The sequence below is a fragment of the Lissotriton vulgaris genome, chromosome 7, assembly GCF_964263255.1.
Source record: "Lissotriton vulgaris chromosome 7, aLisVul1.2, whole genome shotgun sequence".
Classification (NCBI taxonomy): Eukaryota; Metazoa; Chordata; class Amphibia; order Caudata; family Salamandridae; genus Lissotriton; species Lissotriton vulgaris.
Window position 1 is genome coordinate 1,631,953,188 of NC_141695.1, and position 116,477 is coordinate 1,632,069,664.

General features: G+C 46.1%; 1 protein-coding gene across 1 annotated transcript; it reads left to right on the top strand.

Annotated features, from left to right (window-relative positions):
* Window positions 1-799: 799 nt before the first annotated feature.
* ZNFX1 (zinc finger NFX1-type containing 1) lies at window positions 800-108,152 on the top strand. Its single transcript, XM_086932593.1, has 14 exons — window positions 800-1,354; window positions 30,987-31,079; window positions 32,412-34,340; window positions 45,697-45,828; window positions 52,457-52,605; window positions 54,809-54,952; window positions 58,037-58,157; window positions 58,684-58,946; window positions 68,019-68,158; window positions 70,069-70,223; window positions 70,469-70,614; window positions 70,944-71,054; window positions 90,896-90,991; window positions 104,902-108,152. The coding sequence occupies exons 2-14, from the start codon at window positions 31,010-31,012 to the stop codon at window positions 107,335-107,337; spliced, it is 5,892 nt and encodes a 1,963-aa protein (XP_086788719.1). The 5' UTR covers window positions 800-1,354; window positions 30,987-31,009; the 3' UTR covers window positions 107,338-108,152.
* The last annotated feature ends 8,325 nt before the right edge of the window (window positions 108,153-116,477 follow it).

The window sequence follows — 116,477 nt, forward strand, 5'->3', positions numbered from 1 at the left end:
TGAGTGGTTGAAAAGTTTCAGCACACCGTCCATCATCTTGTTGAATTTGCATTTGTTGTAGTTTTAAGAGTGTGCAAAGGCCTGGACATAATACTAAATAGGGCTATGAATAAAATTGAATGTATTCATTTATAACATGACTTTTATGTTTGCATTTACTTTATGTATAACTCTGGATCGTTATTGCAGCTCTGGAACACATTTATATTTGCTGATTGAACTATGTACGGATAAGGCTTAAAAACAATGGCTTTGAGTGGTTTTGCTTATTTTTGAAGCAGCCGGGAAATTAATTTATCAGCCAGGTACAACCCTCCTTGCAGGTGGGCAGAGTTTTCAACTCCACTTCCTGTTCCTTCTCCTGTTTGCCAGGTGGAGATTACCTAAAAAGTAATGACTGTGACGAGGACGAGTAGGACTGAAAGTAATTAAGATTACTGTTAAGTAACCGGGGCATTTCTGGCAGGGCTGGTACTATCTGCCCACAGCACAGACTTCGGTTATGACGTAACGTGTGATGTTATAAGCAGGCCGTTGGCCACCTCGAATGCATTGTAACCTCGTCACTTCCTTATTCTTTTGGACTTGGGAGAGGAAAGTAAAAGTTACATTATTTACGCTGTTGTTTATATAAACAAACCGAGTCAACACCAGTTCGGGGCACGAGTCCCATAGGTTATTTCTAAATAGTTACCATTGTCAGAGCAGCACTCGTAAAAGGCTGTCACCTGTGGCCTCTGTACTATTGATCCGGTGTACCTGTAGAACAAACTGTATGTTTACAACGAAAGTCGGACATAAATCCAGAAATGAAACCACGGACGCTGGGCCGGACGGGGAAAAAACCTGCTGGGTTTCTTTTTCGTTTCTGCGGAAATGCTGCGGGGATCGGTTCTGGAGGGCGCGGCGGGGGCAGCGGGTGATGTTATCCTGGACGCTTTTGTGTTCCTAGCCTTGACTACTGGCTCCTCCCCGCCCCCTCCTCGGTGTCTGTCAGCTGCTGTCTGGGGCAGCTGAGCTCAGCCCAGCCGGGGAAAGGAAACCGAAAGACATCATGTACACCCAGCGAAGGCGGGGACGGGCCAGCGCCGGCACAGCCCTGCCCGCGGTTTAAAGCCCAGCCTGGCGGGGGCGAGGCTTCACAGACCGGGAAGAACGGAGGGCGAGCGGCTCGCTGAGCCACCGGCGGCGGGAGCCCCAGGGAGAGGAGAGGACATGTACAGAGCGCCGGAGGAGGCGGAGAGAGGGTGAGGCACTGAGTCACCGCCGACAATACCCTTCACATCCGGGCCCCAGAAACACGGCCCCCCGGGCAAGAGGAGCCTCCTCCGGAGGAGAGGAGCCATCGAGGGAGGTAAGGGCATCCTTCGATCGGAGGGAGGGGGAGCTCTTTGTGCATCCGGTGAGGGCTCAGGGCTTCAGAGGAGGCGGTCGAGCTGGAGGATAACAGAGCAGGTGGAGGGAGAAGAGCACAGGCAGAATTACAGGGCAGAGAGGGAGAGAAGGGGCAGAATTACAGGGCAGAGGGGGAGAGAAGGGGCAGAATTACAGGGCAGAGGGGGAGCGAAGGGGTAGAATAACAGGGCAGAGAAAGAGACGAGAAAGCATGAAAGGGCAGGTGAGGGTAGAGCCGAGGTTGGAATGACAGGACAGCGACAGGGGGAGAGAAGAAGAGGCGAAATGACAGGGCGAGATGAGGGAAGAGCGGAGGCAGAGAGCGAAGCAGAGGCGTAAAACAGGACAGGGGGGGGGGGGAGACTAGACAGAACAACAGGACAGGAAAGATATGGGGAAGAATAGCGTGAAGGGGTGAAGGAAGGCAGAGGCAGAACTGAGCAGGGTGAGAGAAAGAGAGGCGAAGCAGAATAACACGGAAGAGAGAGAGGGGCAGAAGCATAAATACCAGAGCAGTGAGGGGGAGAGAAAAGGACAAATAGGCAGTGGGAAAAGAAAGGTCAGAGGCAGAACAAGAGCGCAGGTGAAAAAGAACAGAAGAAAAAGAACAAATAAGGTGCGAGAGTTCAGAGGTAAAACAACAGGACAGGGGGAAAAAAATAAGAGACATGAGGCCCGGGGTAGAGACGAGGCATACTAGCAGGGCAGTGTGTGGGAGTGCAGAGGTGGTATGACAGGACAGGCGTAGAGAGCAGAGAAGGTATGGGAGACAACACTAGCGTAATAGCACCTGGTGATGGAAGGACAGGCTTAGTGTGTAAACAGGAGGGCAGGAAAGCACCCGGGGCATAACCAGGGTGGCATTAACGGTCGTTGAGCACACCTGGAAGTGTCCACATCACTTCGCAAATCCACAGAACATTTATTGGAAATAGGGCAGAAGGGGGGGGGGGGCAGGCGGCATCTCTAAGTGGAAGATACGGTTCAAGCTGTGAATGACGCAGAAGGACGGCGCCCGGGGTTACATGATGAGTTATGTGTGCTCTAGCGGGCACGTTGATGTCTGTCTCCCAGTCTGCCTGTCTGTCTGAGGCTGCCATGGCATTGCTTTTCAGCGATCTGAATGGTGTGGGCGACCGGAAGTGCGTGCTCAATGCTGTTAACAGCCATCACTGGGCTTTGCATTTTTGTAGCCATTACAGGCTGTGCGAACGAGGTGGCGTGCGTTCGAAATTTACGACCGGGTTCCTGTTGGTTCACTGTTATTATTTCGGACACCATTTTATTTTCATGGGGGGCTTGGACTGCGTTGTCCTGCTTTCGACTTGTTCAATTCTTTTCGGTACACAAGACTGCCTGTTCTGTGAGAAACAACAAGCTAGAAATACCAGTTCTGTCTTGGCGCTACCCGCATAGTCCTTGTTGAGAGGGAAGCAGCTGTCACTTCTACTAACAGTGATGTCTCTTCGTGGTTCCAGCTTTGACATATTCTTAACTTGTGGAGGGGTGTCTCCCTATGCAGGGAGGACTCTGGAGAATGTCGTGTGTGGGTCACATGTTTTATTACGAGGCCTCCCGATGCTTTCCTGGGCTGCTAGGTTACTGAGCAGGAGGAGCCTTTGTGGGCACTGCTGCTTACCACTGATAACGCAGGGCCACGATAATCATTTACTCTGAAAGTTCAGTCTCAGTTTGGGGACCGAACAAGAAGTAACATCTGTGGCCAGTAAATGCTTTACTATAGAAAAAGAAAAAAAACATTAATTTAAAAGGTCACTCAGCAGTTCAGGTAGGAAGTTACACGCAAAAGACTAGGTATTATCACCTTCTGCGGCAAGTATACAGGCCTAAATGTTTTTATAATGTCATAGCGCGTGTTGCTAACTTTCTGATGCATGGGTCATCTGGCCAAGGTTATCTTGTGAGTATTGGTTCTGTTCGACTAGGGGATCTGCGGAAGCGCTCTGGTCTCTTGTTCATAGTGTGCCAAACTCTCACAAAAGGGTCTCAAATGTGGGCAGAGGATACAGGTGAGGGTACTCTGGACCTAACTTTGGTTTTTGATAGTATCCTGTTACCAAAATGTAGAAGGACAATACTTCTTACCCTCTAAAGCATTTTTTTGTAGCGTGTAGAGCTGTAGATTCACATGCTTACCATACTCCTACCATCTAGTGTTGGGTTCAGACATTTGCAAGTGTTTTTTCCGAGAAGGTGTCTCGAGTCATGATATGTGGTGGGACTTGCCGTCTCGGTGTACACTGGGCATGGGCATCACCCCATGCCTCTCAGGAAATACCTTGGAGAAAGGGCACTCCTCTCCGTGCCGTCTCCCCCGGGGTTGTTCAACAGCAGTCGCCGCCACCCCGAGATAAAACGTCATACTCAAGTGGCCCACTGTCGCAACCTCGGATCCGCGACTTTTTCGGCAAACCTGCTCTCCAAATTGGCTCTCCCCCCACTCCAATTCCACAGCATGATGCGGACACAAACGCTGATATCCAGGTCTACGACAACCATTCCTCTCCCAGCCCTGTTCACAGCCCTGTTCACATCAAAAGCTGAATTCCGGAGAATCTTCACCTGCGCTCGCCCAAAGCCCTTGTCTTACACGAGAACCACCAGATGCACACGCTCTCCCAGGACGACGCCATCACGATCCAGGACAGCTCCCTTGTCTTACTAAGTGCCCTCTCTACAGTTCCAGGAAACCCATGTGCACCAGTCTTTGGCTCAGACTTTATAAACACCACTGTATTAAATACGGCGGCTAAGCTACAAGTCCAAGGCCAAGTTCAAGGCAGCGTCCTGTCTACATCTTCAGAATACCCTGACACCTGCAAAGTGGCAGATTCAACACCGAAGCCCTCACCTCAATGCAGTCCATGCCCAGGTGTCCCCAAATCAGTCACAAGGACCCTCCATCTTTTTTTTTTTTTGAAAAACTTTATTGACAAATTGGCGTAGTGGTTATTTTCAACATTATCATTACTCGTAACTGGTACATATTGTTGCATACGGTTATGTTGGTGGTCTCGTGACAGGATAGAATGGCGTACAAGGTTAATGTTCACAATGTACAAAAATGAAAGAGGTACCTGAAATTCCTAATGGAAACATATAGATCAACATTCCACAGTCTGTTCCAGTTCGTATTTTGTTCACTTATTGTATACTGCAGTTAGTTTTCATTAACTTCTGCGTATGGAAGGAGAATGTTTTTCTTTTTTTTTTTTTTACAAAAAACCGTAACAAACGTCATCACCACTGCATATAATCGTGCTCTGTCATAAAATGATGTCCTCCACTGCATAAGGCTCGTACATTGGTTCATAGTGTACAGTCACTGCTCCCCCCACCCCCACATAACTCAGATATCCTCACATCATTTCGCCCCTCTAATCATCCTCTTCCTCTGATTCCAGCTCCTCATCCTCCGGCAACGGGTCACATGGTTCCCCCCTATATTTATTCCAAGGTGTCCACACTTTATTCCATTTACGCGGACAGGCCCGCAACATATAAACTGCCCGTTCCTTCACCATGAGGAGATCCATATTTCTAACCCAGCCCGACGCTGTCGGCAAGTCCGGAGCACCCCATTTTTGTGCTATGTCCCTTTTTGCCACTGTCATAGCTAATGTAGCCCATAACTGTTCATACTTGTTCAAATCAGTGGGATCCCAAATGTTTAACAGACATTTGCGGGGCTCGGGCAGGAGTGAAATTGCAAGGGCCTGGGAGACTGTTCGCATAATTTGTTTCCATACCTCTTGAAGCAACGGGCAACCCCATAGTGTGTGAAGCAGGGACCCTTCCTCCCCGCAGCCCCTGAGACAGAAAGGGTGTGGTGTTTTCTGTATTCTGTGCAAAAGTGTCCTGGTATAGTAGGTGCGGTGTAGGACCTTGAGCTGTACCAGCCTAAACCGAGCTGAGATGCCCACCTCCCTCGGCGAAGCCAACGCCTCGTTCCATTCCGTGTCGTCCATGTCCCCGAGTTCCCCGGCCCATCGCTCTCGGAGCTTCTGTGTGGGGTCCGGCAGGTTATTAATTAGTTTTTTGTATGTAAGGGAGGTTGCCTTCTGTTCCATGAAGTCAGTCAGCAGCCTGTCCTCCAGTGGAGAGGATTCCGGGAGTACTGTGCCGGGAGGGATTGCGTGTAGTAGGGCGTGTCGGATTTGCACATACCTGTAGGTTTCCGTGGGCCCCATGTCATACCGTTGCCGCAATTGTGAGAACGTGATCATTGAGTCCTTATCCCAAAGGTCTCCTACAACCGAAATTCCTATTTGGTCCCATTGCGTGAATCCCTTACTGGCTCTTAAGTTCCCTAGCGATTTCGTGTCCCACAACGGTGTCATATTCGTAATTTTCCCCTGCCATCCGAGTCGGGACTGCGCTGCATGCCACAGGGACACCGTGTGCAGTGTCGGACCGATCAGTTTACGGGCCCTTGTGCGATTGTATAGTACTGCGAGCATGCCATCTGTTCCCAATTGCGACCAATCCGCTTGGTATGCGGGGTCCCCCCGCGGGGCGTGGATCCACTGATTTATTATCTTAAGCTGGGAGGCCCAGTAATACAATTGAAGGTTAGGTAGCGCAATACCTCCCTCGTACCAGCTTTTAACTAATTTATCGTGAGCTATACGAGCTGGGCCATTGTTCCATAGGAGTGCAGACACAAGTGCAGCGACCTGTCGGAAGTAGCGTGGGGCAACCACATAGGGGGTATTCTCCAACACGTAAAGGAATCTAGGGAGAGCCATCATTTTGTATAGGGCTGCTCTTCCAAGGAGGGTTAATGGCAGGGTGGCCCAGTACTTAACGTCTGCACGGAGACGCGCTAGAGGCGGCATCAGATTTGCGTCATAAAAGTCTGTCGCATTAGCTGTGATAATAATGCCCAGGTATTTAAATGAGCCTGTTGCCAATTGTAGGGGGCAATCATCCCGCAGTGTCGGTTCCGGGCCCTTGAGTACGAAGACGATAGATTTGGACCAGTTAAGGGTGTAGCCAGATGCCTTCCCATGCTCGTTGCACATGGCCAGTAATGCAGGGATACCTTCGTTGGGGTCGGTCATATAGATCAGCATGTCATCTGCATACAGTGACACTTTGTCTTCCCACCCCTCCTTCCACGTGAGTCCCCGAAACAGTGGTGTTGCCCTAAGCAGGATGGCCAGCGGCTCAAGCACCAGCGCAAAAAGTAGGGGCGATAGCGGGCACCCTTGTCTTGTCCCGCGACCTAATGGAAGGGGCTGTGAGATGTGACCATTCGCGACTACCTGTGCCATTGGCGACTTGTACAGCAACCGGACCCATGCCATGTATTTCGGTCCGAAGCCCATACGGGCCAGGACTGCAAATAAGTACTCCCACTCCACAAGATCAAACGCCATTTTGGCGTCCAGGGATAGGATGACTGCCTGTTCGGAGAGGAGATGTGCTCTCGCCAGGACCCCATGCACCCTCCGCAAATTCAGTGCTGTGCTCCTATGCGGCATGAAGCCTGATTGGTCTGGATGTATCAGGGTGTGCAAGTGCGCCGTCAGGCGGCTAGCCAGGAGCTTCGCGAGTATCTTTGCTTCAACATTGAGCAGGGAGATAGGTCGGTATGAGGAGCACAGTGTCGGCGGTTTGTCAGGTTTGGGGATAGCCACTATGGTGGCAGTGCGCTGATCCAGAGGGAGTGCGGCCTTAACCAGACTTTCTTTATACATATCCAGTAAGGGTTTGCTCAATAGGGGGGCTGCCATTTTGTACCACTCTATGGGTATCCCATTCGGACCAAGTGCCTTGCCAGATTGCAAAGACTGTATTGCTAACTGGATTTCAGTTTCGGTTAGGTCAGTGTCTAGTTCCAGTTGTGCTTCTTGGGAAAGTGTGGGGACAGTGATGTGATCAAGTGAGGCTAATGCTTCCTGCTCTGTGACCGCCCTAGTCGGTGTGTAGATTTCCTGAAAATGTTGTGCTAAAGTGTGTACGATTCGTTCAGGGTGCGTCAGCAGCTGGCCCTCCCGATTGTACAGCCTCTGAATGCCTCTGTTGCTACCACCCCGTCTGTCCAACCACGCCAGCATTTTTCCGGCTTTGTCCCCTACATCGTATATCCTGCTGGCAGTGCTCGCCAGGTGTCCCTTAGTCACTGTTGTGAGGTGTGCCAAGTGTTGTTGCTGTTTGAGATGGAGCGCATGCGCGGTGTCAGAGGTGGGATTTGACATGTGGGCGACATTTGCGTTGTGGAGAGCCAGTTCCAATTGAGCGAGCTCTTTTCTGGAGTCGCGCTTGTGCCCTGTGATAGTCGCTATCGCTGCGCCGCGCAGGACTGTTTTGTATGCCTCCCAAAGTATAGACGGTGAGGAGACCGTTCCTGTATTCTCTGTAAAGTAGTGCGAGGAGGCCAGTTTAAGCTTCTTCCGGACACCCGGGACCTGTAAGTAGTTGGGGTATATTGGGTATAGCCTGGCTCGTTTGTGCTCCTTGGATGTGATGTGGAGGGACACTGGGGAGTGGTCAGATATACCCCTAGGTAGGATCTCCAGTTTGTCCACGGAGCCCAGCCCCACCCCCAAGAAGAAAAGATAGTCAATGCGCGAAAGACTGTTATGTGCAGATGAATAGTACGTGTATTGTTTAGTCGTCGGGTTCATGTGGCGCCAAACATCCGTGAGGCCCAATGCGGACAGGAAACCAGGAAGCACGGTGGCTCCTCGCTGCCGGTCTCGCAAGGGAAAGGTGTCTAGTAGCGGGTCTGTTATGGCGTTAAAGTCCCCGCCAATGATCATGTCACCCTCTGGGAGGTCTATGAGAAATTGACCTAGTGCAGGCAGTGCCGTGGAGTGTAGTGCTGGGGGAATGTATACTGATACCACGGTGAGGGATTTCCCTTCCCATTGGCCGTGCAGCGCCGCAAATCTGCCCTGGTCATCTGTTTTGTGGCTATTAACCATAAAGGAGGAGTTTTTCCTGAGAAGTATCCCAGTGCCCCTGGACCCCGTGGTGAACTCTGCATGCGCTATCATGGTATATCCGCGCCTGTCAAGAGCTTTGCAGGTGGACCCAGCCAGGTGCGTCTCTTGCAACATCACCAAGTCTGGCCCGTGACGTTTGATAGTTTGGAGAACCAACCCCCTCTTAATTTTGTCCCCCAGTCCCCTAACATTCCAGGTGAGCAATTTTAAAGGGGATACCACTGTTAGGTGCGTGTCGCCTACAGCGGGTGCGTCGCTATGTCGTCGAGCCATGTGGAGGTATGACTAGTGTGACTAAAGCGCGCAGGCGGAGCATAGCGCTTGTGGGAAGATCTGTGACAGCGAACCAGGAGTGTACGGCTTGCAGTGGGACCATGATTCGTATGGAAGCGGCGATGACTAAGAACATTATCAACTAAAACATTACAACTTTCCCCCCCCCTACCCCTCCCTGCTCCCCTGCACCACGGACGTGAACCCGCCCGCAACCCCAACTTGGCAGAGTGCTTAAACCCATCCCCGTCCATCTTACTTGCTCGTGGGGTTGGTGATACCCCTACAGGCACCGGCCGGTGCCCGCCCTACTCGGCTCCAGCAGTATCAAGGTCCCAAGTGTTCACAAACATGTTGTCCCCAATGCAGAACATTCTGTTTAGCTCCTGACTGGTTGTCCAGAGTCAAGTGGGTCTCTTTCAAGATCCGAATCCAGTGCCGTCGCACCCCCTTCGTTCGCAGGTGTACCTGATGAGTGTGTCGACTGTCCTTTGTTGCGGTGGTGTTGTCGATCTCTGTGCTGGCGTTGTGGTTGTCCCATCTGCCTCCATCCATCAAGCCACTCCCGAGCCACCTCCGGTGTATCGAAGAACCACGCCTTTCCTTCGGCTACTATGCGCAATTTGGCGGGGAAAAGCATGGAGTATGGCAGGCCTCTGTCCCGCAGTGTTTTTTTAACATCCATGAAAGATTTTCTGCGTCTGGCTACCTCCGCCGTGTAGTCTGGAAAGAAGGCCAGCGCTGAGTTTTGAATTTTCACTGGCGGGGAGTTCCGTGCCGCTTGCAGGATTGCGTCTCTGTCCCTAAAATTGAAGAGTCTGGCCAGCACTGGCCGTGGGGTGGCACCCGGTTTGGCTGCACCACCAGGGACTCGGTGCGCCCTCTCAACAGAAAAGAAGTGGGATAGGCCTTTAGGTTTCAGCTGGGTTTTGATCAGCTCTTCAACGTATAAGTCCATCGCAGCCTTACCCTCCGACTCTGGCAGGCCTAGGATGCGGACGTTGTTCCGTCTGGAGCGCCCTTCCTGATCGTCGAGCTTTTCCTGCAGCTGCTTAGTGACCCTTTCCATGCGCTCCATGGCCACCTGCAGGTCTGAGGTGTCTTCGACAAGAGACTTCGTGACTACCTCCACTTGCGAGACCCTTTCCGCCATTTTGCGAAAGTCAGCTCGAAGGAGCGTGACTTCGGAGGAGATGGAGTCCACCGTTGTCCGGACTTCGTTGAGGGTCTTCATTACGTCCTCAAGGGTCACTTTCGGATTGCCTCCCGTGTCCGGAGGAGTACCAGAGGAGTGACGGCCGCCACTCTGGGAATGTCCATTTTGGCCGTATGCGAATTTGTCGAGCTTCGCCTGTGCCGACGTACTCCGCGTACCCTTTCCGGCCATGATGTCGCGTTGCTGGCGGAGGTGTGAGTGCCTCGCGTCTGGTTACACTGTCGTCCTTTGGGTCTCGCAAGGCCTGCGGGCGCACTGTTGACAAAGCTATGTCCTGTTGAGTCGAAGGGGCACCTTAGTGCCACTCAGGGCCCGGGGTGATAGGCAGGTCGCCGCTCTTCGGAGGGCGTTTGTGCGGTTTACAGCGGGGCTGTGTGGGAAGGGCAGTGCGGCGCCACCCAGCGCGGCGATGCTCCTGAGGATCTCCCCCTCTTTTATTGTGCTTCTAGCCTCCTTCGTTCGCTGGTACAGTGGCCACCGCGTGGGGCCGGCCGCACCTAGCAGGTGCCCACGCCGGGCCGTTCGTACTGCAAATAGTCCCGCTCCACGCCGGCTCCGCGTCAGGTCACCGGTGTCCCCATGGGCCCGCCCGTGGAGCTAGGGTGTTCCCCGGACCGGTGGCCGTGGAAGGAGGCGGTCAGGTCTCAGCGCGGTCCCCCTCACCTTGGTGCGTTATCGGCGTCCCCGGTGCCTGGGTCCACAAAGTATGGCGCAGTCTCTGGCGCTGGGTGGCCTCCGCTGTGTTTTCCCCTCTCACCTTGGGGTGCCCGTCTCTGTCTCCGGCACCTCCGGACCCCTCGGTACGTTCAGGTGTGGGCGCTGATGAGGCAGTGCGAATGTGTGACCTCAGTTTTGATGCGGAGCAGCCGCCGGCTGGGGTCAGGGCGCCCGGGCCGGGGAGGGCGCACTTCCGCCCGGGTCCGTCGTCCACTCGAGGTCGGTGCTGTCAGGCTGGTGCAGGCCCCGTCACTGCGTTTCCTGCAGGAGCCGTTCCCGGCGGCCTTTTTGCACCGGGGTTGCAGCAATCAATGCCGCTCGGGTTTCTGAGCCGCTGCAGCCCCTTCGGGCGGGCGATTAAACGGATCAAAGTGCGGATAGTCAGCGAGGCCGGTGTGCCTGTCGGAGCTCCCGCTTCAAGCTGCCGCCATGCTCGGCAGTTGGCCACGCCCCCACAGGACCCTCCATCTTTAAAAAAGAGCCTAAAGTATGAAAGTCCTCTGTTATTTAATTATCTATCCAACCGATTCTTGGCTTCCTTGGAAGCCCGAATCGAAGAATCCCTTGCTCACACACCGGGCTTTAGCCCGCATTCCAACTCTTCTATCACTGTGCATGAGGATCAGGAGCTACCCGTGTTTGCCTCATTGGGATCTATAAACTCTATCTCGGTCTCACTGACATCCCTTCATGCAAAGCAAGATGCAATTGCTACAGCCATGCTATGGCAGTCGCAGAAAATGGAATTGCAGATTGACCTAATTCAAACTTTGGCTTCAGCACTGTCTGACCTGGGCTCCAGGCTAAGGTCTCTTGAAGGATCTGCATGGCCACTGGACAACTTGAATTCCTGTTCCTGCCTTCCAATAATCAATAAACTTTCATCTCTCCCAGAAATCCTGAGCGCACTCCTGGACAGTGTGAAGTGTAACAGCAATGGAATCGGGATAGTGAAATACACGCAAGAGCCCCAAATCTCAATCTCCTCCGAAGATCCCTCACATACCGCTACATCGGCTGGCCCATCATCAGGGAGAAAAATTATTCCCCCTTCTTCTGAACCAGTCCTTAAAAGCTCGGCTATGCTGTCACCGGCGACCAGCCCAGGCAATTCCAAAGCGGGTTTGGAACTCACCGACATCAGCAGCCTAACACCGACGCAACCAGCAATCCTGCGGCCCGACCCTACTGATACAGCCCATACAAATATGATTCACACATCTTCCAATCTTCCAATAAAACCTTCACTGTCAAGGAGAGAGAGAAAGAAACTTAAAAACAATCCAAAAAACGCCTAGCGTAAAGGAGAGCGGGGATGGATGTGTCATCGGCACTCAGTCTGCCAGTCATTAAATCAAGGGGTCTCTCTTGTTTTCCCATTTTTAACCTGCCCTCAAAATCTAAAACGAAAATTACAGAGACAAGAATGACTCCCAAGGGCATTAAGGATATCAGTGAAAAACCGGGGCTACTGACACAGGGAGCGCCCCCGGCTTCAAGAGTCAATGAATTATATTCCACAATGGCAACGCATGGATCTCTGCCAAATAAAATCAAAGGAATAGTCACACATGACCAAAGCCTCGGCAGCCAGAACAACACTGCACAGCCCTCAGCAGCAATGCCAGACGCACGGAATAGCCCACTTAAAGACCAGGGAATGGTAACAATATCGAACGCAGATTTCCAAATCGCAACAGAGGGTGAAGCGACGGGCCGTTGTGTGAGCTACTTGCCAGAGGATTTAATCAAAGCTGGTTGGGACTCTTCTACACACATGCAGAGGCCTTTTCTGCTCCAATTTACACAAGTCCCGGGAGTGAAAAGCCAATTGGGTGGGAATAATCACCCTCCTGAAGCACGTCCCCAACATCCGAAGGCACCTGCATCTTTAATCGAAACAGCTAGGAGTCTGAATTATCAAAGTCCGGAAAATGAGGCAGAACTTGTTTTTTTCCCTCATTATGTTCATAAGGGCCCACATGACACCCTTAACAGAAACAACCTTATTTGCCTATTCAACTATGTTCCAGCGCTGTCCGGGGTCACAACATCAGACCTCACATCGGTCAAGTTCTCCTCAATACCAGGCAAAGGGGGCTCAGAGGCCACCTTCACAAGGTGGTCCTGAGAATCCATTAGGGACGCAATCTTCAGGGAAGCCAGCCTATTTGAAAACTGGGGCATCAAAATGTGGGTCCCAACACAACAAAAATATCCCCATGTTCTTCTTCCGGCAGCCCCAGTGAGGCAGCTTATTAGCGTTCTGAAGGGGTCCCGGGGTGCTACCCATGCCTGGCTTCCAGAAACGTCGAAAGTGGATAATCTCATAAACATCTCATGTAACAATAACCAACGTCTGATAAGCTGCAAATCCAGCCGCCTTGTCTCCCATGCTACTGACAGCCGCCATGGGTATCCTGAACCAGGGCCTGCAACCGCATGTACCCAGCAGTGCTCCTCCTAATGGGGAAGCCAACTGGTCTGACTCTAAACTGACCATCTTGTCCTGGAATGTGGCCGGGCTAAAGTCAACTTTTGCCTCTAAATCAGCCGTGGAATTTCTGAACAAAAGTGACATCATTTGTTTCCAGGAGACTTGGTCTCTATCTCCATCGCCTCTACTCGGCTATTACGAACTCTTTCAATCAGCCACCCAGGCCAACTCCCATGGAAGACCCTCTGGGGGCCTCTCTATTTTCATCAAGCACAGGTGTAAGATAGCGGCCACCCTATTCTTCGGAACTTGAAGACAGGGCAGACTGTACTAGTTACCGGCCTTTCATCTTCAGGCAGGGCCTTCTCCACGCTCCTAATTAACTGCTACCATAATACAGAGAAAACTACAAAATCAACTGCAACAGATCTATTGATAAAACATCTGGAAGATCTTCTACTGGAATTTGCATCCGCGGAGGTACTTTTACTAGGGGACTTTAACATCAAAGACCTGGCAACCAATACCCTCCCAGTCACTAAAACCAAAGAGCAAGAAGCAATGACCACCTTTTTAATTAATCACAACCTTCGCTCTGCTTAGCAAATTACACTGGAACAGAACCCGGGTGCTCAATTTTTACCAACATTTAAGAACATCTCGACTATTGACTATCTTCCTATCACCACTTCTGGGAAATAAACTATTCATGATGGAAATCTCCTATCGTTCGGAGAGCGACCATAGTCCCATAATGGTAACAATGCACCTGCAAACGCCAGTCGCTGCCGAAACAACGGAAGTGGGGCATTCAATGCAGGTCGTACTCCACACCTTAGTCAGAAGAATCAAATGGGACTCATCGGGTTCTGCCATGGTGGGCACATGGCTTATGGAAGAAACTCCAATCCTCAGGCACAATGCTCCCATAGACTCACATCACTGATGGGATAATGCTATCGTCAAATTACGGGACCTCCTAACAGGTCCCGTGGCTCAACACAGATCCCACAGGCCACGTCCGAAGCGGACATTTGATCCAGTGTTAGTCACCCAAAGAATAGCCCTAAGGAGGGCCGTGCGTCTGCACAAATTGGTTGGCACTGCGCACAGTTTTCAGAACTGGCTCACTGCACGTCTGGAAGCCTTGGCACCACCACGCCAGGTTAGATCTGAACTGGCAAGAGCATCAGCCCCGTGGTTCTCTGCTGCCTTGGCGGCTAAGAGAAGGCATTGCAAGAGGCTGGAGAGAATTTGGAGGAGGCACTATGATACATCCGCTAAGCAGTCCTACAGACTAGCAGTGAAAGAATATCACATGGAGATCGTTTCAGAGAAAAAATCCTTTTTAGCGAAAAGGATCGATGAAGCAGATAGCTCCTGTAAAGAGATCTTTAAGATTGTTAAAGAATTCACATCTCCCTCCTGCTGTACTCCTGCGTCTGCTTTCTCGGAACCTTGGATCATGGAGCTTGCAGCATTTTTTACTAATAAAATCCGCACTATTCAGTCAGCTTTGCAAGGAACTCAAAACATCTCGAGTATGGGCTCAGCGATCGACGGCCCCTCCTACCCTTGGTTATGCCCGACGGCAACGCATATGGGCCCCACCCTGCACTGTTTTCCCCCTTTAGAGCCTCAGGCTTCGCTTGACCTTCTGTCTAGCCTGAAATCTGGATCTCCACTGGACCCTTGTCCCGCCAAGTGTCTTGCGACCCTGGCGCCTGCCCTTAACCCGATCATCAATCCCCTCATTAATGCTTCTCTGAATTCGGGCAAAGTCCCCTCCTCCTGGAAACAGGCCCTAGTTCTTCCCCTCATTAAAAAACCGAATGCAGATGCCAAACTGCATTCGAACTACAGGCCAATCTCGCTGCTTCCTGCCCTGGCCAAGGTTACTGAAAAATATGTGCACACCACCCTTACCAACTTTTTAGAGGGTAACTCCCTATTACATCAGTCACAGTCTGGTTTTAGGTCCAACCTGAGCACCGAAACCGCTCTTCTTGAGGTTACCGAGGCTGTGAAGGAAACCCTCGACAGGGGTGGAAAGGCCCTGCTTATCATGCTCGATTTGTCGGCGGCCTTCGACACCGTTCCCCACGACCTCCTCCTAACTAGACTCTGGGAGATTGGGATGCGAGGAACGGTGTTCGCATGGTTTCAGTCTTTCTTGGCCGACCGGAGACAAACGATCTGGGCTCCCCCTTTCTCCGCCCTGATGCCGCAGCTTGAAGTTGGGGTCCCGCAGGGCTCCATACTTAGTCCCTCCCTCTTTAATGTCTTCCTTACTCCTTTGGCGGCACGGGTGGAGGAGCTAGGGGCCCAGATCATATCCTATGCGGATGATACACAACTCCTGTTCACTTGTGACAGGGGATGTGACTTCGATGGAGCAGCTATTCAGAAGTGTTTGGAGTTTGTGTTTGAATGGTTCGGGAAAAATGGCCTCAAATGCAACTCCGACAAATCCGAAATACTGTTCTTTGGCTGTTCTGCAGACCCAAGATGGAAGCAATGGTGGCCTTCGGCCATGTTTCCCCCTGCCAGCGATTCGGCCACAGCTAAGAATTTGGGTATGATGGTTGATAACACTCTTTCCTTCAAGGCCCAGGTTGTTGGCTTGACTGGGAAGTGCTTTGCCATCTTAAGGATGTTGCGTAAGTTTTTGCCCTATCTATCGTTTGAGCATAAGAAGATCACGGTGCAAGCACTAATAGGCTCGCGGCTAGACTACGCCAACATCCTTTACTTAGGTCTGCCTGAATATCTGTTGACTCGTCTGCAGATAGTTTAAAATTCTGCAGCCAGAGCAATCTTTGGTCTAACTAGAAGAGCCAGGGCCAGCAATCTCCTTGTCTCTCTGCATTGGCTGCCGATTCGTAAGCGCATCTTTTTTAAGACCCTAATTACAGCTTTTAGGGCGCTTCACAATTTCGGCGTGGAATATCTGCAGAGAAGGGTCCATTTCTATCTCCCATCTAGACCTCTGAGATCTGCGGCCCAGGCCAAGGCTATCGTCCCAACAGTGAAGCGTGCTCGCTGTGGAGGCCGTTCCTTTAGCTACCTTGCACCCCGTCTCTGGAACACACTGCCTCTGAGTCTGAGGACGTGCACCGATCTCTCTGTTTTTAGGAAGGGACTTAAAACTTATCTTTTTGCCCTGTAATTGCTGTTCTGGTTATTCATGGTGCCGTTATGACGTTATGTTAGTTGCTGGTATTTTGGTGTGATGATCTTTAGCGCCAGGACGCTCTTTGGAGCAGCTGAGCGCTCTACAAAACAAATAGTAACATAACATAACATAACACCCTGCCAATAACACAGACTTATTGCGCAAGGCCTTCAAAAAATCGTCATGGGAGGCAAGGAGACTAAAAGAACAGACTGAGTGGCTAAAAATATTCGCCTTGCTAAGGGGCAATAATCAGTCCCAGTTCTGGACTCACATGAATAAGCTCAGTTCCTCGAACAACAACAGAGGAAATGCGGTTCGTGAAGAAGAATGGGCCCTGCATGTGACTCAACTATACCGTTGTGACGCCCCGGACCCTGTGGTGATCGAACTAAGAGACCGTGTATATTCCACCCAGACAGAAATCCATGAGGTGACCACTGCAGCCGAGGTCTCCAAGTATCTGAGAGCCATGAAAAACGACGGTGCTCCCGGGCCCAACGGCCTTCCAGCCGGGGTATTCAAATGTGCTCTGGAAGAGTGGGCGGAACTTTTGGCCCCTTTATATAACAACGTGTTTACGACCTGTCAGCTACCAGATTCATGGTTAGGCTCAATTTTATGCCCCATATTTAAAAAGGGAGACGCCACTCTCCCTGCTAACTACCGACTCATTGCCCTATTAGACCTTGAGCCCAAAGCATATGCCCGGTGTCTTAGGTTGCTAGAAAAATGGGTAGCAGAAAACAACATCCTACCATACTTCCAAACAGGGTTTCGAGCCTCAGCCTCCACAATAGATAATATCACAACCTTAGCCATTCTGAGTCAACAAGCAGCACAAAAAAATAATCTTCCCCATTACTGCTGCTTTATAGACTACAGCGCGGCCTTTGATAAAGTGTCTCGTAACATCCTATGGAGGAAGCTGGATAAGTGGGGGATTCCTCAGAGCCTGCTAGGAGCACTTATCTCCTTGCACAAGAACACCTGGGTGCGAATTAAAACTGGCCCAAAGACAGTCTCTACAAAAATCGCTATCGAAGACTGCTTAAAGCAAGGCTGTGTTCTTGCCCCTCTCTTGTTCAATCTTTACACTGCCGACCTTGGAACAATCCTGGAGAACAGTAATCTTCTCCCGCCAAAATTGGGCCCTGCTAAAAGGAATCTGCACATATTACAATGACATCGTCATAATGGACCAGGCAAAATCGGGTCTTCAACGAGCGCTAAGTATGCTTCATACATATAACACCTCCAAGCCTTAAAAATCATCCAGGAAAAGTCCAAGGTTCTGGTATTCGGCAGACGTAAGAACAAGAAAAATTTAAAGTGGCATATTGGGCATGAAAAAATCAATACAACTTCAAAATATAATTATTTGGGAGTCTGGTTTAGCGAGTCCTCTAGACCATCAGCTCATTTAGCCGCCTTGAAAAAAAGAGCAGCAGCAATAACATACTCCCTGACTCGACTGAACCAGTCCCTGAGCAGCCCTTCCGCAGAACCCATTTTGAAGGTGATTAAAGCTACTCTTCTCCCTGCCTTAAACTATGGGCATCAGGCATTCCCTGGCGCATGCTCCGTTAGTCTTGACCTCGCCCAAGTTAACACCTATGAAAAAATTCTCCATCTTCCGAATTTCATTCAGCGAGCAAGACTACGTCTGGAGCTGGGCCTACAAAGACAATCAATCTATTGCGAGGCAGACACTCTGAAATACTTTATAAGGATACTAAAATCTGCAGATAATACCTTAAAATCCCGGCTAAAAGAAACTTTTACCAGTCCTGGAAACCCATGGAATCGTCAGATTATAAAAAAACGCTAGAGATTAATAACTCATTACTACTTTCAGACACTATCCCATACCCAGTCTGGAAATAGGTTATTAATAAGCAGGTCAAACTAATCTCCCACCGGATGGACCTTCAGGCTTTAAAAACATCTACCGTTTTGCTCCCCCTGAATACCTCATACTTTCCCGGGAAACCGCAATCTTATCTCCTGGAAAATCTAAATGCAGCGGCTCGGAAGAACATAATGTTTATGAGCCTTCTAGGTCTGCGTTCTACGGCCTTCAATCGATGGGCTCCAACAAGCGAGTGGGGGGCCTGCAGACTGTGCAACTAACATACCGAATCATGGCTGCATCTTCTGTGCTGTTGCCCTGCCCTGGATGCCCCTAGAAGATTTCTCTTAAAACCATTCCATATGCTGGGAGGCATCGGCCCTGTGTTTTATGTCCACAGACACGCAAGGACTGGAAAATTTGTGAGACTCTTGGACAATCTTTTTTTACCCTCTTTGGTCCCTGTGCTCCCAGCTCCTGCCCCCAAAAAACTCATCATAGACTTTTTTTGTCCCTTGGTTTAGTACCTTCTGTCTTAATCCATTTTATTTCAGGCCTAGCACAGCAATGTGATCACACTGGTAACTACAAGACTGTTTTTGTATGTATAGGATCTTAAACCTGGATAGTTTGTTTTTCCAGTTTCGCTTTCTAATACGATAATTGTGCTAATGCTGATATTTTATAGCAATGGTTTTAAGTAACAGCACTAATTAAATAAAAACTGAAACCAACTCCATGTTTTTCACACAGTAGCTGAGAGTATGCATCGTGGGAATGTAAATAGGGTGTGTCAACAGGAGTGGTCCGTGTAGGTAAGAGCGGTGGGGCCGGGTGGGGGTTTCGACAGACGACAATGAGGAAAAATTAAATAAATTATTAATTTTCCCTTGATGTTTGTCAAATTCCCCCACTTGGCTCCACCACTCTTAGCTGCACGGGCTGATCCTTTGTGTCAAGCCCAGTGTGCAGTGAAACCTAGAAAGCAAGAGATCTGCAAAAGGCGGAGGCCTCCGAGAAGGAAGTTGGGTCCATGTGAATCTGTACCTCTACAGGCTACAAACAGATGCTTACAGGTTAAGTAGCTTTTTCTGTTTTTAGCATTAGTGGCTGTAGAAACACATGCTTAGCATAGACTGTAAGGCATGAACAAAAGACCTGGGGGTGGAGTTCCCACTCTTGGACTTGTTGATGCATTCTGCTGGGTTGATCTGCAAAATCATTGTCCGCCCCAAGCAGTGCCCCGCCAAGAAGTGAATGTTGTAGAGGAATGCTCAATACCAAATCCCATGGGGTAAGTGAGAAAGCTGAAGGGAGCGCGTGACGCTCTGCTTCTGTAGGTAGTACATGGTGTTCATGTTGTCTGCCGTTGATGAGGACCACTTTGCCCCAAATGACTTGTAAGCAGACTCTCAAAGCTAAGTGAAGGGCTTGACCTTCCAAATAGCTGATGTGCAACACTGTTGTTGTGAGGGCCCCTTCCCTGGACAGTCATGTTCTTGGGAGGGGCTCCCGAACCTGTGAGAGAGGCATCTGTGGTAATGTTCACTGGTCTGAAAAAAGGCCTTCCCGGCAAAAAGTTGTTTTTGTTCTAAAATGGCAGAGGAGAGCAGGGTGTTTTGGTCTGTACTAGCAATATATCTTTCCAGTGACCCTGTGTTTGAGACCTTTAAGCTGCTTAGCACACTCAGGGTGTGGTGGGGGACGCGCTAGTGCAGCCTTGCATGGGGAACAGTGGCAGTATAGGAGGTTATTATTCCTAGAAGGTACATGACAGTCCGTACCATGAGTTGAAGATTGGGCTGATAAAGAGGAAGCATGTGCTGGAATGCTGTGTCTCTTTGTTGATTGGGTAAGCTGTCACTGGGACGGCATCCAAAACAAACCCTAGGAAGGGTTGACTTTGAGGCTGCAGGTTAGACATGGCAGAATGTATGGTAAAGCACGGGCTGTGGAGGAGGGACACCGCTGTTTGAGTGTGTGTGGGACACTGCAGCTTGCTGCTGCTCTTGAGTAGCCAGTGGTCGAGGCAGCGTAAGGGGTGTATTGGAGAGTATGCTGAGATTTAGAGAGCTTCTGTAAAAAAAAGTAATCCTCCTCCTGCTCACATGCATATCAAGGCTGCAGCCCTTTGAGTGACCGCATGATAGGCCAAGGTGTCACCCGGGAGGGAGGCCCTGACAGATTATTGTCCTAGATTAGGGTAACCTGGGGGATCCATGTGGTTGTAAAACCATAGATCGTCATTTGGGCCTGGGTCTGACAGCTGGATATGATGGTCAAAGTGGCTGTAGGGGCTTCCTGGCGCTGTATAGGAAAGATGGGATCTCCTGGTAGAAGCAGTGGACGAGGTGTGCATGGGCGTTGTGGTGGTGGTGGAGGCGGGCTGTTTGACTGTGGAAGAGGACCGGTGGCTTGGCCCTTACATCTCTTTGGTGCGGGGGAGACCTGGAAGAAGGTTCCCTCTCGAAGGCCAGTTTACTCTTTTGAGGAAGATGGTACTGAGGCAGTGGTCGAAGTGGTTTTGCTGTGATCTTGCCCGTGACTGGGTAGAAGAACACAAAAAGAACAACTGATGGACGGAATGCTGAACAATGTCAAACACTCACTGCCAGTCAGAGATCTGAGCCTAGACCCTGCCATATGCAAATCAGTCTTGACCCTATGCCCCATGTGAACAGTCCAGCCCGAACTGCCAAGCCAGGTCCTCCCTAGACTGGAAACGAGCATCCTAGGACGGGTTTTGGGGTATCACCCCCTCTTCAGCCTGGATAGCTTGAATCCAGTGGCATGGAGAGCACGGGACACATGTCCAGGCAGTCCCATCCCACTCGGGATGACAAATGCAAAAGGAACAATTGATGGACGGAATGCTGAACAATATCAAACACTCACCCCCAGTGCGAGATCGGGCTAGACTGTTCCCATGAGGAGCAGGGTCAAGACTGATTTGCCCATGGCTGGGTGGGCAAAAAACGATGAATTGGGATGCCACCCAAGCGATTGCCAGCGGCTGAGAATAATTAAAGCATTCCAACCATCACCTTGTTGTTTTTCAATTTGCCACCTTAATTGCGGTGGGTATGCCCAGACGTGGGTCCCGGGCTCACGGTGCTACTGTAACCAAGCTATACCTGGCTGAAGAGCCCTAACAAGTCTTTGGTGTTGCCTTTGGATTGGATCAATTGCCTTAGTGCCCTTGGAGCGGCTGGGACTCAACTACTGATGCGTGTCTGTCCTTGGCCGGAGGCTTGCCTGGCTCTGAAGCTTTGTGCTGGTGCTGATCGGACCCTGAATGCAGCAGGGACTATTGGCTTGCCTTTTCTCAGCATCTGTGCTCGGGGCTTGGCAAGACACCCTTGATAGTGGTGCTCTATCTCGGTGTGGGACTTCTTTTGTGGTCCTGACTTGGTAATATGGGCCTCAGTGGCTGAAGCCATACTTTTTGCTCTGTGCTTAGTCTTCATGTGATGGACAGTCCTAGGCTCCAGTTCAATGTACTCCATGTGCTGGTTGTTGGACTCATGACGCTGTCTCTGGACTGGGTGTTAGTTGCATGGCTTGGAGATCAGATGGGCCAGCCTTCTCCTGTTCTGCGCTGAGGAGGTCTTCTTCGCCAAAACATCCAGGGTGTCTGAGGTGTCCTGGTGATGCTTCCTCATTTGTGTCTGGCATCATTCCCTTTGATACCGGAGGGACTTCTTGCAGGCATGGATCACACGCTTGTAATGGTCTGTCCAGGGATATTTCGATCAGCAGCAAGGGTAGATCCGAAAGGTTGTCTGTTCCATGATCCACACAGCATGATCTGGCGAAGGACAGGAGGTGATTCTTGACACCTGACATGGTACGGGTAGATTGATGTTCCGGGGTGTCGACAATGGTCTTCGGTGCTGCCAAAGGTCTTCAGTGGTCAGGGAGATGAAGGAACTAGAGCCCAATGTAATCTAGTACAATGGGATCAAAGGGTAGCAACATTGGGCTGATGAAAAACATGTTCACGACACAACAAAACAAGCCCACTCTGCACGCTGGTACCCAATGGCGGTAAAAAACCCAAAATTGAGTCCGTGCCCATACGCAATGTACACAAAGGGGAGTCACATCTTGTGATAGGAGAGGCTTCTTTGAGCAAAAACATCTTGCAAAAGTCCAAGCTTACCACTAGACGGCAGACGTGTGCTAAGCATGTGTATCTACAGCCAAACATACTACAAACTAAAAAGCACAGTGGCAGAACGTCACCTCCAGTGAATGAGCCAACAGCTTGGTTTATTCTAAAGGCTCCAAGGATCCCGGAGGAACTTCTCTCCTTGTTGCTGGCCCGAGTTTGTCAGCACCGAGTCCCACTCAGACCTGTTCTGTCTGGTGTTGTATGTATTGGCATGGCTTGAGAATGAGCTGGACATGTGCCTGTTACCACATGAAATAGAGGCTAGGTGAGATTCACCTGGGGGGAGACTTACACTGGAGATAGGGAAAGGGCACTAGGTACACACATTCTGGTGCACAGATAGGAAGTGTATACATGTAAGCTCGTCAATCCCCATTGCTTGAATGATTGTCAAACTTACTGGAGGAAGAACACAGAGTCCTGCAGATCATGTACAATGACAGGGATCCACAGCTTCACAAGGCCTTGTAAAAATATTTCCTGACCTCTAACACACTGAAAACTGTGGCCCACACTCTGTTCATTTCCTGGCTTGGTTTACGGAAACGCAGTTGTCGCAGGAGTCCTTCTTTCTTATCTCAGGCCCATCGATGTACTTTTCTATCTGATGGCACAAATGATCTTATCAACAGAGAATTTAATTCACATAACGCCGACGTTGAGGGAACTTTGGCTTTCCATTCAAACCAAAAAACTATTCGAAATTGTGGGCCTGATTCACAAAGGTAACTTAGACTTTTGAGTAAGTTTATACTTTTGAGTAAGTTTACACTTTCGAGTAAGTTTACAACTTTTCTGTATTTACAAACTGCACTTTTGTAGTAACTAACACTTTTTTATAGTAAATCCAACACTACATGTGGCCAACCTCTGGTACTGCAACAGCCTCCCATAGAGTTTATAGGAGATGGAGAATTTCCGTAAAAGTGTGAGCGGCTACAAAAGTGTAAATTGCTACAAAAGTACAGTTTGTGAAGGTGGCCTCATGTGACTTGTTCACAAGGCCATTTGTCTCAAGGCCACTTCCTATCTTGTGACACTTCTCATCATCTTGGGTGGTGAGAGAGATGTTATGAGTGCAAACTCGCTTCCCCTCTAAACATCGACCATGAACACTTCCTTAGTTCTAAAACAGTCTTTCTGGAGACGAGCAGGACTTTGCCTTTAGATCTTACTTCCCTCAGAACTCACTGGACTTGCTCACATTCAGCAAGTTACTAAAAGCTCATCTGTACCAGTTAAACCATGGATATCTTGAATTATGCGGCTGTGGCATTTTTCACATAATTATAGATTTTACACATATGCCACATAATCCATCATCTGTTGCTTAATCTGTAGATTTTACCTACAAATGTTGTTTTTAGCTCAAACGGTTCAAAAGTTACTAAGAACCCAGAGTGTTGCAGCACAGTGGAAGGCCCTTTCTAGAAGGTTGACTGGTTGTTACTTATTGCTATATTCGGTGTTGTGGTGGTACTAATCTAGTGCACCAATGCCCAGACCGTGTTCACAAATGTAAAAATGACCAAATAATGCTATCCCAAAATGTGCTGCGTTATGCCACATTATTTGTCTTTTCTTGCCATATAATTTAGTGAACACTGCCGCATAATTTGGCCCTCTCCTGCTGTATAATTCCAGTGGCCCAGGTTATACCTCAACTAATCTGCTAATATCATGCCTGGTGGTTCCTACCCCCCACCTCAATGTATTATTCTACAGAGTTAACGCTCTTTAGATGCCTCTTTGCATTATATAATTTCTGGTTATCTTCAGGTACATTTCACACCTTTGTAGGTATTGATGTACTGTAGAAAATAAATACAATTTAATAAAATTACTTTAGTTCCAACAATAATTCACTGACCAAAGTGCCTGAGAGTTGCAATGTTTAACAACAAGGGGTGGTGATGGACAGAGTTTCTGAATTAAGCAGAATACTCTCACCCAGTCAAGAGATCAGGGCTAGATCCAACACCGTTTTTTAGCTCACTGCACCATCCCAGCACAGAACCTGGCTATATGCAAATTAGTCTGTTCCTGTCCCAGTGCATGATGGGAACAGGGCAAACCAAACTACCAAGCCAATTCTTACACTGGGAAGGAAACAAGCTGCCGGGGACCGGTTTCTGGCATTTCAGCCGTCGTTGGCCCGGCTTGCTTGAATCCTGATGGTGCAATGAGCAAGGGACTCACATCTGAGTATACCCTTCCACGCTTAGGGTGGACAAAATATTTAACAACAAGGGGTGGTGATGGACAGAGTTTCTGAATTAAGCAGAATACTCTCACCCAGTCAAGAGATCAGGGCTAGATCCAACACCGTTTTTTAGCTCACTGCACCATCCCAGCTCAGAACCTGGCTATATGCAAATTAGTCTGTTCCTGTCCCAGTGCATGATGGGAACAGGGCAAACCAAACTACCAAGCCAATTCTTACACTGGGAAGGAAACAAGCTTCCGGGGACCGGTTTCTGGCATTTCAGCCGCCGTCGGCCCGGCTTGCTTGAATCCTGATGGTGCAATGAGCAAGGGACTCGCATCTGAGTATACCCTTCCACGCTTAGGGTGGACAAAATATTTAACAACAAGGGGTGGTGATGGACAGAGTTTCTGAATTAAGCAGAATACTCTCACCCAGTCAAGAGATCAGGGCTAGATCCAACACCGTTTTTTAGCTCACTGCACCATCCCAGCTCAGAACCTGGCTATATGCAAATTAGTCTGTTCCTGTCCCAGTGCATGATGGGAACAGGGCAAACCAAACTACCAAGCCAATTCTTACACTGGGAAGGAAACAAGCTTCCGTGGACCGGTTTCTGGCATTTCAGCCGTCGCCGGCCCGGCTTGCTTGAATCCTGATGGTGCAATGAGCAAGGGACTCACATCTGAGTATACCCTTCCACGCTTAGGGTGGACAAAATATTTAACAACAAGGGGTGGTGATGGACAGAGTTTCTGAATTAAGCAGAATACTCTCACCCAGTCAAGAGATCAGGGCTAGATCCAACACCGTTTTTTAGCTCACTGCACCATCCCAGCTCAGAACCTGGCTATATGCAAATTAGTCTGTTCCTGTCCCAGTGCATGATGGGAACAGGGCAAACCAAACTACCAAGCCAATTCTTACACTGGGAAGGAAACAAGCTTCAGGATTCAAGCAAGCCGGGCCGAAGACGGCTGTAATGCCAGAAACCGGTCCCCGGAAGCTTGTTTCCTTTCCAGTATAAGAATTGGCTTGGTAGTTTGGTCTGCCCTGTTCCCATGATGCACTGGGCCAGGGACAGACTAATTTGCATGTAGCCAGGTTCTGAGCTGGGATGGTGCAGTGAGCTAAAAAACGGTGATGGATCAAGCCCTGATCTGTTGACTGGGTACGAGTGTTCTGTTTAATTCAGATACTCTGTCAATCACCACCCCCTTTTCTGAATCGTTTTGTCCACCATAAGCGTGGAAGGGTATGCTCAGACATGAGTCCCTTGCTCACTGCACCATCAGGATTCAAGCAAGCCGGGCCGAAGACGGCTGTAATGCCAGAAACCGGTCCCCGGAAGCTTGTTTCCTTTCCAGTATAAGAATTGGCTTGGTAGTTTGGTCTGCCCTGTTCCCATGATGCACTGGGCCAGGGACAGACTAATTTGCATGTAGCCAGGTTCTGAGCTGGGATGGTGCAGTGAGCTAAAAAACGGTGATGGATCAAGCCCTGATCTGTTGACTGGGTACGAGTGTTCTGTTTAATTCAGATACTCTGTCCTTCACCACCCCCTTTTCTGAATCGTTTTGTCCACCATAAGCGTGGAAGGGTATGCTCAGACATGAGTCCCTTGCTCACTGCACCATCAGGATTCAAGCAAGCCGGGCCGAAGACGGCTGTAATGCCAGAAACCGGTCCCCGGAAGCTTGTTTCCTTTCCAGTATAAGAATTGGCTTGGTAGTTTGGTCTGCCCTGTTCCCATGATGCACTGGGCCAGGGACAGACTAATTTGCATGTAGCCAGGTTCTGAGCTTGGATGGTGCAGTGAGCTAAAAAACGGTGATGGATCAAGCCCTGATCTGTTGACTGGGTACGAGTGTTCTGTTTAATTCAGATACTCTGTCCATCACCACCCCCTTTTCTGAATCGTTTTGTCCACCATAAGCGTGGAAGGGTATGCTCAGACATGAGTCCCTTGCTCACTGCACCATCAGGATTCAAGCAAGCCGGGCCGAAGACGGCTGTAATGCCAGAAACCGGTCCCCGTAAGCTTGTTTCCTTTCCAGTATAAGAATTGGCTTGGTAGTTTGGTCTGCCCTGTTCCCATGATGCACTGGGCCAGGGACAGACTAATTTGCATGTAGCCAGGTTCTGAGCTGGGATGGTGCAGTGAGCTAAAAAACGGTGATGGATCAAGCCCTGATCTGTTGACTGGGTACGAGTGTTCTGTTTAATTCAGATACTCTGTCCATCACCACCCCCTTTTCTGAATCGTTTTGTCCACCATAAGCGTGGAAGGGTATGCTCAGGCATGAGTCCCTTGCTCACTGCACCATCAGGATTCAAGCAAGCCGGGCCGAAGACGGCTGTAATGCCAGAAACCGGTCCCCGGAAGCTTGTTTCCTTTCCAGTATAAGAATTGGCTTGGTAGTTTGGTCTACCCTGTTCCCATGATGCACTGGGCCAGGGACAGACTAATTTGCATGTAGCCAGGTTCTGAGCTGGGATGGTGCAGTGAGCTAAAAAACGGCGATGGATCAAGCCCTGATCTGTTGACTGGGTACAAGTGTTCTGTTTAATTCAGATACTCTGTCCATCACCACCCCCTTTTCTGAATCGTTTTGTCCACCATAAGCGTGGAAGGGTATGCTCAGACATGAGTCCCTTGCTCACTGCACCATCAGGATTCAAGCAAGCCGGGCCGAAGACGGCTGTAATGCCAGAAACTGGTCCCCGGAAGCTTGTTTCCTTTCCAGTATAAGAATTGGCTTGGTAGTTTGGTCTGCCCTGTTCCCATGATGCACTGGGCCAGGGACAGACTAATTTGCATGTAGCCAGGTTCTGAGCTGGGATGGTGCAGTGAGCTAAAAAACTGTGATGGATCAAGCCCTGATCTGTTGACTGGGTACGAGTGTTCTGTTTAATTCAGATACTCTGTCCATCACCACCCCCTTTTCTGAATCGTTTTGTCCACCATAAGCGTGGAAGGGTATGCTCAGACTTGAGTCCCTTGCTCACTGCACCATCAGGATTCAAGCAAGCCGGGCCGAAGACGGCTGTAATGCCAGAAACCGGTCCCCGGAAGCTTGTTTCCTTTCCAGTATAAGAATTGGCTTGGTAGTTTGGTCTGCCCTGTTCCCATGATGCACTGGGCCAGGGACAGACTAATTTGCATGTAGCCAGGTTCTGAGCTGGGATGGTGCAGTGAGCTAAAAAACGGTGATGGATCAAGCCCTGATCTGTTGACTGGGTACGAGTGTTCTGTTTAATTCAGATACTCTGTCCATCACCACCCCCTTTTCTGAATCGTTTTGTCCACCATAAGCGTGGAAGGGTATGCTCAGACATGAGTCCCTTGCTCACTGCACCATCAGGATTCAAGCAAGCCGGGCCGAAGACGGCTGTAATGCCAGAAACCGGTCCCCGGAAGATTGTTTCCTTTCCAGTATAAGAATTGGCTTGGTAGTTTGGTCTGCCCTGTTCCCATGATGCACTGGGCCAGGGACAGACTAATTTGCATGTAGCCAGGTTCTGAGCTGGGATGGTGCAGTGAGCTAAAAAACGGTGATGGATCAAGCCCTGATCCGTTGACTGGGTACGAGTGTTCTGTTTAATTCAGATACTCTGTCCATCACCACCCCCTTTTCTGAATCGTTTTGTCCACCATAAGCGTGCAAGGGTATGCTCAGACATGAGTCCCTTGCTCACTGCACCATCAGGATTCAAGCAAGCCGGGCCGAAGACGGCTGTAATGCCAGAAACCGGTCCCCGGAAGCTTGTTTCCTTTCCAGTATAAGAATTGGCTTGGTAGTTTGGTCTGCCCTGTTCCCATGATGCACTGGGCCAGGGACAGACTAATTTGCATGTAGCCAGGTTCTGAGCTGGGATGGTGCAGTGAGCTAAAAAACGGTGATGGATCAAGCCCTGATCTGTTGACTGGGTACGAGTGTTCTGTTTAATTCAGATACTCTGTCCATCACCACCCCCTTTTCTGAATTGAGAGTTGCAATGGGCAGTTGCATCTTCTTTTTTATTTTTTGTCCCCGAGCCCTTTGGTATTACAGTAATTCGACAGCAAGTCCAGTGGTTTCAAACTGCTGATCCAGCTTTCAATGAAGTGCTCTCCCCAGTGGAGGTGCAAGTTTGTGTCTGCACTAGGGGAAGTGCATTTTATTTTTGTAAAATAGCATGTAGGCACAAGTTATGCATTGCACAACCGTCTGGCACAAATCAGGTCTGCGTGCCGCTTTAAACCCATGGACGCGGCGGTAATTCCCCCGCGGCGCTGGGGGGGAAGGGGGGTCGTGCGGCGCCGCCATGCTTGTGACAGAACCATGACATCATGAGCCACGGGCGGGCTGTGTTTATGACGGCGTGGTTCCGTTACGAGTACGCCCACTCACGAATTTGCCCGCGGGGAATCAGTGCCGCGTGGGCGGAGCGGCCGCGGCATGACGGAACCACGCAGTCATGAGCACACGCCACCCGTGGCTCGTGACGGCGTGGTTCCTTCACCAGCATGGAAGGGGTTAATGTAATATGACCCCTAGTGTCCCTTTCCTTGTGTTGTATCTCTGTCCCAGTATCTATGCCTTACTGTCCAGTATTTCATGATTTCTTATTGTTAACGTGTCCCTATCTCATTGTGTATTCCTGTTTTGCCTCTTGTTTATGGCTTTCTTTCACCCCATACCCATGTCTCTGTTTTTTTTGTTCTTTATTGTTTGTGTATTTCTTATTCTCATGTGTTTGTTTCCTAGTATCTGTGTCTTTCCAGGTATGTGTTCCCTGGGTCCATCTCAACTGCGTTTGCACCTCTGTGTGTCCATTATCTGCACTTCCTGTGTCTGTCCCTCCCCATATTTGTAGATCCCTATATCCTGTCCCCCTGTGAGTGTCTGTCTTTCTCTGTTCGAGTCTCTCCATCTCCAAGTCTTTGTTTCCCCCCAAATCGGTCCCAATCTATACGCCTCCTTGTCTTCCAATATCCTCACTGTGTCCATGTTTCCTGTATTCAGGTCTTGGTGTGCTAGTCTAAATATAAACTGTTATATGTAAAACAGGATGGCAAATTTGGCAATGTTTTGAATAATGAATATTACTCTCCCTTTTTGTCAGATTTTATCAAAGATTTGGCAGGACCCAACTTTGATCTCACCTCCATTTGATAGGTCTTTGTGCAGGGGCGGTTTTACAAAGCCTTTTTTTTGGGGAGTTTTTTATAGCGCAAACTTGACCCAAAGGTATCAGAGCACTTAGGGCCGGCTTTAGAGCTGATGGCGCCCGGTGCGACAATGTTTGTTGGCGCCCCCAATGACCACCACCACCACAGATTCCCACGACACCACCCTTTAACAGTACCCAAGTCTCCATAACCAGTCTCTCTCAGATGCATATATAGCACTCTCGCTCAGATGCATATATACCGCCACTCACTTTGCCCAGAATCACAGGATGATGAGCGTCCCAGCCGAGACTCGAACCCGGTTCAGCCAGCTCTGAAGTCGACTGCTCTAGCCATTAAGCCACATCCTCACCTCGGTCAACATTTTCCACTATATGTGAGCCTGGGCTTGAGAGTGTCATTTGGCACTAAATAACACAAAAAGGGCCAGGGAGTATTTTGAGACCAGCAGGTACAAGCTCCCAAAGGCATTGACAATCACAGCAATGTACATGGGTCTACCAGCAGAAACTGGATTGAATGTAGAAAAAACTCAAAACAAGTCAATGTTTGCGACAAAAGAAAAAGCACGTTTTATTTTTTAGGACAAGAACCCTCACCCAGCCTGAGGTGGCATGTTTCATCCTAGGGTTCCTCCTCACACTACAACGACTTGTTGTGGTGTGGGTTACAACTCCTATAATAGGAGGAGCTCTTTGGTGTTAAACTGCCCTATGAGTGTCTACGGTGTGAGTAAGCTTCTCCGAGTGCAAAGAGTGTGATGTGGTGAAGAATACAACTGTCGCCGGGTCAGACCATCAAACTTTCTTCTTGTCTGCCAGGGTCTGGCACCGCCATTGCCATCCATAGCCTTCCTACTCGCTTGTTATCCGCTTGGTGTTAGAGTATGGCTTCCATCGCTCTTATCCAAATTGTTAACTGGAGAGTCACTGACCCCTACGTCTTCAAACAACCACCATCTGTGTTATTTATTTGAAGAGTAGGTTACCCACCATAAGGTAACCACAAAGTGTTGAACGAACACGGAAGACATGGAAAAGTGGGGCCATGGAGTAGAAAGAAGGGGACAAAATAGATAGAGGGAATTAGGGAGGAACATTGCAAATGGGGTGTCACCTCCAAAATTCTAGTATCTCACTAGACCGTGACAGTTCAATGTGGGTGTTAGACTGTTAGCGAGCAAGAGAGGTATTTCATGTAATGAGGGAGGGCGAAAGAGAGAGATTTAGAGCACCAGTGTTTTTGATTTGTAGGCTCACTTTTCCTGCATTGCCACTGATTCTGACCTCATTGGGCCTTTTTCTCTCTTACCTTTGACTCTGTTAAAATTCCTGAATTGTGCCCCTACAGTCCTCGCTCACTGTTTCATTTTTGTGTATTTCTGCCAACAGTGGAGCCGACCAGCATTGAGAAAATGGATGGTAACCACCCCAACAGACGGCCCTGGCAGGGTCCGCAACACCCCCCCAATGGTAACAGAAGAGGTGAGAAATACATTCTACATTGTGCTGCTATTGCGGGAAAGGGAAGATTCTGCAGAAGATATATTTTCTTAGGCTGACATAAAGCAAATATGGGGGATTTGTGTTTCTTTCTTAATCAGTAATGTATGTACACCATATCCAATTAATAATAATATAGGTGTGATCCAAGAAGTTGGCAAAAAAACCTTTAACAAAGTCAATTTGACTGGTTTGCACATTTAACTCTGACTAAAGGATTAAAAAGAAGTTTACTGCAGTGAAAAATAAAAAGAGTGTTTTTTTGTATAGATTTCATGTCTAAGATAAAGGGTTAATTTAGTTTACTTTTGAGTTCTAAATTGCCCCTCATGCATCATAGGGCACGCTCCCCACAGACTGATACACCAAATAGCCAATAGAATATGGTGAGATGGATAGACTCCTCTGAGTGGAGTCAAAGCACTGCTCTCTGTATATTTTAAAGATTTGCTAACAGTAGGTTATGCAAAAAGCCACATTTCTCTTCTTGCCACACCTAAAAATGAAGAAGTACCCCATGACTAATGTAATATGCAGTCATGCAATGTGCTCGCTTTATGGTTATTTTGCTGCATAGGAACAACACCAACTGTTCCTTCCCCTGAGTTAAGCACTATAACAACTGCAATGTTGGGCATTCTCTTGGATAGTTTAGCAAACTTATTCTGATATTCAGTGGTAGAGTCAGCAGGGCTTCCGAGGCCCTAGTAAGAAGACTAGCCAAAGCCGAAACAGAACAAAAATCAGCTATACCGTCTTGGCTCCACATGCCATTGGAATTATTTTAGTCTTTGATTCCATATGTCAACTCAATGGATCAGAATAAATGACAAGTGCAATATCTTTATTTTAACCTGCTTGCAGGTAAAACTAATATGTGCAAAGCATCAGTGATGATGCCTTTCAACTTTTTTAACTGATTTCAGTGGGACTTGGGTAAATTTCCGACTTTCTAATTTAGATCTTGGTTTGAATGAGGCACTTAAGACTCTGATTAGTTTGCGTTCATGAGTACGCGAAGCAGTACTACAGAACTACTTTTTCACGTACTCTTACATACCTTTTGTGAATTGGAAACTTCCAGCTATGCATTTGTAAAAGTGCAAAGAGGGTACATTCCTTTCTATCTGTAGCTAGTATATATAAATATTCCTTGAATATGCCCATTTTATCGTGACTTTAGATGTCTCGGGACCAGTTCACAAACGCATGAAAGAGTAAGTAAAGTACTACTTTACAAACTCCAGAATGTCTTTGTGAATAGGTCCTTATGTTTCTAGAAGTATCTGAAATGTGTTTTATTTTTATTGTCAGTGCCTGGAGATCGTTTGAATGGTGGACCTCCAAGGAGAGGAAACCGAGCAGGAGGAGGTCAACCTAGAGGACACCCGCCCGGTGCAGACCAACCAGGAGGAAATGCACCTGGTGCAGATCACCTACAAGGATACCCACCGGGAGCAGACCAACTACGAGGATACCCGCCCGGGGCAGACCATTTAAGAGGAAACCATCCAATGGGCCCTCCGAGGAGAAACCCTTGGCCTCAGTTTGACCCTTTAGTTGGTCCATTACAAGGTGATGACGGCCATAACCCTTTAGGGAGGGGCCCTCAGCCTGCTAGGAGAAACCGTGGAGGCCAAGGCCATAACAGAGGAAGAGGGCAAAGGAATGGACCTGAAAACGAGGGAAGGAGAGAGCGATATGAGAACCACAATGGTGGCAGAGAGCGAAGAGCTCCGCCACAAGGGAATCCTTGTTTCCAGGATGCAGCACAGGGCCACGAGCAACCTCAGCAGGTGAGGAGGCTGGGCTATAAAGCATTGGAAGAACTCCTTGATAAAGATCCCTCTGAAGTGGTCATCACCCTTGCATCCCACTCTGGGCTGAGGGAGTTGCTCTCCATGCAAGCCATTAAACCTGATTTTCTGGAACTCATCTGTCAGGTGCTGTGCAAGGCATGTAGCTCCAAAATGGACCGTCAGAGCATTCAGCACCTGTTAGGCATTTTAAAGGATTCAAACTTTCTCAAGATGTGTCTTCCCCAGTATGTTGTGGGCATGACAACTGAGTATTTACCTGCCCGGAGGCACCAGTATCCTGTGCACATTGGGAACATCGTTTCCCTTCTGCAGGAACTGGTGAGTGTCTTCCCAGCAAGTTCTGTCCAAGAAACGTCCATGCTTGTTTTGATCCTACCAGCATCAATGAATAGCCTGAGGGCATCTGGGGTGGTTATTGCGGAAAAGGTGGAGAAGAGTGTGGAAAAAATTCGAACCAATATTCTGCATCTGCAGGAAAGGAGACGAGAAGGAACACTTCGTGTTGACACCTACACCGTTCTGGATTCAGAGGATGAAGACCGGGACAGTTACCGCACAGTTACCATTTACCCTACATACAATGAGATTCACAAGAATGACAAACCTTTCCTTCGTCCCAACATGCTCTGTGGGGGATATGATAGCACTTCCATCTACCTGGACACACACTTCCGCCTCCTGAGGGAGGACTTTGTCAGACCCCTTAGAGAAGGCATCTTGGAGCTTCTTGAGAGCTATGAAGATCAGGGCTTGCGAAAGAGGCGTTTTGATGACATCAGGATCTACTTTGATACACGGATCATTGCTCCCATGTGCTCCTATTCTGGAATTGTCTACAAGGTACAGTTCGACACGCAACCCCTGAAGTTTGTTAGGTGGCAGAACTCCAAGCGTCTTATATATGGCTCCTTGGTTTGCATGTCCAAGGACAACTTTGAAACATTCTTATTTGCAACTGTGTCGAACCGTGAATTAGAAGACCTGCAGCATGGAATTGTGCAGCTGCGCTTTGAAAAAAGCCAGGAACTCTTGGCAGAAGTCCAGCCCTCTGACTCTTTTCTTATGGTGGAGACCACAGCTTACTTTGAAGCCTATAGACATGTCCTAGAAGGTCTGCAGGAGATTCAGGAGGAGGATGTGCCCTTCCAGAAATATATTGTAGAGTGCAGTAGAGATGTGGCACCCCCCAGATATTTGCAAATGGGTGGCACATACGATCTCACATCTTTGCTCGAGAGCAGCTCCGGCACAGACAAGGCACCTGTAGATCCTCCACATTTGCACATGAGTCGCACCATTGACATTCTTCGCCCTGAACAGTGGCCTTCAAAAGAAGTTCTGCACTTGGATGATTCCCAGATGGAGGCGCTACAACTTGCTCTCACCAAGGAGCTAGCCCTTATCCAGGGGCCACCAGGAACAGGTGAGCTACAGAGTACAACACATTACCTTCCATATGCACTCAACTCTGACCCTTGCCTCTTAGTATTCAGTAAAGTCTTGAGATGTCACCTCACCCAATTCACAGCATGTTACCTGGTGATATGTTTGTTCATTTGAACCAAAACTTACAGGGTCCACCTACTTATAAGGTACATGGGATTGTACCATGGAGATTTGAGGTTTTTACAGACTCCTCTTTATACATATGCAGAAAAATAGTCCACCATGGTTTGTGCCACCCAGAACCTTATCTTTGATGACTCTTGGGCAGAATGCCCCAAAGTCCCAGGCGTTTCCCTTTCCCCTTGAGGGCTTGCATGTTCTCTATAGCATCTGTGTAGAATGGCTGCCACACCGCGTTGACCTTCACTTTGCTTGGCCCTTGTGTGAGGTGAAAATGAAGACTGAGCTGCTGGTCACAGTGCTTTAAAAGCCACCAGCACCCTAGTATTTTAATGAGCTTGTTGAAGTGTCTGTAGTTAGCACCAGTTCATTGTTAATCTTGAGCTAACATTATAGCATCAAGCTGCAATTATCAGACTAATAAGAGTCCAGTGTGGGGGAAAAAGAAACAGTAGGCCTTTTTGCAAAATCTGAAAGTGCGCTCCATGGTAGAAAGGATGTGGCAATGTGTGGCATACCAATTGTCCCAGAAGTGAGTGGCTGATAGTATTCAGAGGTTGGAATGCAATATGTGTGGGCAGCATTTTCAAGAGCTAGGACATCTGAAAATGAAATACTGGTAGACTGTATTGGAAAAAAGGGTTAATCTAGAGAACAAACATAAAGCTGTGTTCGAGGTATATGGGTTGCAGACCACACACTGTTGCATTAGATCACCATCTGGTGGTGGGCCCGGATGATTACACTTTGTTGTTGTCTTGGAAGAGTCTTTGTCTGCTAGGTGACTCCTCCCCTAGACCGTAATGCTCATGGGCATCCACTCCATCCACAGATTGTTTTTTTTTCTGCCATCGGGTCCCGTTACCGATCTCTTTTCGAATCCATAAATCAATCTACAACATCAATATCGTCTTCGACACTGATTCCGGTCGCCCACGTCGAACAGACGATCCACTTCTCCATTCCAGCGCTCGTCGGGGCCGTTGGGCCCAACTGCGCCATTGGGCCTTTGGCTCATGGAAAGAACACCGTTCAAGAAGTGCCCTCAGTGTGGACAAGTTTCCCCACACCGACCTGCATGAGGTTTGCAACCTGTGCTTGTCTCCAGAGCACGAAAGTCGAGACTGTGAGACCTGCGCTTCGTTCCGGTCCAAGAAAACAATCAGGGACCGTCGAGCTCGAAGAGCTATGGAGCAGTCATCGTCGTCGACACCAAACCTCATCTTAGACGAGACGCCGATCGAGGTAAACGCCGAAGAACAGCAAGAAGACGTCACTTCCGAAGCAGAGGAGTCAGCTTCCGGAGCCAAGGATCGATCCGAAGATATCGATCTTCTTCCAGCTGGTCAACAGGTCGTGAGTAAGAGCGTCAACCCTGTTCACCCCCCCATACCGGGTCAGGCTTCGTTTCCACCCCACCTTCGGGACCGGGTGCACACTGATCGAAACCTTCCGATGCCCCGCCTTCAGGCTCGGCAGCGAAGAGTATTTAAAAGCCTCCCGTTGACTCGGGCTCGAGTCAGTCTGTCGGTCCCGAAAAGCAGAAAGTGCTTAAGCCGAAGTCAACACCGGCACCGAAACACCCATCGATACCTAGAGTTACTGAACCGAAGCCAAGTTCGGCACCAAAAGAGGTTTCAAAACCAAGCTCGGCATCGAAAGAGGTTCCAAAGGTTACCGAAACAAAGACGACTCCGGTAACTAAAAAAGCGGACGCGAAAGCGGTTTCCATACCGAAACACACTTCGGCACCCAAAGCCGACTTGTCTAAACACTCGGCAGCCAAAGCTTCGGATCCAAAAAGCACAGATCCAAAGAAAAGACAAGCAAAGTCTTCGGAACCGAAATCTACACCTGTTCCAAAGATAATAGACACTGTGAAGCCTAAACCTGACGGTTCCAAACGAGAAAAATCGGCACCGAAAAAGGATTTACCTGTAGAAGAGCTTTTCCAGCCTGATGTAAGGCAAAAGACTCCAAAAATTCATCCAAAGACTGGACATGTGTACACAGTGCCTGAAAATAGGAAAATCGACTGTTCTAAACCATCTCCTGTTCCTCCAAAGAAACATGTTCAAACTTCCCCTATAAGACTCCCTTCATCAGAAATAGAAATACTACCAGATATTTCTCCTGTACACTCACCAGCTAGCACACATAGTATAATACAACAGGAGGAGGATTATGGGGATACATACTCACAACAGAGTTATCAGCAAATGGATGACATTAATGACCCAGATGATATGGCTGGGTCATCAGTTGACCCATGGGAAGATTACAATGCACCAGATCTACCACAGGACGAGGCATACCCGTCTAGGCCATCTCCACCAGATGACACCATTGGGTTTACACAACTCATCCATAGAGCAGCTACTTGCCATGGAGTATACCTGCATACAGATCCAATAGAAGAGGATTTTCTTATGGATACACTATTAACATCACATAAAACCACTACCACACTTCCAATACTTAATGGAGTGGTAAGACACGCACCAGAAATATTTAAAGACCCAGTCAGGGCCAGGGTAATTAACCCCAGACTGGAAAAGAAATATAAAGCAGCTCCCTCTGATCCTGCATATATTAAGGGACAGTTGCCACTAGACTCGCTGGTAGTGTCAAATGCGAGAAAAAGAGCCAACTCGCAGATAATAGGGGATGCTCCACCCCCTGACAAAGAATCCAAGCTTTTAGATGCTTCAGGGAACTGCACAAGCTGCCAATATATGGAGGATTGCTAACACTCAAGCTCTGTTAGCAAGATATGACAGAGCTCATTATGATGAGCTAGAGTCACTCATGCAACATCTGCCAGAACAATATAAGGCTAGGGCTGCCGATTTAATACAAGGGGGCAAGGTTATAACTAATACCTCCATAAGATGCGCACTAGACACTGCATCTAGAGCAGTAAATACAGGGGTACTGTTGCGTAGGCATGCACGGCTAAGAATCTCTGGATTCAAACCAGAAGTACAAGCCAGTATATTAAACCAGTCATTTGACCAACAACATCTTTTCGGTCCAAATGTAGACAATGCACTAGAAAAGATGAAAAAAGATACTGATACCGCAAAATCAATGGGAGCTTTACAAACACAAACTCATAGACCTTCCTTTTGTCGCTCCTCGTATAGGGGCGCATCAAGGGGTTTCCAAACTGACAACACCTCCTCTACTTACAAACAGCCCAACCAAACCTCGCCCGGTAAGGGATACTATAGAGGAGGGTATAGAGGAAACAACAATGAGGGCAGAGGCAACAACAATCGCAACGCCTCTACTCCCAAGCAATGACTTCCCTTCCATCCCCCCAGACCATTCCACTCCGGTCGGGGGAAGATTACAACAGTTCCTACCTGCCTGGAACTCCATCACCACAAACAGGTGGGTGAGACAAATAATTCAGTGAGGTTATTGCCTGGAGCTCACTTCCACTCCTCCAACAATACCACCCAGACAACGTCCTATGTCACAAGAACACCTCTTACTACTAAGGCAAGAGGTGGAATCACTACTGCAAAAGAATGCAATAGAACCAGTACCAAAGGAACATCAAAACACAGGGGTTTACTCCCTTTATTTTCTCATACCCAAAAAGTACGGGTCTCTCAGACCAATTCTAGATCCAAGACCCCTAAATCAGTACATACATTCAGACCATTTTCATATGGTCACATTACAACAGGTTTTACCGTTACTAGAGAAAGGCGACTTCCTAGCCAAATTACACCTCAAGGACGCCTACTTCCACATTTTCATTCATCAGTCTCACAGAAAGTACCTAAGGTTCGTGCTAGAAAGTCAGCACTACCAATTCAAGGTGCTCCCCTTCGGAGTGACAACAGCACCTCGAGTATTCACAAAGTGTCTAGCAGTAGTAGCAGCACACGTAAGAAGGGACAACATTCACGTATTTCCATATCTAGACGACTGGCTAATAAAATCCAAGTCATACAACCAATGTGTACAGCACACGCAGCAAACAATCTGCCTACTGCACAGGTTGGGGTTTACAGTGACTCAAAAGAAATCACATCTACAACCGTCCCTATCTTAGCAGTACCTAGGTGCCACAATAGATACCTCAAAGGCAATACCATACCCCAACTTAGTGAGAATACAAGCTATGCAGAATCTCATCAAAAAATTCCAAGCACAACACTCACTGCAAGCTCGAGTGTTCATGCAGCTGATAGGAATGATGGCATCTTGTATTTTCATAGTTCCATACACAAGACTACAAATGCGCCCCATACAAGAATGCTTGTCAGGTCAGTGGAATCAGGCTCGACAAGAAATAACAGATCTGGTGGTGGTAGACGACCGAACGCATCGCTCTCTGCAATGGTGGAACAACAAAAACCTTTCCAAGGGCCGGCCGTTTATAGAGCCTGTTATACAAATAATACTGACCACAGACGCATCTCTCACCGGATGGGGAGCGCACTTAGAAAGTCACACAGTACAAGGTACGTGGACAATGAAACAAAAAGTCCTCCTCATAAATTATCTGGAGTTACTAGCAATCTTCCAAGCTCTAAAATCGTTCCAACATTACATAACAAACAAAGCTGTACTAGTCCGGACGGACAATATGACAGCAATGTATTACATTCAAAAGCAAGGAGGAACACACTCCCTACAGCTCTCCCGGCTGGCACAGAGCATTTGGAGATGGGCCATTCCTCAAAACATGTTTTTGTTAGCAGAACATCTACCAGGAGTTCACAATCAATTTGCAGATCTGTTAAGTCGTCAGAGACAACAGATACACGAATGGGAGCTTCAGCTTCATCCTCAAGTTCTTCAGCCATTTTTTCAAATGTGGGGACAACCATAGATAGATCTGTTTGCCACACAAAGCAACTCCAAATGCCTAAGCTTTGCCGCCAGGTACCCACACTCATTATCCAAAGGCAATGCGGTATGGTTGAACTGGTCAAACAAATTTGCGTACGCTTTTCCACCTCTCCCACTAATTCCATTAGTGGTACGCAAACTAAAGCAACATTCTCTCACATTGATTCTAATAGCACCAACGTGGGCGAGACAGGCATGGTACACAACGCTACTGCAGCTCTCTGTAGTACCACATCACAAACTAAAACTCTCCCCACATCTAGTAACACAGAACCATGGAGAGATTATGCATCCAGATCCAATGCAACTCAATCTAGCGATTTGGCTCCTAAAGTCTTAGAGTTTGGATATCTTAACTTACCTCCTGATTGCATGAATGTCATTAAAGAGGCAAGAGTCTTACCACTAGAGCATGTTATGCAGCAAAATTGAAACGATTCGTTGTTTGTTGCACAAATAACAACATTAACCCCTTAGATGTTTCCATACAAAACATCATATGCTATCTCTTACATCTACAAAGATCTCATTTACATACTCTTCAATCAGGTTACATCTTGCTGCTATAGCTGCATATCTCCAAAACAGACAACATTTGTCATTGTTTAGGGTACCTGCCATCAAAGCGTTTATGGAAGGACTTAAACGAATAATTACTCAGAGAATACCACAATTTCCAGTATGGAATTTAAATATTGTTCTCTCAAGACTTATGGGTCCACCCTTTGAACCATTGCATAAGTGTGAGTTACAGTTTCTTACATGGAAAGTTGCTTTTTTTAGTAGCAGTTACATCACTAAGAAGAGTGAGTGAGATACAGGCATTAACAATTCAAGAACCATTTATACAACTTCATCATAATAAAGTGGTTCTCAAGACAAATCCAAAGTTTCTACCGAAGGTCATTTCACCGTTCCATCTCAACCAATCCATTGAGTTGCCAGTATTTTTTCCATAACCGCAAACGGTTGCAGAAAGAGCTCTACATACATTAGATGTAAAAAGAGCGCTTCTCTACTACATTGATAGGACAAAACCATTTCGTAAAAGTAAACAACTGTTTGTGTCCTTTTCTCCTCCACATAAGGGCAATCCTATTTCTAAATCAGGCATTGCAAGATGGATTGTTAAGTGCATTCAAATTTGTTACCAAAAAGCAAAACACACTCTATCCATCCCTCCTAGGGCTCATTCTACCCGGAAGATAGGAGCATCTATGGCATTCTTAGGAAACATACTATTAGATGATATCTGTAAAGCAGCTACATGGTCTACTACGCACACATTTACAAAACACTGCTGTGTAGATGTGCAGGCAAAACAACGAGCAAGTGTGGGCCAGGCTGTACTAAAAACATTATTTCAAACTACTGCAACAGATGTGGGTGACCGCCGCTAAGGGAGAAACTGCTGTGCAATCTATGCAACAGTGTGTGGTCTGCAGCCCATATGCCTCGAACAGAAAATGCTACTTACCAGTATGCACCTGTTCTCGGCATGTAGGGCTGCAGAACCACACACGCCCACTACGGCTACCCATATCTGTTCCAGTATTATCTTATTTAGATACACAATACATGGTCATCCTTATCTGTAATGATACAACTCCATCATTTGCCCAATGGCGAAAACAATCTGAGGATGGAGTGGATGCCCATGCGCACTATGGTCTAGGGGAGGAGTCACCTAGCAGACCAAAACTCTTCCAAGACAACAACAAAGTGTAATCATCCGGGCCCACCACCAGATGGTGATCTAATGCAACAGTGTGTGGTTCTGCAGCCCTACATGCCAAGAACAGATGCATACTGGTAAGTAGCATTTTCCTTTCAGGATATGATTGCAATATTGCAAACCTTTATTTTCTCAAAATCAATAGAATATTTAACAAAAATATTAACTTGTGGCCAAATGCCACAAATTTGTGATGTTTTCAAGGACAAGAAAACCCAAAGGTATAAAATAGACCATGGCTAAGGATTGTTTATTAAGGTACAAAAGGCCTCTTAGTTTGAAAATGCATCTTACAATATACATAGACATTGAATACGTTCTATGTCACCAAACGTACAAAGAAGAATTTCCGAATATTTATTCAATCACAGAATAGAAAGGAACTTTTATGAAAGTGGGAAAAAAGAGACAACATACAAAGGAAAACATCAGGGTAAAACCATAAAAACTCAGACATTTAAAAGGGAGTGACAATGAATAATGTTGCAAAGACCATGTCACAATTTTTGGTACTAGTGCTATTGTACTTAAAAATCGTTAATATGCAATAGGCATGGTACTGTGTGTAGACGACATTTCGATCCCGATAAGCGATATAGGGATCATCATTAGGACTTGGATTATGCCTGAGATTAACAATTGTCTGTGAAAAAGAGGGGAGGGAAAAAAGTGAAAAATATTTAGGGAAGGTTACGGTAATCATGAAGATCAAAGCTAGATACAGAGATGGTCACACTCTCATACCATGCACGGATGTGAGTGAGTGGCGTGCAGCCCAATATGTACAAGCAGGTGTCAAAAACATTACATCGTGTAAAAGTGCCTAAACTAGAGCTACTTAGAGGAATAGACAGGGGTGAACCTATAAAAAACTTGCCTAGTCATGGATCCGGTGTGATGAGCCAGTGGAATCTCTCGTAGGAAGGGAACTCTATGCGGAAGAGTTAAACAGCGATGATAGCGAACTGAGGGAAACAAGGAAATGGGAGGATGAGGGTGTGGTTGGATGGAATAACAGTGATGGAATAATGTGGAGATTAGAACAAATTTGTGATGGTAAAAAAATCAAAATGTTACCCGAAAAATTAAAAGGTGTGGTGGGTCTTGTATTAGTTTAATTGTATTGCCTTGCATTATGTTTCTCGTAGTCTGCAGAACACTTGTGTGATATCATGTCCATGAAAAGAATCCTGTAAATACGCCTTCCGTTTTCACAGTGTTTATAGGTTTCGAGAGAGACTATAACTCCAGAGATTTTGAGCATTGAAACTCAAGAAAGCAGAGAGTAGTGAAGAAGACAGGGCCAGGGAGGTAAGAGAGTGTGCAGGGTACAAACACACACTTTCTCCACTAATTAGTATACAATTGTTAAGTTGGAATTTATTTTTGTAAGATTTGAGACCTTACTGAAACAACTGAGTAGTTTATCTGAAACTTGGCAGACAAGTGCATCTTAAGTTGTTTCCATGTTAGTCAACACTTAATGAACCCCAATGCCAACAAAACAAATCTAGCAAGTTTTCAACTGCCGGTAAGTAGCTGAAGCGGCTTCTAATGAAGCATCCTCTGTTGCTGTGAACGGATCCTTGGGTCCGGATTCACAAATGTTTACATCACTTAAGTGCTGTGCAGAAATTGAACTTTGCAAATGTAAATTCTTCATTCTGTCCGTCTGTAGAAATGAGGAATGTAGGTTTACTGTAGGGGGCGTAAATACGAGTTAGTAGATGTGTGGCCTCCATTTACCTCTTGTGGATACTTAAACAATGTAGAAATGCATGTAAATTTGTCCATGTCAAATGTAGGACCATGCCATTTTCCAGGGAGGGAAGGTGGCACCCATTATTTATAGGGTGAAGGAAAAGATGCCAGTGCTAATAAACATTTGTGTGTCATTAATGCATTCAGTATTCTAAGTAAATGACAATCATTTTCCCACATTTTAGTACTTGAAATGTATGATTGTGATAGATTTACTCCAGAACAACTATGATTGTTTTGATCCCGAAAACATCGAATGTATGCTTCAAACATAGGACTAGCCATGTGGGAGTAGATTTCTGATTTATCTTTGTGAGGTTTTGTGACTCGGTATCTGGGAGATCAATACCGATTTCTATACGTTGTTGATGGCTAGTTCAGTGAGGATTGTTACACCATAGCTACTCAATTCTCTGTCTGATTCTGCTTGTTCCTGATGGCTATTTGTAGGTTTTAAATACGCCTGCGTTATCTGAAATTGGAAGGGTTGGCATAGTGGTCCACAGAAAGTATGTAGCTGCAGATTGTCATTTCTGCTGAAGATTTGGAGTGTTGGCTTTAAAGTATTTGTTGCCATAGGAGAAAATGGCCAGCCAGCTACTTCCCATCCCACGACAAATGCACGGATGTGCCATGTTAAAGCGCTAGCACTGAAGATTCGTGTTCACCGATCATTTCAGCATTCATATTGCATCCATCTGTCGCATTTCTTGTAGCAGGAGCAATGCCATTCTGTACGTCAATCACTGGAGACTTGTTCCATCCACCTTGCAATTCCCTGTACTAGATCGCAGGAAAATACTTGAGGGACAGGAGGGTGCACGCCAAGCAGGAACCGGGGACGTGCCTTTTAAGTGGGGTGGAGCAACACACCTTTTTTGGAGTGATATTAACGGGAAACATCCTTTACGACACAACTTTTACCACACAGTGCCTTTACAACGCAGGTTTTTCAACGCAAGTCATTACAACGAATTGCGCTGGGGGGCGCTCTAGGATAGGTAATAGTTTAATTTACTATCCAAAACCTTCCCTACTATCCACGAGGACTGGAGTTGGAATAGTAAATTAAACTACCCAGCACCCCCCCAACGCAAGTCGTTGTAACGACTTGCGTTGAAAAACCTGCGTTGTAAAAGCATGCGTGGTAAAAGCATGCGTTGTAACAACGTACATCCGATATTAACAGTGTTAGGAGGAACCACCGTTTTTAAAAACATTAAATCAGAATTCTCTGCCTGTTTACCTGGGCTCTTGCCCATTCACTGTAAAGCTCTTTATGATAACTTCCTTTTTCTGAAGAATACACCATCCCGGAAAGTACCTGAGAAACTAAAGTTATTTATATATTTTTTTAAAAGGCCCAATGTCAGTGAGCGCCTACGGGGTGATTTCCAATGTGAGCAATCTAGAAAACGAAACTGCATCTACAGTTAGTGAACTGATAAGACGGTAGTTGGTTACAGCTAAATACCAAATCAAAGGCAACAGTCATTATTACATGCCTAATGTTATTATATGTTTACTGACAACATATTGCTAAAGACTGGCTTCATGGTGCTGGAGCAAAAAAAAATTCTTGCGCTGTTCCCTGTCTCAGAAAGTAAGACAGTCATTAATTTCTTAGTATATTTGTGAAGCTCCAATGATTTCAGATGTCTTAATTTCCTTGGTCGTGCATTGACAACTTGGCGCCTGAACATCTGAGGGAACGCCCCGGCACATGTGCCATTTTGCTCAGCAGGATGCAGCAGAGAAATTGACCCTCAAATGCAGCGGTCGTGGTTGAGCATAAGGCTGAAAGCCTTTGGTATTCAAAACCTCTGTCCAGCAGCTAAATGGAGTAAGCACCTGTGCTGCTTCGCCACGTCATCCGATTTCCGCATGTTCAGTACAGTTCATATCGCAAAAAATATGCCTCCCTTGTACTTTATTGATTCCGTATTCTGGGAACTCAGATAGAGACTGTGAAGCGATAACATGCTAGAATATCTACAAAAAAGCAACTACCATAACAGGGATGTGCTAGGGAAGAAATTGTAAGAATTATGTATGAGTCTGAGAAGATGGAAACATGCACTGCATAAGCTGTACCATAAAGGGGAGGGCGGATCTTAAGCACACCGCTTACTTTCCTCGCCTCTCTCTTTCTCCCACTCCTCTCTCTGAGCCCGATTCAGAAAGGGCCTCCGCACTCGTGGCAAAGGCCTTGCAGTCGTAGTAGAACCTCCGCACTGTCGTTTCTCATAGCGCAGGTTTCTGCACGAGTGCGTGGCCCGTGTCACGACTCCTGGGCCTTCGCCACAAGTGCGCAGACCCTTTGTGGATCGGGCCCAATGTCACTTGTCTCTTTCACCACCTCCACCACCCTCCATCAGCACATGCTGAAATAAGTGTCCAAGTTGCACGTTTAATGGTACTGGGGATAGTTTCATTGATGGGTTGACACCATAATATTCTGGTTCTAGTGGTGACAATGTGTTATAACCTGACGATGGGTTGACAGTATGATGGAGCCTCCGATGATCATGTGCTTTTGTTTAGAGCTGGGTGACATAGAGTAGAGCACACAGCAATTGTGGTAAAACTTGTGCCGAATCAATGATATTGTAGTAGAGCCAACCATTATGGTGTGACTTTGTAATAGAGATACTGTGATGAGGTCACATTGTGTTGGTGCATTGGTGATGAAGTCACAATCACATGTGCTGTATTACTATTGTCATATTCTTGTCATACACATCTCTAGCTGACTCCATTGAATTGGTCTTTCTTACACACTGACCATTCCTTTTGTAGGGCTTGTCCATGGTACCATAGTGTCATTTGCCTCTTGTTTCACCAGGTAAAACGTATGTTGGTCTGAAGATCGCTCAGGCACTTCTCACGAATGACCACGTGTGGCAGATCAACCATCGAACATTTCCTGTCCTTGTTGTGTGCTACACGAACCATGCCTTGGACCAGTTCCTAGAAGGTAAGGTGCTTGGGGTTTTGAATCTATGAAGGGGAAGAGATCATTTTGAGGAGGGAGAACCCCGATAGGAGGATTGTCACCTACATAGGAAATATGCTGTTCTATAAAACCGACTTCTTGATTTTGATTGGGTTTTGTAGGACAATCTAGTAGTTTTCAGATCTGATTCATGGTTGTATGATAATGTGCCTTTGGCACGTAGTTTGCAATACAATATAAACAACTAAATAAATGACCCATAGATTCAGTGCATCATTACTTTGCCACGCTCCATTGCCCAAGTTTACAGTGTCCTGTTGCATGGTAGTTGGTTCTGTAGTGTTAAGTGTTGGCACCCTTGCAAGAGAAAAATACCTGCCAGTTGTTGTTTTAAGAGCCTACAAAGGCGTGAAAGTGAGACTAAATAGGACTGTAAACAAAATCGTATCATTACTTTTCTGTCTTTTTTACTTTGCCTATTTGTCATGAACCATCAACACAGCTCTAGAACACATACACAAGAGCTTTCTATTTATATTTGCTAAAGGTAAGGGGTGAAAATACTGGCTTTAGGTAATTTTGTTTATTTTCATGCCATTTGGGACACCAAAATACCAGTGCTGCCAGTAGAAAACGAATATGTGATGTAACAACGCGATCAAAATGATCGCGATATGTTACATCGCAGTTTTTTCAACGCAAGTCGTTACAACGACTTACGCTGGAGGGCGCTGGACTTGGGAATAGTAAGATTACCTACTCCACCAGTCTACGTACAGGAGGGAAGGTGTTGGATAGTTAATCTTACTATTCCTTGGGTTACAGCGCCATCCAGCGTAAGTCGATGTAACAACTTGTGTTGTAATGGCTGCTTTGCAACTTCATCGCGGTGTACTCACCGCGATGTAAAGGATGTTTTCCCGTAGACAACTGTCCAGGTGGCAATTCTAGTTGTGCTGTCTTGGACTTTTTCACTTCATATTTTAGTCTATAAAGAAAGTGACTTCTTTAGTCAAAGTCTTTATGAATTTAGCGACCTAAGCTTTCAGCAGGGGAGGGGGGCGACGCTCCTCCCCTATAACGGAGGAGCCTCCCTGGGTTTGTAGGAGAATAACTGGAGCGCTTTCGGGCTTTTGGATCATCAGGAGACTGTGTAGATAAATCAGAGGTGTATGTTGGGGCATGAGGGTGTGTTCTGGGCAAAAAAGAGTAACATCGGAGTGTATGTTTTGATGTTGGTAGTGAGACATATCACTGGAAGTGTGTGAGCGGTCATCTAAGCAGTTGTTTTGGCATTGGGAGAGGGTGTTGTTGCATTAAGGGTATATAGTGGGATAGTGGACTTAAGTGTGGGTATCGTAAGTATGTGTATGATCTGTGATGTATGCATTTAAGCTTGAAGGGTCAATGTTATGCCAGGTGGAGAGTAGGCTGTGGTATATGCTGTGCTAAAGTGACTCGGAAAATTGATTGTGGGATCAAGTCATGTTGATTGATGCACGCAGGGTCGGTTTCCCATGATTCTACTTAAGGGTGTCGGAGTGAGTATTGGTACAGTCAGCAGTGTGTTGAGATGGGGGTTGTGGGGTGGGCATTGGGGGTGTGTTGTGGTATTGGGGTTATGTTTCAGCTCCAAGGTGTGTTTGGTATGTCCTTTATATGTGTGAGGGCATTAGTAATAATTGTGTTGAGAAGTCCATAGTGTGTGTAGGTGGTATCAGAGTTGTGTTATTGGAACAAAGGGAATGTTGGCTGATGCCATCAGAGTTTTTGTTGAGGCAGTGGGAGTGGATGCTAGGGTATAGGAAGCGTGTTTTTCGCATCTGGCTTCTTTATGGCCATGGTGTGTATTTAGTTACAGGAGTATGTCTTAGAGTTTCAGGAGCGTGTGCAAGGACCTTAGAATAGTGTGTTTGTGTTCAATCCCTCCCTTCAAATGAGCCCTTAAACCACACTTTCTAGAAGAACATGCATGAGCTACAACCATCCCCTGAACTTATACTTTCCAAACTACTTTTTCAGTTTCTCCCCAACATGTACTACTGTACTGTAAATTGCATGATTTCTGACTGTACATTGGATTACTGCTATTATGATTTTAAAATGCTCCTCCACCTTGTGTTGGGGTCATGATGCACTTTATCAAGATACTAGCTAAATAAATATATAAACGGGAGTGAGTGTTGGCTACATGGGTGTGAGATTCAACATAAAGGATACATGTTTTGTGGTTTCACAATTGGGCATGGAGATTTTGTGTCTGGTCAGTTATATGCTGAGTGTGTCGAGGAATCATGAGTGTATGTGTGTGCGGTTTAGGCAACAGATGTTGGTGTTTGTACACCATGAATGTGTGCACAGACTTCAGGAGTGTGCACAGACATCAGGACTTTAGTGCTGGGTTAATCAGAATTAATATTGGATCATCAAACTAGTCTGTAGGGTGCATCATCAGAATTATGGTTTAAAGACTATGGTTTGGACACAAAGAACTTATGTACATCAAGATTATGTTTGGAACATTCGGATTGTGTTGAGACACAGATGTATGTTGAGCCTGAAAACTGTTTTGTGTGTGTAGAGTTTAGGGTGTGTCTGCACATTAGTTATTACTAAATAAGGGGCACACTAATCGCATGCAGTGGCTTCAGAATTATTTACTGACCATACCACTGCTTTCTAAACATAAGCATTGTTTTGCGTATCACCATTGTGTTTTGAGGTGCTGGAACTGCATGATTTCTGTGTAAGTTGTTCAATATCTCTTGGCATATTAGCTATGTAAATGTAAATGTGGGTGTACTTGTAAAGTGCACTGCGACTCCATGGAGTATCCTGGCGCTGAAGACCGCTGGGGAACCCGTCCTGGTTTTCCCTGTGAGATGGTCCCTTTCTGGGTATCTCCAAGGTGAAACCAGGCATCCCCGGCGTCTGTGGGGGGCCGTTGTAGAGATGAGGCAAGCTTAATGCCCAGAGTTGCCGAGTGTGTTCCCTGGTTAGAGTAGGCACCGAGGCGAGAATTATCGAGTCCGTTTTGACCCTGATCCACGACCCTGCCGCGTCGGGAATTGAACCCTGGTTCCGGGCCGTTCTCTGCTTACGGTCTGCCGCCTCTAACCAGTGAGCCACACCACTCTACTATGTCAGCAGCACTAGGATTGTGCGTTGGGCATTGAGAGTATATGAAGCATATGAACTGTGTCATCCAACAACGAAACTTTGGTTGAGAGATGTAACCTTTTGACATGTCCATTATAAAAATAATATTAGATTTGCCATGCATCCTTCTGCTTCATCCCCGGTAGAAACAGCTGGTGAACGTCTTGTGGTCCATCGTGGCAGGTCAAACATCTATTTAGAAGCCACTCTTTGGAACATTTTTCTTGGTCATCTTCATATCACCACTTATTACTTGGCTTTTCACAAACTGAAAACCTTTTTTTTTTATGCCCCACAAATTAACTTAATTGTGGTGTTTGTTAAGTGAAGGGGCACATATGGATATCTGTATCACGTACGCCACATTCATCCGTTCCGTCAACATTAATAGACACCCCTGTGCTGTATCACTAACTGAAATGTTAGAATTATTTTTCATGTCATAATAAGTGAAAGAAAGTGTACACATGCAATGTATTGTGCGATATGACTTAACCTTTGATTCTTCATTGGGCCACCTGAGAAATGGCTGCCTCAAAAGCTGGCAACAACATATGAAACTAGCATACACATGCATACACATGTGCGCTGGTATCAAAACACATGCATCCACAAAGACCACACCATCTTCACACGCTTTTGGGTAAACCAGAAAAGTTTCTGTGGTGTAGAACATATGACGATACAAGAGTCTAAACAACATTGTTTAAAAAAGAATGCTATTTAGTTGTTGTCCGCACAGGCTGGAAGTTATAAATGGCGGTAAATCAAAGCCATGAGTTGTCCCAAGTGAAAGTTGCAACCCTAGATGGAAAATTAAAACAAAAACCTGGACACCAGAATTTACCTCTTCAAAATCCTGTTAGATGTACATTAGGGACTTTGGATGTCCCACCAGCAATGATTAGGGACTGTAATGCCGATTCCAGAAATAAAGTATTTATTTTTGAAGTCACATTTCTAGCCATCACCTGTGGGGACCCTGATCTCCCAAAATGGAGTAATATTTTGAACTCTTTTGCTACAAAACAACGAATCACTTCTCAGGTTTCAAATGTGTGATGTCGATGAACAAGTAACTTATCGAACCCAGGATTTTACTTTGCATTCTGGGACTTGAAATGTTCTCTACCCTAAGACTAGACTACCAGATGCTAATATAGGAATTAGATTTTAAGACCTACTGTGCCTCAGAAACTTGCATGCTCTATATTATCTGTTAGATTAGGAATGTAGACCAATGTGTTCAAGTGGTTTGAAGGAACTTTAGGGCATTTTAGAGATAACTCGTTGTTTGAACAGTTCCAGCTCCCATGACCGGCACAGGGCAGAAGAACTTAACAAGGGCTCTGATGCTGTAGCCTTAGAAGCTGTTCCTTGTGTTAAGGCAGCAACTCTTCTCCCTTAAAGATAGACTGACCCAGGCTTTGTCAAGAGACTAAGTACCCCTCACCTCTTCCTGCAGCCACAGTTTTTGCTGCTATTTCACAAATCTTTCAGTTGTTGCTGTAGGCGATGCAGAAACATGGCAAGATATCGCACTACTTATCCCTTCAGTATTTCCCTGTTTTTGTGAGTTACATCGCTCAGTGAATCGAGGATTGTTGCAAATGTTAGTTGAAATCTATAGGCGAGCGTGTCGAATCCTACCTTGGCCGACTCAGTCAGTTACACGTCGCGGGTCAATAGAATGACTGGAATCAAGTTTGGCAACATGAACTCGCTGCAGTGCTATGACATTGAAAGGCAGCCGTAGCAAACTATATTTCAAACATGTGTCTCTGTTACATTACATCTGAAGTCCTGATGCTTAAGCCCTCCACTCCCCACCCTCTTGCACCCAGCTTCTAGGGCTGTGTTTTTGTGTGGCAGCACAAATCCTCTTGTGCATCAGAAGTGAGGCAAGCCACCCGTACAGGCTCGATCATGTTTCCCAAACCCCAAAACATTTTCCCTATGCTGAAATATAATTGTAAAAGATTGCAATGCCATACTTTATCACTTTCAAGCCAGGCTTATTGGCATTGCCAATGCTTGTCTTTCTCTTGGCTGATATTTGTCAGTTATTTGGTCCTACCATTGCAGTACCCTATATTACTCGATAGAACAATGGCCAGCACACACTTCCATTGTAGATCCCATGGTTAGATATTGATATTGTTTTCTATATTTTAGTATATATAGATTTCAAGTGTTTTCTGGCCGTTTAGAAATGTATATTTGAGAGGGCTCAAAGGCTATGTGAACATTTCAAAAGATAGTTTTAAAGAGTGAAGAAATCCTAATTTGTGTTTTGAGATTTTCTAAAGGTTAAAACAGTTTACTTTCAGATACGTGTTTTCTTCTTTTCTTTCACCGATATGCTCTATGCTAACTGATTCATAAAAATGTAAGCACAAAAGCACTAATCGGAAAGGCCTTCGCATCGTATGCTAAACTATTGATTTGGAAGACAGAGATAGGTCCTCATCTTTGAAGATAACTCCATTTGTGTTAGGCAGAAGTCCCTTTTCCCCCAAAAAAATATTATTATTCTTGCTGGCTCCAGACAGAGATTAAAAACTAATACCTACTGCTCCAACATGATCCATTGTCTTGCATTAACATGTTGTGGTGTCTGTATGCGCTAGAGGGAGGAAGGAAGTGCTTTTAAATGTCACATCTGTAAACCGAATTATCTCTGAGCGATAGGGTAAATGTAGGTTCCAGATTTTGTACCCTTGAAAGTATTTGAGCTTGCTACACTGCCCGCTGGGGTCCAACAAGCTTGCGCTGGTGAGTGCCCAAATATTTGAGCTTGCTACACTGCCCGCTGGGGTCCAACAAGCTTGCGCTGGTGAGTGCCCAAATATTTGAGCTTGCTACACTGCCCGCTGGGGTCCAACAAGCTTGCGCTGGTGAGTCCCCAAATATTTGAGCGTGCTACACTGCCCACTGAGGTCCAACAAGCTTGCGCAGGGGAGTGCCCAAATATTTGAGCTTGCTACACTGCCCGCTGGGGTCCAACAAGCTTGCGCTGGTGAGTCCCCAAATATTTGAGCTTGCTACACTGCCCGCTGGGGTCCAAAAAGCTTGCGCAAGGAAGTGCCCAAATATTTGAGCTTGCTACACTGCCCACTGAGGTCCAACAAGCTTGCGCAGGGGAGTGCCCAAATATTTGAGCTTGCTACACTGCCCGCTGGGGTCCAACAAGCTTGCGCTGGTGAGTCCCCAAATATTTGAGCTTGCTACACTGCCCGCTGGGGTCCAAAAAGCTTGCGCAGGGGAGTGCCCAAATATTTGAGCTTGCTACACTGCCCGCTGGGGTCCAACAAGCTTGCGCAGGTGAGTGCCCAATGCCCATTCAGTCCTTGATCATTCTGAAAAGACTGCTAACGAGAGAGCCATATTTTACTCCATTTTGATGGTGGACCGTGGCAATAGTAATGAAGAGGGTGAAGTGCAGCTTCTAATTGCTTTCAACCATGAAAAATATTTTTATATCTTCTAGGAATCCACTCCTTTTTGTCCAAGGGGATCGTGCGTGTTGGCGGGCGAAGCAGCAGCGAGATCCTGAAGAAGTTCACCCTGAGGGAGCTGAGAAGCTGCAGGGATTTCCGCCGGAACCTGCCACAGCACTTGCGGAGAGCTTACATGGATGTAGGTTTTCAAAGATGCATGCTGTGCCCTGTAATCTAGTATTCAGCCTGAAGCGCAGGAAACTGACCTAGTTTTCAGCATCTCTCATTATTATCTCGTTCTCGAACCCATTTGCTTTTCCCCAGGCTCTGTTCTTAATTCCTGCTTATTTGTTTCTGGTTTCTTTTTTCTTCCTTTTAATTTCCCACCAAGTTGACTTTGCTTTCTATTTCCTATTTTCTTTGTTCTTTCATTTCATCCGACTCTTTTGGGCTTTTATTATTTCTGTTCATGTCCTTCACTTCCTAGCCTCTATTTTCTTCCCACTTGCTTTTCCCCTTGTTCCCCTTTCTCCTCCCTCTCCTTTCTCCCATTTTACCTCCCTCTTTTCGTGTTTTAAATAATGTTTCAGGTCTAGTACAAGTGAAAAACACCCCAAGAGCCAAACTCTTTCCCAAATAAGTGCTGACAGGCTGTGCTTCATTATGGGTATATATAGCATGTAGAAAGTATAATGTCCAAATGAAAACCTGTCAATTATTCTCTTATTACAAGCAGGCCTAGACTTGAGTCACAAAGAAAGTGGTACCCTTTTTTTCCACCCCGTTCTTCGCCCCTGTGTTTCGCGATTCACAAAGATGGGCATCTTGTGCCTTGTGGGGATTAAAGACAATTGTGACCTGCAACGCACTTTTGCACGTTTGCATTTTCATTCTTAGCCCTCACGAAACCCCTCATTTTGTGAAGCATAGGCTTTGCAAGGTGTGATCTTTAATTGTTCCTTGGCTTGTGTCAGTTCAACCACTTAAAATATCATCCCTAAAACCAGCAATTTTTAAAAAGGAAAGTCTGCAAATGACTGTGTGGTGCTTTGTGGTCATGGATTAACTTTTCGCCCCTTGCACGTAATGTCAGACGGATGAATCTCCAGGTCCGTATATTACTGTAAGTGGCGCATGCCATGAATTATATGACCACATCTCCTGGAATTGGCTTCTGCCATGTGCGATGCCAACTTGATGCTACTTTTTCTGACGGATGTCTTCAGGGGTTGTTAGGGAGGTTGAAGTAATCAGGAATGTAAAATGTCATCTTTACCCTCCTTTATACACCGGGAGGCATTGCCATGCTGTGCTCCGGTGTGATAACATCAGCGGCAGCCAGTGCCTCTTGTAATATCATTTGTATTTGTATTATTGTGTTATTAAACCTACAGCCAACACCAAAAAGGGATCCACGTTTGCCTCTGACTTTATCTGCTTCTTTTTCTTAAAGCAAACATTTGCATGTAAATCCAGGTGAAGGATGCCATTATTCCTGCTTATCACCAAGAAAGAAGAAATATAATTACATCTGTGCCCTAGGACTACTGTAGACCGGACACACTCTCTTTTCTGGCAACTGTTCTACTTCTGTGCTGTCTTTTGTCTACCTCGCTGTCTTTTCAGGGAACTACATTGTCCTTGTTCATTTCCTCCTTTCTTTACAGACTTGTGGCACCCTTTTCAGACTCTGGCTATAGACCTATCCAGATTTTGGTCTGTCTTCTTTTACACAACCTATCTTTATCATGAGCATCCTTTCCTGCAGCTTCATGTGGCTTTTGTCCTCTGATATAAGACTGCTGGTCACATGTGAACATAAGTCGATGCCATAATGCAGGGTTCTCCAAATTCGGTCCTGAAGGGCCGGATCTATGCCAGATTTTTAAGATAACTACATTTATCCAAATGGGGATTTGCTAAAATGTGGCATGGATCCAGCCTTCCAGGATCGGCTTCAAAGAGCCCTTCCATAACGTGAACTTTAACCAGATCTCTCCCATGATGCAGTGTTTCCTTCTTTGCCCACACAGTGCCCACCAGTCTGTGCAAACCTCAGCATTCCATCCCAGACATACTGCTTGGATCTGCACATATTCTTTGAAGGCCATTTCCGTATCACTACGTTCTTTGTTCTGGTCTTGGACCAAGGCCATCCCCGCCTCACTGTCAAACTGCAAGTCTTTCCATGGCTGATTAATCTGCTCTAATAGAGAGGAAGATGTGGCATAGCCTTGTAAAGGTCCCTGATGAACGCCCAGTAATGTAGCACACGCAGCACATGGCGGATGAGCGCAGTGGAGCAAACAGGGTCTTGGTAATGCTCTAGGAGGTGAGATTCCTGCTTGAGTTCTTGCAGATACTGTAAGGGTCTCTGTCTCTCTTCATGTCTCCCCGAACAGATCAGCTCACAGTTGAAGCAATCCGAGCAGAAACTGCAGGAGGGCAGCCAGCACTTGGAGTGCACAATGCTTGGGGTGATGCATGAAAGGTATCTGGAGAAGCACATTGAGCCTGCTCACTGGGACAGTCTGATTAATGGACTGGTAAGTGTAAATCTAATTATTAGTACCTTAGATATTACCATGTGCCATTAAAATACCAGCTTAGGAAATTCTGTGGAATTGTAGACTTGTTAGGGGGAATCAGATTTTCAGAAGGAAAAACCCAGGACCGCCACAAACCTAGACAAAGGACTAAATGTTGTACCTACCATGGCCGCTGAAGGGCTACATTGAAAACCTATTAAGCACTCCCTCCCCAATTGCGTGATGAGTTCAAGATCATCAACAGCCAGGGGAAGCCATCTGGCGATCTGGAATTTGGGTAATGGGCTACACAGATCCACTCATCATTAAATCCTGCTGTGCTGCCTGAGTGTGGCAAAGCAACACAGCAGACGACTATTTAAACTAGTGAACTTCTGTGGTTAGAGGGCCTACTCTGGGGATCGTAGACAACCAGTGAGTAAATAGCGCAAGAAAGGTGCCTACAAAGATTGATTTATGAGTCCTAAGTAGGATGTATGATGTGCGATCGCTTTCATTGGGAAGCAGTCTGGGAGATCTGGCAAGAGATGGTAGCCCAGATTTCTGAAAAATGAGTGGTCGGCTAAGTTCCAAAAGAGCATCTCCGAACAGTACTCCTAAAAAAGTTTGGTGGTTTACTTTTGCTTATCAAGCTTGCAGAGGAAAACAAAACATCTAATTTGTGCAAAGGTAAAACTAAGTAATGTTAACTCCTAAGCAGCACCAATACATTTTCATTGTGGGTTTAATTTATTGAATGAACGCCCTTATGAATACCATCATCCTGAAAAACAAATGTTTAGTTGTCGTGTGTGCAAGGGTTCCGACACCCTTTTGTGCTATGTTTGTAACATTGTGGATGACTCTGTAGTGTGTGTACCTGTGCCAGAATCAAGGCACTGAAGCATTTTGTTCCCAAAATGTAACACTCCTCAGAAGCCAGTAACTCAACTCTTATCAGAGCTAAGATGTGCATGCTACTGAACATTCCCATTATTCTATCTGAAGAGGATTTATCACCCTATGAATATGCCCTTATGAACAGACAACGTTTTGAGGAAACCACTACGAGGTAAACCTCGCTGTAATAAAAGTAACATTTAAAAAGTAACTTATTTTGTAGCTAGTAAAAAGGCAATGCGACCTAAAAATAGAACGAAAAAGGGAGCTATAGTTCGAGGCTAAATTATTTACTTAAATACCAGAAGACTGGGAGGTTGATTTTGGTGATAACTGAAAATCCACCAATTTGTGGGGGAAGTGGTAAATGTCCTCTTACTCTGCACAATAGATGTTATTTTACCGGTGTATCCTCTACTAGCAGATTATCCTCCAATGAAGGATCTGCTACTTGTGTCCACATCTACAAGTTTACAGATGGTAACAATCCCTATACTAACCATCTGGGCTATAAACTGGGCATTTACACTTGATAAACATTGTGTGACCCTTCCTGAATAAATTTGTCCTCCCCTTGCCCTGATTCCTCTTTCTCCTGTCATTGTGGCTCAAAAGCAGTAGTAAGTACTCCTTTTATCCAGGTGTATGCGTTATGCGATACAAACCTCATACATGCGCACAAACTATAGATTATTCATGTGGCTGGCAGAATTTCAGCGGTACCACTGGCCAGGCTAAAAAAATATTGAACATGCATCTAGGTTAGTGAGTCATTCCGCGCTAAATGCTCTGTATTTTCTTTGTGGTCATGAGCAAACATAGCACAGTAGGGTTTTGAGCAATGCGGATATACTTCAGAATGCTTATCCTTTGTTATACTCTTCTAAGTAATTAATTTAGTTTTGATATGAGTTTTGCAAGTCTTGATATCTTGCTGCTTATCAGGAGAAATGTGAAACTTTCAAAGACTAAAAGGAGCCCAGGTAAATTTCAACAAAGGGGTTGCACACACAATCTGGAAGCTATTCAATATCAAATGCTGTCAACACAGACCAATATTCTTGAATATATTTCCTTTTTTTAAAAAAAAATTCTAGATAGACATTTTCAGATGGTCCTATGAGATTTTTACAGTTTCTTTTTTCTTTTTTGATAGCCCGGTATTTACATACTCATGCTTCATCCAACTATCCTTTTGTAATACACATAACAAACTCACATGTCCACCGCTCACATTAATTTCATATACTAAGTCCCCACTAATTGTGTTGGGTCCCAGAGTAGTGTGATACTCGCTGAAAAGCGCTGCAATACCTCATGAGGGATAGCAAGCGATATATAAATGCAAAGCGTTCCAATATCCTTTTTGAATCAAACTAACATACTCGCATGCCCACGACTCAAATTGATTTCATATTTCCCTATACTAATTCACCACTAATCCTTTTTGGGATCTGAAGTAGCGTGCAACTCTCCGAAAAAGCACTTAGACGCCTCATCAGTGGTAGTAAGTGCTATATAAATGCAATTACAATACACAAAGTGCTTTTGCAAGGCCCTGAAGTCGTATTCCTATAAACTGATGATATTGGTAATCATAAACACGCCATTTGGGACCCCTGCATTGACTCTGTGGTTTCTGTTCATACATATGTATAAAGGATGGAGTCATATAACCAAAGTAGATCCATGATCTGGTACTAGGGGCTCTCTTGATTCTAGTTTTATCAAAATCCTTATTCACTAATCAGGGCACATAGGGGTATTTCTCCTGAACTCCATAAATCAATTGATCAAACGTCTCACTCCTATACATTTTATTCAAAACAATGCTTGCCTCTTACCTGGTCTGAATGAGGGTAGAGCATCTCCGATTCAAGTGAGGCCTAGCCCAAGTTTCTCAGGGCTATGAAAGAATAGCACTTGGTGGCAAGAGGGAGGGGAAAGGGGCACACAATTCAAAGGGGGGGGGGGGGGTATTTGTAAGCAGTATTTCACAACTTTGCATCTGTTTATTATAAGCCCAGGCTTGATGCCTTCCCATTGGCAGATGAGTTGATTGGTCTGTTGTTGAGGCATTCTACTGGCTAATCTACAGATGACCTACATTGTGGCACTCCTGCTTGCACTGTGTTTATTTCATACTGAGATATTCTTCCAATCTATTAGCTATCTGCTAATCAATATATTTCATTCCCTCAGAACGATGACATGTTTTATTATCAAGGAGGCAAACAATCTATGATTCTGGAGTGGCTCGGCCTTGGAGTCACAATGTTTACTAGGAACACGGATCACTTTCAACCTGGGGCACAGAATGCAGGTAATGAAGATATTGGCTCGAAAACCCTTACATCTGGATTCTTTGCAGTAAACTCGCCTTCAAGAAACTCGCACACAGACACACACATGCTCACACACATATACTCTCTCACTTGCTTGTATACTTGCCTCTGGCTTTAGAAAGATTAAAGAAAAGTATCAACAAGAGGCTGCCTATTAAAGGGAGGTCTGTCGAAGAAACTTGCCTAGGTAAAAATCTTATGATTTTCCCTCTGTCAGTGTACATCTGACAATATTAAAATCTGGCTTGCTGTTGTCCTCCTGGTGGCAAATATTGCAGACATGGTACAGACTGTACTATTACTAACTATTCACACTTGCAGACCTGCAACCCTTTGCTGTAGGGGATGAATACACTTCTCACTTTGCAGCTCTTGAAACTGCTCCCCATCATTGTTTTTCCTTTTTATGCTTGTTCAGAATCACTGAAGCATCTACCATGACACCATATCCTGCACAAAGAAAACTCACTCACACATTAACTGTGCCTTTTGGACTCTTCCTAGCTGGGCAAGAAGACGATGAGGATGATGAAGATAGCAAAGAGGAGGAGGAGCTGATTGAGGTTCCTGAAGAGGCTGATCTGTTGCAGGCTGACCGGGTGATTGAGGATGAGGAGGAGGGGCGACCCAAGAGGAAGAAAGAGGAAGGGGTGATAAATGAATTGGCTGATTTGCTGCTTGCCATGAAGCTAGAAAATAAGAGCCCTGGGGGCGCTGCCGGTGATGCGGGCCCTGCTGAACAGGCTGAGGCCGAAGGACAGTGGCAGGTAGGTACACAAGGGCACTTCTATTATTCACATAAATAGAAGTAAAATGTAAATGTATCATTTTTTCTGTCATTATTAATGGTGAATTTCCAAATGCTCTTCATTTTGGTGGATGAAGAGAACAGAGGACGTTGCTCAAAATCAAAGAACTGATAGGGTGGTGAAAGTATGGGTGCGGGGCACCCCAAGATAATCTTGCAGGATTTCTACAGGGTAATAGAAGCCTTTACATTATTTGTTTTTATTTTATGCATTTAGTGAGAGTTCAAAGATAGAGGTCAGGTGTCATGCAGTGTTTTCTGACAAACTGCTGCTCATCTAACCTGGAGATTTGTGTTTACTTTTCCTTTCCTTGATGGCAAAATGTGTGAATCTTATGATGTGAAGCAAGTTAGTGTCAATTTTACTGGGGTGCGGAAACTGTTCATTTTACTGGGGTGCGGAAAGTGTGAAATGAACACTCCAGGATGTCAGATGTTTTGTAACACACAACAACATTTAAATTCTTGTAAATTAACTTTACAAATATTTCAAAATACTCAGAAGTCAGAAAAGTTCAAATGAAGTACATTGTTTTATTTTTAATTCGGAGTGTGATGGAAACAAAGATTTTAATAGGATCAAAGAAAACCAAGACTCTGAACTTATTTGGTACACAAATGAAAATATGCGAAGAAATCGAAATTATGTGCATTCTCATTTGAGCAATACAGAAGTTTGGGTAAAGCAGAATGACTGATGCAAATTTAGTGGCCTTTTCAATGGAAAATATGAGCTCTCTGTAAAATGCAGAATGCTAGCATTTCATGATTTGGTGATATATTTAAGTCAGTGGCAGTCATATAGCCGCTATGAAAGGTGAAATTGAGGATTTTGGCCTTTCCAGTGAGGCTGAAAGTGTAGTTTATTGATTTGCATACTGCTTAAGTTTGTTGTTGACTTGTACGTGATTGTCAGAAGGCACTAACCCGCTCCTCTGGATCCAATGGGAGCGATGCACTCTTCTACCCAACTCTATATCCACCACTGACCATTCAAAATAAGAATATGTTTGCCAATAGAAAAAACAGGGAAAGGAGAATGGATAAGAAAGAAAACAGACCATGCATTCCACCACTCAGCCTTGTCACGCTACAGGGTCCTGATGTCAGCATGTCAAAGTGGACATCTAAAGACAATAGGGGATACTTTGGAACTCTGACATAACATGTATGCATCTAACCTTAATGGTGAAAAGCATATATGTGGTATGAAGCTCTTTTTGTGAAACTGAAGCATAACAAGAATTGAGTAAAACTTATATGTTCAATAACCCTCCTTTGTTGGCAAGACAACAAACCCACAGGCTTCGTATGTATGCACTCTCTGATGCTGATATCCTTGGTTTCAAATGTATCCCTTGCGCATCTGAAATATAATTAGTGATATATATTCTGCGATTCCTAACTTTAGTAGTACTTGTATAAAATGTTATGTACCGCTTTAACAAATAATTACTTATACATTTTATAAGTAATCATTGCCTTGATGCGAACATTTGTCCTGCTATTTGGTGAAATAATCCGAAGTTCAAATGCTAGTCATTTTCAAATTTTTTAGCCATAGTAAGTGAAATGTTCAAAACTGTTAAAGGTTTTTTTTACCAAGAAACACATGATCTTCAGCATACTTCTTTTTTTAATCCCCAAACCATTCTTCGGTACACTAGCAATTAAATAATTCCTCTCCAAAACAAACAATTAACCGATACAGCTAGGCCCTGGCTGCTGCAAGATTGTAGCACACTTGCCTAGCAAGGATGTGCTAAAACGCAAAGAAAGTTATAGCCGATGATCTAAAATGGCTGTCTCCTTCTTCAAACAATGCGAGAGTTCAAAGAGCACTAGAAAATGTAGTGTGTTGTGGGGACTCCCCGATATAGTGCCTTCTCTGCAGACATGAAGCGGTGCCAACACTCTTTGAACATTGACAGCCTTACTTTTCTTGCAAATAACACAACCCGAGGGGGCTTGGAGCATTGCACCCATGCTCCAGTCGAACCGTAAGTGGTAATTCATGCATCCTAACATTCCTCCTTGAATAAACAAAGCAACGGTGGCAGTGGAAAAAAGCAACCAGCACCTCTTCCATAGTTTGCAACAAAGTCTATTTAAGCAACTTTTTTAAGCGTGCTCTATGTCTGATACTGTGCCACCCACCGTATCACCTAATACACTTGGATCTCTCCAAACATATCAATAACTAGGAAACATAGACAGAGCACAGCCACAATTAGGTAAACCACTGATTGAGCCCAACCAGCAAAAAAGTATTTAATGCAAAAACTTCATAAAATGTATTCTGTTCAGCAACCAATCTTCAATACAGATCCTCTTAAGTCACAACATTGGTACAGGTACAGCCGACACGTGTTTCATCGCCATATATTTTTCACAACTTTTTCAAGGCTTTCAATGAATTGTCATCTAATCTTTGATTTTTCAATCCAGCCGGATAAATCCAAACAAATAGAAACCGGATAAGGTAGTCCGGAATAAAGAACAAATTGGTGATTTTCTATATATAAGTCACTTGCACACGGCGAAAAGTCTTCTCAATGTCAATTTTGGGTCAAAGTTGTACTCTTCTCTTATCATAAACAGACTTTAAATCTGGTAATTAAAGTTGATTGGCGCTTTCACAAGTATGAAAATGTATTTTGGCAGTCTTCGTTTACGTCCTCCCGACGAGAGCTCAAGTTTCACTGCGTGGCCCCCGATTTCGTACAATCATGCACACCCGTTCAGATCTGTTCCGACTTCAAGTTTGGTCGATAATTTCCTCCGGCAGCAACTCGAGGTATGCAGTCTCTGTAATAATGAATTATTGATGAACAGAATAAATTTTATGAAGTTTTTGCATTAAATACTTTTTTGCTGGTTGGGCTCAATCAGCGGTTTACTTAATTGTGGCTGTGCTCTGTCTATGTTTCCTAACATTCCTCCTTACACTGGGGGTATTTTAATGCAGATTTGTACGTGAGGATCTCCTGTGGTACCGTGTAGCGCATCTTGTAACCTACAACTTTTTTGTGTTAACCTTTTTATGTTTTTTCTGCCATTACGTTCAGACATTGATCTGATAGCCAAAGGACCTCTGCTTTCAATTCATAAGCATCCCCTGAAAAGAATGCTTTGAAAGCTTTTGGGATTGCAGGACCCCCTCCATATGAAGCCATATTTTCAACATTTCAATAGTTGAAAACATACTTTGGGTCCAGAAGAAAAGCGGTGTCCGTCTCCCCATGAAAATTCACTAGGAAGAAGGAAAGACTGACTAGGACAGTGCATAGTGCATGTTTGTTTCATGATGCCGCAGAAGTAGTTGTCCTGAAAAAGAGCAATGGCAGGAAGTACAGTACTAGTGATTGTTAAGCTCTGTATTCCAGCTGACATCTGACCATTATTAAGTGGTGAACTGAAGTCATCATGGTTTGTTGGGTTCTTCTCAGACCTGTTGTTTATGGAATAAGTCATTGGTGTCAGCCTAGGTCCTTAATGGGACGGTGTACGCTTTCCATACAAACACCATGCCCACCCATGCTGGCTTTGTCTAGGGAATCCAAAGATTGAATGAACACAAATGGAAACTCACTTTTAAGAGACTGGTGTAGGCAAGCCGTCAGGGCAGCTTCTTCTTTTGGTAGCTGACAGAGGCTAGTTTCTTATGCCTTTGCCAGATTCATAAAGCGTTGGACATCTTACGAAGTGCATTTGGTATTTTTCCCATACTTCCATAGTCGAGTGTGCCTGACATGAATTAGACGGATAGCAGGGGGTCTCCTTAGTAGATAATGCTTCAGCTGTAACTAGGCATGGCGTTCACAGGCTTTGAGACCACTGCCCTCTCCCAAGCCTATGAAAGAACCCCAAATTGACAGGAAGACTTGGACTTGGCAACTGGACTGGAGGAGGGGCACCCTTCACTAGCCGAAGAGTGTCTTTCTCTGAAGCTCAGCACAAAATGTGCGTTTGCAGATAATAAGTTTAAGCATGCATTACTGACAAGGGGCAAAGACTATCTGCAAAGGGACTAGTTGTCTATGGGTTCTTTTTTTTTCTTTAGCTATTTTTATTAGTGAAATCCACAAATTACATTCAGGAATAGCTACAGATAACTAACTTGACTCTCCCACAAATATGATAGGAAATATGAATGCAGTACCCGTTTGTTCACATAGGGGCTGATTTAGTTCTTGGCTGTAAGTATACTCTGTTGCAATGGCGATGGAGTATCATCCTTACTGCCAAAAATGCTCTCCGCCGAATACATTTAAATGTGGGTGGACCTTAGCGTTAATTACAGCTGAGACTATTCCGTATCTGTTGTAATTAATATCCCGCGGAGTAAGGGCCGTTGGAGGCTGACCTGTCATTCCATCAACCTAATGTAGATGGGCAGAATGACAAGTCAGTTTTCACTGCCCGTCACCACCAGGAAAACCCGGACGGTAAGGTGCAGTGAAAACTGCTACATGCTCCCCGCATCATGGAAGAATCACATTTCAGGATTTTCTTTTTGAAAAACCTGTTTGGTACATGGCTCTGTCCTGCTGGTGGAGCCCTGTATGAAACAGAACCAGCATTGAAAATGCAATAGGTCTTGTATTTGTTGGAGTTGGAGCTATTCGCGTTTTAAATGCCAATGTATTTCACTTATGCAATAGATATGCCTTCTCCACCTTAATAAAATAAAGAACCCTGTTGTAGTACCTAGAAAAATACACCTTCAATGGTGCTGTAGGCTGAGAGTGAAACTGGCAGTTCCGACTCCACGTTCAAACAAGCAGTGTTCTGAGGGTGCAGTACCACAGGCTGTCTATAGGTTTCCCATGGGACCTCTTTTGGCCACATATGGTACTGCACCCTGCAACATGGCTAGGCAAAAGACATGGTGCATTGGTGATAGCTGCCAGCTGGTGAGCTGGGGATCTGAGTTTGTCTGCTGTCAGGCTCAACATCCTGTGATAATGGGCTGATTGTTTAATTTCCCAGAGCCCATGGCTAGCTGGGCAATATAAATTAAAGCTTTTATAAAGTGAAAAAAAATCACGCAAAACAGCAGTGGCCTCCGCGGGGTGGTGGAAGCATGCGTGCAGTGTTGTGGGAGGAGTAAGGGGGAGGCAGAGGAGATTATGCGACGCAAGCAAATGATGCCCCGAAGTTTCATTTTCACAAGTAAACAGACCAGTTAACAAGCAAAGAGGCAGGCCAATTAAAAAAAAAAAGTTCTCTCTAAGTATAAATAACCTGAACAGTAAGAACACATGTAAGAGGGGCAGTCCTCATGGGAGGATACAAAATTCCAAAAGGAGGGACTACTAATTAAGTGTATTCACCAATAAAACAAGCATTGGCATAGCCAATAGGTCTCACTTTTGGGACCTTATAAGTATTTAGTTATGCAGCACAATATCATTGGTGCAACAACATCAACTGTTGCATGGCTAAACACTTATAAGGTCCCAAAGGCGAGACCTATTGGCTACGCCAATGCTTGTTCTTTTTGTCTTTGGACATGCCACACAACAACAGCGATGCTGAACAAATTAGCCAAAAGTTATTGGCTAAGCCAGTAGGTGGTATAGGCAAAAAAGAAGCATGAAGATCCCTCTGTGCTTGCGCAGCCCAGAAAAATGCATCTTGAGGCCCCTGATGGATAAGGCAGTCACAAATGGCTCATAAACAAAATGGAGAAAGGGGCTGCTCCCTTGTGGGTGGATTCCTTCACCTGAACATAAGAGGTGGATGGCTCTTGGTTCCTGTCTGCAAACTAGAGATTTCTGAAATGCAGATCCTCATTGACCCACACATTCTCAAGCCAAGAAATGGTTACATGCACATGTTGCAGCATATTACTGTTACAGTTGCTCATCCTAATGTCAGGTAGTTCCCCCAAGATGATCATTAGTCTCACTACAAATGAAGGGAATTAGACATTCCCCTTTCAACAAGTGACATTAAATTAGGCTAAGTCAAAATGACTTGGTACAGTTAATTGTTTTCTTGATCAATTGTGTAGTGTTTTCAGATACAACTTTTAGTTGTTGACCGCTGTGAAAGTATCATTCCTTGCTTGTGACCGTGCCCATGTCCCCAGACCTGTGAACGAGTTTTACTTCACCCTTTCACTAGACATACCAGGTAAATATTGTTGCCAAATCCCGAGCTAAGAGGAGGTGTACAGGTCCTGTCCTGAAGCATCCTTTGTCTTGCTATGTTCTTCCTGCTAGAAACTTCCAAAGATCCTCTTCCATATTGCCTGATATCAGATAGTAAGGTGTGCGTAATCGCGGCACCCGCGCTTTACTTTTAACATTAAAAGTAAAGCGCGGGTGCCGCGATTATAGCAAAAGTAAAGGAATTTTAAAAACTTCTATTTCTTTACTTTTGCTATAATCGCGGCACCCGCGCTTTATTTTTAACGTTAAAAGGCGAAACCTAAAAATAATGGACATATGAATTTGGCAGTCATTAATACATTTGGTGGGCTATCCCTTCACCAGGGTGATGTAGAAGTTTTCTCCTCTCCCTGGCGGAACAACGGGCCATCTGTCAATATATAAATCAGGCCCATAATATTAAAATAACATTTTAGCATCTTTAGATTATGAAGCTAATAATAAAGGGTCTCCCGACAATCTCCATGATGAAGTAACACATGGGGATGAAGGAGGGAAGTGATTATCAGCAGTGCTATCACTGTATAATCATTATATTCTAATGATCTTTTCAAGAGGTGGATGTTCACTATGCTGAAGGAAAATTTTGAGACGTTCATGTTTAGCTTCCAATTGAATTATTGTACTTGCGACACATTGATGAACGCATGAGAACTCATACTGGGTGTCATTCATGTTGCTGACATTTACATGTCTATTTTGACTGTCACAACCTTAATACCATTTTTTGGAAGCTCTTTGATTGAAGGGCTTTCAAACTCCTGTCCTGGAGGCACTGAAGATTCCTTTCATGAGACAGACTCTTTCCTCTGGCCATGATTCCTATCTGTTGGGTGGGGAGCGGAGATCAATGTTTTGCCTCACATTTTAGAAATCCTGGATAAGTCATCTTTGTGAGGCACCTGTGCTGTTTACCAAAGCATAAGACGGTCACAGGGAATCTCCATCTACATTAGTAATCAGGAGCACAGTAACTGCATTCTTTATTATAAGTCCCTCTTTTCTGAGGAACTGCTGTGCTTCAGGTAAGTGCAGTCCGCCACAGCATACAGTCACGTTTGCTCCTTTTCCATTATACCTGCTGCTGCCATCTCAGGTCTGCAGAGGAGCTGGTAGAGTCTGTGCTTTCCCTGATGGCACTCACTATTAACTTTTCAAGACTGTGAAGTCCATATAGTGTAAAGCCCGCTGTCTCCTTCAACCGTGGCATAGTGTGAACTCCAGACTGCTGGCTCCACATCAGCTGCCCTTTTTTTTCAACTGTATCACAGGGTAGAGGAAGTCTTTGACTCCAAGAGGTCCCAAAGGCAGCCTGTCCAACTCCAAGATAGTGCTTGTGTAGTATAGCAAATTCCACTTTACGATTGTGTTTAGCCCATTATTTTCGATGCAACACAGGGGTCCTGAAAAGCGAGTCTCCTCTGGGGTTCTTCTCTCGCCCTACATCCCATCTTAAGGATCACAAGTTTTAGGAGAAGTCTGTGCTCGTTTTCACAAGCAATAGATTCAGACATCAAATGTCTACATGCACTTCTTGAATGACTCTTGTTGGAGCATGCAGTGCACTAGTCGGCTTTCTTGGGCGGTGTATGCCTCTTTTTTTCTTTGGCTTGTGTTCCGGTTTTAGATGCTGCAAGGCATTTTTGTGACTTCTTGCACTCGCAGGTCTACTGATTTTTTTTTTATTCTTATTGATTTTAAAGGCACATCTTAATATGGGGACCACACAATACCTACTGAACAAGACACTGTGCTTAAATATTGTAATGGATACAGACCAACTATGCAGGGCACTAACATATGACCCAACTGGACCACTCATAACTAACCTTTGATTTAGGAGTCTAGCAAACAATGGTATAGTAGAGATTATATAGTTGACTTTATGTTGCTGAAGCCTCAGGGACTCTGCAGTTTGCAGGAAACCCTCCTTCTGATATGCCAAATGTGCTTTGTGGAGAATATGATAAACATCCTGAAGACGGCCCCATCTGGAATAGATTGTTGAAACACGTACACCAGTTACCCAGAGAAAAAATACTGTAAAAGAGAACCCACATCCTCACACGTTTCTTATGTTAATGGTAAATGAATAAATACACAAGATCACTAGTTTGTTAGGAAATTGTTATACTTCTGATTCATCCGACCACAATCTAATCATAAGCAAATGCAAAACACTGGTATCCTTTATGATATATTCATATAACTTTTGGGTTGGATTTACCAAGCATCATTATCTAGATATTTTACTCTATCCGACTACTGTAATTACTGTTTTCAATTACTCTGTATACATGGTATTAGACTGTAAAGCACTCGGAGGACTGCATAGATAGACATTGTCCAGGCCACTGAAAACCAGAAAATAAACAAGTCAAGGAAATAGGCTTTCCAAGTGCTGGTATTGCTTTTTATTACCGCCCTAACAGAAGATCACAAGCCCATTTAGAATAGTATTTATGTACGCAGCAACTGTCATATATTCATAAACCAGAAAAGTGTACGCAGGTGTTGGCAAAGAGAGAAGCTTCAGGAGCTTCACGGCTTCATTGAATTCTTCACATTCAAGAATGTGAAGTATATGAGTGCAAAAACAGGAAGAAATTGGGCAGAGTAGCTGTGTCTGGCTGACATGACCTTCAGTTTAAATATTTTATGGGTGTGTTGCACTCCTTGTGCGAAGCGTAATAACGAAACCAGGAGATGAGGGAATGGTGGGAGGAAAGGAGAGTTCAGGGAGAGGAAAAGAACATTGCTGGAGATGAAACAATTGGGAGCTGATGTCTGACTGGAGATGGTAGCCTCACCGCGAGCCCCACTCGGCTGACCTTCTTATGCTTCCCTTCTAGGTACAAGGTGACCAGAAGAAGAAGATGAAGCGAAAGATGAAATCAGAACTGCGGAAGCTGAACTTCATGACCGAAGCTGAGGCCATGGATATCCATGATCTCTGGACCCTTGACCTTAAATCTCGATGGCGACTCTACAGGTAAGAACTCCAGATCCTCTACTCAAACATTGAAATAGATTCCAGACATTCTACCAACACTCTGTCATAGTGCAGTTCAACTCTCTTGTAATCTTCATCAATACCATGAAGCATCTCATAGGTACACTTAAATATACATCACCATCCATCTTTATTAACTGAAGGACACCATCCATATGAGATAATCTACCCAAAAAACTCCATTAAATCATAGAGCTTCTACTCTCAAGGAAAAATCATAACAGCTGGCATTTGCTACTAACCTCTCATCTTCTATTAACTGGTCACATTTTCTCAGTAACATCGCCATCCCTAGCTTTTTGAAGGACAAAGTATGGCTAATTTTACAAAATGTATAGACCCATAAGACCTGTATATCCCTTTTACACTCCATTCCCAGCTTAAAAAACATTATTTATTATGACCGTTGTGTACACTTAATTCAGAATTGTATGTGCATGAATATTAACGATCTGCACAAAAAGTGTGTATGTTTGCAGCAAGCAAACTTGCTGAAAAGACATATGCATACAGAGAGTATAGCCTTGGGCCACACTCTGTTTGCCTGAAGCCATGAATGTATCAGCCACAGTGTTCAGCCACCAGTCAACCTCTGTGCTTGCAGTACACTCGGTATGCTCTTTAACCATGCACCGTGCCTGCTACGTACAGGTGCAAAGGGCGTAGGGGGAATATCAGTGGCTAAACTCCCTATGTAATGAAGTGATCCTTCCATTCCTGTTTTATTACTGGTCCTCTGGGGGAACTGTCAGTGCTGCAATTCCATAACCAGATGACCCCTTCTAGACCGACCAGTGAATCTCCACTTGGAGAAGACTGAACAGTTGTCAGATGCACTTTGCCAGGATTGGATGTGTGTTTGAACTTTGAATAAAGGAGACCTCTGTTTCACTCTTGCATCCTAAGTTTCCCTTTTGAGCCAGCTGAGGTTAAAAATCTGGAGCGCGAGAAGGACTGCTGAGCAGGAAAGGATATCTCCTCGAGAGTGGAATTGCTGGATTGCTTTATCCCTCTAGACTGGTCCTAAGTTAGAAAAGCCTGCATGAAGCCATGCTGTTGTGCCCTGACCTTAGGAAAAATAGGAGCTGACAGCATGAGGAGGATCACTGTGTCTGGAAGGAGAAACTGACCTTATCCCAGGAAGACCTGCAGAAGGAGTTGTCAAATCACGGGTCTTAATTGGTATGGAGCCTGGTTCAGTTACCCGGGGGAGGTCACCCTAATTCTGGAAGTATTTGAATCATCGGTCTAATTCTTATGGTTCTGGTTGTATTGATATTTATAGATATGGATAAGCTGTTATCCATGAGCTCTATTCCAAGCGGTAATATGTGAGGTCCTTTGGTTCTTTGTGGGTGAAATGTATGCTCACTGGACACTGGTGACCGAAATCACGGAGAGGCCCATTACCTGAACACCAGGGCTCTGTAGGAACCCTGGTCTGCACTATTGACTTCATTGGCTGGAAGCCGGCAGAAGACACTTCAATCCACTGCGTTTCACCTCAGCCAGAACCAGTGAAACAGAGAGTCCGGTGTATCCTGGAAATATTGCTACATTTTATCCTTTCTGGAGAAAATCCTTGGCACAATGTTGATGTCCCGTACATGGTAGTGATAGTGAAAATGTTCATAATTCTGTTGGGAAGCAGAACATTTCTCGCCCAAGAAACTTCCACTAACAGAACGGGTCACTCTATTCTGCCACGTCCTGCCTGGCCACAAGTATCAAAACTGTACAGAAACACCAAAAGTCATACCCTAAATCAGAGCCATGTGTAAATTATTGCAGATGGCACTCACAATTGCTCTTCTGTGTAAAACATAGTGAGGTGTATTTTGCTGTTCAACTGAAGCTCAGTCATGTCTCTTTATCATGGGTCTTTCAAGGTATTGGCTCCAGAAGTACCAGGCAGACATACGGCGGCGAATACAGCTCCACGAAAAGGATTACCAGTCAGCAACTGAAAGGATGGCTGAGCTGAGACGGCAGGAGGACCTCTGTATTTTGAGGGAAGCTAAAGTCATCGGCATGACAACCACAGGTCAGTTATTAGGACTGTTTCTATTAGCTGAATTACAAAGCAGTTGTTGTCTAGTGAGGTGGCGGACAGATGACCAGAAAATGTCTGGACACTGCCTGCCCTCCCTCTACCCTCTACCATATCAATCATGATCCAGATGTATACGTTGTTGAAGCAGGCAAGAGGTGATATTAAAAAAAATATTTGCTTGGTTTGTGCTGATTCAGTGTTTTTCAATATTCTCTTTCCCCCTTCTCCATTACTAGGTGCTGCAAAATACCGCCAGATCTTGCAGGAAGTGTCTCCACGGATTGTGATTGTTGAAGAAGCTGCTGAGGTTTTGGAAGCACACACCATCACCACACTGAGCAAGGCTTGCAACCACCTGATACTCATTGGAGACCATCAGCAGGTGACTACACCCCTTCATTCGGCCAAATGGCTTCCCCCCAATATGATCTCACATTAAAATCCCCCTTCCACTGCAGGTCTGTAGATGACTGACCCCTAATTAGTTTTGTAATGGTCAGGCAACCACATGCTGCTCTGTGCATGTTTCCGTGATATGACTAACTCTAATTTCATTGCTGGTAATGGGGAGGATGGGCAACTAACCTACATAAAGTTCAACCATGAATAGGATCCGAAGGTGGGACTGAAAAACACAAGAAAGGGTTAGATGGATTAGATGTGGGAGAGAGAAGAGATTGCCTGGTGTTTGACTATTGCCATCTTTTGCAGCTGCGCCCAAGTCCCAACGTGTATGACTTAGCCAAGAACTTCAATTTGGAGGTCTCACTCTTTGAGCGGCTGATCAAGGTCAACTTTCCCTTCGTTCGTTTAAATTACCAGGTGAGTGAGATGGGACTGAAATTATTGGTATGGAAGTAGGATCAGTTAATAGAAGAGAGATGGATGTAATAGTTGTGTGGGGGGACAGAGAGGAGCGAAGTAGGGGAGGGGGAATTGGTGTGGGAGAGAAAAAAATGCTTGGGGTAGGTGAGTAGTGAGTGAGGAGCGAGTGTAGAAGTTACGCTTTGGAAGAAGTGGGGCAAAGTGGGTGGGAGCTGTACGAGGACAGTGAGTATAACGTACAAGGTGGGGTGGTGGGTAAAGAAAGCTGAAGGGAGAGTGGACTGGGAGTTGGGTGAGTTTGATGTAAGTAACTTGATTAAGATGGGAAATATGAGCTTGTTCGGAAAGGTGGGTGTCTTGGGAATGAAGCCACTGCTGTGGAATAAAGCATAGTGATATGGGAGTCGAATCATTGGTGACGAGAGGTAAGTAGTGTGAGAATTGTGAGTGAAGGGCGAGATAGGTAAGTCAGGTGGGAGAGAGAGGATTAATAAAAGTAACATCTTTGTAGTTGTGGGAGAAGACTGTAAAGGCAAAGTGTTGTCACTATGCATAGGTGTGATGTGGTGCGCGGGAAATAGTATAGTAATAGAGAATATGTGCATAATGCATGTTATAAATTGCACATTTTTTCTAACAAATGCTATCGTTGCCCATTACAATAATGCTCTATGTATCATCCTCAAAAATATTTTTAAAAGCCTGTCATTCCTCTATAAATATGATTACTACTGACAAAAAGGCCACATAATGATGTATGCAATAGGTGGTTTAAGCCATAGACCAATTTAGAAGCTTAACAGAAGATAATGGAAAATGCAAATTAAATGATTGGTGAGAAACATGTATGGAATATGCTGCACAAAAAGTAACACACCCCTCTATTGTCTTCACTGATCGTACCTCCACTTTAATACTTCACTCTCCATTACTCTTTTCTCTACATCTATCCCTATAACCTTTGCACTTACAGATCTCATCTCCCATTTATCATATAGCCTACATTTCATACATTTTCCACATCTTCCCAGTACTTCCTGCACCACTTATGTATGTGCCTCAGGCCTTTCTTTGGTTGGCGGTTCCTTTTCTCTACATTTCTGTCCTTTACATATACTGCTTTTCTCTCCCTTGATAAATTCTCTCCCGACATGACTTATCACACATTTATTACTGATTACTTTTTCCTTTCTCCTGCCTGGTACAGCTCTCTTCACTTTACAGCTAGCGTTCCTATGTAATGAATCCCTCTCTTATTGTAATGTAATGTAATTAGACACTTGTGGAGAGCTACTATCACTTTGAGGAGCATCTTGGCGCTGAACGGTACCCAGAGTTGGAAGCCTACTGGGTGACTACCAAAGGCGAGGGTACAGGTATTAGATAAGAGTTTTGCACAGGGCGTCCGATGCTGAAAATATCCAGGTCTTTAGGGCTTTCCTAAGAGAGTCTCTTATTGGATCTGGCAAAGCTGGATTGGGAGTTTATTCCATGCCTTAGACCCAATCACTGCAAGCGATTTCCCTCCTTTCGAGACCAATCTAAAAGCTGGTATTTTTAACAGATTAGCGTTAGACGACCTAAGACTCCGGGAGGGCGTATAGCGCATAAATCTAGTTCAAAGATAATAAGGACCTGAGGAGTGAACAGTCCTGCAGGTAATTATCAGGACCTTGAATAGCACTCTTTTATGAATTGGCAGCCAGTGAAGTGTTTCTAGAGCTGTTGATGCAGAGGACCTCCTGGGCCATTTCAGCACTAAACGTGCTGCTGCATGTTGAACCATCTGAAGCTTGTGCAAAACTGACTTGTTGGCACCTGCATAAAGACTGTTGCAGTAGTCCAATCTGGACGTGATTAGAGCCAATGCAACTGTCTGTCTGGCTGAGATGGGAAGCAGATCAAAACACTTTTTGAGAGTTTTTATTATATGGAAACACATGTCAGCAACTGCCAGTGATTACTGTTTGAAGGAAAGAGTGGCATCAAATTTTATTTCTGGGTTTCTGACCACATTCACAGTATAGGGTGGCGCAGGGGGCGTGGTGTCGGCTGGCCATCAAGTCTTAGGAGAGAAAGCATTCCCTTGTCTTAATGGTAATATTTCAGTTTTTTCAGAATTACACTTTAGATGGTTATTTTTCATCCATTTGAAGGTAGCGGTAAGGCATAGGCCTAGGTTTTCTTCCGCCTGGAGTGGTGTTATTGTCCAAAACCAGAATAAGCTGCGTATTGTCCGCATATGAGATGGTCTCTATATTGAAGGACAATATCAAGTTAATCAATGGGGCCATATAGGCGTTATAAAGTGTGGGGCTAAGGCTAGACCCCTGGAGTACGCCAGAGAGTAGTGGTTTTTCTTCTGATTTGTATTTACCTACTATTGCCATGTACCTTATTCGCTCTAGACATCCTCATATGGGAAAACAGCCTTAATAACGAAGCCTTTACAACGAATTAACTGAACAACGAATTCCAAACAACGACCTTTCTATTAACAACTACATCATTAACCACTTAACACGAACAACGACTTTCAACACTCTATGCAACATCCTGGGCTACCCAGTGGAGCGTGAACCTCTCAAGGCCATACTGGACATTCACAGGGTGCGGGACAGTCCAACTGGGGACAGGATACTGTAGACCCTCGCCCATTTTGTTAGCGTGAATAGGGTGCCAACGAGAAATTTTTTTTTTTTTAACCACAGTGTAGTGTGAGTTATGTCCACTCTTTCAAAGGCACTTTCTTTATCGCACTCCCGCCACACGCCCAATCGATTTTTATTTTAACACCATTTTCAGGAATGGTGAGCATAATGGGCATTCTTACCATACCACAGAAGATGTTTATTTTATAGCGTATTTAATTTGAAACAGAGTGAATTACATCCAGATTCAGACAGTTAGTTTTCTTATTCATGTTCTTGCCTCATCGCTTTGCAAACAGTCTACCCCACCATGAGATGAATTTTCAAAGTTTATTTTCATGGGACTCAAACTAGTTCGAGTGAAATCACAATGACTTTGCTTCAAGTAGTTGCCGCAAATCAAGCATCTTGTTTGACCAGCAGTGGGTGGACTTGCATAGCAAACCAATGTTGGTATTTAACAAGAACACTGTAGCTTTAAGCGTTTATTAATGTCTTATTGTAATTCGCCCGTCTTTGTAAAAAATAAATATCTAATTGATAATTTGTTACTTTAAAGATTATTAAAATAAAATTGCTTATTATAAAAATCATGTTTAATTTAATTACGTTTTTCCGTGTTTCAAACATGCGTTTTTTTAGGAACACAGTGGTATATTCGGGTAATGAGCCAATTGAATAATATTTGTAGTTTAGGAAGTCGTTGTTAAGAATGTAGTGGTTTGGCTTTGCTCGTTGTTTAGAATTCGTGGTTCAGGAATTCGTTGACAAAGTAGTAGTTGTTAAATCATATAACCCCTCATATCTATGTACACTCACTTCACCATTCCATTTTACTATACACAGCTACCTCTCCCCCAGGCTATGTACCATGCTTCCATGTCTGTTTTATTTCTTTAATTTAATGTATAAAGTATGTGCCTTGCATTTGCAGTTGTGTGGATGGTCCTGTAGATTATGTGTTAAGATTTTAACTTTTAGTGGGCTGAAAGTAACTACCAATTAAGAAGTTTCCTCTGATTGTTGATCAAGAGGGCACTGGCGTGGAAGATGGCTGTCTTGGCGGACATTGTGACGCCTCGGGTAGCCATAAAAGGCATTGCCATATAGCATATGTGGAAAAAGATGAGAGGTTGGACAGTAGAGGGGGAGGTGTTGAGGGGGAATTGTAGGTTTCATTCGATGCTAGAGGCTCCACGGACTACATACTGAACTTCCACCTAGATAAGCTAAGCGACCCAAACACCACCACCCTCCTACAGAATCTCACCAACATTGGACACTCTTGACCCCATCTTCGCCAGAGGAAACAACTTTCACTTCAGTCACACCACACAACCTCTCTGGACGGATCACCACTGCGCCCATTTCTCCTTCTCGAAACCCAACGCACACAAACCCATGCCTTGCCTCCCACACAGAAACTGGAGCAAAATCACCAAAGAACTTGACTTCGCCTCCTGCACCTGAGGGATGGAGTTGGCAAAGGGGGGCACACCTCCTATTCTTCCTAAGTTTTCCTGCTGATGGGGTTTGACCTGGGGGCTGCCATCTGCTGCTAGCAGCAGAGTCCGGGGTCGCATTATAAAGGTGGTAGGCCTTTCAAGCTTCCCTCTCGAGCACTGTGCCCCTCCTGGGGAGGAAGTGTGACAACTCCTCCCAGGATGTGCTTTGTTTCTTGCCGCAGAGAGCAGAGGCTCTTGACCTAGTGGTCCAGAAACATGTCTGATGGTGGCAGGCGCCTAGTGCCAGTTGGAGATCACACCAGGGTTGGTAGGTTTTCAGGGGGCACCTCTAGGTACATTGTTTATTAAACCCAACACTGACATCAGTGTGGGCCTATTAAGAGGAGTTGTTTGGTACCAAATAATCCTGGATTCAGAGAAACCATCAAGGTTCTGGGGTACTCGAGTCGTTCAGTTTACAGCCCATGTACTTCTCTGGAAATTAAAATATCTCAAAATAGACTTAAATATGCAGATATGCCCACACATGTCATATAGTGCACCCTGTCTTAGGGCTTGTAAGGCCTTCTAGAGGGGTGACTTATCTTTATCTTAGGCAGTGCTGGTTGGCATGGGACGCAGGCAGTGTTCCATGTCAACTTTGTTATTTTTCACTGCACCAGGACATGCAAGCTGCAGTGGTATGGCCCATGTGAGGGGTGCCTAGGGGACCCTCTTCCGAGGACATCACTCCAGCGCAGCGGGTCGTAAGTAAGACCGTCGACCCCGAGCCCTCCTCGACACAGAAGGCCCCGGTCACACCCTCGCCCTCCAGCTCAGGTGCACACTGTCAAACTGCTTCTACTGCCCCACCTTCGGGCCCGGCTAAGAAGCTAACCAAGCCTTCAGGCTTCTCGAGCTCGAGTCGAGCTTCACACGGTGCCGGCGCACACATACCGGCACCGAAAAAGACAAAGGCTTCGACATCCAAGCCATCGGCACCGAAGCACACCACTACTCCTTCAGCGCCGAAACCCAGGCCGGAACCAAACAAGCCAGCTTCGGATTCCAAAACACCGGAACCGAAAAAATCATCGGATCCGAAAAGGTCTTTGGATTCAAAAACCATACCAGAACCGAAAAAACATTCGGAACCGAAAAAAGCTTCGGAGCCGAAAAAGACGGCTGCCTCCCCGGACAAAGTCATTGCCAAAAATCACAAAACAGGCCATCTCGGTGCACAAGACTTCCTCCGCACCAAAAGATCAATCCCCTGAGTGGATTTATCCTATCCAGACCCCGCTCCAAAGACTCTGGCCAAGGACCCAATCACTGGACACCTAGTTTTGGCTCCAAAAAAGCGACCACTGGACACACCAGCTCCAGCTCCGCATTCAAAGAAGAAGGACATGGCTACCTCTCCCTTACGACTGCCTTCCCCTTCTCTTTCATCTGTACCATCACCACCACCACAGCATTCTCCAGCATCCCCTATCACACCACACAGGGATGATAGCTCTGACGATATGGGGGGGTAACACACCTGATCCAACAAAGCCCACAGGATCCCCAGACCCGTGGGACAATTATACCACCCCAGATGTCCCAAATGTCCCTCAAGATGACATATACCCCTCAAGGCCTTCCCCACCAGAAGACACTATAGGGTTTAATGAACTAATTCACAGGGCTGCACATTATCACGGTGTAGACATTTATACAGACCCTGTTGAGGAAGACTTCCTTATGGATACATTTGATTATGCACAAAGGTCTTCATCCATTTTACCCATGCTTAAAGGAGTAATCAAGCATGCTCCTGAAGTCTTCAAAGACCCAGTCAGAACTCGGGTCATTAACCCTCGAATAGAGAAAAAATATAAAGCTGCCCCTTTAGACCCAGCATATATTAAAGGCCCAGTACCACTAGACTCACTTGTAGTTTCCAACGCACGCAAGAAAGCAAACTCAAACATCGGGTGAGGCTGCCCCGCCAGAGAAGGAGTCTAAGCTACTTGACGCATCAGGCAAAAGAACAGCGTCTCAAGCAGCAAACATTTGGCATATCGCCAATACACAGGCACTGCTAGCCAGATATGACAGGGCACATTACGATGAACTAGAGTCACTAATGAGGCACCTCCCTGACAAGTACAAGGATAGAGCAAACGAGCTCATCCAGGAAGGGAAAAACATCACAAACACCTCTATTAGGTGTGCCCTCGATGCAGCAGACACGGCCTCTAGGGCAGTTAACACCAGCGTCTTGCTACGCAGACACACCTGGCTGCGCATATCGGGGTTCAAACCTGAGGTACAAAGCGCCATTCTTAACCAACCCTTTGACGAACAACACCTATTTGGACCCGAGGTTGATGTATCATTAGAGAAAATGAAAAAAGATACAGACACCGCCAAATCTATGGGAGCCCTGCAATCGCAGGCTTCCAGACATTCATTTTGTCGCTCATCCTATCGAGGTGCCACCCGGGGATATACTTCAGACACAGCTTCTACCTCGTACAAAGCCCCTACACAGTCTACCTACAGTAAAGGCTACCAAAGGGGTGGGTACAGGGGTAATAATAACAAAGGCAGAGGCAAGAATAACAACTCACGCTCTGCCTCTACTCCTGCCCAATGACTGCCTTCCCCTTCCCCCGCCCCATTCCACTCCTGTCGGGGGAAGACTTCAACAGTACCTGCCAGCCTGGGAAAACATCACATCAGACAGGTGGTTGCTCCAAATAATTTAATCAGGTTATTGTCTGGAACTAACGTCTACCCCCCAAACATACCACCCAAGCTACGTCCAATGTCACAGGAACATTCAACATTGCTCAGACGGGAGGGAATATCCCTCCTGCTGAAAAATGCAATAGAAATAGTTCCAGAGCATCAGAAAAAGGATGTATGACGTTACAACGCATGCTTTTACCACGCATGCCTTTACAACGCGGTTTTTACAACGCATGCCTTTACAACGCATAGTGCTTAGGGGCGCTGGATAGTGAATAGTTTAATTTACTATTCCAACTCCAGGCCCCGTGGATAGTAGGGAAGGTGTTGGATAGTACATTAAACCTATTCCCTATCCTAGAGCGCCCCCCAGCGAAATGCGTTGTAATGGTTTGCGTTGTAAAAGTTGCGTCGTAATGGTAGTGCGTTGTAAAAGTTTCGTTGTAAAGGTTGTTTACCTCAGAAAAACAAATGAGTATATTCTTATATTTCATAATACCAAAGAAGGACGGATCTCTAAGACCCATCCTAGACCTCAGCCCTCTAAACATTTACGTACGGATAATTTTCATATGGTCACACTACAACAGGTCCTCCCATTACTGGTATTAAACGACTTCCTTGTCACTCTAGATCTCAAGGACGCCTACTTCCATATTCCCATCCACGCAGCACACAGAAAATATCTAAGATTTGTGCTAGACGGACAGGACTACCAGTTCAAAGTGCTCCCATTCGGAGTCACAACAGTGCCAAGGGTGTTTACCAAATGCCTAGCAGTAGTAGCAGCACACCTAAGAAGACAGCAGACTTCACGTCTTCCCATATCTGGACGACTGGCTCATGAAAGCCAGCTCATACAGACAGTGTGTGCAAAACACTCAAGCTACTATTCAACTGCTTCACGACTTGGGATTCACGGTAAATCACGTCAAGTCGCATCTGCACCCCTCACACATATACAAGATTGCAAATGTGTCCACTTCAAGAGTGCCTAGCACGCCAATGGAACCAGGCTCAAGGTCAATTAACAGACCTTGTGTTGGTAGACGGTCAGACTCATCGTTCTCTGCAATGGTGGAACACCAAAAACCTTTCCAAAGGACGATCGTTTCTAGAGCCAGTTCCCCAAATAGTTATGACAGCGGACGCATCGCTCTCCGGCTGGGGAGCCCATCTACTGCATCACACCATGCAGGGCAGGTGGACACTGCAACAAAAGTTACTCCATATCTATCATTTGGAGTTGCTAGCTGTGTTTCTAGCTCTGAAAGCATTTCAAACACAAGAACAAGGCAAGACTGTCTTAGTCCGCACAGACAATTTGACAGCCATGTACTACATAATACACAAGGGGGGACACACTCTCTGCAGCTCTCTCAGTTAGCACAGCAGATATGGAGATCGGCTATACCGCTAAAAATCTTCCTCTTAGCCCAACACGTCCCAGGAGTACAAAACACTATCGCAGATCTGCTAAGTCGACATACACAGAAGATCCACGAGTGGGAACTTCACCCGCAAGTTCTTCATCCGTTCTTCCAAATGTGGGGACAACCTCAGATAGACCTCTTTGCCAACCACGAAAAAGCGAAATGCCCAAACTTTGCCGACAGATACCCACACCCATTGTCCAAGGGCAATGCGATATGGATGAACTGGTCAAAACTATTTGCGTACGCTTTTCCTCCTCTCCCACTACTTCCGTTAGTGGTGCGCAAACTACAACAACCTTCCCTGAAGCTCATTCTAGTCGCTCCAACTTGGGCCAGACAACCGTGGTACACCACACTGCTGCAAATGTCTGTGGTGCCACATCAAAAATGAAATCTATCTCCACGCCGATTAACGCAGAACCATGGAGAGATCAGACATCCAGACCCAGCTCAGCTCAACCTAGCGATCTGGCTCCTGAGGTCATAGAGTTTGGTTATCTCAACCTTCCTCCAGAATGCATGAACATCATTAAAGAAGCTAGACGTCCCAATACCAGAGCATGTTAAGCTGCTAAGTGGAAACGCTTTGTCATATACTGCCAAAACAACCAAAATACATCCCTTAGACGTGTCTATCCAACACATCATAGGATATCTATTACACCTTCAAAAGTGTAACTTAGCCTATACATCTATCAGACTACACCTTGCTGCCATTGCAGCATACTTACAAAATAGACAACATCTGTCTCTTTTAAAGTACCAGCTATAAAAGCTTTTATAGAAGGATTCAAAAGAATAATTCCTCCCAGAACGCCACCAGCACCAATGTTGAACCTGTACATTGTTCTTACAAGGTTAATGGGTCTTCCCTTTGAACCATTACATACATGTGAATTGCATCATAACAAAGTGGTTCTTCGTACTAATCCCAAATTCCTTCCTAAAGCCATTTCACCATTCCATCTAAATCAATCTGTTGAGCTGCCCGTATTCTTCTCGCAGCCTCAAACAGTCTCAGAAAGAGCTCTACACACCTTAGACGTTAAAAGAGCACTGCTGTACTATATCGAAAGGACACAATCGTTTAGTAAAAAAAAAAAAACTTTTTGTGTCTGTTTCCCCGCCACATAAAGGCAACCCTATATCAAAATCAGGGATCGCCAGATAGATGGATTGTTAAATGCATACAAATTTGTTATCAAAAAGCAAAACCTCAATTCCTCCAAAAGCCCACTGAACAAGAAAGATAGGGGCTTCGATGGCATTCTTAGGGAACATCCCCTTAGATGACATATGCAGAGCAGCTACATGGCTTACACCGCACACATTCACAAAGCATTATTGTGTTGATGTGCAAACTAAACAACAAGCCACTGTGGGCAAGGTTGTATTTAAAACACTGTTTCAAACAACTGCAACAGATACGGGTGGTCGCCACTAGCTGTGGGTACTGCTATACAATCTATGCATAGTGTGTAATCTGCAGCTCATATGCCTCGAACGGAAAATGCTACTTACCAGTATGCATCTGTTCCTGGCATGTAGAGCTTCAGAGTTACACACGTCCACCCGCCTCCCCGGCTTCCTTTATCCGTTCCAGTATTATTTTAATTAGATACACATCACATGGACATAACTACTTCTTGTACAGCTCCATCCCTTCCCTAATGGCGAAAAACAATCTGGGGATGCAGCCGATGTCCATGCGCAGTATCATCCTAAGGAGGAGTCTTCTATCCCGTAACTCCGAAAGACTTTTCTACAACAAAACAAACTGCAAACATCCTGGCCCAACACTAGGTGGCCATCTATGCATAGTGTGTAACTATGCAGCTCTACATGCCAAGAACAGATGCATACTGGTAAGTAGCATTTTCCTTCTTGCTCATTTGCTTTGTAAGCAATAAAAAAGCCTTGCAGATCGACTGACTACAAGCGCGGAGAGATTCATTCTCCCAGACCCGCCGATCACTCTACGATCACTTGTCTCCAATTACCGTACCATTCTCCCCACGAGGCAGTAATACATCTCCGATCTGTACGGACCAGCCACGCTGACCGGATCGCTGTGCCGATCCCTACGCAACACGACTACCGCTGACCATACCCTCGAATTGCCCGGACGATCCAGACGTCTACGGATTCCTCTCCTAACCCAGCACTGCTTGCAACCCCAACCAGTCCTGATGATGATCCCTATTAAAGTGGATTGAAACGCCGTCGACTACTCAGCAAGACCTTAGGCGCCCACCACAAAGTGGTTCACACTGAAAATCAACATCAGAATAACCATTCTAAATCATTTGGAACCACCTTGTCCTTATTCACTGTACATATCTATGCACTAGTCACTTCTGAGCCGTCCACGCTGTTCCTATTGTCACCTGCGTCGCCTCTTTGTTTTCACTCACACACTTGAGCACCTAGTACAATTTGGGATGTTTTTACAGTTCTTTGATTTGTTTCCTGCAGTGCTGATACAACTGCTGTATATTTTGACCTTTATCTTAATAATTTACATAAATGATGCCATGAGCACATGTTATAACTTAATAGAGTCTCCTTGTCTCTCTTTGGATAATGCTGTATTCATATCTCTATTAATTGTCATTAAAATCATACCAGTTGGGACACCATGTATTTGATATAGCTTTCTACCCCAATCCCAACACGGTTGATGGGTTAATACTCCTGTACTTAAATACTCTATTTCATACAAGCACAATCGAAAGCACATCATTTTCAATGCAAAAAAAGTGGTCAGCAAACCATGTCAAAAGAGGCATCTTCCCACATTACCTTATAGGTTCCTCCTGAAAACATGGCAGCCTCTGGTGTGTTGGCTGACTGATATCTACCAGCGTGCCACCAAGACAGACTCCTGACCTCCCAGGGTGAGGGCTTTTGCTCTCAGGAGGTCAGAAACCAAGCCTGCACGGGAAGAGGGTATTCACACTCCATCCCTCAGGATGACGTACTGATTAGCTTTCCTAGGCCGGTGAGCTTCAAAGAAGGTCCTGCCTTTGAAATGCCGAGCTGGCTCTCCTCATGGGAGGGGAGACCAACCTCCCTTTGTCCAGAGTCCTTTAAAACCCGGACAGGCCGGAAATTAGCTAGTCAGCTAAGCGTACCCAATCCATGCTAGTACAGGTGGCCTAATCTGATGTGGGTTCAACTTGTCAGAAGTGGCCATCTTTGTGTTGGCACACGTAGGAACTCTGGGACAGGGTAATGCCCACCTTCCACAGGAATCCACGACCGGTGTCACCACACTGCACTCAGGCTCTGAAGGGCTGAAGGTACCACTACGATAACGTTGGCTCACTTTAATTAGGGCTTGTTGCGACAGGTGCAGTGGTGTCTTCAGGTGTCTTCTTTTTGCGGTCACAGGGTCCTTCCAGGAGCCTTTGGATGCCTGTAGGATGCAGGGAAGCAGGTCCGCTACTTCTCCAGAGGTCTTGATCCTAGGTTAAGTGCTGGCAGGTCTTCCGGGCTTTGGGAACTCAGCAGCTGAAGGACGAGTTGGCTTTTGGCGCTATTGGTGAAGGTAGTAGGCAGGCCAGCTGGGTTGGCTCAAAGTTAGTTGCTGGATCTTCAGTTCTTGCAGGATGCCACTCTTTACACCCTTCTTCTTCTTTCAGGTCAGTAGGATTTGATGTTTTTGGTGCCAAGAGCTCCCTTAAATACTGAACTTAGGGCTGCTGGGGTGCTTAGGATAGTAGTCAATAGTTTACTTACCCTTGGGGGTCACTACTCCCCCTATATGACCACTTCCTGTGGCAAGTAGGTATAATCCTGTTCCAGAGTTACTAAGTTTGCCCCAATCAAGATGGCCAAATCTGCAAAGTCGTGTCCACTTCAGGTAGCCCACCTTAGGGGTGGTACTAGCCTGGGGGTGAGCACGGCCATGTCAAGAAGGGCTGCGTTCCTCAATGAGGGATATCACATGTGACGGGAAAGGGTGAGGCAATTAAGTAATACATTTGGTTAAAATTGGTAGTGAAAGGAGGTGAACCATTTTTGAGTGGAGTGGCTAAGGCCCACTTTAGAGCAGAGTTATCATTGGAATCTACTGGTCAGCATCGCTTTTGTCCAGACATATTATCACCAAGTGCCTCTTTCCCCACAATTAGATGAGAGCCCTGCAGAAATAGACTGCTGCGGAGATGCATGTATTGACACTTCTACAAAGACGGGTGGGGTGACGATTACAAAATGGGATACCATCATCCTGGTGATCCAAAATGGATTACAGATCTACAATACTATTCTCTAGCTCCCTACACCCAGTCATGAAGGTCACACCAGAAAGACTGAGGGTGATGGAAGGGGAAACTGTGTGTACATACATGAGGTTTTTAGTGGGACATGCCATAGGTGGAACGGACAGACCCGTGTATGAGGGATTGCTCTGTTTATATATCTATTTTTTTCAAATGTGTTTTATTGACTTTAAAAGCAAAAATAGGCATCACGATACAATGAAAAGGCATTAGGCATATAAGGCGAACGAGACAGACAGGCACGTCTTCTCTGTAAATTGAGTAGAAGGCGAAGTACATATGCCAGAGCAGAGGTATGATACCAAGGAGACAAGTGGTAAGCAGTGTAAGAGAGCAGAACCGTAATAACAAAAAACAGAACTCCCCCCGTTCCCAACCCACCCCTTCCTCCCCCACCCCAACCAGTGTGCCATGCGCAGAAAACAATTCCAGAAGTAGTCAAATAGTGGATATTGCGATCATACATTAGGTCACGGATGTTCATGCGTAGCTTCAGTAAGGCACAGGATGCGAAGATATCAGGGGCATGTGATCTCATTAAATTCTTTGGACAAGAGGGATAGAAACGGAAGCCAAACCTTTTGAAATGCAGAAGTGGTATGTTAAGTGTAGCCTGAATGCGTTCCATCCCCAAAGTGAACAAGAGTTTGTGTAGCCATCTCGTATGCGTGGGCTTGGTGGTCGAGCCCCAGAGCGATAAGATATGTTGTGTAGCTGCTTGCATAGCGATCCCCATTTGGCGGCCCCGGGTAGATTTCAAGGGAAAAGTGAGTGCGTTAGGTAAGCCCAGGACAGTGTAGGCCGGGAATCTCGGGATTTCGGTGTCAATGGTGGAGTCAATGTCATCCAGGACCGTCTCCCAATAGCTCCGGACCTCACAACAGTCCCAAAGGAGATGGGTTAATGTGCCTTGCTCCCCACATCCCCTCCAGCACAATGCGCTGCGGGTCGGGTTCCCTCTATGAAGCCGGGCCGGTGTGAGGTGCCAATACGTTGACAGCTTCACCGCAGTTTCCCTACCCGCGGTGTTGCGTGTGTTATCTGAGGCCCTGTAGTATATGTAGCTCCATTCTTTAGGTGTTAGCGCCCTACCCAACTCAGCCTCCCAACGCTTCTGACCCGCCGTTTTACCTGGGGTGGGTGGGGGCGTAAGCATTTTATAGATGTCCAAGATAAGGTGTCTATCCGTGTCTTTTGTCAGCAACCATTTCTCAAAAACTGTCATTGGTCGACCTACTAGAGTGACGGTGGCCGGGTTGGTGAGCCAGTGTCGGAGTTGGAAGTATTGGAAAAGGTGAGGGTTCGCTACCTCATAGCCTTGCCTAATGTCCGAGAGGGGAAGAAAGCCCCGTAGGTCGAATAGGTCGCCGGTAGATCGGCAGGCGGTGTCACGCCATTGCGAAAAGGCATGAGGATCATTGCCAGGCGGGAACTCCGGGTTGTCCAGGATGGGGGTAAACTGGGAGGGGAAGGTTGTCAAGCCTTTCTTGGCAGCGACCGTGTCCCAAACCCGCATGATGGTGCGGGTGATGGGTGAGTTCAAGATGTATCGCGACCGGTGCTGCCGGGTGAGGAGAGGAACTCTCCAGAGGGGAGTCTGAGCCATAGCCCTGTCCTGGAAGAGCCATCTCTTCTCTGATTCCGGCCTATACCATTCCACCAAATAACAGAGTTGAGAGGCTTGGAAATATTGCAGTAGGTTGGGGACTCCGAGACCCCCCTCATCCATGCTCCTGTATGCCATCTGCTTATGTAAGCGTGCTCGTTTCCCCTCCCAGATGAAATGGTGTAGGGCTCTCTGCAGGTCCGTGAGGGTGCCTATAGGGGGCGTGACCGGGAGGGTCTGAAAGAGTTATAAGATCTTAGGTAGGACTGACATCTTTACCGCTGCGACTCTCCCTAGTAGAGAGAGGGGTTGCTTTGACCAACGCTCGAGGTCCGTCCAGATCTGGGCAGCGAGGGTCTTGTAATTAAGTGCTATCGTCGACTCTGTCGAAGAGGTGAGGGTGACTCCCAGATACGGAAGTTGTGTGGCGAACTGGAGATCGCTTCCATATGTAGAGGCAGACCTGTTGGAGTGGGCATTTTTGCCCAGAGGTAATATCAGTGATTTCCCCCTGTTGATTCTAAAGCCACAGACCGCACCAAAGGAGTCCAGCTCCTCTAAAAAGGCGGGTACAGAACGGTCTGGGTAGTCGAGAGCAGCTATTATATCGTCAGCATAAAGGCTGATCGTGTGGAGTTCCCGGCCGAAGGTAATTCCCCGGATGTCAGGGTTGTCCCGGATCTTCTGCGCTAGGGGCTCTATGTGCAGGGCAAACAGGAGGGGGGAAAGGGGACACCCCTGTCTTGTGCCGCGTTGGATTTCAAACGGGTTTGATCGAAGGCCTCCCAAGCGGACCCGAGCTTGGGGGCGGTGGTAACAGCAGGCGATCCAGGACTGAAAGCGGTCTCCCAGCCTAAAACGCTCCAGGACTCGCTGTAAATAGGTCCAATCGACACGGTTGAACGCCTTTTCAGCGTCGATGGCTAACAGTGCTGAATCCGAGTCTTGGAAATGGGCCTTGTCTATCAGGTCGAGTACCCGTTTGGTGTTATCGCTGCATTGACGATTAGGCACAAAGCCTGATTGGTCAGGCTCCAAGATCCCAGGTAGGCATGGACCAAGACGCGCAGCTAAAATTCCAGTGAAGAGTTTCAGGTCTAGGTTTAGCAACGAAATAGGGCGGAAGCTCTGTTTATATTTGAAAGTAATTCATTCGCAATGGAATAACAAATGTAATACTTATGTGGCGCCATGTTTCTCGAGAATGTATCAAACTATATGGTCTAGTTAAGTTGAAAGGTTTGTTAATATACTTTTGAGCTTTATACTTGTCTAGATACAACAACAATGGCTATCACATTTGTAATATGTCATTTCATGTTTACTGACATCACCTCTCCTGACCGCACCCCACACAACATGACTCTCTCCCAACCCATCTCCCCCCCACTCTTTGCACTCCCAACACTCCAGCCCTCACTCCTCCCTCAACCTCTCCCCCCCACTCTTTGCATTCCCGCCACTCCTGGCCCTCACTCCTCCCCCAACCTCCCCCCCCCACTCTTTGCATTCCCGCCACTCCTGGCTCTCACTCCTCCCTCAACCTCTCCCCCCCCACTCTCACTCCCTTCTACTACACTGTCAACCCCGCAACGCCCAACCTCCACACGTACCGCAATTGCCCCACCCCCCCTACCACTGATTCCCTGTCCACCAACACCAATCCTTTCACTCCCCCCCCAACCTCCCTACCTCCCTACCTACCCGAACACCAACACACTCGCTAACACCCCCAACTCCAACCCCAATGACTTCCCTACCAATAACCTAGACACTTGCTCCCCTTCAGTGCCCTCCCCCAACGCCTTAACCAGCCACACGCTGGACACAATCATGACCACCCTCCTCCAAGTGAGAGAAGAACTCCACACCCTCAAAGAGTTACTCCTCACACGCCCCAGACACCCCCCTCCCACCACCACTTCTCAACCTAACAACATATCCCCCTCACATCCTACTCACCCCCTACATTGGACCTCTATCCCCTCTCGCAATACCTCCAACCGCCCCCAACGCACTAACAAGACTCTCTCGGACCACGACATACACACCCTACTCCGCACATATGTCCCGGCTCGCCAAAACGTCTTAGCCACCACACACCTGTCCATTCCTACGATTCTCTCCAACCCTCTCAGACACCCCACGCATAACAACAGAGGCTCCGTTCCCAACAACCTCACAAAAGTCCCTCTCACTCTTGATCCCTCCTCCTCCCTCTGCACCCCCAGAATCAAATGCACACTTCTCAACTGTAGATCGGCCCAAAGACACTCATCGGAGGTCGCTGATCTCATCATTTCTTTGAGCCTTGACCTAGCCATCCTAACTGAAACATGGTTAACTGAATCTTCTACTCCTTTCATGGATATCCTAGTCCCCCCCCAACTACTGCATCATTAGACTTGACAGGTCCATCAAGACAGGCGGTGGAATCGCATGCATCTACAAGAGTAACCTCTCAATGAATAAAGTCACCGCCCCTTCTCTTACCTCCTGTGAATACCTCTGCCTTGATGTCATCAGTGAAAACAAACCTGTATGTTCACTACACATCATCTACCACCCACCTGGAGACAACCTCACCTTCTCCCAACAACTCATGGACACAATCTCAATCAACTCAGGACGGCAAAACACACACATTTACCTTGGAGATTACAATCTTCACTGGAATGATTGCAGTGACGCAGTGGTTAATAGCCTCAAAAATTTCCTTAACGCTTCTGACCTCATCCAAATTTGCAACAACCCGACCCATGACAAAGGCTCTATCCTCGACCTTATCATCTCCAAAGAAGGCAATATTCAACTTGATTCAATCCAACCCTGTGACTGGTCAGATCACCATATTGTCACATTCTTCATCAAGGAAAAAGTTAAACTTATCCGGGTCCAATCCTCCAAGCCCAAAGTTTGGAAAAGAGACCTAAAGAAACTCAATCCAAACTCTTTACCCCCTAACAGCTACAATCTCCTACTCCCCCCTACCGACGTTACTGACGTCCAGTATTTAACTGACCACTATCTCAACACTATGACCTCAATAATCAATGAGGCTGCACCAATGCAACTGAAAAGAGTCTACACCAAGATATCCAACCCTTGGTACGACGGGAGTCTCAATGAAGACAGACGGGCTATGCGAATGGCAGAACGCACCTGGAGATCTGTTCCGTCGGCACTGCACCTAAAAATTATGAAGAAAAAGAGAAACGCATACTTCAGGAAAATAAAACGCTCAAAATCAGAGTTCTTCAGACTCCAGCTCGACCAAGCAAAAAACCGCCCAAGAAAACTGTTCGAGCTAATCCGATCACAATCTAAGGGACAACCCCAAGCAATCGACACTTTGGGCAATGCACCTTCCTGTGAAGATTTCTCTGCTTTCTTTAACCAAAAAACTGACAACATAAGGAGCGATCTCCTCATTGACGCAAGCCTTTACTCCAAACCCCACCACATAACACCCAATGAACCAAAAAACAATGCGACATGGTCATCCTTTGGCACTTACTCTGAAGAGGAAATTGACAGACTACTCAGCACCCTGAAACCGTCCAATCATCTCACTGACCCTCTTCCTGCTAACGCTGTAAATGACTTCACCCCTTTGCTTTTCCCACTCTCGACTAAAATTATCAATAGCTCACTTCAACAAGGAACCATCCCTGACTCCCTCAAAGTTGGACAAGTTACACCGTTACTAAAGAGACCAACAGCCGACCCCACTGATCTAAACAATTACCGTCTGATTACCAACATTCCCACTCTCGCCAAATTGTTGGAAAAATGCGTTCATCTACAACTGACAAAGCACATAGAACAGTTTGATCTCCTCAACCCTCATCAATCAGGCTTCCGAGCAGGGCACAGTACCGAAACTGCTATGACTCACATAATTGACGACGCCCTCCAAATTTTAGATCAAAATGATACATGCCTCCTCATCCTTCTTGATCTCTCTTCAGCATTCAACACTGTGAAACATGAGAACTTACTCTAACTCCTAAACACAATAATGGGTCTCTCTGGGACTGTTCTTCAGTGGTTCACCTCCTTTCTACACAACCGATCCCAAAAATTCAAGAGCAACAACTTGATGTCCGCTCCAATACCTGTATCTTTAGGTGTCCCCCAAGGATCCTGCCTATCCCCTACCTTGTTCAACCTAGTTATGGAACCTCTCACCACCTTGCTACAAGCATCTAATGTACACTTTCACATGTACGCCGATGACACTCAACTATGTCTCAAACTACAATCCCCCAAAGACATTATGCGTCTGAACTCAACGATCAGACGCACCCAATCCTGGCTGGCCGATAACCACCTCAAACTCAATGCTATGAAAACTGAGTTCCTTCTGATCTCACCTCCCGCGAAAATCTCTACCACTCAAACCTTGCTTAAGCACCTAACTGCACTCAATGTCCAACCGACCATCGTGGATTCAGCAAAATCTTTAGGCATAACACTTGACTCCAATCTCAACATGCAGCAGCATATCAGCAAGGCAACTAAGGGAGTGAACTTCCAAATAAATACCTTGAGGAAACTTAAACCCTTCCTCCCAGCCAAGGACTTCCAAACTGCAGTACAAGCACTAGTCATCCCTCGCATAGACTACGGCAGCATCGCCCTCTGCGGTCTCCCCCTAACTACAACTGCACCCCTAAGAGCTTCACTAAATGCGGCAGCGAGACTCATCACTAGATCTAAAAAACACTCACATATCTCCCCTGACTTTAAATCCCTGAACTGGCTGCCTTTTGAAGCCAAAATAAATCTGAAAATTGCCTGCATGACGCACAAGGCTATTCACTTGAAATCACCCGGCTACCTCACTCAGAAGTTGACAATTTCCGGCGGGTCCAGAACCACCAGAAGTACAAACAATCTTCTGCTGAAGCCTCGAAGATTCCTGAAGGAAAAAACTTACAAACGCTCCTTCTCAGGAATGGCACCTAGGATCTGGAACTCACTCCCTCCTGAAACCAGGCTCATCTCCTCCACTCTTCTTTTTAAGAAAGAAGTTAAAGCTATCCTCATGGCTAAATACACTTGAACTACTACTCTTGATCTTTTAAGACTTTGCGTCGATCTGTACTATTTGTGTGATCCCTTTGCACATGTGTTTTACTTGTATTATTGACCTACCTGATTGTTCATGCTCCCTCTTATTTGTACTACTTGCATTGACCTTACCTTACCTTACCTTACCTTCCTAACTATGCTCCCTCGTGTACCCACCCTACCACTCATTTATGCCTATGTAAAGCGCTCTGTTATCTGCAAAGATCTTGTTCGCGCTATATAAAACGTTCAAAATAAATAAATAAATGCATACAGAGAGGCATAAACTAAAAGAAAAATGAAGAGCTATTAAAATAAGTACCTCTTCCCCATCACACATATCTATCGTCTCCCCATATACTTTTCTTTCCCTTTCTACACATCATAGTTATATCCACACCTGACTTAACGTTTTCTTTTTTCATATATCTTCGACTCCGCAAAAACTTTGCTCACCTCGAAAGTGACTAATATTTTAGATTTTCCTCTCCTATTGTTATTTTTTCTTTCTTCCCTTCTGCTTTCTTCATTTACCCGTCTGTATTCTTTGCACAAAATGTCTACTATATATCGTTTTAAATGAATCTATTCCATTTCAGCACCGCATGAGGCCAGAAATTGCTCGACTCCTGACACCTCATATCTACGAAGAGCTGACTAACCACCCTTCTGTGCTGAAGTATGACATGATCAAGGTGAGTATTCACCTGGGCAACCACATTGTCATAGTGTGTGTGGGTGCGCTCAATGGAGGTGCATCATTCCTCTTACCCATCAGTTGGTTATCATATCAAGTAGAAATAGCAGAGGTGCAGCCTACTTGCTGAAGGAAGTCAGGGCTGATTTAGATTTTGGTGGACAGGGTTCTCTAAACCGATGGTATGCCGTTCTATTTAGACAGTCACCTTTCTGATGGCGATGCCCCCATCTTCTAGTGTCGAAGCTTACGCCGATTGGCTGACCGATTAGGGGTCCATCATAATAAGGACAAGAGACGATCTTGCCTTATCTATAGCAGGTAGTCTGATGCGTCCCTCACCTCCAGGAAATACTTGGTGCTCTTGAACAGAAAAAACGACTCCCAAACCGTAAAGGAAAACTCCCTGGGTGTGAGTGGGTCATTATTTTTTTGTTTTTCAATCGGCACAGAGATGACTACTGCACCAGCAGTGATCTCTGCAAATGGTGGTTTTCTGCCCGTCAAGTTGGCGAACATAATGGCATCTTGAAAGACTGAGTAAAGACTGGGTCAGTCTGTTAGCTGTGCGACACCTCAGTGTTTAATTTCTTTCACACACTCCTTGCGGTGATATATTGGTGCCTTTGCCTGAAATGTATCGTAATACTGAGTGATATCGGGAGTGGGGAAATATAAAGCCAATCAAATGGTAACAAGCATTGGCAATGCCAATAGGTCTTGCTTATTAATGCACTGTCAAGCCAGACCTAAAAATCCATGCAAGTTAACCTCTGCCCTCCTTCCACCCAGGCTCCTGCCAGAGAAAAATCCCATAAATGATCTAGTTATTTCCGACACTTAAATAGCATTACAATGTTGTGTGTGAGCCCTGAAATTTCAACCTGGATAACTAAGAAAATGATCACAGTTGTGTGGAGGGCAAGCACTTTTTTGTGGAAGCACACAAAGTCTGTTGAATCGAAACATGTACACCTGGCTCCCAACATGTGGGTGGAGCCACAGCCACTCTCTAGACTGTCAACAGCTGTGCTATCAAACTATACCATGCAAATTAACCCCCTATGGACTGAAAGGGCAGTTGGGATTGAACTGTGATTATGACAGCATGGCTAGGATCACAGAAGCACATCTACCACTGGGTTGTTCTCTTAGCATATGGTCTGTCTGGAATGTGTTTTGCTGCACAACTATACCAAACAGTAGTTTAACAAAGCCATCAGATGAATGTGGAATGTTAAGTGGGTGTGTGTGTTTTTGTGTTCCCGCCAGCTTGCCTGTGCACCAGGAACTTATTGGTATGTAGGTGCAGGGGTAACCAGACTATTAGATGAAACTTTGGCATTTGTTTGTTCCTGGTAAGAGCCATTCTCTGTTACAATGTGTTCGTAGCATGTGTGGCTGTAGATCCGCATGCTTCATATACTCCTGCCATCTAGTGTTGGGCTCTGACTTAGCACATTCTTTTCGTTGGAAGAAGTCTCTTTGAGTCACAAGGTATCATGTGACTCTACCATTGGTAGGAAATGCGCATAATCACAACTCCATTGCTAGATTTTGTTTCTCAGTCATTGGGTTGAGACACGTACTGGCAAGGCTTTCGGACTTGATCCATTCAACCTTGGTGACTCTGACCACCGGGATAAAACTTCGATCCCTATCGCTGATAGAAGTACTTCATTGACACCTATATTCCTTTTTCATCATTGAGACGTAACAGAAATTGTAGAAGGATGGGGCATTCTAGCACAGCGGACCCCTATCATTGGGCACTAGTACCGCATTGGGGCACAGTCGCCTCACATTCCATCAAATTCAGAGAATTACTGCTACAAAAGGTGATGTAACCCAATCCCTTTAAAAAGTGTTCTCAGTGTGTAGGAAACTGGCTCTATATATACTACACCAAAATGAGGTATAGTGTGTATAGAGTCCAGGTACCCCAGAGGTAGGCAGAGGTTAAAGTTAGATAGAACCTTACCCTCTATTTGTGGTAGAGTGGTCGAGCAATAAAGCAGTATCGGAGGACAGTGTTAAGCATTTGATGTACACACTCAGTCAGCAAATTAATTCACACCCTCAAGAACTGAACTCTAGGCCGATTGTTTTTGTATAAACAGATATACTGTTTAATTTTTAGAACCAAGCAGGCCTGGCACAGGCCAGCATAAAATACTTTTCAGTAATACGTTGCTGAATATAGAACAGTTTGAAAATGCAATAGAACTTGTACTTTGTTTGATTTACAGGGGATGCAACACTTCAAATACAGTACATTGGAATGAATAGGCTTTTTCAGTAAATTACAGGTAAGTTACTTTTTATGTTACTTTTCTTACTCAGTGCTGGATACCTGGATTCAGTACTGGAACATTTCCTGTAAACAGGTAAGTAAATACGTTTTGGTTATTTGTGCGATTTTTAAAGAATATTTTTAGATTTCAAAACTCAACACTTAGAAGAAACTTTTTGGAAGAAAATTGTCAAAGTTATCCTATGGAGGGAAAACAAGTTATCGGTTCACAGGTAAGTAATCAACTGTGGGAGTTAAGGTTCTTGGGTTAGACTCTGGGGGTCTCTCAGGTCAGTGATGCACTATTGTTGCACCTTCAGCGGCACTAGGGCGGTCGGGTGCAGAGTGTTGAGGCCAAATGTTATCCAACGGGGGAAAGGGGGCCTCCGGCTAGTGGCTGCTGGCAAGCAGGCCACTAGGTTGTGGGAGCAAAGCTCCTAGGGTTAAGGTCAGGGCAAATGGGGAAACAAAGTAGCACAAAAGGTGCATCCTCAGCGGCACTGGGGCCGCCGGGTGCAGAGTGCTGTTTGGACGTCGGGCAACCTGTTGTTTTCTATGGAGAACCTCTGTTTTTCAAAAGCACTGCAGGCAGGGAGACTAAGGACTTCTTGGTGCGACCACCACTTGGAGAGGTAAGTTCGGAAGTTAAGGGCTGGGTAGGCACCGTCGGTTTGGGTACACAAGGCCGTGGGGCGTCGGGTGCAGGGGTGCCTTTTGGGTTCGGAACTTCATACCAGCTCCGGATCGCGGTCAGAGGGGTATCTGGATTTAGGCTGCAGGCATCGGCTGGAGGCTTGAGGCAGGTTAGTGGTCGTCGGATCTTGGGTCAGGATCGCCGTTGTGACCTCCTCGTGGTGTTTTTCTGCTCGAGCTCGGGTCGGGTTCGGCGGGTGCAGAGTGGGCTGGATTTGCGATCTCCGGCTACTGCCAGAGGTTGCTGTTGAACAAATCCGGTGTTCACGGGAGAAGCAATCTTTAGAAGTGAAGGCAGGCAGGTCCTCCGGGGTTTTCGAGGTTTCTGGCTGCAGGACACACAGGGATTTCGCAGGAGCAGGTTCGAAGGGAGACAGGCCGGTAGGGCTGGGGCCAAGTGGGTGGGCGTCATCCACTTGTTAGCTGGCTGCACAGCTTCTTCTTTTCTTCTTGTTGTCAGGCTGGATCTGAGAAAACAAGGTTCACAGGCCCCCTAAATTATAGATTTTGGGGCGTTACAGGTAGATGAGGGCAGGGACCAATGGGTTCCTTCCCTGCAGTGGGTACACCCCCTATTGTGCCACCCTCCCGTGGGAGGGGGGCAGGAGCCTGTCCCTTATTGGTTGGGTCCCCCATCCTCAGGATGGCGGGAATCAGAGTTGTGCTTCACCTCGCCTTCCCCACCTGAGGGGTGGAGTTGGCAGAGGTGGGCATACCTCTTTCCCCCACTTGTTTTTCCCACCGGCTCTCCCGTCCAAAGTGGGGAGGATGTCCAGTGGGGACCAGTTGCTGAAAGCCGCAAATGGTCTGGGGAGGCTGACAAAGGTGGCATGCCTTTGAAGCTCTCCCTTCGGGAACCCTGCCCATCCTGGGGAGGAGACTTGGCACCTCGTCCCAGGATGTGCATTGTTTCAGGCCCCAGAAAGCAGCAGGCTGTCCACCCAGGGGTCCAGAAGCATGTCTGGTGGTGGCAACTGAAAGCAGCCACTCAGCCTAGATACTAGCGGTCGGTTAGTTTTCAGGGGGCATCTCTGAGATGCCCTCGGTGTGCATTTTTCATTGAATCCCACACTGGCATCAGTATGGGTTTAATGTGCTGAGAAGTTTGATACCACATTTTTCAGTTTAGGTTATGGTGCTGTGGAGTTCGTAATGACAAGCTCCCAGCACCATATACTCTTAATGGCAGCACTGCACCTACAATGTCTAAGAATGGACTTGGACACTGTAGGGGAATAGGGCTCATGCACCTGTACCCTCACAACTGCCATATGGCACCTAGCTAGAGGAGTGACTGATCTATGCCATGGCAGTGGGTTGTACAGGGAAGTGTGCCATGTCGACTCTTTACTTTGTTCTGCACCATAACACGCCTCCTACAAAGGCAGTGGGTGTGTGTAAAGGTACAGGGCCTCTAAGGGAGGCACAATAAGTGCTGCAGCCCTTAGAGGTCTTCCCTGGTCACGGTGCCCTGTGTACCTGTGGTACCATTTACCAGGGGTTGAGCTGTGGCCAGAGATGCCAATTGGGTTACTTTTGGGGAAAGAACACAGGCCCTGGGAACCTGATAGGCAGGGCCCTAGGGCACACCAAGAAAAAGTGCATCAGTAGTCTGGCAAAAAGTGGGGGGGGGGGGTTACTGCAACAGAACCCCACTTTCCTACTCAGTGTGACACAAAATACCTCTGACAAGACTTGCGCAGGGAGTGTAGTTTGTACTTTTCATCACATCACCAGGATACTGAGTGTGTCTTCTGTTTAGCTTCGAACAGTGGAAAGACCCTTCAGCAGTATATAGAACAATGCCTGCCAATCCACAGATGACACGTCTGATAGTTTTGGGGAGGCCAACTACCTCTGCGCAGAGGAAGAGGAAAAATAGGACATCGGATCCCATGGCTTACCTGTGCATCTACCCAGCCCAGAGGTAACCAAATCTGATGCCTCTGACCCAGAAGATGTTCTCTTCATGTTTACCACTGGGCTATGAACCAAGTTGACGCCAATGGTTGTAAGTTTGATTAAACCCTGACATGATCAACCTCCCAATCAGCCGCACACAGAGGCAGAGAACTGACCATCTGGGGGTCAGGCATCCGCAGGTGACTATCACCATGGCTGTGCTTCTTTCTGGCTGGAGGGTACATCTCAATACCATTGAAAAGAAAAGGAGAATACCCTGCCTCAGGATAAATAGGCCCTAGTTAGAGGGTCCAAAAGATATACATGAAGGGGTGATTAACCTAGAGCTTGACACCAAACATCACAATTAAATGGTCAAATTAAATAGGCTAAACAATTCATGATGAAAAATATATATTTTTATTATTTTTTTGTTTTCTGATCACACAGATAAAAAAGATTTTTTCATTATTTTAATATGTCAATAGTGCATATATACCATAAATAAAACAGACAATTATATAAGGACAATAGACATAGGGGAAATTTGTCCCACCCAGTAACAGCCAATGTTTTATAGACACCATATCATTCACACTCACTCCCCACTCTAACTAAACGAATATCATACATCATTCATTCTATCATTCAGTTTATCTACTCCTTGCAAATACAACACAACGATGGTTCCTGTGCTGAATATGTCAAGATGTTATTCCAGATAGGTGGTTTTAACTATAGGTCCTGATGTAAAGTGGACCGTAGCTGTGTTTCTGGAGACATACGCCGACGCGCGTTTCGGTGACAAGCCAAAGCGGCAGCACCTTCGTCAGGGCAAGGGGCAGTTTACTGGGGCGGACACAATAATAAAATTCTGGTTTTCACTTTTTTTGCTCAAGGGGTTTCAGGCGTCAGACGACTTCTTCGCACGTGGACGGTCAATGAAACCGATAGTAGTATAAAAAGCCAGGCTTCAACCTATTTAGATTCACATTTGGTCGGCACCCAACGTGTAGTTTTAATACCCTTCTCCTTTTCAGGGGATGATATGGGGTCTGAGTGCTAGTACATCGCAATAAAACCAGAAAAGTTTTTTTAGGTCGTAAGGCTCAAAAAGATCACGTGTTTCCTTTTCGTAGAACACCGGCTAAACAATTAATACATTTGTCTCTGACATTCCTTTAGACAACAGAGGTATTTTCATAACCAACACGTGGATCAGGGAATGTGGAGCTGCTTCTGCCCTTTTGGGCACCTGGGTTTGGCCAGCTTCCGGTGATCTGGTGGCTCGTTCTTGTTCAGAAGGTCCCAGAACAGGCACATCACCCCCCTTGCTCCTTCCCTCTCTCCCCTATATAGAATCCTTGGCTCAAACCGGCTGCATAGACTCCTCTATCGCGGATACTCCGCCCATCGGTTCCATATTTTATAATGTTTATGCGGACACCACCTGGCCACAAATATGGGTATGCATTATGAGTTTTAAGCTGGCAGTTAGCCTACTGTGGCGGTGTTCCACAGTTTGTTGTGTCTGTTCCTCTGACTATGGCTTGCCCTAAGAGATATTCCCCGTTGTTGGTGTGTGCCATACTCCAAGTGGGGTACTTGTATGCTATTATATATCTCTGCTTTATGTTAACTGGGCCTAAAGATCCCTTGGGCTCTACGTGCCACCTGGTACTCTCATCTTCCATTGTACAGTGCTCAATGTTGTGCCTTGGCGCCGTCTTCTATTAGTCATGGGTCATCTTGCTTCTGCCTAATTCTCCTCCTTGTGAGGTTTTCATGGTGTTTATCACGCTTCAATTGCGGCTTCCGCCTGCCATTTATGCACTGGGTGTGCTCCTATAAGAAGCATGTTGCATGGTCGTGGCTCGTTACCCATCTTTGCTATATACATGTATGTATATATGCAGGTTGCCATGGGTACTCTTCTTCCTATGTCTCCACCTTTCTTTGCAGCTGTGAAGGCTGGTCCAATGTCTCCATATATCAGGGAGCTTCTCAGTGATGCACGCAGGATTTCCAATGGGTCTCCTTTTGCGTTCCACTTCCTGGGGTGGTTCCCCAGCTTTACACTGCTCCCTTCTTAGTGTTCGAGTATTGAATGATCTCGCTCTTTCTGGACAAGGGTTACCTTACTCCCAGTCGGAGGGTGTGGTCTAGAATTCTGAGATTCTTCCTGTGTTTCTACGCCTTGGTACTTGGTGCCTCTGCTGCCACTTCCTTCGGATGTACCCCCCTTTTCATTAAGGTTTACACCCTGCATGTCTGTATTTCGTGAGTTTGTTCTCACCTTCGTTGTCAAGCTGCCTGGTCGGGCAGTCCTCTGCTTATTTTAGCTACTCCGCCTTGTTGTCTCTTTGGCTGTCTTCTCTGTGCATGTTTCAGTGGTGGTCCGCATCAGCGTGCTTCAGATTGTTACTGTTCACCCCTGTTCCGCCCCTTTAGGGACTAGGTGTGCACTTGGAGTGTTTATTGTTCCCGCCTGCACTTCTTAGCACATTGCTCAGTTTCTACCTCTTGCCCTTTGGTTCCTGGCTGTAGCCTCTCCGGCCTTCTTTCCATGGGCTAGCCGGGTAGATTCTGGTTGCATCTCTTCATGTTTTTCTCGACCTTTAGTTGGTGTCCACATAGTGCGCCATTGAGCTGAGAGTGGTCCTTCTTCCTCTCTCTCTTTTGTTCTGGTATATGGCTGGTGCCATCTTCTGCCTTTCATGCTTATGCAGGTATGGTGTAGCCCCATTCTGGCATTTTGGGGATGTCTTGCATCCCGGTATCTTTTGCCCTTCTGAGCTAATTGTGTTGCTGTCTGGCTGTTTCGACACAGCCTCCCCCATTGTCCGTCACTCTTTTGCCGGCTCTAGTGCTTGGCACTTCGGTTGTTCTGTTGTAGACACCCCCCCCCCCCTTCGGGTATGGCTGTGGTATCTACTCTAAGTTAAGGAATCTGCGGCTAGATGTCTCTATCAGATGTATGAGTTACTTCCCTTCGGTAACGGTGTATCTGGTAGAGACATTGTCAAGCCGCAGATTCCTTAACACCCACCCATCCTCCCCGTTCTGTGAAGCCCTTGCCAAGTGGGGTTCTCCACTTGCCTCTTTCAGTTGCCATTGGTTTTTCTCTCACAGGTGCTCACATTGTTGCGCCCCTTTGAGAATTGCCATATACAGCTGACTCCTTCCCAGGGGCTTCTTTCCTGTAAAAATGGTGCCCTCTAATTCACATTAATCAGGAGATTCATGTTCTTTTCTTCTCCTGCTGCCTTCCCTCCCTCCTGCCTTCTCTTATTAACTCAGGGTTCTTGTCTCCTCTATAGTCGTCTTCTTTGGGGATCTGTTGAGTTCTGTTTTAGACCTCCATTACTGTGGGGGAAGTGCCAGTCTTTTCATACTTTCCTGCAGCGGACTGTTGTCCTTTTTGTGCTCCTTTCCTGCTGGAGGGCCCAGTCATGGTAATGACAGTCTATTTCTGTCTGTTGAGATATTCTTCCCTTGTCGCACTTGGGCTAGGGTCTTTGCGTCGCTTGCGGGACTCTTTCTCACAGCTTTTTCACTTATATGTAGGCAGTGTCTACCTCTGTCTTTTACGTTGGTGTCTTGCACCACCTTCCTTCTTTATTCATGGATTTTTCATCTTTCGCACACTGTTCCCATCCTTTCACAGTTATTTGTTGTTGGTGGCTTCGTGTTGTGCAGCGGAAAGTTTTCTCCGTAGAAAACTGACGTCTGCGCGCCGGGAGGGACTTATATGACCTCGCTGCCGTCACGTAATTGGACGACGTCCAGGCGGGGTCGTGTGGCGCCGTCCCGGGCGTGCAAAGGTGGTGCTGCCAAAAATATTCGGGATCCAGTCTGACACCTGGAGATATTCTAAGTTAAGGAATATGCGGACAGACAACGTCTCTACCAGATACATCATTACCATAGGTAAGTAACTCGTACATCAGGCATCCAGACACGAGGCAACTCAATCTAGCAATCTGGCACCCGAGGTCATTTGTTATGTAAGTCTCCCAAAAGAATGCCTGGACATCCTGAAGGAAGCTAGCAGACCTACTACTAGGGCCTACAATGCGGAAAAGTGGAAAAGGCTTGCTCACTATTGCAACTCCAAGAATATAGAACACCCTTCTAAACTGGCAGTCCAAGACATTGTCTACTATTTACTTCACCTACAGAAATCAGTGCTGGCGCATAAGTCTATATGACTACATCTTGCAGCCATTGCTGTATATATGCAAACTAGAGAGCATTCTTGTATCTTTTAGAATTCTATTCATTAAAGAATTTCTGGAAGGACTTTAAAGAGTGATTCCACCTAAAGTGCCACCCTCTCTTCTCTGGAACCTCAATATAGGACCCACAAGACTCTTGGGTCCTCCCATTGAGCCATTGCTCTCCTGTCCTTTGCAATTTTGCCCTTAGAAAAGGGCTTTCATCATACTCCTCACTTCACTATGGTGCATTAGTGAGCTACAAGTTGCTACTTTGCAAGAGCCTTTTAAACGGGTTCGTACAGATAGGTTTGTTCCTAGAGCTAATCTTAAATTTTGGTCTCTCCTTTCCACCTTAATAAAACAATTGGTCTACCATTCTATCCCTCATCCGGACTCCGTAGTAGAAAAGGACCTTCATCTTGTGATCTCCCGCATCGACTATGGGAATGTGCTCTATCTTGGGGCCGATAAGGCCACAATAAACAAACTCCAGGTGGTGCAAAACTCATCAGCTCGTCTATTGTGTAATGCACCCCGGAGATCCTCTGCAGCCAAGGCTCTGTGTGACCTTCATTGGCTTAAGGTCCCGAACCGCGTACAATTTAAAACCTTATGCCTTCTTTTCAAAATTCGACAGGGCTCTGCTCCTAAATACCTACAGAACCTGGTTCAAGTCTATGAGCCTGGTCGTACTTTAAGATCCTCCACCAGTGGCAATCTCTTGGTTCCTAGAATTAAATTGGCCAAAATGGGCGGCCGCTCGTTTTCCTATCTTGGTCCAAGGATGTGGAATGCTCTTCCGCCAGCTCTGAAAGCTGAGACTGATCTCCTCTCATTTCGGAAAAAATTAAAGACTCTTTTGTTTAATTGATCCTTCTGCACTGTTTGTTCTGTTTGGGCTTTTTGCTTGCTTTCTTCTCTTGTCTGTCCCTGGCGCCGGGAAACCCATTGAGGGTAGCTGTGCGCAATACAAGTTTAGATAAATAAATACTCTAGCGGTTGTTTTGTCGCTTCTGCTAAACCTCGTAAAGGTCACCAATATCAAACGCTGGAATAGCTAGATCGATTTTTAAGTATATCCAAACACGTTACCTTAAAGCCAAAAGGGTTCTCCCCGCTCTCCCTACACCGCACTCTACTTTGAAGAAGGGAGGAACCATGGCATTTCTAGGTAATATTCCCAGAGCTGACATCTGCAAAGCAGCTACATGGTCAATTCCACACACTTTTACCAAGCACTACTGTGGGGATATTCTTGCCCATCAAGGCTAGAGTTGACCAAACGGTATGAAGAACCATATTTCAGACATCAGCAGCATCTGTTAACTAGCCACGGCTGCTTCGGGGATTCAAGCGTTACAGTCTATGCAGACCATGTTTATCTACATCCACACGCTATGAATATAATATGTTTAAGTACCTTTTAAGCATCTGTTCATAGCTTTTAGTGGTGTAGATTCAAATTCACCCACCCTCTGCCCCAGAGTCAGTGTTTTCTTTGAACATCTCTGTAACCTCAAGTGTAAATATATATAAATGTATTACTTTATACACCATTCGCACGATCACCAGATTTTTGCTACTAACCACTCCATACCTACACTTGTCGCTGTGCGTAAAGAAATATAACACCTCCGCTACTTAGGGAGGAGTCACAGAATACTTTGTGACTGGAAGTGACTTCTTCAAACAAGAACAACTTGCACTGTCAAAGCTGAACACTAGATGGCAAAAGTATGCAGAGCATGTAAAAATACAGTACTATGAACGGATGTTTACGAGGTAAGGAACATATTATTTATTTCCTCATGATTGTATAAAATAAGCTGATCTGGTCATGCAACCAAGATCAAAGGGTGTGTGAAAGTGATTACATAGAAGTAGGTTAAGCAATTTTAATTGAATTTTATTTGCATACTTTTTTGTCCTTGTTACAGTTTTGCTTGTCCTTTGGATTTATGTAGTTCCCCATCTCTTGTGTCTTAGTGATGTCAAAGAGGGCCTGCATGGTTCAGTAAAGATAGTTTTTATATTCTGTAAGGGTAGGCATCCAAGTATCATGTATATATGCATGGAAAATGTGTTCCAGAGACTAGTACCTTGTTTTAGTTTGATTTTGTAGATGAGTGGGGTCATAGAACACAAACAGTAATGTATCTTGATAGGATTGGCATGTAGGAATTGTGGATTAACTCTATGTACTATCCTGTGTGTAATGCACAGTTCCATGAAGCTTCAGTATTACAAGGCCTCATAGTCGGAGAGGAGTTCTGCTCCATTTACTCTGTAGCTTAGTAAACTCCTACCCTAAGATTGTATAATGCACTCAGAACTATCCCAAGGATTTGGTAGGTCACAATCCTTTTTTGGAAGTTACCTTGAAAGCTTCTGTAGGAAGCGGACTCTGTATATGATATGCCACCTGGTGGTTATACCATGCTCAGAGGCCAGAGATTCCCCAAACGTGTACAGGGCTCAATGTAAAACTAAAGTGATCTATTAGTGGTAGGATGGGGAGCATCCTTAGGCCTAACACAGAGGAGTGTAAGACATTTATTGCACAACATTGACCAATAAGGGACACACGACTCAAAAAGGAGATCCACACCAATTTTCTAAAAATAAGCTTTGTTTGAGTTTTATTTTATGACCAAGATCTTCGCAATGAGGTAAATATGTTTTGGAGGAAAATTACTTAAGACTTTCAAAAGTCGACACTTTTAAAGAGTTCAGTGATATCCTATGGAGGAAAACAATAATGCGGTTATATAGGTATGTACACTACTTACATTTCCACTCTTCCGGACCAAAGGCCAGCAAGGGAAACGAGTCAGGTGAGCACCAAAACCACATCACCAGAGACGGTCACTGTCAGGGGAGCCTCTGAATTCAGGCTGCAGGTGTCATCGTGGAGTCCGGGGGGGGGGGGGGGGGGGGGTCAGCCAATGCTGGACTTGTAGTCAGGATCACTGAGGAACCTGTTCTGGGTTGGTGGGCGTCGGATGCACAGTGGGCAGGACTCGCGGTTCTGGAGGGTACCAGAGTCCTTTGTGTTGGTTTCTTGGGGACAGATCCGCTGTCCTTGGGAGTCTCTGGTCATTGTCAAAGGACAGGCAGTCTTTCTCGGCATCTGGATGTCGCTGGCTGCAGGACAGGTGTTGTCTTCTTTTGCAGGGCCTTCGAAGCTGGAGACAGACTGGTAGGGCTAGGGCCAAGTCAGTAGTTGTCTTCAGGCTTCGCTGCACAGCGTCTTCTTCGTCCTTCTTCTGAGGTCGCAGAAACTAATTTCCAGGTCTGGGGGAGCCACCTAAATGCTAAATGTAGGGGCGTTGTAGAGTAATAGCAGGTAGGGCCAATGGGCACCTTACCTGGGATGGCTACACCCTCAATTATGCCAACCTCCTGAGGTAGGGAGCATAGACCTACCACTGATTGGAGGGGTCTCCCCATCTTCAAGATGGCGGGACTGAAAGATGTACTTAACCTCACCTCCCCCACCTTAGGGGTAGAGTTGGCAGAGGGGGGGCACACCTCGTATTCTCCAAATATTTCCCACTGGTTTTCCCCTCAAAAGTGGGGGTGTAAACCGGGGCTGCCATCTGATGTTAGCAGCAGATGCAGGGGGTCGCATTACAAAGGTGGCAGGCCTTTGAAGCTTCCCTCTCGAACACTGTGCCATCCTGGGGGTGGATAGGTGTGACACCTCTGCCCAGGATGTGCATTATTTATGGTCTCAGAGAGCAGAGGCTCTCTACCCAGTAGTCTAGAAACATGTCTGGTGGTGGCAGGCTGCTTACATTCAGTCTGTGACCACAACAGGATTTGGTAGGTTTTCAGGGGTCACCTCTAAACCACAGGAGACCTGGTTGGCAGGTACCCTGTGCACTCCAATCAAAACCACATCAAATACCAGGCAAAAGGTGGGGGCTAACCTTATCAAAAGAGGCGCTTTCAGACAGTTTCTATTACCTACAAGCATACATTGACAACAGAAGTAGGTAAGCACAGAATGACTGCCTCACAGTGAGGTGGGAAGCTGCTGAGTAGAATGTAGAAATGGTTTCACAGAGGTCTCGTTGTTTAGTCTCCCAAATGCTCTCAGTATATCTTCTCTGGAAAGTGTCCTTACACGTTTTTATTTTTGTTTTTTACAGTACAGTAAAGATATGAAGACATATTTGTTTCTTTCAAGTAGTATCTAATCAACCAAGATGTGCTACCATCATCTTAGCTCCTTGGGTGTTTACCAATTCCATTTCTGCTCCTATACAACCTTGGCTATACCAACTTTTGAAATGCCTATAATCCTCCGCTCTGCCTTCCCGTCCCATTTCTTTCTGCATTTGTTCAGCTTACATTGGTAATTTGTAAGGTATTGTGGTGTGTTTACATGTATATAATGCATGATGCTACTTCCTATGTGATGACGCTCTGTTTTTAGCTGTGGTGTGTGACGTGAAGTAAACTGTATGAACACTGATTCCAGGACAAATAATTGTATTCAATGACCACAAATGTGGTATTATCCAGGACCCTGCTCATGTGCTGCATTGGCTCTTTTTGTACACCCTGCCTGCTATATGGCTGTTATGCATTTAATAGTTTGCTGAAAGGACCAGACCTCTCTTTTGGTGTAGAGAGTTCTGAGAACTAGAATTATTCAAATGCTTTGTTTGCGCTGGAACAGTGTAAAGATGTCTGTACATAAATATGAACTCTTAATATCAAAGAGTCAACATGAAAACAAGTTGTACTAGTTTATTCACTTCTTTCATAACTTCTCTCTTGTTCTGCTTCCAGGGGGTGTCCTCCAACCTTTTCTTTGTGGAACATGAATTTCCAGAGCATGAGATTCCAGATGGAAAGAGCCACCAGAACCAGCATGAGGCCCAGTTTGTGGTGGAACTTTGCAAGTATTTTCTGTGCCAGGATTATCAGCCCTCTCAGATCACCATCCTCACCACCTATACTGGACAGCTATTCTGCCTTCGAAAACTGATGCCTGCTAAGACATTTGCTGGTGTGAAGGTGCATGTGGTGGACAAGTACCAAGGCGAAGAGAATGATATAATTTTACTGTCGCTTGTCCGTAGTAATAAAGAGGGGAAGGCTGGTTTTCTCCAGATTTCTAATCGTATTTGTGTGGCACTCTCCAGAGCGAAGAAAGGACTGTACTGCATTGGGAACATGGGCATGCTGGGAAAGGTACCTCTGTGGAGCAGAATCATTCACACATTGCGAGAGAAAGGCCAGGTGGGAAAAGCACTGCTGCTTTACTGCCAGAACCACCCCAATACCAGAACATTTGTGTCCAAGGCAGCTGACTTCCGCAGTGTGCCAGAAGGAGGTTGCAGTCGTCCCTGTGAATTCAGACTTCGCTGCGGGCATGTATGCACCCGTGCATGCCACCCTTATGATTTGGAGCACACAGAGTTTCAATGCATGAAACCATGCCAGAAGATATTGTGTGATGTAGGCCACCGATGCCCACAAGTCTGCTTCGAGCCTTGCGGGGAATGCGTTGTGAAAGTACAGAAAGTCATCCGCAAATGTGGCCACCGACAGCAGGTGCCCTGTTCAATGCCTGTAGAGGACTTCTGTTGTCAGAAACCTTGTAAGAAGGTCCTCAGGTGTGGGCATGAATGTGGCAAGGTCTGTGGGGAGGAATGTGAGGAACTATGCCCCCAGGAAATCACAGTGACGCTAAAGTGTGGACACACCCAGCAGGTGAAGTGCTGGACCAAGCAGGACATAGATTACGGTATGCCAGTAAAATGCAACATTAAGTGCCCTGCTACTTTGGATTGTGGCCATCCTTGTCGTGGTTCTTGCCATACTTGTTACGAAGGACGATTTCATGACCACTGTAAGCACCCATGCAACCGTCTTCTGATATGCTCACATGAGTGTCAGGAACCATGTACCAATGAGTGTCCGCCATGCCAGAAAATATGTGAGAACCGTTGTGTCCATAGCCAGTGCAAGAAGAAGTGTGGTGAGTCTTGTGCCCTCTGTGTGGAGCCTTGCGAATGGACATGCCGGCACCACCAGTGCAGAAAGCTTTGCTCTGAGCCATGTAATAGGCCCCCTTGCAATGTCCCGTGCACCAAGATGCTGAAGTGTGGGCACCCATGCATTGGGCTCTGCGGTGAGCCATGCCCTACAAAATGCCGTGTTTGCAACCATGATGATATCACCCAGATTTTCTTTGGCTTTGAGGATGAGCCTGATGCGCGATATGTGCAACTGGAGGACTGCAAACATATCTTTGAGGTTAGTGGCTTTGATCAATATATGAACAACAATGGAGACGAGCAGGAAACATTTATCAAATTAAAGGTTTGTCCCATTTGCCAGACCCCTATCAGGCGGAATCTAAGGTATGGTTCTCTCATCAAGGAGCGACTGGAGGAGATTGAAAAAGTTAAGGTGAAACTGCGGGGTTCGTCTCCTGAAATATTTGAAAACAAACAGCGCTTGCAGTCACAGCTTGCTAAAATGAAGGATATTCGTAGAAATATTCCCATGGAGTACAAGATGATGGAAGAGAAGCTTATGTTGACTAATCTATCTCTCAAGGACCTTGAAAGCTTGGAGAACTTGATGGTCTTTTATGAAAGGCTGGGAGGCTTGATGAGCTCCATGAATAAGATAGATGTGGATGAGAAACCAGGGCTACGCAAGAGGCTAGCTGAAGTTCAGAGCTGGCTGGAGAAACCTAGGTTAAGCTTTTCCAAACAAGAACTCTTAGACCTTCAGAGTGAAGTGCAGCGGTTGACCTACCTGGTGGATCTTCTCATCAGATGCAAAATGGCAGCTGGAAAGATTAATGTTATCACCCAGAGCGAGATCAATAAATTACGCCAGGTTCTGGAGGCCACCAAGCATTTTACAGAAGATGAGGAACAGCTGGTGAAGGCAAAACTCAAGGAGCTAAAGTCTGTCCTCCCTTGTTCCGGTCTGGGGATCAGTGATGAAGAGCGGGTGATGATTGTTGCAGCTATGGCCCAGCCAAGGGGTCATTGGTTTAAGTGCCCCAACAGCCATGTCTACCTGATCACAGAGTGTGGTGGGGCAATGGAAAAGAGCAGATGCCCAGAATGCAGCGCCGAGATTGGGGGGGAGAACCATGCCTTAGTGCCAAGTAACCGGCTGGCTTCGGAAATGGATGGTGCTCGGCATGCGGCCTGGTCTGAGACTGCCAACAACATGTACAACTTTGATGACTTGAGATAGCTGGGTTAGGACAATGAAAAAAAATCCTAGCGATAGCTAAGAATCCAGCATTATATTAATAGCTATACTTAGTCTTTGTGAAACAATCTTCCTTTTTACCCAGCTGTTTTAATCGTTTCCATGCTTGCTGATGCCAGTCTTGGAAAATACCTCTTTCACAGACACTATTTAATTTTTAAAATGTGTGTGTATTTTAATCTCTCAGCTGGAACCAAGATTGGGGAGCGGTTTATTAAGAGTTTACGTGGTATGGAATGTTTTATTTGTGGAAGCAACGGGGCTTGACAAACACGATTGAATAGACAATGATTTTGTAAATGCTCTATCGAGACTGGGGAACAACATCAAGGAGGGTCAAGTAAACCCCTTCGATATCACAATTTGGGGGTGTGGGGGGATAGAAAGGGAGACATCACCAATAGCGGGCAGCAGTTGGCCAAAGCATCTATTAGCTCTGTGTGGTCTCTAAGTGGTAATTATCTCTCTCTGCCTATCTTCTGTTCAATGTGATGATGTTCCTCTAGTTTTTGCAGTGCAAGGAAAGGATGCATTCGTCAATGAAATATGGGTTGTAATCCTACCCCATCCCCCCTGTTATTGTGCCGTACTTAAAACTCTTTGCCCGGTTCTCCTCTTTTATCATACTGGACTGATTTGTACACTCCATAATCTCAGGACCTTTTTAATCTTCCAGTTGTCTTGCAAGGGGCCCTCTTTGCAGGTCCTTTACAAGCACTTACCTGAATGATCCTCTGTGTTCTGTACTATGCACTTTAGAACCAAATGGGAATGAATAAAGTAGTTCCTAACCAGAAGGAGGGTGTGTTTGCTTCTTTTTTTAAAAACTCTGGGTTTCAATCAATTCTATTGATTCCCACATCACTCTAATATGTCATCCACTTTCAAGACTAGCTTTCCTTTAGTTATTGGACTCAAAGCCTCTGCGTCCTCTTTCATTTCAGTTTCTCTCCCCCTTCAGTTGGGTACTGTAAAGCACTGACTCTCGTGGTATGACAGGTCTCCAGAAAGACAGACCCTTTGTGAAAGCAAGCAATAGAAAGACTCAATGAAAAGAAAGTAAATTTTTCTGACACCTTTTATAAGGCAGAAGTATGCAAGGTATGTATGTCTCTTACTGCTTCAAGACATTAAAGTACTGTAACTGATATATATCTGTTTTTTTATGAAACAGCTTTGATTGATTTTGTGGAGAAAAAGCATGTTTGGTCTGGCAACAGCCTGTTTCTGTTCCTCAATTGGAATGGAATGCGTGCTTGTCTTAGTCCTGAATTATATGAAAAGGCAGTGATGTAAAAGACACCCTTTCAATACTGTGCTCAGTGCCACTCCAAGGACCCATGGACTGACCACCATCGGGTCTGTAACCTTTATCTCTCACCTGAAGACGACAAGGTCATATTGCAGGCCTGGCCTGCCTTCCGCTCCAAGAAAACCCTGACGCATCGGTGTGATCCGAGACTTCCATGACCGAGTATGCAGCCCTGGGAAAAAGATGATAGCGCTGACGTTTTTGGAGGATGGGAAGTCAACAAGGAGGAGACTGAGGCCGGCCTGCCGAAAGCAAAACCTCTTCAAAATCGTCTCAAGCCAGCTTTCAATCCAAATAGGAGGCGTAGCAGGAGCCAGTGACACACCAGCACCCTACATTTTTGGCTGTGAATACGCTCACCCTCTAGTCGCACACTGACATTGAGCAAAGGCCGAGCACTGCCCCAGCCGAGGTCAGGCGTCTAGCCCGGAGACTGATCTAAAGGTCCCTGGTCCACCATTACCTGCAGGCTATGGTGTGCACCGACAAAAGGCCTTGGAGCCAATGCCGCTCCCCTTCACTGGCACCAAAGGCCCCTTAATAGCATCAGGTTTCCACTGTACAGACAGTTCTGCTGGCGGGGAAACCTAGTTTGGTGCTGAAATTTCAATCGTCATCGAAGATCATCTATGCTTCCATGTTGAGGCCTCAACGATCAGGCCCCATTCGTCAGCAGGGTCTCATGACTCGGAGCAGCCGATTCTTTAGCGTTTGCATGGTATGATTGATAAACGCCAAATGAGAATCTTAATCCACCACAGACTGCAAAAAACTGTACAAAGTTGCCACCTAAGGCGCAAGAGACTCTTTCACGGGAAATGAAACTAACCTTTGAGGAGCAGTCTACCTTGGAGCCGACCTCATCAAAAGCACAAGAAATATCAAGAAGGGCCCACTTTCTTCACGTCCCCCCTGTACCTCCTCTTCCTACTTCTCCACCTCCAGTACCACCACTATATGTTCCACCGCCTTCTATAGCCGGTTCACCACACTCCTCTTGTGGAGGGGACAGCCCCTCGTAGCCGCAGATACCTTTGAGGCCACATTTTAACCCTGAGCCCAGCGATGACTTTTGTGATGACTAAGATGTTGCTCCCCAGGGAGACAGATGGATCTCTACCTGGCCTAAACCTCCCCTCCAGATTACACAACCTGGTATCATGAGGTTATTTATAGGGACGCCACTTTCCACAAGGTAGCGATGTATGCTGTTAAGGAAGACTTCAACTTCCTGGTTGCACACTGTCGCCCAGACAGCGCCCCTTGCCATTTTTGACAATGCTTAAAGGGGATGCTCAAGATGACTCCGGAAGCTTTTAAGCAGCCTGTCGAAGATAGGGTCATCGCACCCTGGGTAAACAAGAAATATAAAACTTCGCCCAGTGACCATACCTATACCAGCGGTCAGGTTACACCAGACTCCCTGGTAGTCCACGCAGAGCAGCAACATGCCCCTGCATAAGATACTGGTGATGCCCCACTTGCCAAAAAAGAAAACAAGAAGATTGCTGCAGTAAGCAAAGGAGTCGCTCCACAGCCAGGAGAATTGCAAACTATATTGGCTTGCTCTAATGCTTTGACAGAGCCCATTGGGACACAATGGAGAAACTCCTACAACACCTCCCAGATCAAGACGGGTAGAGTGGACACGTGTTGGTCACTGAGGGCAAGATAAACTCCAACATTAACATCCCCTGTGTCCTTCATGCAACTGATACTGCGGTTAGGGGAAGTAATGCCAGTGTCCTAATTAGGTGCCATGCTTGGCGCCTCTGGCTTTAACCCAGAAATTCAACAGCCTCTTTTAATGGAAGACTTATTTTTGGGCCACATGTGGATCAGATGCTCTTGAGAAGATTAACAAGCATTTGCAATGCAATAGGTCTCGCATTTACGCGAGTTTAAGCTATTGGCATTGTAAATGACAATGCCTATTATTTTAGTTTTTTAAAACATAAATGAAAGGCATTGTCATTTACAAAGCCAATAAATGAAACTTGCGTAAATGGGAGACCTATTGCACTGCAAATGCTTGTTTAAGTTTAAAACTGAGCGCCGGGCCACTTCAAGGACACCGCGCTCGGTTTCTTATTTTTATTTTTTACTCTAACACTGAACGTGGTGTACTTGAAGCGGGCACCGCGCTCAGTGTTAAAGTAAAAAAAAAAAAAAGAAAGAAAGAAACCGAGCGTGATGTCCTTGAATCGGCGCTGGGTTCAGTTTTAAAGGAAAAAAAAAAAAGGAAAAAGAAACCGAGTGCTGTGTCCCTGAAGCATGCACTGCGCTCATTATGAAAGTTAAAAAAATAAGCAGAGCAGGGTGTCTCAGAAGTGGAGCCGCTCTCAACATAAAAGATAAATATAAATAAAATAAGCGTAGTGTTCCTAAAGGGGCACCGCACTCTAGATACAAATACAACACAATAACATTCGCCATTGTCCCCATAAACAAAATACTGCTGACCCTCTAGATAAAGCTGACTGGGTAACGAGGCAAGGAAAAGGTCCAGTCGTCATGGGCGGTAACAAATGGCGACAAGGCGGTAACAAGGAGGGACTAACAAGCCTCACAATGAATCGGAAGCCAGCATTTACCAAGGACCATGACATCAGCCAATGAAAAGTATGGGCAGAGAGAAGGCGAGGCTTTTACAGTATACTCTAATACTGCATGCCTCGCACAGAGAGCAAGGCTTGTGCCCTACCGCTAGGCTCGACCTAAAAAGATACTGAAACAGCCAAGGGGCTCTCCAGTTCCCTCTCCCTGAAACTCACTTTGCATGCCCCAGTATAAGGCATTGAGACCCTCATGAGTGAGTAGCTGCGCTTCACAAACCCTGATTGATGAATTGATTGGTTGATTGATTGAGGGGGCAATAAGATCAACTCCCCAGATTTGCCGACTACTTCCCAATGGCAGCAGCAGTGGTCAACACAGGCTTACTCTAGGGAGGGTCACAGAGGTAACAACATGAGGCAGGGGTAAAGGGAGTGTGGAGGGTTACAGCGGTAACAACACCAGAGGCAGGGGTAAAGATATTGTGGCTAAGGGGGACCAACCCCATAAAGCAGTCCCCCCCCCCCCGATCACACTACACCTGTTGGGGGAAGAATAGCAGTGGGAAAGAGTCACCAGTGACCTGAGGGTCCTCTTAATCGTACAACACGGTTAGTGCCTAGAGCTTGCTGCATCCACACTAAACATTCCACCGTGAAGATGCACACTGTCTGCAGAACATCAGCGCCTTCTTCTAGAGGTACAGGCACTCATTCTCAATAAACCAATAGAACCTTTGCTGCTCCATCAACTTGGCAGGGGAGTGTATTACCTACACTTCCTCATCCCTAAGAAAGGTAGGACTTTAAGGCCTATACTTTTTTTTTTTAAATTTTTGGTAAACCTTTATTGTTGCATTAATCAGATACAGGTATGCGCCTACAACCTGCATGGCTGGCCGCTAGTACGGTTAAGTCAAATCAATAAAGCATATCGTGAAGAACAATAGTCCGCCACCCGCAGGCCCCGTATCAAAGCTAGATAACATTAGCACTAGGCATAACACATGTATGTCAGGGTTAAGGAAGGTTTCTTTTAAAAGGTATAAAGGAAAACAGGATCCGGTTCCGTATAATCAATCAGTTACAAAGTAAGGAATCGCAATAGTACAGGATATTCACAGATAGGATCACTGTAATTGAAATTTCGGCGCCGGTGCACATTAAACAGGATGATCAATAAGAAACAATACACGTAGCACCGTTAAAACTTCCCCCCGTCACGCCTTGGAACATCGTAGAAGCATCCTCCCTAGTTGAATAGACTAGCAGGAAATATAGAGATACCCTACCCCGATCCCAGAAAAAGGAAAAGAGAAAAGAAGGAAAAAAAGGAGCCATAGAAACAATAGAAGGACAAAAATAAAAAGAACCCATCCCCCCAACCCCCCACCCTGCACTCCTGTAGATGGCTACGGCCTACCCCCCCTAGCAGTGTGCCTATAGCCCTTAAAGAAAACCCCGCCAAAAGAACTAATCCATAAGAAATTAAAAGAATTAGATACTAGTAAAGTGGAGGAGGACCTCCAGGCCAGCCCCCGGCCCTTCCCCACCCCGTGCTAAACCCTCAGTACAATAAACAATACGAAATCGGATACAACCAGTTTGCAAAAGGGAATAAGATACTTTGTAAGCCCGCAAAGCTACATAGTCACAGAACGTTTCCGAGTCTCTCTCCCTCCATCAGCCCGTTAGCAGTCTCTGCACAATGGCACCATCCCTAACCTTGGCCCACCCTATCGAGCTCACCCACACACAGCAGCCAGTCAGGCTCAAAAAAGATCGTTTCGGAGAACTCAGGCACCCCGAGTGGCGAGAACAATCGGCCATTTAAAGGAGAGTCATTGCGGGGATCAATCCACCCCAATACGTGCACCAAATAACGTGATAGGACTGAGCATGGGGCCCTTAGCAAGTGGGGAAGAGTCACTGTTCCATTCCACTGTCGGAGCCGTGCCAGCTTATTCGAGGGCGCTGCGTGGTCAACCGGCCCCTCCGGTGTTACAAGTCCAATGTCTCCCGCTTCATGCGAACCTCTCGTTGGCCGGCCAGGAGTTATAAGGGTCGGGCCCCTCAGAGCCTCGCTTGTTGGCGGGGTATCAGAAGCACAGCCCACTGATGCGGAATCGGGCAGGGTTTCAATCGCCCAAGATCCGACTGGCGTCTCCTTCCTCAGGGTGGAGGTAATGGCGTCCAGCTTTTCCCCCAGGTTCCGTGCATCACAATCTAGGGCACTGCGGAGGGCGCAGAGGGCCATAACAAGATCACCAATCATCATCCCGTCGTAATGCACCCCAATTCCGGCGTATCTCCCTGCTCCGAGACCACGATCGCCTTGGGGGACCTGACGCAGGGTATTGCTGTCCAGAACTGCGGCTCGGTCTGCATCCAGCCCCGTGTAGGATCGGGAGCGGGTTCCAAACAAAGGAGAGGGAGAGTGCATGGCGCCACGTTTGAGTCTGTGGGATTGGGTACAGCAATCGGAACCACCGACACCCCCAGGTGTACCTCTCCGTTAACGAAAAAAAATAAATAAACAACTCCCATACACAATTCGGGAGACTCCCGCAGTTGTCGGGAGAGGCAAACTCCATGTCCGATTATCTCACCAGCAAGCAATCCGGTTCCGAAAGCTGCAGTCGATACGGTGATGGTCTAGACCCTCTCAGCGGCACCACTAGCGGGGATGAGTCGCTGCGGATGGAGCAAGGCAAGTTATTCTCCCGCTCCGGGTGACCAATCTGGCTTCGCAGCTGGTGGCCGCCATTTTGCATCGGCGGTCGGCTCAGCGCCTCACTCAAAGGCCTGGCTCCGACGCCATCTCAGGCCGCGATCAAAGACAGGGCATATCTCCGGCATAACAGCAGGTAGAAATCTCGGAGGCACACGGTCGGAGAGCACAACCATTCATCTTCCCGGAACTGTAATGCAGGCACAGGATCTCGGTCAGGATATTATCGCGGGCGGAGAGGTCTACAGAGCCGGGCGCCTAAGCGGCCATCGCGGTCGCCGGCCTGGCTCCTCCCCTTAAGGCCTATACTTGACCGCTAGCCTCACAATGAGTGCATCCTCTCAGAACATTTCCATATGGCAACTATAGGAAGCTGGCTGTTTATGTGATACATCACTAATTTGATATACTGTGTAAAGAGTCCAAGGGTTCCTTTACTAGTGGACATGGGGGTAGTGTGGTCGAGCAGCCTTAGGCTTAACACAGAGAAGTGCAAGATAATCACAAAATACACACAATGCTCAATAAACATCACCACTCAAGAAGGAGATCCACACTAATTTATAAAAAAAAACAAGTATTTTTTATCTTCAAAGCATGTGTGCTATAGATACACATGCTTTGCATACTCTTGCCATCTAGTGTTGGGTCTGGATGTTGCAAGTTGTTTTTCTTCGAAGAAGTCTTTCCAGTCACAAGGTAAGGTGACTCCTCCTTTTGGTGAACGTGCACATCGGCAGGGACTCCATTGTTAGATTGTTTTTTTCCTCCATCGGGTTTGAACGTGTATTGCTGCGCTCCGGTTTGAAACTGTACTTCGGGTTCTCTTTGGTGCGCAATCCACTTTACCCTCAACAGTATTGTTTTCATACGTGTTTCCCTGTCCTCCCGTATTGAATTGGTCAGCAAATTATTCATATTCGATCGAAAATTTTGTGGGCAGCCCAAGGGCCTAGCAGCGTCGGTCCAGCCTTCTGCTGATGGAACAGACTCTGTTTCAATTTAGTCCTCGGTGACACGCTAGTACCCTCACAGCGACCTTCATCAAGTTTGTAACTTGTGCCTCTCTCCGGAGCACAAGGAGGAAGACAGCGACACCTGTAAATCGTTTCGGTCCAAGAAAACGCTACACGATCCTTCGGGCTCAACTATGAGAAATGCAACACCACAGCATTCAACACACTCAGGATATCTTCGGCGAAGAATCCGACCATGAAGAGGTCGAAGCATCAGCGGCAGAAGAAGGGGCCTTCTCCACTCCAGCGTCGGATTCTGAACTCGAGATCGATTTGGTGTCCAAAGACATGCCTCTGGGACAGGGTGCCGCGAGTACTGAAGACCCCTTGCCTCCCAAAACCTTTTCCAAAAAGCTTAAGGCTACAGCACCGCCTTCTAGCCAAGCTCGGCACTGAGACAATGTTTCTGACGCCGCGCCTTCTAGCTCTGCACCAAAACAAATTGTCAGGCCTTCCGGCTCTGGACCGAGTCGGCCGAAATCATCTTCCAATACGAAACCCTCCAGTTCGAAGGACAAATCAGGTTTAAAGCTGAAAACCTCCACTCCAAAACAAAAACATGCTTCAGAGTCGAAACCTTCCGCTCCCAAAAGCAAATCTATCTCGGGCCAAAATCGAAGGACAGCCTCTCCGAGCCTCCCGAACCAGTTTTAGACCTTCCTCAAGCTAAATTGAATTCTAAACAAAAGAAAATATATATCAATCCTAATACGGGACACATTTCTGCTAAAGCACCAGCCAAACGCAAACCTCCTTCAGAGGACCATGCCTATATATACCACCAATCCTCCAAACATTCCTCCTCACACTCACAAACCGTCATCAGACCACTTACAGTTACTCAAACAAGAAGTGCAATCTCTCTTAGAAAAGGAAGCCATAGAACCAGTTGCATTACAGTACCAAGGTTCAGGGGTTTATTCCCTCTATTTTCTAATCCCCAAAAAGGACAATTCCAGGCCAACCAAACCTTACCAGCCAGAACTTTCATGCAACTACTAGGAATGATGGCGTCATGCATCGCATGCTTTGTAATAGTGCCTCATGCAAGATTACACATGCGTCCTCTACAAGAATGTTTAGCACGTCAGTGGAATCAATCATAGGGTCAGTTAACAGATCTAGGGTTGGTGGACAGCACACCCATCACTTTCTGCAGTGGTGGAACCCACAACATTTTTCAGAAGGGTGGCCCACCATCAACCCTGTTCCACCGATTGTGCTAACAGCAGATGCATCTCTCACATTGTGGGGTGCACATCTCCACCATTACCATTACCAGCCTGCCCTAGGCCGACCTGTCTTGACCCCTGTTCATTGTAACATGAGCTACACAACCTGGGATTAAATTGTAAGTCCTGCTCTATCAAGTTTAATAAAGATGTCTGGGAGGTGGGTGGAGCTAGCTCACGACCAGGACGGCTGCTTGAGCCGAGAGTTCCCCCGCTTCACGCAACTATCCGCAAATTATCCTATGAGCTGCGTGTCTGTACACTGCCCTGTGACCA

Excerpts from the sequence above, each read along its gene's own strand:
- ZNFX1 (XM_086932593.1), top strand. The coding sequence starts at position 31,010 with ATGGATGGTAACCACCCCAACAGACGGCCCTGGCAGGGTCCGCAACAC. Across the intron at positions 58,158-58,683 it reads ACCTGGGGCACAGAATGCAG|CTGGGCAAGAAGACGATGAG; the intron begins GTAATGAAGATA and ends GACTCTTCCTAG. Across the intron at positions 58,947-68,018 it reads AGGCCGAAGGACAGTGGCAG|GTACAAGGTGACCAGAAGAA; the intron begins GTAGGTACACAA and ends CTTCCCTTCTAG.